The 130,795-nt window shown below is 39.4% G+C and overlaps 6 protein-coding genes across 9 annotated transcripts; 4 read left to right on the forward strand and 2 right to left on the reverse strand.

The window, feature by feature from the left end:
- Window positions 1–8,363: 8,363 nt before the first annotated feature.
- Window positions 8,364–44,567, reverse strand: LOC109039878 (chitooligosaccharidolytic beta-N-acetylglucosaminidase). 2 transcript variants are annotated; one of them, XM_019055586.2, is made up of 9 exons: window positions 44,154–44,567; window positions 42,192–42,327; window positions 27,788–27,887; window positions 26,907–27,071; window positions 25,016–25,287; window positions 24,005–24,326; window positions 12,758–13,085; window positions 11,103–11,320; window positions 8,364–8,859 (listed from the first exon to the last, which is right to left on the reverse strand). In XM_019055586.2, exons 3-9 carry the CDS (start codon window positions 27,859–27,861, stop codon window positions 8,442–8,444), a joined length of 1,797 nt encoding a protein of 598 aa, XP_018911131.2. In that variant the 5' UTR covers window positions 27,862–27,887; window positions 42,192–42,327; window positions 44,154–44,567; the 3' UTR covers window positions 8,364–8,441. The 2 variants fall into 2 exon arrangements, with proteins under 2 accessions (XP_018911131.2, XP_018911129.2); XM_019055584.2 differs by lacking the exon at window positions 42,192–42,327.
- A 7,275-nt stretch (window positions 44,568–51,842) lies between these two features.
- On the forward strand, window positions 51,843–55,697 carry LOC140224691 (ATP synthase membrane subunit K, mitochondrial). The gene is made up of 3 exons (XM_072300957.1): window positions 51,843–51,999; window positions 53,580–53,655; window positions 55,252–55,697. The coding sequence occupies exons 2-3, from the start codon at window positions 53,581–53,583 to the stop codon at window positions 55,342–55,344; spliced, it is 168 nt and encodes a 55-aa protein (XP_072157058.1). The 5' UTR covers window positions 51,843–51,999; window position 53,580; the 3' UTR covers window positions 55,345–55,697.
- A 2,718-nt stretch (window positions 55,698–58,415) lies between these two features.
- Zir (dedicator of cytokinesis) lies at window positions 58,416–65,219 on the forward strand. Its single transcript, XM_019055563.2, has one exon. The coding sequence runs from the start codon at window positions 59,031–59,033 to the stop codon at window positions 65,127–65,129; it is 6,099 nt and encodes a 2,032-aa protein (XP_018911108.2). The 5' UTR covers window positions 58,416–59,030; the 3' UTR covers window positions 65,130–65,219.
- Window positions 65,220–67,769: 2,550 nt separating this feature from the next.
- Window positions 67,770–76,743, forward strand: DNaseII (deoxyribonuclease II). Its single transcript, XM_072300958.1, has 5 exons — window positions 67,770–68,104; window positions 69,516–69,717; window positions 72,499–72,736; window positions 73,595–74,028; window positions 75,096–76,743. Exons 1-5 carry the CDS (start codon window positions 67,974–67,976, stop codon window positions 75,309–75,311), a joined length of 1,221 nt encoding a protein of 406 aa, XP_072157059.1. The 5' UTR covers window positions 67,770–67,973; the 3' UTR covers window positions 75,312–76,743.
- Window positions 76,744–77,256: 513 nt separating this feature from the next.
- Window positions 77,257–121,291, reverse strand: LOC109039883 (prostaglandin E2 receptor EP3 subtype). Its single transcript, XM_019055594.2, has 4 exons — window positions 119,592–121,291; window positions 107,131–107,335; window positions 106,010–106,227; window positions 77,257–79,166 (listed from the first exon to the last, which is right to left on the reverse strand). Exons 1-4 carry the CDS (start codon window positions 120,123–120,125, stop codon window positions 78,954–78,956), a joined length of 1,170 nt encoding a protein of 389 aa, XP_018911139.2. The 5' UTR covers window positions 120,126–121,291; the 3' UTR covers window positions 77,257–78,953.
- On the forward strand, window positions 86,810–97,051 carry LOC140224692 (uncharacterized). Of its 3 annotated transcripts, none has more exons than XM_072300961.1 (3): window positions 86,810–86,894; window positions 91,499–91,582; window positions 96,550–97,051. In XM_072300961.1, exons 2-3 carry the CDS (start codon window positions 91,520–91,522, stop codon window positions 96,949–96,951), a joined length of 465 nt encoding a protein of 154 aa, XP_072157062.1. In that variant the 5' UTR covers window positions 86,810–86,894; window positions 91,499–91,519; the 3' UTR covers window positions 96,952–97,051. The 3 variants fall into 3 exon arrangements, with proteins under 3 accessions (XP_072157062.1, XP_072157060.1, XP_072157061.1); XM_072300959.1 differs by having other exon boundaries at window positions 86,833–87,007; window positions 91,503–91,582; window positions 96,550–97,049; XM_072300960.1 differs by lacking the exon at window positions 86,810–86,894 and adding an exon at window positions 88,904–88,960.
- Window positions 121,292–130,795: the final 9,504 nt, after the last annotated feature.

The raw sequence follows: 130,795 nt of genomic DNA on the forward strand, positions 1-130,795 counted from the left end.
ACATCAAGTGGGAAGCACCTCCAACCAATAAGACCGCGACAAGCAGAGAGGAACCAAGCCGCATCCGCTATTGCCAAATTTAATCGGACAGTTTAATTGTATACCAAAAAATGGTTGTGCGGATTATTGTGCGAATTTCAGTCGATTTTCTGCTCAGTAGATAGGAAATTACTTAAAATTTTTAAAGGAATCCGTGCAAACGTTCCCTTGTAAAAAATTAGATTGTCCAGTTAAATTTGGCAGTAGCTGATTTAGCTTGGTTCCTTTCTGCTAAACGCCGTCCAGTTGACCCGCGAGTACCCTTTCCCACAAGAAAACTTGATTTTTCCTCTACTGATTGAAGCTTAACCTTTTTTTTAAAATTTTTAGTCACCATTTGACGACTGTGTATGGTCTGACCCACTTGAAGCAGGACGCGAGCCGACCGAAGAGCTTCACTCTCTCTTGGCCTTGAACGCATGCATCTTCAGCCCAAGTGCCGTACTGCAGCGCTGCTGCCGCCTTCCATGAGAATAGATGAATTTACCATAGTTCTGCGAGAGAATCATTTATTTTTCCTGGGAACTTCGACAACTGCACGTAGTGGACTGGACCTATCCCATCTGAGCGGCGCTCAGTGAATCTAGAGCTGAGTCGGACAGGAAAAAGGATCTTGGACCTGCGGCTAGCTCCGAGATTCTTGCTCCTAGGGGAGGAAGCCGCTAACTGTTGGCGATTTCTTCCCCCTTTCTTACACTGAAAAAAACTCCGGCCCTGGAAGCCATACTTGCGGATGGGCTATATGGACATACCGTCCGAGTTCCGGGCTCAGAGGCCGAAAGTTCCGGGCCTAGTACCCGGAGCAATCGAAACTACAGCTCCAGCATCCAGAACTGGCCTGCGTTTTTCAATTTGGAACTATTAATTCTGGCTCTTCTGGAAAAAAACTTTTGTGTATAGGGAAACTAATGGCACATACGTTGTTTTTAAACCGGGCTAGAATTTATAGTTCCAAATCGCAAAGTGTAGTCCAACTATCCTCCAGTACCCGTAACTTTCGGCCTCTAAGCCCGGAACGGACGGTATGTCTTTATATCACGTAACTTTTTTTGCAGTGTAGATTTCCGGATATTAATTTCTTCAACATGGGCAAGACGACGTTCGATTCATCTCAAATTTTGAATGAAGGCACCAACTTGGATAGCAAAGAAATCGTCTTGCAGCTTGAACGTTTAGTTTCTGTGAGTACCTAACTGTCATTTTATGGATTCAGACCATCGTATTTGACCATCGTAACTTTAGGGATTTCTTATCCTTCATCCCTCATCCCTGCCTTCCTTTTTAGATGCCTATCTTGCGTCTTTGGGTCTCTTTTTGAATATGCTAGGCTGAGTATACTCCCTAAGTTTATAAAAAAAAAGAAGTTAATATTGGAGTTTTCTCCATGTCCCTCCCTCCCTAATATACCTGGATGTCGTAATAAGAGTCCCATTGTAACAACGAGAATTCCGGTTGTTTCAAGAATAAATTAAATAAGAAAACTATACACATATATAATGAGCATAAATTATATGATTATGCTGTGGGAAAATCTACCAGTACTTATTCGTTCCAATTTCTCTTAAAGCCTAAAAAAACAGCAAACAATTATTTTTGAGCCGTTGAACATGGTTCAAATTAGGAAGACCAATTGAACTAACTATGCTTAAAAAAATTAAAGTCAGGCATACCCTTCGTGTGCAAAAAGAAGGCTAAGAACTTCAAATTCACATCAGGCTCTTGAAGTAAATCTAAGTTTTTATTTTATTTTATTTTCAGCAAGGATTTACTAAATTTGACATAAGCGTTTTTACCTATAATTTTTCAATTTGAATGAAAACCAGATCGTTAGAATTCTTTCTCCTCTCTAAGTTCACATGTATCGCACGGTCGGAGCAAACTGATGAATCACAGGTCTTGAGAATTTTCTCGACTGCTATGTATGGTTTCAATTAATAAGAGAACGTTCATTCGGTGTACGATTTACATGAGCGTGACTTGAAACTTTTCAAGTTGACTTTTCAAAACAGCATCCTTGCGATGGAAATTTCTCCATCTGTTTCACTAAAAATCAATGTACGTTGCAGACGCCGCACTGTGCGAGCTGCCGGCATACTGGTAACACTTGAAATATTCACAGGCGTATGGAATCCATCAACTTCCGGATCCTTTACTCCGTCAAGAATTTCTCAATGAAAGTGGACTTGATTTTTTTCTCCAAATTATTTTATAACGATTTTGTCGTGAATGAAAGAGCACTAAATGAAACTTTAATTTTAGTTTTTTGCAGCAAGTATGAAATTTTGAGCATGCGAGTATCTAGTTGTACATTTTTCACATTGCAGTGGGATTTGTCGATATGTCGAGGGCAAATAGTCAAATCAGGAATTTTGTCAAATGCCTAGGAAAATAGTGAAATATTCTTACTCAGATTGAAATGTTGATTCTTTACCCTAATTTTAGACAAAATAATTCGTTGCTCCTATACGAAAGAATTCTCTGTAAAAATATCAGCATACAATAGTATTTTAAACGATTTTAAGATCGTAAAATCACATTTATCATGAAATTTTCTGAATCTCCTAAACATAGAATTTTTCAAATTTTAACATTTCAATGTACTTAAGACACGTAAAAAAGAAGGAACAAAGAGAGTTTACGAATTTGAAGAGTTATTCTTCCCAAAATATTGAAAATCCGTGAACTCGTCACCATAAATTAACAGAATTCCGTAAACTGTCAAAATTTCGGCATTCGATAAAATGCTTGATTTGACTAATTATGCCTTCGATAGATATTTACGACTTATTGAAAGAACACTTGTAGCTACAACACTTACAATACTCATAAAATATGAGATAATCTTGTATGGAGGGCACCTTCAACTTCCGAAAATTGTAAAGAAAACGTCTTGTCTATGTGGGCTTTAAGAAACTGCTTGTACACAAATGTAAGCCTCATATTTAAATTCAAACCAAAATGATGAAAGTAACTTGCGTCAATCAGCGCCATATTTTAATAATCACTTTGATTTCAAATAGTTTGAAAAAATTATTACGGGAGTGGAACGTATGTAATTGAGAACGCTGTTTTACAGCGTTTCGGCTAAAAGATTCCAACCCAATTCTTAAACTAAAATAAAGTCTCATTGAGTCTGATCCTCTTTGCAATTGTATAAAGTTCAGGAAAGCGAGTTTTTGATTCAAATTTTGGTCATGTTTAGTTGGAGCTATCGAAGAAGATCAGAAAAAATGAAGACTTTTGAAATGTGTACCTGCAAATGCATTGCAACGTTTGAGTACAGCTTTATTAAGTTCATTTTTGCCAAGGAAAACAAACAAACCAATTATTTGCTTTGAATTTTCCTCAAATTTAATTTTTTCCTAGAAAACATTGTATCATAGTACGATGTAGCTACAAAAATTTACGCAACTGTGTCCTTTTACATTTTTAGAACGAACTAATGAAATAAAAATAAACATCGAGAGGGCATTCATAGACATACTTTTAAATTTAGTAGGTTTCAATCTGGATGGTTTAAAATATCTAGGTAGTCTAATTAAAATTATGATAGAATGAGCGCTCAGCGCGAAATGTTCATTGGATAAAAAATCCATAGCACCTTCGATTTCTGTTGACTGCAGCAAACTCATTCCATGGACATGAATGAAAGCAGGGCTAAAAGCTCGCTGACCGAACCTCCAAAATTAACGTCATATCCACACTCTTTGAATACAGATCTGATCCAGACACACACTGGGAAAAAAAAAACACATTGGATCTAGAGTCCAGACTCTTAAAAATATCGCCAAGAAAAAATACTCTCGATTCAATCGGATTTTTGCTTACATCAAGAACCAAGCCTCTTAATTTGAGCGGATTTCCTTTTGATTTAAGCTTAAAGCTGATTGAATCAAGAGTATTGTTTCATGGCAATGTTTTCAAGAGTCTGGACTCTAGATCCAATGTTTTTTTCTTTTTTTTTTTTTTTTCCAGTGTAAGTCAGAGGAGGAGGACTTATCGGACACTCTGTATCAAAACGAAATCCGCTTAAGTTAAGAGGCTTGGTTCTTGATTTAAGCTTAAATCTGATTGAATCAAGAGTATTTTATCTTGTCAATGTTTTTAAGAGTCTGGACTCCAGATCCAATGTGTTTTTTTTTTCCAGTGCACTGTAAATGAACTCGGAGGGAATGCCGGAAGACGTAGCCGCAGGAGTATGGAGCGGGTGCCCACTGTGCCGCGAGACTTTCATCATAGAGATTATATTGTGGCGTGGAGTTAAAAGTTCTTTTAGTGGCCGCGAGGCAGCATTCCTTTCTCCCTCCTGCACCTTCCACCTTCCTCCTTGATCCCTGAAATCCTGTTACCGAATTTCCCTTTCTACGAGATCCAGTTCTCCACTTCCACCTCCTCGCGCGTCCGTGTCCGCGTCGGCGTCCACTTGTTCGCGGGGGGTCATTCACATTCATGGTCATCGGACAAGACGGAGAGGGAATGCGGGGGAGGGAGGGGGAGGGAAAGTAAGGGGGAGGGAAATGGAGGGGGAAGGGGAGAAATTCTTTGAGACTTGTTTTTTTTCCAAAATTACGCAGCGATGTGGGAGGACTATGCCAATACCACCTACCCATACTCTGCCCTGGTGATAAAAAGCGGAGTACGAGCTTTCAGACGTTGCCGTATTTCTTTCAAGAACAATTGAGTTCACTGAAAAAATTGTGAATATTTCTCCTCTAAATTTTCGTACAATAGTGTTTGCAACATCGACTAAAACACCAAAAAAACTTCGAGGAACAGTATGCATAATTTGCCTCAAAAATATTGGTTTTATCCGGATAAATTTGGCAACTCTCGAATGTTCATACGACGTTCTTCCTTAGCATGGCAGTAAAACGTCGTACGTACATTCGAGAGTTGTCAAATTTCGTCCGGTTAAATTTTCGTTTTTCAGGAAAGTTATGAATATTTTCTCTAGAATTTTCAGATAGTTTATATCTATAATCGCGAATGAAATGCTCTGAAAATTTCAGGAAACATGCACGTATTTCCCTGGAAATTCGTATTTTAACATGGAGAATTTGGCAACGTCTGTTGGTTTATACGGCGTTCTTCCTAAGCACGGCAGCATACCGAGGTTAACTCGTCAAAGCTGCGGAGAACACACGGGATCGTAAGGAGGGGGTGGCTTAAGATGATTGGTGTTTTTTCTTGAGAGAGTGAATTTGTTCCGGGGATGGAATTTTTAGTTGAATTTCTAGGCAAGCTTGATCGAATGAAACAAATTTGCACGACAGAATCACATTTAAAAGGAAGGGAAGATTTATTTTATGTCAATGTAGGGAGTATTTCCCTCTACAGAATTCATTGCTTCCAGATAGTGCTGAAAAATCAGAAGATCTTCCCATTTAAACTCATATTAAATATCTACATTTTATTGAACAATCTGGCAACCTTGCCGCAGTTATTACCAACACACTCTCACGCGATTCCTCGAATGGCCAGGAATGCTAAGTAGGAATAATTGACTATGCACATTGTAAAGTCATAGAATAATAGCTACCGGAAGGGCAGCACTGCCGTGCTTAGTAAGAACGCCGTATGAGCCATCAGGCGTTGCCCAATTTCCTTCGACAAATCACGAATTTTCAGGAATATTAGTACATGTTTCTCCTTCAATTTTTCAGAGGATTATATTCGTAATTTGATCTAAAAAGTCTGAAAATTTCAAGGGAAAATATTCACAACTTTATTCAAAAATAAATATTTCGAAAGAAGAAATTTGGCAACATTGGAATGCTAATACAGCGTTCTTACTCAGTGCGGCAGAGCAGTCGGGCATCTTTGCTCCGATTTTTCTATGGTCTAGGTCCCTGTTCTCATCTAAAAGCTTGTTTGTCCGCGTCATCCTTCCGATGAAAGATTCAAGTTCACTGTGGCTGGCTCGCGAGGTTAAGGACCTACGTGGTCAAAACCGGCGCCGACGGCTGCTCGTGCACTGTTCCAATCCTGTTCGCGATGAACGCCTTTCGCGGAACCGCGCCCTGGAGGAGGCTGAAGGGCCATTTTTTCTCCGTTTCAACAAACGGATCGTTTAAAGAACCCACCTACATTGATTATTTCCAAATCACACGGTCAAAGGATGGCTCAAAAGACCCGCGCTTATGTAAGGAAACATTCCGAGAGAATCGGTTGAATTTCACCTTCACTTTCACGTAGAATGGAGGCTATCATGCCAATTTTTGTGAGTAAAAGTGCGGTTTTGGGATGGGTTCTTTTTTCCGCAGGTTGGCGGTCAGCGATCGCCCGGCGCGGCGCAGGGTTGCGCGTTCGTCCAAGGAACGTGCCTTGATTTATGCGCGATCTCCGGGCGGATGGCAAACCTGTTGCACGACGTGGACCGAATCTGAAAGTCGCGAATTTTAATTCTAGTTCAGACCCCACCCACCCACCCACCGATCCACCCAAGCATAAAGACACTTAGGAAAGGGGCACTAAAAATTCGCGCTCGCTTTGAGCAATACTTACGGGTGCACCAAGATTCCTATCTTTTAATTTTTCACATATATTCATTCCCTTTTTTAATTTTTTCTTCATCTTTAGTGGAGAGATGTTTCTTTTCCCTTCCCTGATGAACTGTGGAAAATTCTCTACACAACAAACTGTTGCGCTCAGGAGTATTTCTTGATAACCCAAAACGTGTTTCTATTTTGGATCAATTTCCCACTCTCGCGACATGTATGTTGTTTCTAAAATGGGCCAGATATAGCGGTTCCTTATTGCAAAATGTTATCCAGTTATTAATAATTGGCGGTGTGTTTAGGACCGTGGAAATATGCATTGGTTTTTTTTCACAAATAGCTTAGTGATGGGTTTATTGAGTTTCAAATGCTAATATTTTTGTGAAATCAAAATTTTTGCAGTGAAAAAGAAAAAACAATGAAATGAATCTGAGATCATTCATAAATTTATTCGGTTTCGAGAAGAACATAACACAGGAAGATGGCACAGTTACAGTGTCTGCTCGACAACTGACTCACATTCATACGTATCTACTTGTTTAATCGTACTTGCCCTGTCCCGTTTACACCTTTGATTAATGTTATGTTGCCATCGAAGCGACAGATCCTTCATCCATACGACATTGGCACTTTCCGTAAGTGCAACAGACCCATTTTTGCGTTCATACTTTCCTCGGTAACGCAAGAGCATTAACTGCTACAATAATGTACGAATTACATAGCATCACAAAGCTTACAGTCCCCTGTTAACAAAACGACCGTCAAGAAAAACTTTCAAATCTTTTAAAAATAAGTGTTAAAAATCATATTTTAAGAGACCCGCAGTAAGACTTTCTTTTACCAAAAAAAATGAACAGAAGAAGGTAAGAATACTTAGACTTTTTTAGGATTTTCCAAAAACAAATTCAAACACTTCACGTGCCAGCCAGATTATGTATCGAGAATTATATTCATATCATTTGAGAATTTCTCAGCAATTCCTCATACTCAAATTTTACTTGTTTACATTTTTGTTGTAAATTTTACTTTAAAAAAATATTCAAAAAGGGCTCCTTCAAACATAAATTTTAACATAATTTTTTCAAGAGTAGTCGTTTTAGCAGTTAACGGGTAAATATTGGAGCTGCAAAAGTAAAAACTTCCACCATGCCAAGATACCAACTGTAGGTGTAGGTAGATCATTTTTCTAGGGAGGCCCTATGAGGGACTCGCTCGCAAAGTTTTGACAATTTTACTGTATTGATGCATTTTGAGACTACCCGACAAAAAATTGCATTATATATTTTGTGAATTTTGTGATTTTATCAAGTTGTACTTATATCCCCAGGTAAAAATTGGCAGTAGAATCTGTGTTCCAAAATACCATAGACCTAAAGCCGGCTGTAAGATTTCCAATAGCTTCTGTAGCCGGCTGTACAATTTCTTTCAGCCTTTTATAGCCGATGGCGACTAAGCAACAGCCAGACGATAAAGTTTATGATGCTATAAACGTTACTAAATACGGATACTAGTACTTCGTTAGTTTTTGGACCACCGCTCTCTTTTTGTGCCATAGTATCTTGATTTATTTTGCGAGGAATGTTCCGTACTTTTGAAGGATGCCTGTCATTCTTAATAAGTTGGAGCGCCTTCAATTTCTCATGATACTGTGCAATACATCTGGTGTGAAATAGTTGCTTCAGACGCCGTGGCACGCTGCGGCGCGGCGGCGGGCGGGCAGAGAGTACGAAAAACGCATTGGCGCCTACAAACCTAACAGGGATACTTCACGCATTGCGCAATGCGTGAAGTATCCCTGTTAGGTTTGTAGGCGCCAGTGCGCTCCGCTTTGTGTTAGGCTCCCCCTAATTTCCCTTAGCACGGCAGTACTAGTGTCTGGACGATTCGTGAAAAAGATCTGGAACTCTAGGAACATTCTTGATCGTGCTGTTCGCACCACTGGGGGAGCACAGCGGCGGCGTTGATCCCCCGCTTGACGAGCCGTTGCCGGTGGGCGAGGAAGCGAGGCTGGGCCTGCTGGCTCGAGGTCCCGGGGTCGCTCCAGAGGCGTTCGGCGACGGCGGCCGCCCGGGGCCAGACCCTTGGCTCCATGTTGTTCTCGTCCACGTACTCGGACCACATGCCGACCTCCCCGCCGAGCACCCCCGCGCCCGCCGGGAGCCGGTAGTTGTACATGTTCCGCCAGTCGGAGAACTTGGTCGACCCCCAGAACCCGTGGTCCAGGTACCACACGTCCTTGCTCGCCACGATGATCCGGTAGCCCTTGGCCAGGAGCCGCTGCGGAACGTCCTTCTTCCGCTCCGTCCACGTCTCGATGATGTACCTAAGCAAATTTCAAACGACTCCATGACAGAACTGGGTATACGGATAGATCCGTGCCGCAAGCTGATATTAGAGTCCCTTTATACCCAGAGTTACGACAACTCACTTTTGGTTGGGCTGAAAGTGGCCTAAAAAAATCCAATTCTGATTGATTCTCGCTCATGGAGTCACAAACGAGTGCACCAAGATGGCGGTGGCTCGATGTGAACAAAAATATTGAAAATATAACCTAATTGTGGTTTATCAAGAGTAAATTATTATTTCCATCGGTCCAAAATGAAAATTGATTAAGAAATTATTCACAAACAAATCTCATTTTCTTTTTAATAGATCAACTTTGTTGATGTTGTTGTTTTTGGATGACAGGCATCGCAGGATTCCTTATCCTTATCCCTCAATATCGTTCGTTTGGGTGCACTCGTTTCGGCCTCCATGGCCAGCCAAGGCCGGCTGCCAGTCAGCTGATAATCGAGTTGTCTTAACTCTGGGTATAAAGGGGCTCTAGCTGATATTTAAAATTGATAGACAAAGCAATAGACAAGGACGCCAAAGGGGGACCAAAGCGATCCTACTGACTAAAACAAGTGGTTTTTAAAGAGTAGAGGGGAAAAAATGGACTAATTAGAGAGTTTAAACACAATGTTTGTAAGTATAGGTATCTATAAATATAATTTATAGCAGCAAAAGATAGTAAAGTGGCCTTGATACCTTTATATGTGTCCGAGCCGTCTACGAGCCGAAAAGCACTTCGCAGTTTGAATTAAAATAAACACATAAGGTATCAAGGCCACATTACTAACTTCTACTTCTATAATTACAGAGTCTCTGTTAGATTGTCGTTCGTGAAATTGAAGAATTGAAAACGCTTCGATGTTAATATCGGATACCCACAGATCGGCGCCCTTTTATACTCCAATGTAGCCACATTCGCAACTGTAATCAGTCGTGCTCTTTGAAAATCGCGTTTTTCGCCGACCAAAGATACAGGCAAAGCACAAGTGCGTGCAGTTAAACATCTGAAAATTTGTCTACGGCCATAACTTTTCGCATAATTTTTCGTGATTAGCAGATTTTTCCTAAAAATTATCGACAAACCTTTTTTCCTTCACAAGATTGTCACATTCGCGGCTGTAACTAGTCGCACTCATTGCAAGTTTCGTTTTTTGCCGTACGATGATACAGAGAAAAAACAAATGTGTGCCACGAAGATCTAAAAATCTCTGGTGTGTTTCAGCGAGAGCAATTTTTTAATTAATAAGGTCTCCATACGCCAAACACCTCGCATTTCTCGCCGACCAGCGACCGCACTGTATTTAGCGCAATGCGTGAAGTATTCCTGCACTCTTGTAGGCGCTAGTACTCCTACTTCTCTGCCCTGCGTTAACATCTCTGAAGTGATTCCTGCATTCTGCCACCTTGGTGATCCCTCGTTATAGGTTCAACATGGAACACATTTTTGAGGAACGGAACCTGAGGAGCGTCTTTTCGCTGCGCCTGATGCCGCGTCGGCGGGGAACACTGCAACCGAGTCGAGGGTGCAAATTTGTTCTTTGCTCCGTAACTGTGAAAAACTGAAAAACCGTTTTACGATGAGCGCGTCTCGTTACAGCTGCGAATGTGACAGTGTTGCAAAGGAAAAGGTTTTTTGGTAATTTTGGGGAAAACTGTGCTAATCACGTGAAATTATGAAAAAATCTGTGGCCTTAGACAAATCAGCTATTTAGCGGCACGCACTTGTGCTTTGTCTGTAACCTCGATTGGGAGAAAGCATGATTTGCATAATGAGTACGCCTGATTGCAGTTGCAAATGTGACTGAATTGAAATTTAAAACAGAGCGTTCGGGGATTTTTTTTTTTTTTAAACAAAAACTGCGTGAACCACGTGAAGTTATGATAAAATTTGTGCATTTACACAAATTTTCAGACTTTTAGCAGCGTGCGTTCATACCCTATGGGACCTGTCCAATCTCCCAAAAATGCGATTCCAGCTCAAGTCGATAATGGACTTTTGGAACCTGAGGAAATTGAAATTATTGGTCAGGATTTTTCGTGGGCTTGAAGCACATCCGCAAGAGTGTGTTGGACATTAGCCGTTTTTCTATTACGCGAAAGTGGTCGAGAAAATCAACATTTTCCGAGAGCTTGCAATTTTCAGCAAATTGAATTCTTAAATATTCGAATCAATTTCGGAACCTCAACAAGTGCTCTAAATAAAAGTACAATTCATGGGAAATATATTTTTACCTATTTGGATCCAGTGTTATTGTGTCCGGTTGCGTCAGCTCACTGGACCAGAGGATAATCGGCGTTTTCGTGCTGTTGACTTCTTCGTCGTAGATTTTTAGGGCATGATCTTGAAACTCCGTCCATAGTTTCAAATAATCCCGGGTCGTTTTCGTTCTGTTGTGTTTCTCCAGCCACTGACGAATTTCGACAGTTGAATTCCAACACGAAAATGCAACCTGTGTGCAAAATAATTTACATGCCTTAGTGATGATTATTACGATTATAAAGCCTTTTTCAGAAACTCCTGATGAAAACTGGCGAGAGTTGTGTTTTTGAAACTCCTTTTTAGATTCTTTGATAGTAAAATTTTCGTGACCAAGTCTTAAAAAGGTGTTTTTCAGAGCTGTTAACATGTTTTTCTACCATAATTATGTTGTAAAACTACATTAAATCATATAAGAGTTAAACATACTTTTTTACTTAAAAATTACTTTTTGTAAATTGTACATTGATAAATACCAGATGAGGATTTCCTATAAGGTCCCCGCCAAATAAGTTTACAGACTTGTAAACTAAAACAGATGATCGTGTGACGTCATTTTCACATGGCAAGTAAATAGAAGAACCAACATTGTGGATCTTCTGTCGTTTAATAGTCTTCATGTCGTCAAAGCTGTGCGTTTAATGACTTCTCTTTTTGAGCAATAGAATATAAAATTCCGTTACGTTTCTATTCAAAATTTTACAAATAAACGAATTTTACTGTTCTGATAAAATACATCAATTAAATTTTGGAGGAAACTTGAGATATTTATCAAAAGTAATTCGGCAACGTCTGAAGGCTCATACGGCGTTTTTCCTTAGCACGTCAGAATAGGAGCGTTGGTTTATTTAAGGCTGTAAGGGCATTCCGATAGCCTAAAACTCGTAAACCAATCAAAAAGCTGTACCATTTTCTGGTGTTAAAAGTATAGGAAAGGCCATACTCAGTCGGCATAGGTACTTTCTTGATTCCTTAGTACAAGGCTTACTTCCTCTCTGCTTAACGCAGTCCATTTGACAGAGAGGATAATCATTCCGCCTTCAATTTGAGGTGACGCAAAGGAAGTTGCCTCTGCTGCTGGATTTCCGTTACGGGCGTTCGACTTACGCGTTCAAAGTTCGAACTTCAAATCGACGGTGTAAGTCGGCGATCACCTAACTCGGTTTGCGACGTCGCAAACTTCCTGTCATAATTTATTTTTTAGACGGAAAACTATTCAACGGCAATTCTTTAAAACTGCCGTGATTTATCTTCTCTGGGCGAAGAAAATTCTGCATAAACTTCAAGGAATGATGTCAATGTGTTCTCCTTTAAAAAATAACATAGAGGCAGAGATTTTCAGACACCGCAAACGAGATATGTGAATGCGGACTTACACAATCGATTTGAAGTTAGAAAATGTAAGTCAAACGCCTGTAACGGAAATTCATCCGCAGAGGCAACTACCTTTGCGTTACCTCAAATTGAAGGCGAAATGACTATCCTCTCTGTCAAAACGTGGCGTGCTTACTCTGTCAAATGGACTGCGTTAAGCAGAGAGGAGCTAAGTCTAGTTCCAAGGAACCAAGGAAGTACCTATGCGGACAGAGTATGGCCATTCCTATATTTTTAACACAGGGAAATAACTCACCTCGTCTCCGCCCATATGGAACATCTCCCTCCTTGAGAAAATAGCGATTAGATCCCTGTAGAGGCTCCGGAGGACCTTGTAGGTGTTGGGGTTGACGGGGTTGAGCTGGCCGCAGGGTGGCTGGACGCAGAACTTGCGCCACGGCTGTTTGTTGACGCAGACGGCCAAGTCCCCGAGGCCGGCGCCCGGGCCCCACTGCCACCCGTTCCCAGCGTGGGCGGGCGCGTCGATCTCCACAATGACCCGGATCCCTCGATCTCGACCGTAGCCCACGATCTCCTTCATCTCCGAGGGGGAGTACGTCTCCGCTGAGGAGTAAGCTCCGTACCTGCAGCATTCAGAACATCGGATGAGTTTAATAGAGAGATTAAACAGTTCGCCTTCAATTGGAGGTGATGCAAAAGAAGTTGCTTCTATGGCCAGGTTACCATTCCAGGCTTTCGACACTTACTTTCGACACGTGACGGAGAGGATAATTATATGGACCGTGTTAGCAGAAAGGAAACAAGCCGCATCAGCTATTGCCAAATTTAACCGGGCACAATTGAATTTTTACAAGAGAACGTCTGTGCGGATTCCTTCGAAATTTTTAAGACATTTGCTTCGTGATCGTGCTATGCAGAAAATTCACTGTAAGGAGGGGTACCGTTAAGGGCCTTTTTTGGGCCCACCCTGAAATTCCTCAACTCCGCGATGCCTCCGCTCCGCTTTTGTTTGTGGAACTACGCAATTCACTTGGATGGCATTTAGCAAAAAGGAACCAGCGCGATTACAGTGTTTTCAAGATCGTGCACCTACTTCTGTACGTTTAAAGCTACTTATAATCTATGTACAGTGTTAGAACTTACCTTCAGTATTTTCCTTCAAAACTAACAATTGTTTCGTGAGAAGCCAAAACTATTTGGACTGCATTTTGCAATTTGGAACTTTAAATTTTGGCTCATATGAAAAAACACTCATATGCATTGGGCAACTAATGGCACATACATTGTTTTTAAACTGAGCTAGAATTTATAGTTCCAAATTGCAAAATGTAGTCCATTTGTTATTCTGGGAGATTTCTTTGATAATTATGAAGAAGCAATCTTTTTACAACACTGTAATTGCGATGGTTCCTTTTTCCAAAATTCGACCCACTTAGAGACTTTCTCTGGACTTTGCCACCCGCCCCCTCTCTCTCTCTTTGTAGGTCAGTATTTTTTTGCTTTTTCACTGTAACGTATGTGTTTCCGAAATAATTTATTTCCGTGTTCTTTTTCCTGTTTACGATCCCCCCCTCTCCCATTGTTTTGCAGCCCGGAGGTTTCTTGACCGGACCGCCAAAGAAACAAAACAGGGGATTTCCATGTCCTGATTACAGTGACGCGTAAGGTCCATCATCCATCTCAGTGAAACAAAGGACCCCGCCTGGCCGCATCCGAAAGTGATGGAATGCACCCCTTCCTGAAATCCCGCAAAGCTCGGATTTTCCGCCATTGGAAAACAATAAGAAAGAAGTTTCTGGAATACATCCTAATTGCGAGAGGGGTCAGGCAGGGGGGGGGGGGGATTGTTTGTGGTGGCTTCACGCCAGCAGTTTACGAGATTATAAAAGGGCAAACCGAACCCTAAATTTCAGTCAGTTTGGTTTCAGCAAGCGAAGTAAATTCATGGGTGAGCAGGTCAGTGGGTCAGTCGGTAGTGTTTGTGTGTTGTGTTGTGTTGTGTTGTGTTGTAGTGATCGCTTACACTACAGGTTCTAATCCGTGAGTACACTGTGTATAATAGCTTATTCTTAACTTCTACTGCAAGAACATTTATAGTTTAAAATTTATATGCTCTACAATTCAAAAATTTATTTTTTAATTTTTTAATTTCAAATTTTTTATATTGTAAATTTTAGATTTCAATTTTTACTTTATAAATTTTAAAATTTTTGGTTTTCAATTTTATTTTTATCTTAATGCTACATATCATTTTTCCAATTTATTCATACTCAATAGGTCAATATTACATATATATTATTACTACCGCAACTATATACTTACTACTACTTATACTATACTTACTTACTTACTCACTTACTTACTTACTGTACTTACTATACTTATTTACCTACCATACTACTCACTATATGCCTACTACTACAATATTTATAGTATATATACATTATCGACCTATTGAGTCTGAAAAAATGGAAGAAATGATGTAAAACATTAACATAAAAATCAAATTGAAAAATAAAAATCATAAAATTCAAAAAGTAAAAATTTTAATTCTAAAATGTAAAAGTTAAAATTTTTAAAATCAAAAACTTTTAATTTTAAAAATCTAATTTTTGAAATCAAAAACTTTTAATTTTAAAAATCTAAAATAAAGTTCCTAAACTGTAAAGACTGTTAACTGTTAAACTTTTTTCTTAAGCCAGATTTTTTCCCCTCCTCAAAAGCTTCACGTCAGCTTTTCTTTTTCATTTGTCTCATCTTTTCTGAATTGACGAGAGATGCGGTTAGATAATTTTCAGCATTTTAATCACAAGGAAAATTGATTGACTGAGTTTTTATTACTCTCTCGAAGTAGACACTAGTTTCGCTCTCTGTGTTTTACTTTCATTTATTTTTTTATCAGATGAAGATGAAACGAACACAGTAAAAATTGTTGGAGGGTATGATCGAAAAATGAAAACGTGAATCGATCGACAAATTATTAAAAAACCAGTGCCGACTCAATCGACATGAATCAATCGAAAAATGAAAACGTGAATCGATCGACATGAATCAATCGACACCGATTCGATCGACAGTTAATTTAAAAACACCCGTATCGATTCGATCGACATGAATGGATCGAAAAATAAAAACGTGAATCGATCGACACCGATTCAATCGACAACCGTGAATCGATCGACAAACCCTTGAATCGATCGACATACCCGTGAGTCGATCGAATTTTGTCGATCGAACAATGTCGATCGATTCACGTTTTTATTTTTCGATCCATTCATGTCGATCGAATCGACACGGGTGTTTTTAAATTAACTGTCGATCGAATCGGTGTCGATTGATTCAGGTCGATCGATTCACGTTTTCATTTTTCGATTAATTCATGTCGATCGAGTCGACACCGGTTTTTTAATAATTGGTCGATCGAATCGGTGTCGATCGATTCATGTCGATCGATTCACGTTTTCATTTTTCGATCGATTCATGTCGATCGAATCCATACCCTCCAAAATTGTTTCACCTTGTTTTATTTAGTGTTTTTTCTTGTATACTTTAAACTACTTTTCCTCTATTTGCATAGTTTCAGACCCGTAGGAAAAAAATGTTTTCAAACTGTTCAGCTTAGTTTCCGTTTTATATTCCGTAAACCTCAAACTACCTAATTTTCTTTTGTGTATATTTTTTTTCAGATCGGCAAGAAACGAAGCGCTCACAGCGGAAGGTGTTTTACTCGCATTTGATCATTGAATTTCACATTAATAATATTTAGTGTTGCAAATATTAGCATAGATTTTCGCATGATTAAGCAGGAAACACTGAGTCGTTTCTAATTACTTATCACTTTTTTATCATTTATAATCACTTTAAAATGACTTTTATTAGTAGCTCACATCGTCGCCTACCTGACATAAGGGCGTAGCTACACTTTGCAATGCACCCTGTCTTCCACACAATTCAATGCTTTTCCGGGCTCATCTCAATCTGTAGTTACGCCCTTCTGTCAGCGGGCCGATTATTGAAATTGATAGACAAAGCTATAGTCAAAGATGACAAAAGAAGTATAGAGGGATCCTATTGGTGATAGCGGGCGGTTGCATTGGACAAAAGAGGTAAGTAATAGACTAAGTAACAGCAACCTACGAGCGACCCGATAATTAGTCCATTATTTTCTCCCTTCGTCTAAAGGAACCACCCGTTTCAACCAATAGGATAGCTCCATACTCCCTATGTCTTCTTTGTCTATCGCCTATCTTTCAATTTCAACAATCGGCCCGCAGCCAAGCGACGACATAACAAATAGCGAAAGAAAAGACAAAAGTAGAAATTAGCTACATTACATTCCAAATAAATAATTAATTTTGTATTAAAATAAGAGATGGGTATCAGCTTCATCAAATTGATTTTACATGAACAAAAAGCCCGAAGGATCATCATATTAAAAACAACAGAAAAGGGGATAGTATTCAAACAAACAAAAATATTTATCAAATTTCTTTATATAAAAACACAACTTCTATTTAAAATAAATCTTCCACTAAACTTTTTATTTTCAAGTTAGGTTAAGCTCCGACTAATCTTTCTTTTTTTTATTCTTAGTTTGTTTCAGGTCTGCAAAAAACGAAGAAAATGCTCCGCATGATGAGCCATTGAAGACGGAAGTAGTGCCCTCCAAAATGTGTACCTATTTGTTCTATCGTATCCATAACTTAAATGCCCTCAGTTGCTGAAAGAGATAAAAAGTATTTGCAATTCCTATAGGTTATGCATAGTTCTCGTGTGATACCTACTATCGAACAATACCACATTCAACTGAAAGTAATTGGACTGAATCATGTAGATAGGAATTATCATTTTCGGTTTATTGTAGCATAGACATAAATGCCATGAATTTTTCTAAATGAGCCAGAAATATTAGTTTCTTTTTGCGTTATACAGTTCAGTTACTCTACAGCTGAATGCAAACTTGAAATTAACGAGAGAAACAAAACCATAAACCCACGTAGCCCGGACGCATTGTAGCTTATCTGACGTAAGGGAGTACCGCAATTTCCGTATGAGCCTCAGAAAGCATGGTTTTATATGCGAAATAGAGCTCACATGGAAATTGAGATGTGCCCTTACATCAGAAGGGGACGGTGTGTAACAAGGTGGTACAATAGTGATTAATAATAAAATAGGTAGTAGATAAGCCAAATGGTACAATAGTGCTGCGTCCACACAATTTTGCTGGGAAAGCAAGGCTAAAAAGTTCGAAAAAATAGAAATCAAAAGTTCTATTTGGCCTCGTCTCCCTCACAAAATAGTGTGGACCCAGCACTATTTTCCCACCTTTCTGCAGTTAACGTTGCATGATATACCCAGTCCAAAAGCATCACGGAACTGCATTTTAAATTTGAAAAAGTAATACCTAAACTTTGATATCTGAATTTTGGCATGATGCCTTGACTAAAATTTTGACAAGAGATAAATGAACAAATGGATCATGGACCTATGCACGCTAAAAGGAAGTATGTTGCATGCAAATAGTTCCCTTTAGCATTTATAAGTCCAGCGTAATAATCAGTGGCGTGGCGTGAATTGCGATATATCGATTGTTATGCCATTTAAACCTATGGTAAAGAATCTATTATTAAGGTGTCCGCTGGGAACACCCTGTTTATCGATCATTTTCCATAGGTTTAAATGGCATAAAAATCGATAGATCGCAATTCACGCCATGCCACTAATGATCATAGAACAGAACTTTTAACTACGTGGATGAGGGATTAGATAGAAATGTAGAAGCCAGTTTTGTCACCTGTTGCTAATCATACTAATAATTCATGATTTGTCTTGTTTGTTTCAGATGCGGCTGAAGATTCGGGCTTGGGGGGAGGGATCGCTGAGGGGGGAGGTTCCCAGGGAAGGGGGGTTCGTAGGGTTGGGAAGTATCGCGGAACTAGGATTCCCAGGGGGGAGAGTCCCGGGGAGAGGGGGGTCCGCGGGGTTGGGTGCGGCATCGCGGGGTAGGGTTTCCTAAGGGGGGTTCCCGGGGAGAGGGGGGGATGTCCGTGGGGTTTAAGTAGGATCGCGGAGTAGGGTTTCCATGGGGGGAGGGGCCGCGGAGTAGAATCACGGGGGGAGGAGTAGGATTTTTTTTTTTTTTTTTTTTTCCGCGACTGGCTTGCTGAGATCCTCCGGGGCGTTACGTCCCGGGGTCCGCCGTCGCCGGCAGGGGCGCCCGCCGGGACCCCGTGGGTCCGTTGGGCGTCCCTGCCCCCGACCCCCCGCGAGGGGGGTCTTTGCCCCCCCGCAAGGGGGGGCTTTTTCCCCCCTCGCGGGGGGTCGGGGGTGGGGGCGCCCAGCGGACCCTTATGGGGTCCCGGCGGGCGGCCCTGCCGGCGACGGCGGCTCCGGGGCGTTACGCCCCGGAGGATCTCAGCAAGCCACGAGTGGAAAAAAAAAAAAAAAAAAAGGGAGGAGGTGGGAAAGGAACCTGGGGGCCGGAGGGGCCTGAAGCCGGGGTTGGGGGAGGCCGTCATCGTAACGGGATCGTCGTACCGGGATCATCGTACCGGGATCATCGTACCGGGATCGTCGAATTTTTTTTTTTTTTTTTCTGTTTCAGGTGCAGCTGCTGTTCCCGCAACCGAAGGTAAGATACCGTTTAATTTCTCCTCATTTGTAAATAAGGGTTATAATCGTTAAGCAGGTTTAGCGGGCACTACTTCCGTCTTCCGAGCAGAGCTGCTTTTTAGCAGAATCAAAAATGGCATGGAGCAGAGGAAGCATGGAGCTGCGTCAGCATTGGTAAGTACTTTATTCCCCCCCCCCCCCCCGTGGATTAGGGCTCATGGCGATACCACGTTAAAAAAAGCGCGCCTAAAGCTCTACCTCCAGGAGCAGTACCGTATCATTTACCTAATCGGACTATCCTAAGGTGGTGTGGAAACGAGCTTTTCAAAAATTGTTTCCCCGTTCCTTTTACGATTTGTGCTTTATACTGCCGTGCTGAGGAAAAACGCCGTATGAATATTCGAGAGGTGCCAAATGTCCTCCGATAAAACGTTTGGTAAAGAAAAAAGTTATGAATATTTTTCCTTGACATTTTCAGGAACTTTAGGTGAAATTGCGAGCAAAATTATCTGAAAATTTGGGAGACAAATATTTAAACATTTTCCCTAAAATTCGTGATATCGCGGTGGAAATTTGGCAACGCCTGAGGGTTTACACGGCGTTCTTCCTTAGCACGGCAGTATAGCTTCTGGCTGACGTCAAAACCTGAGAATCTTTTTATTGAACCATATGAAACTGAAATTTTCAGGTGAGAGCAACACGAAGCTGAAGAAGTGTGAATTTTCTTTTTTACACGGAGAGCAGAAATTAAATACCTGGTAACTGCCATCAGGTGCCTATAATGGGGCATCAGTTTCTAATAGACCAAATTTAGAGAAAATTTCCTGATGGAAATCCAATGAAAACGGGACACTTTACGCTGAGGAGCAACATGCATATTTTAGCAATAACCTGATGACGCTCGCCAGGTTTTGAATTTCTACCCGTCATGTATGATAGGCCAAGGTGATGTCATAAGTCTGTGTGGTATACTGCCGTGCAAAAGAAGAACGCCATATGAACATCCGAGAGTTGCCAAATTTCCTTCGATATAAGGTTTATTTTTGAGGAAAGTTATGAACATTTTTCTTTGAGATTTTCTGGAGCTTTAGGTTAAATTGGGAACAAAATTATTTGAAAAATTGGAAGAATAATATTCATACTTCTACTAGGAAATTCTTGTTTTATCAAAGGAAATGTGGCAACGCTTGAAGGTTCATACGGCGTTTCTCTGTAGCACGGCAGTGTAGGGTCTACGGTTTGTAATCATTGTGTTACACAGCACCGCACCGTTCCGAGTCTATCACAAGGAGACTTTAACGCAGGAGTAGAAAAGTAGAAAAGTACGATGCCCATTGATGGTAAGCCAAGGTGACGTTTAAATGCTGCAGCACGAAGTTTACTTTTACAGTGGATGGAAAGTTATTTTTCTTGAATTTCTACATTATTTCATCTATTAATTATGACTTGACAAAAAAATTAGTCTAGATGCGTGAAATCACAAACTTTTAATTGCTTTATATTTTTATCCTTTTTAATTGTAGTTTCCTTCTCACATCTCGTCTCTTTCTCAACCTATACAGGGTGTCCCAAAAGTCCCTTCCACCCCCTCTAAAATTTTGCCTAATTAATATTTTGAAACGAAACTTTGGGGATGTTCATCGATCAATGTTAGCTACTTTTGGAGCCCCCCAAAATTTTCGGGCCCCCCGTGGGGAGGGGCTGCGGACCCCAACTTTTTTTTCTCAAATAGCAACCCCTATCTTGTGATACCTCATTCGAAAGAACATAAAAAACTAAGAATTTTGGCGCAAACCGCAAATCAATATCTTAATTTTTGACCGAGTTATGATAGGTCAAAGGTCAAATTCGACCTATTTTCAAAAAATCATAACTCCGGTTCAAATTATCGTATTGAAAAAAATAAAACGGGAAAATTTACCAAATTGTAAGCACTTTTAAGTAAAAATCACAGAAATTACTTCAAACTAATTTTAAGGGGGGTTTCGGACCCCAAAATACGTCAATTCAAAGGTCATTCAATTTTCCAGAAAAATAAGCCAATTTCCCCCAGATTTGCCTCCGTATTATCTCAGTAAGGTCAAAATTAGTTCAACATTACGTTGGCAAGTCCCCAAATTTCGGGAAAAGTTAAAAAAAAAAATTTAAACGGTCAAATTTGATCACCTTAAATTTCGTTTTTTTTAACTTTTCGCCAACGTAATGTTGAACTAATTTTGACCTTACTGAGATAATACGGAGGCAAATCTGGGGGAAATTGGCTTATTTTTCTAGAAAATTGAATGACCTTTGAATTGACGTATTTTGGGGTCCGAAACCCCCCTTAAAATTAGTTTGAAGTAATTTCTGTGATTTTTACTTAAAAGTGCTTACAATTTGGTAAATTTTCCCGTTTTATTTTTTTCAATACGATAATTTGAACCGGAGTTATGATTTTTTGAAAATAGGTCTAATTTGACCTTTGACCTTTCATAACTCGGTCAAAAATTAAGATATTGATTTGCGGTTTGCGCCAAAATTCTTAGTTTTTTATGTTCTTTCGAATGAGGTATCAGAAGATAGGGGTTGCTATTTGAAAAAAAAAAGTTGGGGTCCGCAGCCCCCCCCACGGGGGGGCCCGAAAATTTTGGGGGGCTCCAAAAGTAGCTAACATTGATCGATGAACATCCCCAAAGTTTCGTTTCAAAATATTAATTAGGCAAAATTTTAGAGGGGGTGGAAGGGACTTTTGGGACACCCTGTATACATAATTGGACTACATTTTGCAATTTGGAACTATAAATTCCAGCCTGGTTTAAAAACAACCTGTGTGCCATTAGTTTCCCTATGCACATAAGTGTTTTTCCAGAAGACCCAGAATTTATAGTTCCAAATTGCAAAATGCAGTCCAATTTTGGTTTTTTATTACTGTGTTTTATACGGAACTACAGACAACTGGATTCTTGGTCGCCAGGAGCAACAATTTGGCAACCCCTGATTCCCTCCATTTAAACCTATGCTAAAAAATCGATTCTTGTCGGAGCACATGGCCCCCCAAAGAATCGATACATTTCCATAGGTTTAAATGGAGGAAAGACGATGTTGCCAATTTGCTGGATCCGCCAATGTGGCCTGGAAAAAAGTACGGAACTACATTTCAACGTAGCGAAACGCCTGCTCCCAGATTGTATTTATCAAGTTTTTAACTGAAAATGTGGCAGAGTTTTCATCTGATTACATGTGAAATCAGCATGATTCGGGCAGCTCTTCTGCCGTGCTTTAGGAAAAACGCCGTATGAACCTTAAGGCGTTGCCAAATTTCATTTGAAAAAAACACTAGTTGTTAATATGTTTCTTCCAATTTCGCAGATAATTTTGTTTGCAGTTTGATCTAAAACTTCTGAAAATTTTAAGAAAAAATATTCATAACTCTCCTCAAAAATGAACATTTTATCGAAGGAAATTTGGCAACTCTCGAATGTTCACACGGCGTTCTTCCTTAGTACGGCAGTATTCTGCCGTGCTATGGAAAAACGCCGTATAAACATTCGAGCTTCTCGCCGAAGTTTCAATGTCTATTTTAAAGGAGAATTATGAATATTTTTCTTTTAAATTTTCGGATAATTTAGATCTGATTGCGAATATACTTCTCTGAATAATTGGTGGAAGATAATCACAGATTTCTTTTCATAATTTTTTCAGAGGAAATTTAGCAACGTCTGAAGACTCATGCGGTGTTCTTCCTCTAGGTGTGGTAGTATTGCACAGTTGTATTCCTACATACATCGGTAAAAATTGTAGTTACATTTTTCAATCGTGAAACGACGTATTTTGTACAAGTATTAAAGCTTTGAGAATAGGTTGATTTGTCCTACTTCTCTCGTTGCCTTTGAAAAATGGTCGACCCAACAAATTCCCATAACATCAAAGCAACAAAAAAAATCCGCTATCCATTTTCATGTAAAAACTTGAATTGCCCTATCAAATTTGACGATAGCTGATAAGGCGTTGGTTCCTTGCTGCTTGACGCAGTCTATATGACAGAGTAATACAAGTGCGGCATGTTTTGACAGAGAGGATAATCATTTCGCCTTCAATTTGAGGTGATGCAAAAGCAGTTGCCTTTGCGGCTTGGTCTCCGATGCAGGCGTTCTACCTACGCGATCTAACTTCAAATGAGAGCTAACCGACATGTGGGCCTGGACCGTCCGTAAAATGCGTAACGTTTCAGGAAGGAGGGAGATCGGAGGGTCATTTAGTTTCCAAAAATAAAATTAGATTTTGATATCAGAGCGATATAAGAGGGCTACATTACTGAATTTCTGTTGTTTTTTTTAAGATTTACTAGGGGACTACGTCCCCTGACTGCTTCGCGGTTCAATCTCCCGAGGCGCTTTGCGCTTAAGCTGCCGTGGTAAGGAAGAACGCCGTATGAACCTTCAGGCGTTGCCAAAACACGACTTCCCCGATTAACTTATGAGTATTTTCCTTCCAATTTTTCGGATAATTTTTTTCGCGATTTTACCCAAAGCTCCTGAAAATTTCAAGGAGAAATATTCATAACTTCACTGAAAATAATAACATGCTATTTTAGCACCTATATTGTCAAAAATGTGTCTGGTAATCCCAAGATACTGCCTTTACTGCCCCCGCGGTCAACTTTACATCCTGTGAATGCAAATTCAACCGCGTGAGCAATCAAGGCAGCATCTTAAGATCACCAGACACATTTTTAACATCCTAGGTGCTAAAACAGCATACAATTTTTTTCAGTGTTTCTTTGATTACAAGCATTTTATCGAAGGAAATTTGGCAGCTCCCGAATGTTCTTTCGGCGTTCTTCCTTAGCACGGAAGTAAGGCGCAACGCATTACGTGTTACTCTTATGGCTCTATATCATCATAGAATAAGATATTTGAGTGAATTCATCGGCTCATGCGAATTGACGCACCTGGCAAACTCGGGGAAGCTGGGCACATCGAGCGGGAAGCTCTGGGAGTCGGTGGCGTGCCAATGGAGGACGTTCAGCTTGCTCATGGCCATGGCGTCCAGGGTCCTCAGGATCATGTCCACAGGGATGAAGTGCCGCGCGGTGTCCAGCATGAGTCCGCGGTGCCCATACACCGGTTTGTCCGAGATCTTCGCCACGGAAACGATGACCAGGTAGTTGTAAGCGTCCGACGAGTAGCCGGATATCAACTGGTTCAGCGTCTCCATCCCGTGCCGCGCCCCGTAGATCGTCCTCCCGACTATGTGCACGTCCACCTTGCTACCTAGGGAATAGTCCACCGTGGATTCATTCAAGTTTAAATTAGCAATGAGTGAACTCCATGTATCAAGAAGGGCGCAGTCTAGAATATCTATATGGGGAGATACGGTCAATGGAGAATTTGCATGCAAGTGTTTCATTGCTTCATCTGAAAGTGCTGAAAGAGCTGATTTCACAGTATTTTTTATAATTTTGTTCTAATATGGGAAATAGTTAAAGTGAGAGAATGCACCGCTTAGTGACGTCATCTGGCGGCATTTCCCATTTAAACACACGTATTTTGGCAGATTAAATCATTTTGTCATATCTTCTCCAATAATTGTTCAATTATTGAACCAAGGGTAACCTCGTGTTCATTTCTCTCAGTAATTTCCGCTTAAACACAAAATTTATCAAACTTCAGACATCTGCAAATTCTCTATTCGGTAATTTAGAGGGGGGGAGCGTTCATAATGTAAGTAAGTCACTTTTCCAGCATTTTTGATCTCCCTCCCCTTGTAACGCTTTTGTGGCTAGGTTCGTACCCATCAGCACGTGCAAACAAAAAAGAGAATGCTCTACTCGACCCCCCCCCTCTCTTAGAGCGTTACGTAATTTATGGACGGTCCCTAGGACATGGAGCTTTTAGAGCCTAAAAGGGTAGCCAACCTATTAGCTTTAGGCCTTATGCGCTTTAGAACTCAATGACTTTACCTTGAGTCTCAACATGGAGGGAGTAGGATTCGTCGGTCTGCCAGTGAAGTGCAGTATCAGACGAATTTGTGGTAATTCTAACCGTGACGTCATTGTCGAATTCATTCGAGCAGTTGGCGCCACATTGCTCAAGCCAGGCGGACACGAAGCTCTGAGCTGTGAATGCTAGGAACTCTTGTGCGATTGAGCTTCGCTTTCCTGGAACCCGACGGCCAGCCACGTCCGCCAAATTGAAGATCACCCTCCCGGGGTGAAACGGAATGACCCGGTCGCTGAAATCAGAATGCTTCTTGAGAATTCCTTGTTGAAATAGATAGACAAAGCGAGAGGCAACGAGGCGCACAGTGGATCGAGTCAATCAAGGAGGTTGGACATGAAATGTTTGACTAAAACTGCAAATTTTGATGTTTATTTCGTCACATTACAAACTGTAAAGAACGTACTCAGAAGAAAATTTAACGACAAGACCAATAGAACTGCTTGTAGGACCTTAAAATTTTGCATAAACGGAGTTATAAGCTTTTAAAGTTTCCAAATTTTGTCCGACCTCCCTTATTGACTCAATCAACTGTGCGGCGTTTTTCTTTACCACGGCAGTATAGGCAAAGGGGGTAGGAAATAATGCGTATATGGCAATGAAAGTATGGCATATATGGCAATAAAAGCGTAGGCAATAATGCATAACTTTAGGATCTCATGGGTTGCCGATGGTTAGTCACCCTTTCCTCCTTTGTTCACCGCAGTCTCCCGCTTCCACCAGTAGAATCGCTTCCTTTGTCTTCTTTGTCTATAGATTTTGTCGATTAATTTAAAAAATCAGCCCGCATACAGAAGAATAGTCTAATTTAGTGCGAATCCAGACTTTAATTCAGTCATGAACTCAGAGCGCGTATCGCTGTCGAGGTAACGGGGGTCAAAGCGCCTTCAATTTTTGGCACCCGCAACACGGCCGTCCTCAGAGTACGAATAATTGTATCCAAGCGCCTTATGAACACCTCGTCTCATCTCTGTCGGAATAAGGACTAACGGATGGTCCGGTTCAGCGTTTTCGATTTAAAGTAATAAATGCAATGACATTTTTTAATCTCTATTTATTATCGTCTTTAGGAATGGGACCTTACTTCACGAAAGTTCAAAATTGAGAATCAAGAGACCATAGAAATCTAAAAGCAAAATGGAGTGTTCTAAAAATATTTTTGGGCCAAAACATGTTAAACAACTTGAAAACAAACGAGAATTGTGGCAGTTTGAAGTTTTCCGTTCAAAAAACGCTGTTTTTATTTATTTTAAATACAATACCTGAACAAAGCCCAAAACAGAGCTTTTTTGACGGAGATACTATTTAAATATTAATTTGCCGTTCACAAAGTTTAATATAACCTCATAATATGATACCACATCATAACTGGGCTAAAGTCTGAAAGTAATTACGATGGGAAGTAAAATTTCAAATTGAAACTTTTTTTGGGATCCCTCAGATGTTTGATCGACTTAGGGCCCAAAAAAACCCTTAAAGACATTTTTTATTATGCCCAAAAGTTGTCTCTTTTCATTTTGGTGGCATTTGGAGTGAAATCCCCAACTAATTTACCTCTGCGGGCTCCGACCCCCCCCCTTTATTTTTTTTAAAAAAAAGAATAACTTTTAGGAATTGATTCAGACTCTTGCCACTAATAATGCATCGTACCTGATGGAAAACAATCACAATAAAATAGAAAACCAATGCTAGAGAACAACCAAAATGTCTGAGACTTTTCGGGGTGGTTTCAACCCCTTTTTTGCTCAGAAAACAAAAAAATTTATTAAAATTATTAAAAACCTATGTCCCTCAGACCCCCATTCGTGATAATAAAAAGGAACTCTTGGGTTTTCCCGGAAATATTTTTCTCACCTAAGAGAGGTGGGTCCAGTTGGTCGGGGCCACAGTGCCCCGTACTGACCGCAAGTAAGTCTGCACACCTCCAGCGTCTGACCCATGTCTTGGATGACACCATGTGATGATCCATCTTCGCTTCGCACACATTTACCCTCCACGCACCGCCATGACCATCGCCACCTTCAACAAATTGATCAGTAGCGAAATTTTGCCTGAATCGCATTGAACTGTTTTGTCGATGAAACTAGGTATTTTAGGGGCCTTAACCCAATGGTAACCTGGAAAAATTACGGTTGCAAGTAGCATTGATTGCCACTTCTATTCAAAGTTACTGCCTAAAGAGTCCCTAGAGAGCAATGGCCATATTCTGTGTAAAAGCACTCATGAGTGTAGCGCGCGAATTATTTTCAGGTGAACACGGTCGATATAGCGCCTTCAATTTTGGCACCCGCAACATGGACGTCCATTAAGTACTAATAGCTACATCCAAGCGCCTCAAAAAACGGTTCTGACGAAAGTTTTTCTACGGTGCTATTACTTTGGGTTGAAATCAACTTATAGGTGTTTTAAACGAGATAAAAGCTAAAATTTTCCCCCAAAATTTGGCAATGACTACTATTTTTGGCAAGACAAAGTGGCTGAGCAACATCCTCACAAAATAAACTCGAGCAGCTACATGTGCAAACACACTTTTTGGCAAATACCTTTAAAAGAGTAAAAGGTTAGGATTAAAATAAACATGTTACGATTGAAAATAAAAATTAATATTGAAATGAGAAGCCTCTAGAATTAGAAAAATTCATGAATAGTTCATTTTTTTTATCTTTAAAATTAGGGAAACTTGAAATTAAGCTTTATCGTGTGTACGTGTACAGAAATGATAATCTGACACTTACCCATCAGTTATTTTCAAGACTGCAGACAAGAAAATTGGTATCAAGATGACGTTAGAGAGTCGCCATACTGCCATGACGGAGCCAGGCGGTCAGCTCGACCCTGAAACAAGATGAAAAAGCAAATAAGATTTTCAAGTTACTCAGAAGTTACCAATAACTCATAAAGATACATGTACTGTTAATTTTTTTCATTTTGAAAGTCCTTAATGCTTAGGTGCTGACTTTTTTGAAATTTCTCAGAATGAATAATCATTAGTGAGTATACACATGTGTCATGGGATGGGTCATTTATCCCACACGACATGATCCTTCGTAATCCGATTACTTCTTAAATCACTGATGTTTCAACTAGTTGTTCATTGAAGAATCAAATAAGAGGATACCACGGGCAGCAATCAGAGTTGAGCTATAGTCGATGTCGTAAGTCGAAGTCACGAGAGTTACAAACAAATGCACGGAGAAAAGAGACTAGTGGCCGCAACCAGGAAAAGGGCTATGTTTACCAACCCGCCTATTTCGTTTCCGTCATAGCTCAACTCCTGTTTGATCCGAACAAAGCGGGTTGGTAAGTACGGCTAACGGTGTCACGGGCGGGCGGGTTGCCTCCTCCGACTACGCGGGTTGGTAAATCTTGCCAAGGATTAAGGGTTTACTCATTACTCGTATTGTTATGTAAGAATATACGCCTGGTAGGCTTTATTGAATGCCTGGTTTACAGAATGAATCGAGATTGTTCCAGCTCCAATCTGGCGGCACACAAAAACCGGGGCATGTAACAGAAGGTGTTGGAAAAGAGCCCCTTTTCCCCCGAATAAAATGATTAAGCACGATGAAACTCGCCGAAACCGTGAAAAATGAAAAAGATTAATCTCTCGGAGGCTAATCCAGTGTAATTTGGCGACAGAATTTTTTCACCTCTGTCGGGGTTCGATCCTACAACCTTCCTAACACTAGCCGAGAATCCTAACCATTAAGCTAAACCGAGCGATAATTACCGCGACGAAAAATCGGCATATAACTTCGATTTTAACGAAAAACTAGAATTTCTGCAACCAACTAAGATTTTTACGCGACAATGTACAATATATTATGAGATACATACCAATTTACTTGCAATTTTTTCGTAAGGCCTAAATTTCATATAATTTTGTTATTTATTAGGTACTTTCTTTAAATTTATTTTTATTTTACCTAATTAATTACTTTTTTTACTTAATACTTTACTGCTTGCTATTTTTAATTCATCTAGCTCAATTACGCAGGTACTTTATTTTCTTTGTTATTTAATTAAATCTTTAAGAACCCAATGGATAGAGCCTGATCGATTTCTGAACTAACACTTGACTTTCACTAGTTTTCACTGGAAAAGTAAACAGCTGACTGCCGGCTCCAAAGACATGCTCTCGTCATTACATATTACCAATATTAGCTAATCCACACGCCAAATATATAGACGTCAGAATTAATATCTCGAATTTGATTCTCCCACCACACTTTTTAGAAATGCAACCTATTTCATAGTACGCATTACCTTCAAATAAGTGTATGTTGAAAGTTCCAGATTGGTCGTAAAATACAACTTAGTGCTGTCTTTGTCTACCAGATTTCAAGGTAAGCAAACCTGACGTGGTGGACAATGCAACTATTCTGGGTTGGTAAATCTGAGAGCGAAGGAGTTGGGTTTCTGTGACTAGTCGGTATGTCAAGTGGTATCACGGTCCCAGTTAGGAGCACTAGATCATCATTTACCAACTCGTGTTAGCATAGGCCGCTAACTCAGTGAGTGATAGTTTCTAATTTTTCTGTTGCGTGAAACTAAATCCTGTTTTACCACCACGAATAGTCACAGCCACTAATCTTTTTTCTCCGTGTGAGAATAAGTTATGCAGTTTAAATCAACCCGCAGGCGAAGCTACTGAATTGGTACTCGGTGCATCAATGCCTAGCTGAATAGATGCATGTGTTACTATTGGAAACAATGAATCTATCTTTTAGCGTTGAGTATTTTTCATCCTCAAAATGATCAAGTTGGTTCATTTTGATGATAAAACCAGAAAAACACACGCATTTAATTGAGATTGCATGAGTTTTAAAATGTCTCTTAAGACATTGCCGATTTTTCCTAGATAAATCTTTTTGGAGGCTTAGGAATATATTTTACTTCCATTTTTTAGAGAGTTTTGTTGGCAATTTAATCTGGAGTATCTGAAATTTTAAGAAAAAATATTTTTAACAGTTCTCAAAAATAAACATTTTATCCTAGGGGAAGTAGGCAACATTTACATGTTCACACAGCGCATTTTCCCCAAGCATGGCAGCTAGGCCTTGTAGACAAAGCCAAGAGTGCAATTTTTGTCAAATGAGACGAAAAAGTCAGGACCAGATCTTCCATCCAGCGAGAAAAAGGTTCAGTCCACAAATACTAAGAATTGAGTAATATCGAGAACATATCATATGTATATAGTATTGCTCTACACACATTTTCGAGAGAAAACCGCCGAGAAAATTCCGACGAAACCGAAGCCATGCGTTGATCTGAGGTTTTTAGTTAAATAAATCGTAGTTTCGAGAAAAAGTCATTTTAAAAGTCTAATCTGTTATGTTCGGGACAAGACAGTGCTGGATCAATGCAACTCTAAGTTTTACCAAAACATAATGAATTGACCCACTCGTAACTTATTCTTAAAACGCCAGGGAGGGTTTCACACAATGGCGCGTAACGAATGATTGATTTTCGATATTTCCAGATTTGAAGCTATGATAAAGAATAGATGATTAAAATGTTCGTTGCGAACAATCTGTTTATCGATCCTTTTCCATAGGTTTAAATGGCAGATTAATCGATACATTACAAAACACATACCACGCGCGCCACTGGTTTCACGTCAACATCCCGAAATCTACTTTTTCGACCTACCTCGAAAAAAAGTAGCTTCATCCTCTGACATTATTCCTGGGACTGGAGCCTCTGTTCCTATGTATTTGAACGGTCACAATTTTTTTATGAATATTGCTGTCAGTAGGTTTCTACATATAAAAACTCGTTACGAGGGACGAATTAGTAAGCGAGGTAATTTTTGTGAAAAATATTGCAATTTGGGTTTACTTGGCATCGGCACATGTATACGATCTTACAGTCGTCGTTTTCTATTATTGCGAAGCAACAGAGAAAATATTACGGCTAAAATTATACTTATAAAGGCATGCACTAAAGATTCGAAACCTGTTCGGGCTGCTCCCGTTTAAACGAACAATGAACCGATGAGTTGCCATGAACCCTAGGACAGAAAATTCAACCGTATGAAGAGATTAATTGGTAGTCCGAAGGCCACCTTCTATTGAGTGGTCATTTCAAACGGTGATTGAGGAGGAATTCACGCTTAACCATAACTTGAGCATCAGGAGTATCAGTGACATGTTTGAGCCTCGTATCATACGAGGCATACAGAGATGAGGCAACACCATTGTAAAGTTTTCGAAAGAATAACCAAATTTGCCGTGCTCACGGTAAAATCGCAGGGTCTGTAGATTGCAATTTAATACGCTCCATTGGCACAAAAATGATCTGATTTGCTCGCATCCTATACTATTCAGGACACACCACAGAAACTTTCGTCTGAATTTCAATATACGATTTTTTTACTCAATTCGACAAATATAGCTCTCTTAAAAATGTTACTTTCGTCGCACCTCTGACGTAAGGACCTATCTCTATTTCCACATAAACCCCGGAAATTATAGAGCTATACAAAGCGCACGGCTCACCTGAAAATTAAGATACGCCCTTATGCCACATAAAGCGGCAGCTTCGGCTAGTTTTCCCTCCCGTGGACGATCACAAAATTCTTCACTGGAAAAAAAAACACATTGAATCTAGAGTCCAGACTCTTGAAAACATTGCCAAGAAAAAATACTCTTGATTCAATCGGATTTTTGCTTGAATCAAAACGAAATCCGCTTAAATTAAGAGGCTTGGTTCTTGATTTAAGGTAGATTCTGCTTGAATCAAGAGTACTTTTTCTTGTAGATGTTTTGAAGAGTCTGGACTCTAGATCCAATGTGTTTTTTTCCCAGTGTTTGCTAAAAACGATCATGTTGGTGCAGTATGGCGACTCTTGAAAGTTGGCAGCACTGTTTTCCCTCCATTTAACTGTGTGTGAAACAATCGATTCTTGGTGAGGTAGCTTGCATCACCTAAAATCGATATTTTCTGCGGATTTAATTGGTAGAAAAACGGTGCTGCCGACTTGCAAAATCGCCACTGTGTTAGTGACTGGAATTCGTACCATGGTTTTTGCACCATTTTGGGTGAAACATAATATCATGTTGGCACCAACATGGTATGAACATAGTTTTAACATGGTGCCAAATTTATTTTTCTCAGGATTGTTCCATATTGGTTGCATGTTGGTCAAGGTTGGGCAATGCCCTGTTATTCTGTTAACGGTTGGTCATCATTTAACACTGACTCTAATGAATGCGGGATGCATCCTCATGGCTCCTGAGGACTTCATCGAGATGTATTTGCATTATTAATTTGAACAAATGACAATAGGAGGAAACTGAATTGAGGTGCCACTTTGGCAACAATGCCCATTTTATGCAGATTAGGTGTCGCGTCCACTCATGTTTTATGAGTGCGGGTGTACGCCCTGCGTAACAAATGAACCTTATAGCTTCACTGTACAATAACAACAAACTGATGTCTGTCTCTATAAACAAAACGCTCAATGCCACAATGATGCTGGGTATATGTGCATGTTGCGCACAATTGTTGGGATAGGTGTTTTATCATTCCTTCAGATTAGGGCTGGTGGACTAATTGTAGGTCTAAGAATATTCTATCTTTGAATATTATTGACTGTCAAAACTCATACTTAGATTAACTAAACAGTATACTTTCAAATCGAGAGAATGGACACTGGGTTCAACAAAGATCCTTAAGAAAAGAGAAATGGCGGCGACTTTAGGTGAAAAGGGGTTGTTACCAAAATATTTCGTTATCAACCTTCTGCATGCACCTGATACCAACCTTGCCATAGAGATTAAGGCGGAAATTTGAATGTCATGCACAAGACTGGTTTCAAAACAGAGTGAATGCGCCTAACATGATAATTGGAGTATAGTTCGCGATGAATATTCAGTGAATAAAACATCTTTTTTGACGTTTTGAATAATTATGCATTCCGAGTTCGCCATTTTTCTTTTATCCGAAGAGCTTTATGGAGCCGAAGATGGCTAAACAATCAGGAATAGACCCTCCAGTGACCACTTCAATAAACTACAATTACACGGTAAAATAATTATTTGTACTGCATCAGAGTGCTGTGCATGTTGCCTATCTGTCGATTGAAGGGGCACTTCCAACTGAAATTCATTGCGAAAAAATTGAAATAAGTGCAATTTTTCATTGTATTGCAAATGTTTTTTCTCTCTAATGGCTATGGAACCAATCTCATCATGGTGATAGTTTGGTGTGAACCAAATTATGTAAAACAAATTATACGGTAAATAATTGCAATTTTATGCCATTTTTTCGCAACTGTATTCAAATATTTGCATCGCACCATGCCCCCAGGGCAAACAGTTATTCTAAATCTCCTCTTAAAGGCTAAAACTTGAAAAACTATGCAAGAGATTTGGGATGCACCTACAATAAGTATCAGGAATGAGGACGAGTTGACCCTATGACGGGACATTTATCTATGCGGACACGAAATCCAGCATTGGTTCAGACTACGCGCTGCGGGCGGGACCTTGCTCCAGTGCTGACCATTGACTTGACACGGAAACCCGAATGCGTCGATTCATTCGCCCGCGGCTCAATTTTCCCAACCAAAGCGTGAAGGTCTTGAACCTAGTTTTTCACTCTCCACTCTTTCCATGTGCACCGGGAAGTGGGCGAGAAAATTAAAGCACAAAGGTGTCATATTCAGAGAGGTTTGGATGAACGACATGAATTCTTTTAATTTCCACGTATTTTTTGCGAATCTGTTTATGACGTCCTGCGGGCTGATTGTTGGAATTGATAGACAAAGAAGATATTGGAAGTTTGGAGCGATCCTGTTGGTTGAAATGGATGGCTCATACAAACTAAAGCAAAAAATGATGGATCAACTATAGCGTATTTCGTGGGTTGCCGTTAGTTACTTCATTACTCTCCTCCAATGTCCACCCTGGTGAAAATTGGCGATAGGAGCTGTGTTTCAAAATACCATAGGAGTTCTTATAGCCGACTGAAGAAGGCGATAGATAATCATATAGCTGGCTGTAAAAAGTGGGAAAAATCATACGGCCGGGCTACACGAAGCGATAAAAAATTAAACAACCGGGGTATAGTTCCTGTCGCCGGGCTTTACACTTTATCGCCTGGCTGTTGCTTTTTCGCCATCGGCTATAAAAGGCTATAAGAAATTGTGCAGAAATTCGTGTACTTTGTAAATCCTTAAGTTTGTACGGAATCACCATAATATTTACAAAACGCACATTATATTTTCCTTTACTACATATTTGTTTTCATCAATTAAAATGAGAATAATCCATACAGAGTGTGCAAACATTTCAAAGTCATGAGTTGAAAAACGCTGGCTCCACTAGATTAAATATCGGAGCCTAACACAAAGCAGAGCGGCGGCGCACTGGCGCCTACAAACCTAACAGGGATACTTCACGCATTGCGCAATGCGTGAAGTATCCCTGTTAGGTTTGTAGGCGCCAATGCGAGTTTCGCGCTGGCTGCCCGCCCGCCGCGCCGCGTCGTAGCGTACCGCGGCGCTTGAAGCAACTATTTCACACCAGAGGTATCGCACAGTATCGTACGGAATTGAAGGCGCTCCAACATATTAGGAATGGCACGCATCCTTCAAAAGTACGGAGCTTTTCTCGCAAAATAAATCAATATACTACGGCCCGAAAAGAGAGCGGTAGTCTAAAAACTCACTAAGTCCTAGCATCCGTAATTAGTAACGTTTAGCATACACTTTATCGTCAGGCTGTTGCTTAATCGCCATCGGCTAAAAAAGGCTATAAGAAATAATTGTGTTGCCGGGTATGGAAGCTATTGGAAATCTTACAGACGGCTGTAGGTCTATGGTATTTTGGAACACAGATTCTACTGCCAATTTTTACCAGGGCATCGCAACCACCCGCTTCTACCAGTAGGATTCCTCCATATATTTTGTGTCTTTTTTGTCTATAGCTTTGTCTGTAAATTTCAACGATCAGCCCGCTGGATGCAATAAACTCAACCCAACTCGACCATTATTCTACATCATGAATTTTTTTTATCTTTTGGGGATGTATTCAGGAGGCCAAGAAACGCCCAGAAACAGTGATTCTCGATTTGGACATTTTTCATCCCAAGCCTAAGACTTCACGCGTTGCAAAATGTTTTAATTTGGTTTAGATATTAGGTTGCGGGTAAATTACTCTATAAACTCCCCTTTGTGCCCCTCTTTAAGTATAACATCTAGTAGGGTAGTATAATACTGCCGCATCAATATGTAGACCATCTGAGACGCCTCCCGGCCTTCCGAAGATTTAAATAATGATTCCGATAAAAATTAACAAATTGCGAATTTTGTGAAATTTATTCGAGCCTTTTAAAATTTCACTCTCCATCTCTGAATGTGGACAGCACGCTTCTGGCAGTTGGACGTACTTCCATCAAACAGAACTATGAGTGGGTGGGAAATATGGGGTGTGCTCGTTATTTCTCGGGCGGTAGGAAAATGGTAATTATAAAGCGCCAGTGACGTCAGCCGCAACGAAGCCGCCGCGGTTGCGCTTGATCTGGTTTAACTCATGAGCCCTGTTCACAACGCTCTTGTCTCATGCCTATGGCTCAAGAGTCCTGCATTTAGTTTGCACATAGTATCGTTTGGTGAATTTTAAATCCCGATTTCACCAAAAGGAGGCACGGGCACGCACACTTTTACGATGTTCCTTATCCAGCTCACCATGAGCACACCCTATCTTCCCCACCCGCACATAGTTCTTGGTAGAAATACGTCCAGTTAAATCATGTGGCACCCTGTTGTATACGAAAAGGAAAGATCCGGATATGTTGGCGCCCGGTGGTAAATAAACGTTTAAGCCAAGGCGCCGATCCGCATTATTGTTGGGAGGTGACGCAACGCAAAGCATAATCGATTGATATTCAGAGGAATCAATCAACTTGGATAACTCACGGTGTAACGGCGGCGCTTCATATGCCGCACGCTTAACGCGTCCGTAATCCGTAAGGATTACAAAACTGGATGGCGACGGCACGCGTTCCGGCGCGGCGCGGCGATCCTATCCGAGCGCGAGGTAAATCTTCCATGTGCAATTGCTCGACCGGCATAATTGGGCTTCGTGCGATAATCGATTGTTGATGTTGTCGAGTGGTCACGGAAACGAGTAACGACTCGCCGAGTTCAAAGACACCGCACCCACACCCACAACCGCTGATAAACGGAGCTCGCGCATGCAGCCCAGGCGGAGATGCGAAATTCAATTTCACGCAATGAAGTTTGATTTTGCTGTGGAAGGTAAACGAAGTGATTTAGAAGTGAAGGAGCTGAGTATGCAACCCCGCGGTCAGAGCCGGAAAAATAATGAGCTTTAAAGTTGAACTATTATTTTTTTTCTTTTTTTCCCCAATTAAATCGAGTATAAATCAAAATAGGACCTCTGTAATCCGAGCTGCTTCGGAAGCAGGAGGCGGCTTCATTTTAAGTGCACCTTTCAAAAAAGGGTACCTAAAAATTTTCTATTTTTCTCACGAAAATTTTTTTTTTGAAGAATGGAGGGTCGTAGAAAAAAAGAAGGGTGGTTTTCGAATTCATCGTCTCACAGTACGTAAGAGATGTCCAGTGAAGCACATCAGAATAGGTTTAAATCCAATTTGCAAAGAAAAACAGGTGTATGATCGCCTTGAATGCTTAAGAACGCCCATTTTTCTGCGAAAAATTAGACTTCTCGGAAAATTGAGGGGTGGTTGGCAAAAATAAAGGTGAATTCAAGAGCCCAAAGTAAATTCAAATGACCCTTTCAAAGTTGTAGCAAATTTTGGTCAATTTTCTCCTCCGTGAAATTGTGAAATCTGCTCATAAAGAAAATCAGGTTTGGCATATCACGAAGGATACAATAACTAAGCGCAATCTTCGTTAGCGGGAAATCGGGGGCTTTAGATGAAGGCTCTTTACAGAAAAGACAGGTTGGTCGATAATAAGTGTCCCAGGTTCCCGTGAATTTTGCAACACCATAAATTGAATCGCAACGAAGCGGTAAACCACACTGCTGAAAATCCAATTGGACTGGAGAAACTCGCGAAGTAGCGAACGTCCTGTTGACGGTTTCGATTTCTTTCGGTTTCTCGTCTGGTTATTGATATTCCCGCTTTACCGTCAACCTAATTTAACGATCAGGATCGAACTTCTGAAAGTTCACAAAAAAAATGGACCCTATCGCAAGTAGCAGTGATCACGATAAGTTGCGATATGATCGGAGAATGTATCGCGATTTTATCGGTGTCGATTTATTGCACTATCATCGGAAAAAAATTGCGGTAAATTGCAATTTTATCTCATAAATTTGCAAAAAAAATTGCAATTTTATCAACGGCAATTTATGGCAATATCATCAAAAAAAATGTGTTAAATTAAGATGAATTTCGATTTTATTGAACGCAATTTAATAGAGATGAAATTGCGACGAGATTGAGGATAATCGCTCAGATGTTGATGATCCTCGGTACTTCATCGCCCAAAAATCGTTAAAATATTGCAACTTAATTTTAAAATATCGCGATTTGTCCGTTGGAAAATGCTACCAGGGGAACTGCAATTTGCTCTTCGCTCGAAATTAGTTTTCTGAATATTTGAATTCTAAAATATGTTGCTCTTGCTACTGCCGCACAGAAGACTTTTTTGGAAGCTTAACTGCCTGCATTACTTAAAGGACTCGAGAAGAATTTACCGTGGGTCCGCGCACTGGAAGGATCTTTTGACCTCCGCCCCACTAACGATCCGTCCTGGGTTCTTTCATCATGCCTCAAAATCATTAGGAAGAATAGGAGTAAAAACGGGATGAGTGTCAAACGACTCTGAGCCCTGATTAAAACATTAGTCCCTTGAAATTTTACGCAAGAGATTATACCTACCATCACTCATACCAACCGAGGCTCGGAGATCCAGCGGGTCCCGGAGATGAGACAGTCACGTGACCAAACTTCAGATGAGGAAAATTCAACACCATATTCAGAAGGTCGTAAACGCCTTGGATGTTCCATTGCGTTTACGTTCTTTTGTATCGTGCGCCGGTCGATACTACGGGCTACGTTTACGGTCATTTGTATGGGACGCAGTGTGTCCTCAAAGGAAGATCGAGACCCTCTACCGGTTGATCTTCCTCCCACCTCACGATTCCTTCTGGCAAAAGGGCATAAGTCGTGAGCCGTGGAACGCACGGCTGTAATGGACGACAGGGCTCATTTCATGTGTAGTTACGTTATTTTGACCGCGAAGTGTCGGATCATCGTAGAGTATCGTGGTTGCCACATCAAAATAAAAGTGGACAGTGGCGAGGCGTGATGATCGATTGTCAATATTTCCCCGTTTGTAACTATCGTAAAGAATCGATGATTAAAGTGCTCGTTTGCAAACACCCTGTTTATCGATCCTTTTCTATAGGTTGAAATGACAGAACAATCGACACATCGGAAAGCACGCTGCGCCACTGAATATGGATCGATGCTTAAATGGTAACTTGATGATCCATTAGGCCGATACGCTGCTTCAGTGATCATTCTCGCGAATTGGCAACCCTGTTTTTCCTGCCTTTGAATGTGTGTAAAATACAATCGAATCTAATTGAGGACCTAGATTCAATATTCTTAAATCATTTAAATTTCAGAAAAAACAGTAAAGAAAACCTGGCATTTGAATACAAAGTCATTGGATGCAATTATCAGTGATCCATGCTGGTAGCTTAGAAATCCTGGGAGTTGTCCTGATAGATCCATGGACACCACTACTTCCGACATAAAATAGGTACACTTAGGATCAGTAGCGTGGCGTGAATTGCGATATATCGATTGTTATGCAATTTAAACCCATGAAAAAAGATCGATTATCAGGGCGTTCGCAGCGAACACCTTAGTAATCGATTCTTTATCATAGCTTCTAATGGCGAGATATCGATAATCGATCATTCACGCCACGCCACTGCTTAGGAGTGACTTGTTGTCTATAGCTTCTTGTTTAAAAAAATAAAACATTATATGCTTCCGTCGCATGCATAAAATTCTCATAAAATACACTAATAAGAGGTAATTCTAATGGGCCTGTTGCATGCAAGAGATACAGCGCGCGAATAGACTTTTTAGAGGTTAAATGATACGAAAATTACGATGGTCACATTAAAAAAGTCTGAAATACACTCCTTACTGCGCAATTTGCGTTGTTAGGAACGCGCTGTTTCAAATTTCTCGCGTCTGGGGGCAGTTTTCTAACGGAAACAATTAACGGCAACTCGCGGCTATTTCCGGTCAACTAAAACTGACAACATAACCTAAAAATCGGAGCTCGTGATATCGTGAAAGGAAATGTAGAAGGATTGCGTTGGATATTTAAAAGTTGATCGATTTGGTTACCGCATAAAGCGTATATGGACCACTATAAGAGATCACGTTGGGTTTGTAAACAAACTGAAGGAAAAAATAACAACAACAACAACGACTCGGCATCTTCCGGAAATCTTCGAGCCCGCCGTTTGCTCGTTTCGGTGATTAGAAAACTGCCCCAGACGCGGGAAATTTGAAACAGCGCGTTCCTAACAACGCAATTGCGCAGTAAGGAGTGTATTTCAGACTTTTTTAATGTGACCATCGTAATTTTCGTATCATTTAACCTCTAAAAAGTCTATTCGCGCGGCTGTATCTCTTGCATGCAACAGGCCCATTAGGCAACAAGAAATGAGGGGCTTGGAGGACAAGGCACATAAGTGCAGTTTTAGTTATTCCGAGAAACACGTGTTTGAAGTTTCGAAATTACATAAATCCTAATGGCGGAAAGAAAGTTCAAACTAACTTTTTGATGCTCAGAAATTGGAATCATGGAGCGAATTTGTCATAGAAAATGCATTAAGACTAGTTTTTACTCGAAATCATCAATATTTCTATTTTTTTCAAAACCTGCACTTACGCCCCTTTTCCTCCAAGCCCCTCAAATGTAGTTCGGTTGATTCAGGATGAACTTATCTCAGTAGAGAAATAATATGTGCCAGTGGCTGAGAATTTGTGGAAGCCGCCCCATTTTAGATAGTGCTTTCTGCGTTTAACAAAAAAATTGCGGTAAATGTCTTCTGCACATTTTGGAAAATTTGCAATAGGTATAGAGCGTCCGTACAGCTCCTTAGTTCCGTGACGAACTGTCTCACTTGGTTCATCCACTTACAAACCCTCACAAAAGTCTTGAAAAGATGGTCAGACGCGTCTAAAATTAATTATTTTTCTAAAATTTCATTGTCATTTTTTAACGTTTGACAAAGAAGATAACTATCAAAAAATGATTTTTCGCTGCAGCTTTGAACCAAACCCGATATAACAGCCGTTTCTCTCTCCTTTCAAAACTTATTTTACGAGGCATTCATGCTAATTATCAGTGGTGAGGCGTGAATAATCGAGTATCGATATTTTCCCATTTAAAGCTATGGTAAAGAATCGATTATTAGGGTGTTCGTTACGAACACCATGTTTATCGATCTTTTTCTAAAGGTTTAAATGGCAGATCAATCGATATATCGCGAAACCCGCCATGCCACTGCTAATTATGCGTTCACAATGCAAGAATCCGCGTTCGACATTCTTTTTTTTCTTTAAACGAACAAGTTCATTGACAGTGTGGGCGAGTGTACGCGGGTGAATTTTGTCCTTCGGCGGCAAAAATGCAAAACCTCGTATCTCCATTGCATTGTTTCAAAATCTCCGCTCCTGTTTAATTTTTGGAAGAGAAAGAGGCATTTCGACGGTGTAAGTCGGCAATCACATAACTCGTTTGCGGTGTCTGAAAATCTCCGCTTCTATATTATTTTTTTAAGAGAGAACAAATTCACATCATTCTTTGAAATTTATGCAGAATTTTCTTCGCACAGAGAAGAAAAATCACGGCAGTTTTAAAGAGTTGCCGTTGAGTAGTTTTCCGTTCAAAAAATAAAGTATGACAGGAAGTCTCTGCGACGTCGCAAACCGAGTTATGTGATTGCCGACTTACACCGACGATTTATGTTTTGATATTTTTATAGAATATTCAGCTGACCGAAAATAAAAATCGATGAAGTATTCGAGAAATTCCGTTGACTATAGTTTTCCAAAGAAAAACTAACGTATGACAGGAAGTTTGCAACGTCGCAAACAAAGATACGGGGTTTTGTACTTTGGTCACCGCTTTGATACTTCCAATTGAGGCTGATTTTGTGACCTTTGAAAGGTTCGACAATCAGTCGACTATCCCTCAGGACTTCGCTGTGTCCAAACTCCAAAGGCCCAATGTTTCAAGGTTCAAGGTTTCAAGGTCCTAGGTGATACTGCATGAATACAAATCTCGGTTTGGGTGTCTCAAAATGTTGAAAATGTCCTCCTTTATTCTTCTTCGAGGAAACATAGTGACTAGTGAAACACGTTGGTGCGAAATTTTCAGAGAATATTCTTGAATAGGCGAATAAAAATCACGCGACATTTTGCCTTTCATTGTGGGGCATGTCGTTGTGAAAGTTTTGGGGAATAACATTGAATAGGCAATGAAAATTCACGCAAAATTTTACAATGATGATCAGTTGTACCCTTTTAAAAAATGTTCACTTAAGATATCTGCAAAAACGCGAACAAATAAATGAAGAAATGAACAGGAAAAAATATGTGTAAACTGTAAGGTATCACTTCTAGGAAAGAAATCAGCGAAACGCCTTCAATCTATCAGATATGCTACGAAATATACTCGAAACATCGATAGTTATCTACGTCTCAGGCATAATGCATTGCTTGTCTCCTCGCGTCGTCCACACTGCCTACTTCGCTGAATATTACGTTGAATTCCGATCACCTCCTGTATACAATCCTGACAATTTTAATCCTCATTTTGTGCTCAACTAAATCTAATTAAATTAATACAGAAATTCTGTTAACTTTTTGTTAAGTAAAATGTTAAGTTCCCATATTTCCTCAAGAATTACTCGAATGCTTTCCAAAGTGCAAATAACATACGTGCACTAGGAAGGTTAACGTAAAAGGATGATAGAATTTTCCGGCAATTATATGTGTCTAAAACCTTCAATTTTTCCCACACAGCAGCTTTCTCTGATTACTTCGTTTCTATACCTAAATTTTGACCATAAAAACTTCATTGATTTTTGACAGAAAACTTACCCACAGCTAGTGGTAGATTTTTCGCCCACTTTCCTCCACCAAATAATGCGATACACATTTTCCACGCCATTATGTAAGTGCATGAAAAATCCTCTGCACTTCACATCATATCAACCGACCAGCACCCTACGAAACACTTAAATCACGGAAAACAAAAATAAGAAACTTTGCCATATTTCCATCCGGATGGAGATGAAACTTAACAGATAAGTAATAGTTTTGTGACATTGTTCAACATTATGTCTTGTCATCAATAAAGCTACCACTTCGACCAATGATACTTCAAACCGCAAAAAATTGGAGCTTCGTTTCCGGGAAATATACTGTCGGGCGATTTACTGCGTTAATTAATGACATTAATTTCAGACGACGAAAAAAATTTCGCGAAAAATTGACATACGATGGAGGAATAGACTACACTGACAGTGCGAACGGACTGCCGTGCAACATTCATGACGAGAGAACAAGTTTTCACTCTTGAGCATTCATTTCATAACTCAACATCAGGAAGTATGAGATGCTTGATTGCTGACTCTTTGCGATTCAGCTATGTATTGTTTAGCCGGAGTCTTGGTGATTTTGCCGACGTGCGTTTAAGTTCAGTATAAAACTGATTCTCTCATCGCAGGAAGGAAAAAGCTCATCAGAGCACTGATGAGCCTCTTATAATGGGAATGTCAGTTTTAAAGTGAAATTTAAGGCACGTTGGAAAAATCACCAAGACTCTGGCTGACATACACGTGCGACTGCGATCGGTTCTTAGTAGGCAGTGTTCTCTGTAATCACACGATCTCACCCGAGGTAGATACACAAGTTGCTCGCAGTTTTTCTCCTGTTTTTAAATGCATTGTCATGTTACTCAGTAAAGAGAAATATAAGCGCACCTAGCTCATGCAAAACGTACCCGCCAATTTTTTAAAATGAAACCAAGGCTTTCTGGTAATGTAGCCATTTTCCGGTAACTTTAGCAACTTTATTAACCTCGAATTTCCCTGACTTTACACTTTAAACTTTATTTTCCTCGAAGAAAAGAGTTGTTGAATTCACAGAAAACAGAAGGAAATTCCCAGGAATCCCCAGTTGCCGCTTTGGCACTCGACATATATCTTTACCGTGCTCTTTTAACTGCAGTTTTAATTGCAGTTTTTGAAGGAAAAAAAACAGATATTAATGATCTCAACTACTTAAAACAGGTCTCAAAATATACTCTGTGAAAAATTTACTACTGAAGTCAAACTCTTAAGCATCAAAAATTAAGTTCGAACCTATCTTCCGCCAAACGGCTGTGTGTAATTTTGAAAAACTTTAAAGACACCCATACTTTTCGAAATACCAAACACTGCACTTATGCGCCTCGTTCTCCAAGCCTCTTGATTCGTCGATTCCTTTATAGAAAAACGTAACTTCATTTCAATGTTGCCAAATTTCTCCTCGCAAATTTCATTTTTACCAGAAAAATCTGAAACATTTCTAACGGAAAAATATTGGAAACAATTTTTGCAAGAATACTACCACCGAGAACACTCTTACACGGTACACACACTGGACAAAAAAGCTCGTGGATTCTGAGTCTAGACTCTAAAAAAATTTGACGAGAATACATATTATTGATTCAATCGGATTTTGTCTTGAATCAATAGAAAAACGTTTAAATCAAGAGTACGTTTTCTTGTTACATGTTTTCAGAGTCTGGACTTTTCCCAGTGCAATCTTGACAGCATCTTAAAAACACTGCTAAAAAAACACTCTGAAAAAATTCGACGAGAATACATATCATTGTTTCAATCGGATTTTGTCTTGAATCAATAGAAAAACGTTTAAATCAAGAGTATTTTTTCTTGTTAAATGTTTTCAGAGTCTGGACTTTTTCTAGTGCATTCTTGACAGTATGTTAAAAACACTGCTAAATCCTCGTGAATTTTTCCATGGGATCTCGTTTTTAAATTGCTGAGTTGAACGTACCTATTTAGTCAAGGAGGGCGGCGGTGCTGTTGTTGTTGTTTTTGCGGTCGGCGCGGCGGCACTTTTCCGGGGCGTAAACGAAGGCGGGAGCGGCAGCGGGCCGGAGAGCGTTGCACTTGGACTTGGGCCAGGCCCGGGTCGTTGGGAACCGGCTCGGGAACTGGGACCGGACTGGCGGAGCGCGAGGGAGCAGCTCAGGGCGCGGGTCTCCCGACGTCGATGTGGATGTCTATGACTATGGAGCATGGTCGCCGGGGGAAAGTGACTAATTGCGCGCACGCCGCCTTCTACCCAGAGACGCCGGTTGCGGTGACATGCCGGCCGCACTTGAATCATCTACCCTTCTCGCCGGAGTCGCAAGAGTGCGTGAGGAGTTGAGCACTGAGCAACCCATTACACTTCGCCAAGCTCCAGGGTCCAGGTAGAGTCCCTTTATACTGAGAGTCAAGACAACACCCCTCATGGAGTCACAAACGGGAATAAAGATTACAGAAATTGAACGTTTTTCGTAATCTTTGATCGGCCCATTCTCAAACTCCTTTCTCCGTTCCTTCTCTCATTCCGTTTGTTCCTTGCCGAACCCGTAATTCCCTGGTCCATTCCAGATTATAATCTTTGCAATCGCTGAAAATGTAATCTTTATTCCCGTTTGTGACACTGCGAAGGCCTAAAATACGGGAACCAATCAGAAATGGATTCACATTGTCTTGACTCTCAGTGTAAAGGGACTCTAGGTCCAGGTACCTTGTGGGCGGCCGAGTGGAGTTCCTGTAAGTACCGCCGTGTTATGCCGGTATCAGACGCTGAATTTGACAGCTGAATATGGAAGCCAACAGTCATCGCTCAACGGCTGAAATTTCGCAAATTCAAATTATTTTCATCCAGATTTGTTATCAAATCTATTCGAATAGTTCAGTCACATCCGACATCGGATGGTCGCTGAGCCTCGCTGCTGAATCAAAATTCAGGCATTGGCCCGATGACTTCCACATTCACGCCACATTCGGCTCCCATATTCAGCGTGTGATTTCGGCATTAAGGAAGAAATATAAGATATTTCATTTTATAACTCAGGCAACACAAGGAATCAATCAGCTGATCTTATGACAACAACACCTGCTCCTCCTATCAAGTCAGTCGCGGTTTATGGCTGAGGATGAGAGCAAAGACCTCGAAACGGGTTCAATTTTAAAAAATAAAAATTGCAAGCGAGCCCCATACATTATTAATTTCTTACTCACGGAAGAGATCCATCAGTGCATTTTGGGATGAGCTTCAAGGTGCTCACTGCCCTAGTAGCAGTTTTCAACGGAAAAATCGCGATATTTTCAAATTAAGTTGCGATATTTCACGATTTTTTGGCGGTAAAATCGCTAGGATCATCAGCATTTGAGCGATTATTCTCAATCTTGTCGCGATTTTATCTCTGTAAAATCGCGCAGTATAAAATCGAAATTTTATCTGAGTTCATTACGACTTATGTTCGGTAATATTGCGATAAATTGCTGCCGATAAAATCGCGATATTATTGCAAATTCATTGCAATTTTGCATCCGATAATATTGCAACAAATGGACGTCGATAAAATCGCGATACATTCTCCGATCAAATCGCAACTTATTGCGATCACTGCTATTTGGTGAGAACTGGGAACCCATTCTGACGTGCTCAGTAAAAACGTCGTATGAGCCTTCAGGCGTTGCAAAATTTACCCCGACAAATCACTAATTTTCAGGAAAATTTTTGAATATTTTTCTGCCAATTTCTTAGGTAATTGTCTTTGTAATTTGATCTAAAGTGTCTGAAAATTTCAAGGTAAAATATTCGTAATTTTCCTCAAAAATAAACATTTTATCCAAAGAAATTTGCCAGCTCTCGAATGTTTATGCGGCATTCTCCCTCAGCACGGCTGCATTACACTTTGGAAAAATCCAGGATCAAGCTATCCCGTGGTCGTCCGAGTGGAGTTCCTGTGAGTACTGCCATGTTTTGCGGAAGAGAGCCGTAAGTGCAGTTTGAGACGAGCCGCTGAGCCAGTTGAGTTTGAGCGCGAGACGAATAAAGTCATTTTTCAGACGATGAAGAACGTAACTTCATTCCGAGGCTGCAAAATTGACTCGCACAATTCAAATTTCTACTGACATGTACAGATACACGTGCAAGACACGTGACAAATGTCACTACAACTACAAAGAGCACATGACTCTGACTTGGTCATGCCGTTATAAAAAGAAAAAACGTGAAACATTCCTTCTATTTTCGCAGCGTATCAGAGAATTGCTTTAGGGGGGCAGAGAATGAGACGCGATGTTGACCACAACTCCTGAATGCAATTATTCGTGCTCGAAAGATGCCCCTATTGCATACACAAAAAATGAAGGCGGTTTGATTGCTCGCGTCCTCGCAGAACGGATCTGCATAGAATTCTCATTGAAGTGCCTGGTAAAAATTGGCGATAAGAGCTGCTTTTCAAAATACCATAGGAATTCTTATAGCCGGCTAAAGAAGGCTACAGAAAATCATATAGCTGGCTGTAGAATTGCGGAGAAAATCATATGGCCGGGCTATATAAGAAGCGATAAAAAATTATGCAGCCGGGCCATAGTTCCTATCGCCGGGCTTTACACTTTATCGCTTGGCTGTTGCTTTTTCGCCATCGATTATAAAAGGTTATAAGAAATTGTGTAGAAATTCGTGTGCTTTGGAAATCAATAAGTTTGGTACGGAACACCTAATATTTACAAAACACACATTATATTTTCCTTTAATACATTTTTTTTTTCATCAATTAAAATGAGAATTATCCATACAGGATGTGCAAACATTTCAAAATCATGTGTTGAATAACGCTGACTCCGCCAGATTAAATATTAGAGCCTAACACAAAGCGGAGCAGCGACGCAGTGGCGCCTACAAACCTAACAGGGATACTTCACGCATTGCGCGACGCGTGAAGTATCCCTGTTAGGTTTGTAGGCGCTAATGCGTGTCTCGCGCTGGCTGCCCGCCTGCCACGGCGCTTGAAGCAACTATTTCACACCAGAGGTATTGCACAGTATCATACGAAACTGAAGGCGCTCTAATATATTCGTAATGGCAGGCATCCATCAAAAGTACGGAGCTTTCCTCGCAAAATAAATCCAGATACTACGGCCCAAAAAGAGAGCAGTATTCCAAAAACTCACTAAGTCCTAGCATCCGTAATTAGTAACGTTTAGCATACACTTTATCACCTGGCTGTTGCTTAGTCGCCATCGGCTATAAAAGGCTATAAGAAATTGTGTAGCCGGCTATAGAAGCTATTGGAAATCTTACAGCCGGCTTTAGGTCTATGGTATTTTGGAACACAGATTCTACTGCCAATTTTTACCAGGGGTACTCGGTTCTGGCTCGCGCGAAGAGAAGTGCCAGGGAAAATCGCTGTATAAACACTTAGACGTTGCCGAATTTCCCCCATAAAATTCTCAATTTTGAGAGATTTTCGTTTTTTCTTGAACCTACACAAAGCAATGTATTGTGAACTTGCTGCTGCTATAAATATGTTTGACCTGTTCCCGCGCAGTCAAAACTACGACTTTGTCCGAAGTGACAAAAACTAAACTCACGCAATTGGACCGCGTTTAGCGGAGAGGAACCAAGCCACATCAGCTATATTGCCAAATTTGATTGGGTAATTCAATTTTTTACATGAAAGCGGTTGTGCGGATTTTTGTGCAAATTTCAGCGAATTTTCTGCCAAGCACTCAGCAAATCCTTGAAATTTGTGATCCGAAAGTGAAATCCGCGCATACGTTTTCTACTAGAACATTAAGTTGCTCAGTTAAATTTGACAATAGCTGATGTAGCTGGTTCCTTTCTGCTAGTTGCGGTCCAATACGTACTCATCGAAGTCAAAATTACACTTCGTGTGCTACGGTGATATTTTCCGCATATAATGATTGCGTTTAAAATTCGAAATCCCATTAAACCTACCAGAGATTGGTAATTTGTGGCACGCGCTCGCTTAATTGAATCGGTTTGAAGGAGTGAGAAAATGAAGCTGGGAACCCCGTGTAAAAGTTAGAACTAATATTTCGAAGAGCAAGTTCCGATCGGAATTGACCGACTTTAGATTGCGGTCCTCTCAAAACTTTTGGACATCCCAATGAGAAATTTCACTTAGGCCGCAGAATCTCGGTCACGTAATCAGTGGCTGCCAAGGATAGTTTTGATTTAGTTCCTCCAGCAAAATGCAGTGACATATATTTTTGACTCGCTTTAATCCAAAACACTGCATACAGCAATGATAAAGTTTTGGTACAAAACCTTGATCGATTGCCCGCATGGACAGAGTTGTTTTGAAAACAACTTGGAACCTTGGTCTTTGTAATAAAAAAGTATGCCTTAGTCTCACAGGAATAAGCTCATGGACCCTATAGCAACCACTAATACGGACATATTTTGAAAATTAGCGTTTTTTATAAAGGTAACTTCGAAGAAACACAAACATACAAAAGAAAAAAAAACCGTCGAGGGGTTATCGATCATGGCCCTTTTTGGGTCCACCCTGATTAGATCTCCTCAACTCTACAATTTTTGCTCATCAAAAGTCTATATTTTACGGAATGCATTATGACTTGTCATTGCCGGTCTTTTACTGGGTCTACCACCGCCATGCTAAGGAAAAACGACGTATGGACCTTCAGGTGTTATCAAATCTCCCTCGATAAAATAATCACGAATTTTTGGGGAAGTTTGTAAAATTTTTTCTGCGCATTTTTAGGAGGGTTTCGTTCATAATTTGATCTAAAGTTCCCAAAAGTTTAAAAGATAAACATTTAGAAAGTTCTTCAAAAGTAAATAGTTCCTGAGAGGCAATTTGGCAACACTCGAATGCTCATACGGCGTTTTTCCTTAGCACGGCAGAATACTGGCCTAAACATGGGTCTGAAGGCCGATTTTGGCGAAAAGTGCGAATTTTTGACATTCGACTGCCGGCCCGCAAATCTGTATTTTTGGCCAAAATCGGCCTTCAGACCAATGTTCAGACCAGTATTAAACCCAAGAGATCGAAAATGACCAAATCATGATGCATGCCGTAAAATATAGACCTTCAATGAGAAAAAAAATCACAGAATTGAGGAAATTCAGGCAGGGTCGGACTGGCTCGCATCTGAGGGCGTAGACCCTTGGCTGTTTAAAGGGGCGTAATGTGATATTTCCTAATAGGGCATCCCCTACGTGGAGAGGGGTCCAGAAAATTTTGGCAAAGCAGTCCAAAGTTTACGCTATTTTCAGGTTCAAAGTTTATCAAGCGTATAGATCAAAAATTGCAAAATTGAACGTATTGAAGTAACCAACCGACTTCTAAAATTAAAGAAAACATTACAGATTAAAGCCACTACACGCATCCAAGCACCATTATTTCCAAAAGAACCGAGCCAGTGCTGCGGTTTACACGAGCTTAAGGCGAGGGTCTACAAATCCATGATAAAAAAGAATCAGACAAGAACCTGAAAAAAGAAGAGAGGACGAGTATCAACACAGCCGAAGATAGGAAAGACGTAGTCGGGCCTCTTTTTTGACATTTCTTCCGAATCTGAGCGACACCTAATTGACAGCATGTAACCGAGCATTGAGAGCTCACGCTTCGCGTCATCGCGCCTTCAATTTTTCAGATGCAGCACGGACGTACATCAAGTACGAATAGTTGTATCTCTGCGCCGTCGTAAACGCGCATCTTGTCCCTCCCCCTATTTCCATTTTGTGTTTGTTTGCGTTTGTCTTAATCGTAATTGTGCTTCAAGTACTACGTGAGTAACACAGCCGAAGGTTGGAGAGATGTGTTTGGGTCTCTTCTTCGACTTCTCTACCCAATCTGAGCGACACCTCATTGGCAGCAAGCAGAGCAGTGAGAGCTCACGCTTCGAATCATCGCGCCTTCAATTTTTCAGATGCAGCACGGACGTCCATCAAGTACGAATAGTTGTACTGCGCCGTCGTTAACGGTCATCCTTTCCCTCGATTTATTTCCATATTGTGTTTGTTTGCGCTTGTCTTATTTGTAATGGTTCTTCAAACTAGTAGCATAGAGCAGAACATTACGAGTTCACGACTCACGCCATCGCGTCTTACATTTTTCATATGCAATGTGGACATCCATCTTGCGCGAATAGTTATATCGCGTTTACACTTTAGATGTCTCTTATTTTTGAATTTCGAGATAAATTAAGGTTAAGTTTGCCAGAGACATGCTATGGTATGTCCAAATCAATAGTCATTTTGAAAAGGAAGAAATATGTTTAAAGGTCTCTCAAGAGGTCTATAAAGGGCGCGTACGTCTAAAATTCGAACCGACCACCGCTTCTGAGGGAGGTACATGTATCGAATGAAGGAGGAGTATGATAAAGCGCCTGTATGTCAACTAAAAGGTGAAAATTTCACAGAAAAGTGTTTACGCTTCAGAAAGTAGTTATTGGACCTCTGTTCGTCACTATTATGCGTAAAAGCACCTTTCTTTACTCCCAGCTCTCTCTTCTTCCGTTCATTTAAGACATTTTTCGCAGATATTCTCGATCGTAATTTTTTTTCTCTTCCTATTTTGCTATGTGTCAGGGGGGCGCGTATTTGGCGCGCCAAGGGGGCATATCTGCCAATGGCAGATTGGCCTTATGGCCAAGTCCGAGCCTGAATTCAGGGTGGGCCCAAAAACGACCCTTATCGATATACCCCTCCTCTTACGTGGGGGAAAAATCCCTCTTCATGTAAACCCCAGTAACTACTTCTGAGAACCTTTAAAATTAGGTAAATTTACGTAAGCTTTCCAGCCCATATTTAAAGATATTGCAAAAATCAATTTTTCGTCAGGTTGACAATAAAATTCAAAATGAAATAGAGGAAATCAGCACATAGCCGATTGCTGACCGATCGGACCATGCTCCTGTCATTTCTCTTGATTCCCACTTCTCCACTCCGTGGGATGATGGGTAGTGACTTTATCCTTATGTCAACTTAATACTTTTATTTATTCCAAAGAAGATGAAAAAACTAATTGTATCATTAATATTCCCGATGGACTCACTTAAAAAATTCAATTTCACTAATAAAGAAGTTGGCCTAAAAATGTCATTGTTTTTCTAAAAGGAAACGTAATGCTTAGATCTGCGATAATTGTAGGGGTAGGGGGGGGGGGGTTCAGTTGAGTCTTCAGTAATTTTTAGAGGGGGGGGGGCAAAGGATGCCTTACGGTGCCTTATGAGGGGGGAGGGGGAGGGTCTAAAAATGGGCAAAAGTGACTTACGTGTTTAATGGATGGTCCCTAAATTTGTGGCCTCTGCATGCATAGGGATGTTATGCATGTCAGTAGTGGCATTACCTTATTTTGCGTGTTTTAACACTATGGCCACTCCCCCTGCGAATGTTCTCTCTGAAAATATTCATTTCATCGTGTTTCATCTCATGATATCAAACGAATTGCCTATGAAAAAAATAATAACTTTGAACTAAATTGCTTAAGTTAATTTATCATATGCGCATGTCTCAAATGAACCACTTGCGTACTTTGATTTTAGGGGAAAAATATATTTCTTTACTGCGGGCATTGTTGTATGGGCTAATTGAGAAGTAAATCAAAATCATTACAATGAAATAATTATGAAACTCTGCTGAAGCACCAAGCCTATATTTCGCCTTCATTTCACGAGCTATGCAATATGCTGTTCTCTTGGTTGGATCGGATGTTTATGATGACTGGTGAAGTCCCGAACATTCCCGAATTATCAGCAGCCGCTGCCGAATTTGACCTCTGTTTTCCGAGTTTGTGATAATTTTAGGTCAGAAACCTACCTAATTCAACCCTTTTATCCAAGTAAGTCTCTTTCAGATCTACGCAGTGAGATAAATTGTATTTATTCTCCTCAATTTGGTTGCAAATTTACCGGTGAAAATCTCGATCTCGCTTAAATTTCCTGTTGTGAACTCTCCTGTCAAGGTTGGGTTTTTAGGTTAGACTCAAGTCTAAGAAAGTAATAATTTTGCTCTCTCATTCTTGTATCGCATGTATTTTAACCCGATTCAATTTTCTGGAGTGTCTTTAACACTATCTCTCTATTTAACAATTGCCTGAAGCCAACCTGTTCTCAAGTTCCTGAAAGTTGTGATGCGCGATTTACATACCTCCATCTCTGTCATTTAAAGTTAAAGGTAGCTTACACCCCTAAGACAGCGCTTATTAAAAGTATGAGGATGAGAAATGCTGCACAGTGGAAGTTTATTCTCACAAATGGAGAATACACTGGAAAGTGACGTTATTTTATAAAATTAAGCTTTTGGTAATTGCAGTGAAACTCGTTTTGAGCACGGTCTGCTTATCATGAAAACTACAGCTCATTTTTTCCTTTACATTCAAGTTTACAGTTTACATGTGCCTGATGCTGCTGTGTAATGTTTCAAATGTATTCGAAATTTTGTCAAAAGCACAAGCAAGTCCTAACAAGTTCCTTCATCTGTATTACTTTCCTAACTTGAACGTTCCAGTAAATGTTTTTCAATTGTGTGGGTTCTTTCTTTTACGATTCAATTGAACTAAAACTTAAGAATCTTTTGCCCAAAGATATTCCTAAGCTCTTGAACTCTGTACAAATTGAACCGCTTGAAATTTGCTGTGAAATCATTTATTTGAGAGAATCAGAAACCGGCCGAGCGCACGGTTTTCAATCTCTAGTTTGTCAGTGGGTAAGATTTTATCATCACATCAGTGCAAGAATTTCAATACATTTAGATTTTTCCCCCAATCTGTTAAGAGATTGAGGCTGAAACCTATTACACTCCGCCATCAGATCCCATTCATCTCTCATATTGGTCCTCAGTATGCATCATGTGACTCGAAACTTTCATCGGTCAAGTTTTGCAAGGGTAACGAACGTAAAGACTCAAGTCCTCAACAATTAATGTAAATTTTGTAGTTTCTTGATTCAAATGTGTCCATCTATTTAAAAACTCACCCTCTTACTAAAATTAAACATCATTAATTTTTTGCTCAGAACTTGTTTTTCAAACTGTCTATTATACTCACTCTCTCAGACAAGAAATTTCATTGAAAACTTGTAGAACTGGGGAAAGAAAAGATTTGGTCAATGTCACATCAAAAAATGGCATTGTTCAACAGAAATTGTATTTGCTAACCAATAGGCCCACAGATGATTAATGCATACAAGTTGTTGTGACTTTTGTCCAATATTTTCTTTCTCCAGTCCTATCAGTCACATGAAATGATTCTGAACATGGTCAAGTAAATCATCCTTCCTCAATCTTGAGTACATCCTTTCAGGGACTGAAAGACTTAAAAGTTTTCAGTTTCTTTCCTTTTACCTAGCTCTGGTGACTTTAAGTTAAGGTGAATTTTACTTTTTTGGTACAGTTAATTAATTTTTTTGCATCTTTTTTCAGAATGGCTCACGGTGAACCAGTGATCACAGGTTGGAGAAAGTACTACAACTCCGAAACACAGCTCGGGAGAGCATCGGTTGGTAACCCTTATATTTTATTCGGAACTAAATGTTTGAATCATTTGATGTTAAAACAAATTCATTCGGTCAAACCAGAAATGTCCATAATTTGAGAATATTTAAGCACTCTGATCGAGCTTAGGACTTAGCTATGAATGGTTACGCTTTAACATCAGCTGACTCATACTATGAGTACTTAATTTTTGATATTCATCATTCAGTCTCATCATACCAGGGATGTGGATTTTTTTGGAAGAATTGATTTTCTCAAACAGTTCGATTTTGGTTAAAATATCAATTAAAACCGAATAGATTTAAATGAAAAAATTGATTAATCCCAAATATTGATTCGGAAAAAAATCAATTTTCCTACTTCTATCTGAGATGCCAAATTCCATTTTACTGATAAGTGAGATTTCATTTTCCATGAAACAAAAAATTGATTCAATTTAATTGATTTTTTGGGTAGAAAAATCGATTTTTCGGTCAAATTGATTAAAATTCCGCATCCCCAGCGAGTACCGAAGCAGTAATGGATTTGAAAGAGTGTCTAAAAGTCTTCATAAATAAAATTTTATCAGATAAATTCAGACACAAGAGACCCTCCACTGGTATCTATGCAATGGTGGAAGCTTTCTTGGGACTTCACCATTCAACTGTTGACGTACTTACTAGGTGGATGGTAAAGAACAAGTTGAGAGTTTTCTTTTGCAGACAAACCGAAGTTTGGGAAACTTGTTTGGCTCATGACAACCAAAAGCTCATCATCCACCTAGTAGGTAAGATGACTGCTGCTCCCTTATAATTATCCATAAGGAAATGCTGAATCCCCAAAAGTAAAAGCTTCCACCTTTTGCCAAAAGGGCGGTAGGAGGTCTTTTGTCTATGGATAAAGCCCTGTCCCTAGTCAGATAAAACCCCATTGAATTTACCCTTTTTATCTGCCTGAGTTTGTAGCGATTACGTCATTAGTGCAAGCAGATTCCGCAGGGGTCCAACCTAGTTTTCAAAAAAAAAAAAAAAATTGTGTAGAAGGATTGATGAAGAAAAAGAAGAAACCATAACTATAATTCTATCACATCTTATCCTTTTTCCTGTGTAGAACAAAGTAACAAACCTTTCAAACCAAGTTGAGACATTAAACATAATTATTATTGGTCTCTAAAATTTTGAGAAAAGCTTAATGAAGTTTGAGTAATTTCTTCCAAAATTCAAACCTCTGTGCACTCCTTTCAGCATAAATCTTCAAGCTTGCTACAAGCTGGTTCTTTTGTCATTTAATAAGTATATCACCACAAGAATAGGTTGTATTCTTGAGCAGCAGTGGATTAACTGCCAAAATCTTCAGTCCCGAAAGGCTACTCATGAGCTCTTGATTATGAACAATTCCTTTTGCCCGTTTATCAAGCATTGATTAGAGATTCTCACCTTTTCTTGGCCATCAAAAATAATCACTTTTCAAGATCATCGATCAAAAAAAAGTCAGTAAGTTTGTAGTTTTGCTCCAAGATCAGCAATGGAATTTTATTTACTGGCGTTTGCAGACACTCTGATTTGTTTCTAAAGTACATTTATGTACATGAATTGTTTGAGTTTTCTCTTTTCTGTTACAGGCTGCAAGAATCACCTATGGCGTTGCTGCTCTTGTTTTTGTCTACTATAAGTTCATAAAGCCCAAGCCAGCAGCACCAGCTGAAAAGAAATGAGCCCCCTTCCTCAATATGTCTTAGGTAGTGTAAGTTAAGGTCTCTCAGAATGTTCATCGTTCGTTTCCTAATGGTTTTCAATCATTTTGCATTTTAAATCCAGCTGTCAAACTTCAGATGAACGCGAAGGTAACGGAAAGAGTGGAAACCGTTCCTAGTAAATTGTAAAAATTAATTTGTAAGGTAAAGCAGGAACTTGAGAGTCTCAAAACCCAGAAGATAAAAAATTCCAACTGTTAAATCTTATTTTGTATAGGTCTTCTTTTCTCTCTTTATGTTGGGTATCTCAGCATTGAAAGTTATGATTTTTTTTGTTGAAAAATTAAAAGATTAAAAATCCACACACTGTTCCATTCCGTTTGTTGTCATTCGCTATCCTCTTAGTCTTCACCTTTCCCTCTCTACATAAATGAACTGAATTCTGAGGGCAAAAGTCAAGACTCATCTTTCTGTCAAGGGTTCAAAAAGTCTCAAAATGCAGACAGTTGACTGCGATTCAGTGTTTTTGCCCCACGGATATTACTTATTCAAATTTTGGCAAAATGCCTGATATCAAGGCAACATGTGTCAGTTGCCCCTCCTCTTTGATGCGTTGAGCAGGGAAAAATAATTATTTTTCTTTGAAAATTGCCTCACAACCAAAGATATGTCTGACATTTGCTAAAATCGTTAAACCACAGAATCAGGAAGTTTTTGGACCCTTGCTTTACAATATTGTGTGCCACGTTTCTGACCCTTCTGACATAATGATCACGGAAGTTCCAAAAATTTTCACTTTTAAATTACATAATTGACTGTAGTGTCCAGTTCTCCAAAAAAAAAAAAAAAAACCTGCAATTTAGTGTTTTTTTCGAACTTGAAAGGTGGGTGGAGATTCTAGCTCAAAAACTGTGTCCTTGATAAGACAGCCACCAAAGTTTTGGCTCTGTGTACTTTGATGTAAATTGTAAGCATATCAAAGTCATTAAAAATTAAGAACTGTGCTTGTAATGATGTTGAGGTTTTCATGTATAGACTTTGCTAATTTCATGTCTTAGGAAAAAGAAAACCATGAAAACTAGGAGAGGGTCTTCCTGCATTGAAGAAGCCCATTTAATACTTTTTATCTGAGCCTGTTTCAAACGCCTTTGTCGCTGTATGCACCGCATAGCGAATTCCCTATTCTGTGCCAACAGCAAAAAATGCAAAGTCATCTGAAATGGGCTCTAGTTTACCTGTTTTAAATTATTTTTAAAGAAAAAACCTTACCTCAAATTTTAAGATCTTATTACATTACGGATGACTATTGATAGAAAGAAAAGATCATCTGTCTCTCATTTATGAATAGAAAGGGACAGGGGAAATGAGATTAAAAATTTAAAATTTATGATTCTTGAGAAGCAAAGAAACGTCTTTTTAACCTTTCCTTTTTATTTATTTTATCAATTCAAGATTCTTTCATTATTAAGAAGGCGAAATTCAAAGTTGAATAGAAACCAGGTGACTATCCATGTCCAATTGTGATTGGCTTTGGCATTTTAACATTCTAATGTTCCCATTTTATAAGTTAAAAATTAAACTAACTTGATTACCATAGGTAAGAAATTACTAAAGCCCATCTCCTATCAACTCCAGATGGCAACCGTTGTTTAAGATCTTCAAATTCCAGTCACCTAGCCAGGATTCCAACCTGGGACCTGCTGATTATAGAGCCAGCATTACAACCACTATGCATACCAAATAAGGCCAACATTAATTGACAAACTATTTTGTCCTGACAATCTGCAGATTAAAACTCAGTCAAAAGTTCGTTGAGTTTACTAGGTGCAGAAAATAATCAAAGATTTTAACATCGACAAAACAATGCATATAGCAACCCTACAATAGCTACAGCTGTGGAAGAAAACTTGTAAAAAACTCTTGAAAATCAAGTGAACAACTCTTAAAAAAACTGTTAAATATTTGTATCAGGAAACCCGCCTTGGCTATTTTTTAAGTAAAATTTACAAGCGGTCAAATTTAAGTAAAAAGTGTTTAAAAAAACTCTTAAAATATCAACTGTAGTTTTTCAACACTAAAAATGTCGGAAAGAAATGTTAAAAAACTGTTATTATATTCTAAGAGTTTTTTAACACTTTTTTCCCTAGATTTTACCTAAATCTTACTTACTTCTCGTAAATTTTACTCAAAAAAAAATAGTTTAAAAAAGGGTCTCCTAATACGAAACATTTTAAGAGTTTTTGAAAATGTTTAAAAGATCACTGTCACTAGGGAATGAAATAAATTGGAAAAAAATGCATGTACAGAGGAGGATACCAAAGGCTAAAGCTTTTGTTGCGTGATTTTACCTTGCTGTGAGTCACTTGGAGAAATGCATGCATCTTGAAATGGAAATGCCGCGGCTTAACTGCGCTCTGAGAGCTGGCCTGTGCGATTAGAATACTGGCGTGGCTGCTCATTCCATAAAATACGCTTGTGCTTGCCGTCCATGCTACCGTGCTCAGTAAGAACTAAGAACACCGCATGAGGCATCAGGCGTCGCCAAATTTCCCTAGCTAATCACAAATTTTCTGGAATATTTCTCTTCCGATTTTTCACAGGACATTGTTCACAATCTTATCTGAAAATTCTCGAAATTTTAAGGGAAAATTTGCATAATTTTCTTCATAAGTAAGTATTTTCAAAGAAGAAAGGTGGTAACATTCGAACGCTTGTACCCCTACCTACGACGTTTTTACGTAGCACGTAATTGAATAAATTTTTTTTGCATTCAACTTTCCATCCAGCTTTTTGTTCAATTATGTCGGATGTTAAGTTTGATTGAGTGTATATTGGCCTTCAAGAAGCAAATATATTGTGAAAATTCGTTCTTGACAGAATATTCTGCAAAATAAAAAGCCCGACACCTCTCCTCCCCCGTCCGTCTGCCGGAAATGGATCACAACTTCCGCTCCCCTCCCCCCCCCTCGCCTTTTTGCAGGGACCCTCGAACACAAAATTGCACTTTCTCAAGTCAAAAAAGTAAACAAGAGTCCTGTTCCGTTATCTTACCCCGGATAGTCCAATTTTTACTGCAAAGCTATCTAGGTTCCTGATTACAAGTATAAAGTCTAATACAGTTCATATTTTGAAGTCACTATGACGACTTTAAATCTAGAATATCAAAAGGTCAGCATTAATTACTTGGTGTACTTAGTCTTTCGGCGACTGGTTAACCTGTGCTTCATGGTAACTAACCTCTAAACTTGCAAAAGTTTTGCAATTTTAATGTTTATTGTTTGTTTGTGTTTTAGTTTCCTAGCGAAATCGGTCACCCAGTTGATTCAAATTGTTAAATGCATCAGGAAACAAAGCTAAATTTTGTATTCTCATCGTGTTTTCTTATGCCGTGAAACTACCTAACTTTGGAACAGTTCAGTTCATACTTAAATCCAACCCTCAGGAATTGTGTTTGCGATTACTTCCTGCCAATTTTGTTGGTGTGTTTTTTCAATCATCCTCTAGGTTGATAATGTCTCCGTGGCCTCTAAGTGTCAATTAAGGTTGTATGATGAAGTCTCATGTCATTCTTTTGCTAAAAGTCCTCGAATGGGAAACCGATGAACCTGATTCCTCAAGGCAGCTTCAGCTCCATCAATAGCTGTCTCCGCTCAAGATTGAGACGGCCCTCTTATCTTTGGTATCTCTAGTCACTATGTATTAAGAAAATGCAAAGAGCGTTTGCCCAGAAACTGTCCAATCAGCATGCTGCTGATGTTCGGAAAGAAATCATCTCGACAAGTCGAGAACCTTTCCGAGGTAGTTTCAATCCTTACGACATTGTTGACCCTCTTGATTTTGAGGAATTCATCACTCAGCACCAGTCTATAGTTGAGAAAGATCTCCTCAGACCTTTGCTAGAATTTCCATCGCATGATGTTGAATTGTGCATCGTACCCAGGAAAATCAGGACCCAGGAGCCCCAAGTTCCGAAAGAACCCTTTTCAGAGCTTCCTGTCCGTGTGAAAGATTGTCTAAAATGCTACACCAAAGATTGGGTGGTTGTCTACCACCCATTTCGGCAAAACCCAAGTCTTCTAGTCCTTCAGACAAGAGAATCTATTCTGCAAAATCTTCCTTTACAAGAGTTTGAAGTTGATCTGGATAGTGGCTCCAGCAATGGCTCTATCTGTGGTGAAGAGAAAGAAGCCAGTCCCAAAACACGCCGTTCTTCACCCAGCACTGTTTGCAATACTCCACGTGGGAGCTGGGCTAGTTTTGATCTCCTGAACTCGGTAAGTGATCCCTTAATTCCAGTTCTTCTTCAAAGAGTACCAGCCGATTCAATCGATCAAATCAACCAATTGAAAAGGTCTGAAGGAAGACAAAACACCTTGTTCTTGTTGTATCCAACTCAAGATATTGAAGACCACGTGGAACGACGAATCACTCCTGACCTAACGGTTGAACAATTTGGACACCGAATCCTAGTTAAGTGTTTGCAACTTAAATTAGAGTTGGAAGTTGAACCTATTTTTGCTTCATTAGCACTTTATGATGCCAAAGAAAAGAAAAAAGCATCTGAAAATTTTTATTTTGACTTAAACCCTGAGTCTGTCAACCAGATGCTGACATCTCATGTTCCATTCAAAGATCAGAGCACTCTCAGCCGATCCTGCATTTTCAATATCTCTCACAACCCTACAGATCTATTTTTAGTCATCAAGTTAGAAAAAGTCCTGCAAGGTGATATAAAAGAGTGTGCTGAACCGTATATCAAAGATGAGAAATTGAACCTAGACAAAGTTAAACAGAATGCTGTGGCCTCATGTGAACGCCTGGGCAAGTATAGAATGCCGTTTGCATGGACAGCAGTTTATTTTATGAATGTAATTAATGGTGTAAATAATGGAGAGCATGAAAGTTTGAGCAGCAGAGATAGTGTTAGCTCATCATCTAGTCTGGAGAGGAAATTGAGTGGTAGTGGTTTTGATCAGCTTCGTAAACGCGCAACTGAAGTTGGAAATTCTCTTTCTAGGCGCGGATCACTTGAGAGGAGGAATAGCAACTCCTTAAAGAGATTAAGTTGGTCCTCTGACCAATTAGATACAAATCTTGAAAGTTTTCGACCTGTTACTATCACTGTTTCCAGTTTTTTCAAACAGGAGAGCGATAAATTGCGTGATGAAGACTTGTACAAGTTTTTGCAAGAATTGAAACGGCCAGCCTCTGTCTTAAAAAAATTGAAGTGTATTCCAGGCTCATTAAAACTGGATATATCTCCGTGTCCGGAGGAAATGAAAAATAGTTTAACTCCTGAGCTTTGTCCGCTGGGTGGATTTATTGAGGAAAAATCTCGGCCTACAAAGGAAATATTAGAATTTCCGATCAAAGAAATGTATACTCCGCATTACCAGTACCGTGATCTACTGTTTGTTTATCCAAAAGAACTGAACTTTTCAGGTCGTACCGGATCAGCTCGAAATATCGCGGTGAAGATCCAGTTGATGTGTGGTGAAGAAGAACATCAGGCGCTGCCTGTCATTTTTGGTAAATCATCTTGTCCTGAATTCATGGCTGAAACTTACACCATTGTCAACTATCACAACAAAACTCCTTTCTTCTATGATGAAATAAAGATAGCTCTCCCTGCAAACCTGAATGATCAACATCATCTGCTATTCACTTTCTACCACATCAGTTGCCAACGCAAAGCAGAGCAGACTGCTGTGGAAGTTCCAGTCGGTTACTCCTGGTTGCCCTTGATCAAAGACGACTCGCTGCAGACAGGTGAGTACTGCCTTCCTGTTACCATGGAACACCCGCCACTAAACTATTCCTACATCACCCCAGACGTCCACCTGCCGGGTATTAAATGGGTTGACCACCATAAAAATTTATTCAGTGTCATTGTTGACTGTGTTTCATCGGTACACTCTCAAGACAAATACATTGAACAGTTCATTAATCTCTGCGCTTGTATCGAAAATGGACAGTTACCTTCTCGAGTGACCGAATCAACGTGCGAATCTGAGCTAATTCGAAAAATTTTGAACTTAAATCATGCTCAATTGGAGCCATTGGTGAAATTTTTACCTGTCATTCTTGATAAGCTTCTTCTATTTTTTTTGCAGCCTCCGTGTTATAAAAACACTGTGTTCAATGTTAGCTCAACAATTTTCGAAGCGCTTGGCTTAATTGTAAAAAATATTAAGACTCTAACAGAAATCGATCAAGACTTGCCTGGAAGGCACAGCTTACTAACATCTTACGTAGCATATCAGTGCACTATTCCCCATCCTCCTGCAGATTTGTTCTACGTTGATAGGATTATGCCAGTTAATAGTCCAGACTGCACCCCCACCCAAGAAGATGATACTGAGGTTACATCTTTCATGAAACTTAACGAAAATCCTCCTGTATGGAAGCCAGGAGCTCATCTGGCAAGACCAACTAAGTACAAGTTATTACACGAGGAGCTGCTTGTTCAATGGATGTCTGCTCGAAGCTCACCAAGAGATCATAGCATGGAAAATGCTTGGTTTTTCTTCGACTTGATGGTCAAAAGCATGGTCGAACATTTATCAGCTGTAGGCAATATAAACGCACCTAGAAAGACCCGTTTCCCCACTTATTTCCTTGACGATATTGAGGCATTAGTTCTGTCATTTACATCAGACATAATAAACTATAACTCTCGGGACTCAAAATTAATCACCTCCATAAATGCAAGCCTAGCGTTTTTCATTTTAGATCTTTTTTCAATCATGGATCGAGGTTTCGTGCTCATGCTAGTTGGAATCTTTTATCGGGAAGTCACATCCAAACTGTGCTCCTGTCCAGAAGACATCATGCTATTCAGTCTGAAATTGGACTTCTTACGAATCGTCTCCAGTCATGAGCATTTTATTGCGCTGAATCTTCCTTTTGGCACACCATTTACATCAACCTCAGCGCCTGTTTCACCGACACCCTCTGTGGGCTCGTTAACTAGTCAGTCTTCATTTATATCATCCTTACTCAACAAAGACAAGGTAAATTTCACAGAGCTGTCACCAGAATTCAGGCAGCAGCATTATCTCATTGGGCTTGTTCTTCAAGATCTCAGAATAATTTTAGATGGTCAGAATTCAAATCTTCAATTGAAAATTGTGAACTTGGTCCGTAATTTGTTCACCAGCCACGACCTGGATCCTCGGCTAGCAAAGTCAGAGTACAAGGCTAGAGTTGCTGCATTGTACATCCCATTCCTAAGTATCATAATGAAATATCTCTGTTGCCATAGTGACCCAGAAGCATCTTTGTATCTCTCGGGTGACGAAGCTGAACCAAGAAGCAGCATCAATCAATCAGTAGCAATGGCCATTGCAGGGACTTCGATGTTTGGCGTCAAGACAGCTGTCGCAGATAATTACAAAATGTTCCATAAGGTTCGGAAAAATAACCTGAGTCATGAAACAATGCGCAACATTCTAATTTGTTTCTTGTGGGTCATTAAAAATATGGACAGAGAAATAATGTTTCAATGGTGGAGGAATTTACCATCCTCTCAACTGAAACAACTCTTAGAGGTATTGGATACTTGTATATCGTATTTTGAATACAAAGGAAAGAAAGTAATAAACCACTCGAACCAGCAAAAATTTATGAAATCTCAAGATATAAAGTCCCGCCTTGAAGATGTCATTCTTGGACAAGGATCAGTTCGGAATGAGTTCATAACGCGCAAGAAAGGAGACCGGCTCAGATGGCGCAAAGAACAAGTTTTGTATAAAGGTGGCTCTGATTCTGTGGCAAAAACAAAATCGGAGGTCGGATTTGATGCCCACGTCGAAAGTATCCTGTCCACTGAAGTCAGTTTCATAGTTCTCGACATTCTGGAACAGATTGTTCAAATGTCAGCTCAAGTTGACCATTTTCAGAGTCTGCTCACAGCTGTTCTAAAAGTTTTGCTTCATGCTTTGTCGCGCAACCAAAGCACTTGTGTTCTTTTTAGCATGTTTGCCACGCAACGCTCCATTGTTTTTAAGTTCCCGAATCTACTGTTTGATGAGGAAACAGAATATTGCGCTGATCTCTGTCTTCAGCTCTTGAAGCACTCATGCTCCAATGTCAGTAATATTCGCTCTCAAGCTGCGGGCTCACTGTATCTGCTCATGAGACAAAATTTTGAAATAGGTAATAATTTTGCGCGTGTCAAAATGCAAGTGACAATCTCGTTGAGTTCTCTCGTTGGTACTAGTCAAACTTTTAATGAAGCATCTTTAAGGAGATCTCTGAAAACCATTCTTCTTTACTCAGAAGAAGATCACGAATTACAAGACACTACTTTTCCAGAGCAGGTAAAAGATCTGGTTTTCAACCTCCACATGATTTTGTCAGACACTGTGAAAATGAAAGAATTTTCTGAAGATCCAGAAATGCTCCTTGATCTCATGTATCGAATAGCCAGAGGTTATCAGAATTCTCCAGATTTACGTCTAACATGGCTGGCAAACATGGCCCAAAAACACATGGAGCGGAATAACCACTCAGAAGCAGCAATGTGTTTGATTCATAGCGCTGCTCTTGTCGCTGAGTACCTTCACATGTTGGAAAATCAAAAGCATCTTCCAATGGGTGCAGTCGATTTGGAGCGTATCACGCCAAATGCTCTTGAGGAATGTGCTGTATCCGATGATGTTCTCAGTCCTGAAGAAGAGGGTGTTTGTTTGGGTAAAGATTTCACTGAGAGTGGATTTATTGGGCTATTGGAGCATGCTGCCAGCTCCTTCTACACGGCTGGTGTTTACGAAGCGATGAATGAAGTGTATCAGGTTGTAATCCCCATCTGCACGAAAAATAAAGACTTCAAAAAATTAGCAAATATTCATGGGAAATTGCATGATGCTTTCATACGCCTAGAACAACTTCATGGCAAACGCATGTTCGGAACATACTTTAGGGTTGGATTTTACGGATCCAAATTTGGTGATCTAAATGGAGAAGAATTCATCTACAAAGAACAAGCTTTGACGAAGTTACCTGAGATTTTTAGCAGATTAGAAAACTTTTACGGAGAGCGATTCGGCTCGAAAAATGTAATTATTATCAAGGATTCAAATTCAGTCGATGTTGATACATTAGATTCTACGAAAGCATACATCCAGATTACTTATGTAGAGCCCTATTTTGACCAGTATGAAGAACGTTACAGGCGCACTCACTTTGATAAAAATTTCAATATCCGGAGGTTTATGTTTGCGACACCTTTCACCACAAACGGGAAAGCGCATGGAGAACTGCATGAACAGTACAAGAGGAAAACCATTCTAACCGTGGCAAACCATTTCCCCTATGTGAAGACAAGAATTCAAGTCGTCAGCAGGAAGCAGATTGTTTTAACTCCAATCGAAGTTGCAATTGAAGATATTCAGAAGAAAACAATGGAACTAGAGCACTCCATCAAGCAAGACCCGCCTGACTCAAAAATTCTCCAAATGGTCTTGCAAGGTTGCATCGGAACAACAGTGAACCAAGGTCCAATGGAAATGGCGACGACTTTTCTATCAGAATTGCTCGACTGCGATGTGCCTCCAACGAAGCTTCAAAATAAATTACGGTTGTGTTTTAAAGACTTTTCGAAAAAGTGTTCGGATGCGTTGCGAAAAAATAAAAATTTGATCGGACCTGATCAACGAGAATACCAAAGAGAACTTGAACGAAATTACCATAGATTCACGGATAAACTCATGCCTCTAATTACTCTCAGGAAAGTTGAAAAATTTCCCAGTCTTAACAGTGACACTAGTTCCATACTGAAAGACTCAGTCAAATCCTTTTTGTAAAATACCAGCCTAGTCTTAAGTATATACTGCTACTTACCGAGTACTTAATTTATGTTTCAATAAATTTTATAGTTTTTTTTATAAAAAAAATTCCTTTTCAATTCGTCACATTTTACCAACAGCTCTTAATCAATTTTATGTATCCAGGTCAAATTATCAAAATTCATGTTGGTCTAGGATTATAATTGAGGTGCTGGGTGTAAGAAAGGCACCTCCCAGTTCTCAGAATCTCTACTAATATTTCATTCTGTGCAAGGAAAGTGAATTCATTTCCTTAAAATTTTTACTACATATATATTCTTCATGATTTTACTGTGTTCTAAGAAAAAATTTCCAAAGACATCATTCGTTAGATTCTCTAAGACATATTAGCTTCAGAAATTCCGAAACATCTCATTTCTTAGGCCATAAGTGCCCTTCTCATGCTCAACGCCTCAATTATTAATTTACTGACAACTGTGCTAATGCTGGAACTTTAACTCATATTCTGATAAAATGATTTATTTCTTTATTTTACCTATTCAGGGCGTAGCCCTTCCAGAAAGTAAATATTGACAAGATTTGTAGAAAAAAACGACTGCAAAGCCATAAAGTAGATCTCTTGAAATTTTGCTTCTGATTAAGTTACGGATATTTTATTTCTTCTCTTTTTCGAAGAACATGTGTTTTCTTAAAAAAATTGGACTTTTTTTTTTAGGCCAACTGTGTGTTAGTAGACCAAGTTCTTTTTAGTATACCTATTTTAAAGCTAAAAGATTGAAGTTGTGCTGCATTTCTTAGAAGGAAATTGTGACGAAACAAAATTCAAAAAATGAAATTAAATTGTGGTATATTTTTTACTGTGCACGGAAATGTCCATTATTTATTCACATTTACAGATAAATCCTGCAATAGAGTTTTATTTAGTTATTATTCTAAAATGGAAATCCAAAATCTCCATCTCGAATCAATTTACTTATCTCATTTAAATTTGACCAAAACTTTTAATTGATGTGTACAAAGACTCTCCTTCTTGGTCATTTCCAGACACTGAAGTAGAAAACACCACAATGAAATTTAAAAAAAAGGACGACAGAGTCAAAGATAAAAATCACTAAATCAAAGCAGTCAAGAGAATGTTCAAAGAAACTTTGTGAACGTTTTGGAAAAACCATCTTAATTGCACATTTAATTTATAATTTTTAATAAAGAGCTAATTTCTAAATCTCTGTAAGGAACTACCCACTGTGAAAAAGGAATGTTTTCCTATCCTACGGTCCTCAATAATGTATCATATGACATCTAAACCATCGAGGACACATCAGGGTCATTTTCATGCATTTTCTTAGAAAGTTTTCCTTTAAAATTAAGGGGTGGTTTTTCCATTATGCGCCACAAGTTGAACTTCATTAAGTATATGAACATGAAATGACAGTAATAAACGAGAGTGGAGACAAATCCTCAGAGATAATTAAGTGGGAAAAAAAACTGTGGGTGGCAGGGAGTTCGGCCTGAAAACTTTCAGAAATATTGATTAAAGTCGGAGAGAACTTTATTTAAAGCAAATATTTATATGCTCATCGATCTGCACACTGAATTAATGCATAGTTAACAAACCGTGTAACTGAGTGCCCAAGTTACAAAACGGCTTGAAGTTTGCACCTCAAAGGATGGTGGTTCAGAAATCTACGAAAGAACGCAACCTGATTCATGAAGGAGTGACTGAAAGCGCCAATGTCAGAATGTTTTTAACATATTATATTTCTCTATATTTTCGAAAAATCTGCCTTCATCCTCTTTTTATGCAAATTTTGCTCTTGGTCTCTCTCTCTATTCGATTATTTTTTCTTGAGTTACGTAGTAATTAAATAATCTAGGGAAAGAAAAGCATTTTATCATTTTCATCTGAAAAACGTATTGCTGACAGTTCTTCATTAGGAAAGGATACATTGTTTCATTTTTACCGATGTGTCCAAATCTTTAATTCCCTTAATGGACTGAATAGGTATGTAAATTAATGTTATGTTTAGAACTTTCCATAAGGAAAAATTGAAACGAGGCAATTCTTCCCCACGTTCAATTTGGTAATGTGTAAGCATTATAAGAAAAGGCAGACATTTTAAGTACATTTAGCTGGCTCTTTAAAAAAATAGTTTAGATGAATTGCCGACAGGAAAATCTAGGTATTTATTTTAGATAACATCGTCACTTAATTCTCTTGGCTTCTTTTAACGTTTTGAGAATCATTTCATCTCTTTTCACGTCCAGACTTCAGCGTTTGCGGTTGACGGCACATGAGATCCTTTGCCGTCATTTTGAATTTTACCGCCTCTCTAGAGCGGAGTGCGAGGCACCAATAAACAGCTGTGTAGCCCGGTACAGCAGTGCCACCCAAATCTTGGCGCTGGTATTTTTTACCACATATCCTCGACTCTTTAACCTCTGATTTTGACAAGTGACTTACATTTTAAAAGTACATATTGTTATATAAAATATTACTATCGTGATTTATTTCTGTTTTAATCATAAATTTATTTTCAAACTTGACAAAATTATACTAAACAGAATAGGGCTTTTTTAGACCAGTTGGTAACTTGGATGCAGCTGATAGGCGAAGAGGAAGGAGAGGGGTGGGAATGAAATAAATAAATAAACAATGAAGTGATTACATTAGTGATAAGAAGAGGCCACCAACAAACCACTTGATCATTAGATAACGGTGCATATTTCGATGGAATAATTTTTGCAATCGACGATCAGCTCTTTCAAGCTGTATAATGTTCGTTCTCATACCCTCATTCAAACTTCATTCCCCTGAGGACTTGTGAAAGTGTAACACAAGTTCGTTGATGTGAGAGGTCTCTGATGGCTCTATATCGAATGTGTGAAATGTCTCTCTCTCATTTTATTTTATCCCTCTTTTCTGTTCTTTTTGTCTCTTTTCATGGCTGTGATGCCATTCAATGTCTTAACGAGGCAAACCAACCGGTGGATTGGTAAGTTCTGTAGTTAAGTGGTATTTAGTATTGAAGTGCTTTTTTTTTAAATTCTCTAAATTTCCAGCCATTACCTAAGTAATCTACGCTAAAGCTGCCAAGTTGCTCTGTAAATTTGTCTGCTTCTTTATTATTCTTCTAAAGTCAGTCTCAGTGTTGCATTGGTCAAGGCAGTTAGCTAAGAACATTGAAGTCCGGAGCTCAATCGTCAGAGGTGACTGATATTTGAGGACACTCAAATACCAATCATCGAGACTGTAAGTAACTATGCCACTCCAACATCCTGGACCCTTTAAGGTAACAGGGGATGGGAGAGACATAGTCATGGAGAAAGTAATCCGTCTGCTTTGTTCAATTTGGTCATGCAAAAATCGTTGATTACTTTTAGTGCGTGTAACTGCCTGCGCACCCTACCTGTGGAGATTGAAACTATGCAGTCCAACTCAGTTCGGGCACGGCTGTGCTCTGATCTTTTTGATCATCTGCCCTCTGCAGTGTCTGCCACAGTCCCTGATAGAACCTAAGTACCGTTGGCTATCAGACAGCCGATGAGCCTTGCGGCAATATAGAATGAGTCAATAGTACAAAGCTAAGGAGCACAGTCCAACTTCAGGGTGCACGATGACAGTTCCTGCCAGTTGTCTTTGCCCGTTGAAGGCACCTCAACGGTCAGTCCAGCCCTTACTCACTTACTTACTTACTTATTATTCTTCTAAGACCATTAGAGAAGAATGTGAGCTATTATGCCAAATTGATGGCCACCTGCAGAACTGCATGGATGCTCAGTGATTCAGTAGTCCCCGAGAACATTTGTCCATTAAAAGCCTTATCTACCTTGAGGAATGGCGTTGTAATTAGGCGTAGTAATTTAATATGAACCATTACTTAAGGCTGAGTTTTTAAGTAGCTCATTTCCTAAATCATCCAAAACCCTTTTTTTTGGACCAATTTAACCTTGTCCTGTCATTATTAAAACTTGCCCATTGGTCTTTCCTCCTTGATCTAATTTCATGCATCATGAGCTGCATTTATGCAAGCGTTTCAATGCTGGCTTTAAGAGACCATCTGCCATCCGAATTGAGAGACGCGAATTGAAAACCATTGTTTGAATGTCGTCGCAGCCTGCGTCCTTAACTCCATACAGGTTGAACATGTTCCCAATCATGAAGTACACCGTATCTTAAAGTCACCTGGGAAAATGATGTTCAAATACCAGGAACCTGAGTTGATCACGAATTGAAAAAATTGGCCTCCTCTATTCAGGCGAAGACCAGCCAGACTTTTAAGACATCTCTTTCATACACCCCCGTAGGCGTATCTAAGTGAAATTTTACAGATTTCTGATGTGGAGATGGGTTTCCTCGATAGTAGCAGCTGCTTTATTCATACAAACTCTTTCTTTTTCTCACAGGTATTACTTGTATAAACTGCCGATGATCAAAACGAGCTCCTCTTTTCTTGTGAAAACTGGTGTTGCGTATGCCTTCATGACCTCGGGCACAAATGAAGGCTGGCAGATGTCAAACTATGGTATTGACAGCAAAAATTCTTTCCCAGGGCAGACTCTAGCTCATCTGTACGAAGACGCAGCAAATCAAGCGTCTGAACCATCTGTGAGTTTTTTGTTTTTTAATTTTTTATTTTGAATGATTGAGGTTTTGAGCAGTATTGTTGGCAGAAACTTTTGAATTTGGGTGTTTTCTGACTATCCTTTTTTTCATTGGGCATTTTAGAGGTGTTTCTTTTTTTTATTATTCACTATTATTTTTATTATTATTTTTAGCAGAAAATTCGTAGTGTGGAGCTCAAACCTTTTTGATTTTTTTTTGTAGTTTCAATGGTTTCTCAATCCCACAATATTAAATAAGAAATCACAACCTGCATGCTGTAGCATATCGGCGATGAAACTACCAGACCATGTATCTCATTTGCTATGTTAAAAATCTTCGCTGCTGTTTTATTTTTTTGAAGGAAAACAAGTCAATATTATTTCTTGAAATTTCTGCAGAATTGGTATGCAGACAGTACGTCTACAGAAAAAAGGGCTACCTTTTTTAGTCTACAGTCAAAACGTCTACATTAAAATGCCTACTGAAATTATGTCTACAGATAAATGTGTCTACGCTATTAAAATGTCTGCGGTTTGTTTGCCCACTTAGAAAATGTCAAAATATTTATGTTGGCCACTAAAAATATATAAAATATATTTATAAAATTAAAAATTAAATAAAATATTTATAAAATATACATGTTGATATTTTCATGGTGAATTATTCGTGAAGTGTGACTCACAATTTTACGCATCAGCTTCTGCAGCATCCACAGTCTCGTCCTGTCTTTGGGGATACACTTTCAAATGAGATTCTTATCAGACGACATAAATACGTACTTTGACGTTTTTGGAGTAGGCAATCAAACCGAAGACATGTTAATACCGCAGACATATTTTACTATAGACACTATTTTAATAGGCATTTTCATGTAGACATTTTGACTGTAGACCAAAGAAGGTAGCCCTTTTTTTTGTAGCCCTTTTTCTTCTAGACCTACTGTCCTTAAACCGCAGAATTTTCTTCCCCTGAGGATAAAACACGGAACTTTTCAAGAATTGACGTCGAGTAGTTTTCCATTTAAAAGTAAAGTATGACAGGAAGTCTACAGCGTCGCAAACAGATATACGTGGTCTGGTAATTTCACCATTGATATAAAATAATTTTTCCCTAAATGTGATGACCTCAAAGCATCGTCTGTCAGACACCTCAATGCTTGAGGTTACCAAAAGTTCCCATCTTTGCATAAAGGAGTGTATTTTGAGCATTCAACTACTCTCGAGCTGATATAGTTTGAAGTTTATCTCTTCAAAGAACGTAGTTTTGAAGAAGGGCTTCAAAGTTTTGCTAGACCATCTAGATCACCATGGTTGGATTGAAATGCATCTGTCCACTCTCTTTTGAAATATCAATCAAGTATATATTTTCTAACGCACTTATTTTTTGGGTTGAGCATCGGAGAATACCTAGTGTTTAAATCTCAACCACTGTTTGTTTGACTAAATTTGACAGACCTAAGGCTTCTGAAAATTTACCAAGGAACGTAGGACCCAGTTCTTTTTGACGGTCACAGACTTCACAACTTAAACATTTTTGGTATCATCAACTACAATCTCACTATCTACTAATTAATCTTGTCAAAATATTCATTCAGTCCATTTTCACATCTTAAATTTTTATAACATAATATATGACCAGGAATTATTTATCGTACTTAAAAATGAACGAGTTAAGTTGATGCAGTTCCATGCTGTTCAACTAAACACATGTATTTGATATTTTTTTTCTCTCTGTTATTTATAAATTCCATTTTTTTTTGTAAAAGAAAATTAGTAATCATTTTGTAATTAATTTTGTGTATATATATTTAATACAAAGTGCACTCTTTCATTATCGCCCAACTTTACCTAATGTTAACACTCTGTGATGCATGAAGCTGTCTGAATGATAATCTGACACCGCTCAGAGGTCCTACTAATGCATGTTTAAAATTCAGATTTATTTTAGGCATGGTTTGCTCTCTCCCACACTTCAAATGCATTTTCAGAACAGATGCTGTGTGTTCTAGATTTGCCGAATAATCCCACATCTTGTGTACGATCTGCTCTTGTTAGGACATGGGCATGTATCTTCAAACCTTTAAAGTGCATCTAGGTAATTTTTTTCTTTTTGCATGAGAGATAAATTCTACGCTAAGTTTATAACATTATAATATCGTCGTTTTATTGCCATGGGATTAAAAATTCAGGCCAAGAAGAGACCATAATCCTGTTGGAAATTTTTATCTGGCATGAAACTTCTCTTTTGGTAATTTCTCGAAGTTTTGCATCACATTGAGACAGCGATAACTGAGATTGCAGCATTGGGTGCAATAAAGGCATACCTCTGAAAAGTGTGTTTTTATGTTTATAACAAGTTATAAACAATTGGAAGTTTTACTTTTTTTTCCAAAAACTTGTTGGGCCAGATTTCGTTCATTTCTTTATTTCTATCAAATTTTAAGTTCCATGAAAGATATTGATGCAAGGCATGTTGCATAGTTTTTTATAAATACAAATGAAGCATGGGAGCAATTATTATTGTCATGCTGAATGTAGTTAACTGTTAAACTGATTTCTGTCAGCATTGTCTAATTGCCTACACCTCTTCTGTGATGAGGTCTTCAAGACACTAACAGAAAAGAAAAGCACCAAGAAGTATCAAATGAATTACCTAATTGCATTTTTTCTTCTAGGATCTGACTATTTCTCTTCTCCTTTTTTGTCTTTTTCGCTAAACAGTGCTAAAATGATTACTCTCTTTTTGATGAACCAAACTAATGATTTTGACTGATTTCCCCGGTAGGATGAAATGTGGATGATGTATAATGATCAACCTCCAAATGGCAACGTCAGTTTTACCAAAGGCCACTCTAAAGGAGTCATCGCTGGGAATAATGATGGTGGAGTGTGGCTGGTACACAGTGTACCCCACTTCCCACCTCCGCCTGAAACAAAGACTTACTCATATCCCAAAACTGGCATGAAAAACGGTCAAAGTTTCCTATGCATATCTATGAATGCCCAGGCTCTGGATACCTCAGGTTAGAAATGTGATTCTTTCATACTTCTGCACCAAAGGAATGGTAAAGATATGCAAGAGCTGCTTTTTCAGTTTTCTCTGGCGCTCTGAGACGCCCAATTTTCCTCCTGAAGCCCCCCAGGGAGTAGCAAAACCCCCTGGACCTGATTATTGAAACTATGTTGGCACAAGCCAAGAATTAGCCCTATCTTAACCATGCAATATATCGTATTTTGATGTCTTATTAGACTGGCTTAAACTTGCAATGATAGACTGGCTGCCACCAACTTTCACTGGGCGTCCCGTTTGTCTTTTGTATCTTTTAACATCTTTAAATACTTACTTTAACAAGGTGGTAAAATAGTGCTGGCTCCTCATTGTTTTGCAGGGAAAGCAAGGCCGAAAAGTTTAAAGAAGTCAAAAATTGTTGAGCTCTAATAGTAAATAGTTAGTAGTAGGTAGTGCTCTAGTAGTAATAGTTAAGAACTTTTTTTGGGTGTGGACCCAACGCTATTTTACCATCTTGTTACCCACTGCTTGGGCCACATTTTTTAGTGTTTTTTTCTTGTTATACTTATTTTATTTATCATACTTTTTTTTATAAGTGGATCAGCCTTTTTTCCGGCGACATTAGGACTTAGTGGCAAATTTTCTCTTCTCAGCCTGATACTGTCCAGTCATCATCTTCTTAAATAGTATAAGCCAAAGGCGGCACCAGAATATTTTAAGTGAGCTATTTCATAGGACTTAGAAAGTATGTCTAATCTATGTCTATTTATTAGTAACCTATAAATGCAGTGGCCATATTTTATAATTAGTAACTATTGATTTCCAAATGTTTACTTTCATTGCTCACATACATTGTTTTTTCCTCCTCCAGCTTTGCAGCTGATCTTCAATAATCCCTTGCTTTACTCTCAGCATTTTGGCGAAGAGGCTCTCACTCATTATCCACAACTGCACAATGTTTCGAAATTTGAAGGAAAAGTGAAGACCCCTCCTTACACCCACAAAGTTGAACTTACTTCAAAGTCCGGCTCCAGTTTCATTTCTTATGCCAAGACATCAAAGTTTAAGAAAGATCTGTATGATGACTACCTGACAGAGGATTTGGAAACTGCTCTACGCGTCGAAACCTGGCCGAATGGCAAAGATCGCCTCCAGTCTGACTGTGTGAAACCCTTCCACACTGAAAACATTGACGCAGTGAAGATTGGTCTGGACGAGTTCTCTTCTCACAAGGATCACTCCAAATGGGCTATATCTACCGATGATACAAAACCTTGGACGTGTGTTGGTGATATTAACCGAGCGGTAAGTTTCTGAATTTAACTCCAATTTTGACAGAATTTTTAACAGCAGAATTCCTGCTTAAGTCAGGAATTATCTATTCATTTCAATAACTATTTTTATGTAAACTTTTGCAAGCAACATAATAGAGCCTCTATTTTTGTTTAAAATTAACTCCAAAACTAAAGTAAAGCTCTTACAAAATTGGAGCCATCATGCAAAGCACTGTGTTAGTAGAGGAGTATCTATCTGTCAGTTCAGTGGAAGTCAATATTTATGCTTCAGGGACTATTTAAAGTCAATTCTAGAGTGTACCATTAATTGATTGGTAAAAAATTACGAACTGATAGATAAAATGAGAATGAAATTTTGAATAAATTACTATTTTACTGGCTGTCTTCTTTGAAATTTTGCAACATGGTGCAAAAAAGAAATTCAAAGGAACAGGAGAGAAAATTAATCTTTAGATAGCTTTAGGGCGGCAAATAAAAAATCAGTCCCTAATCAGGACAAAGGTAGGGGAAATTGCTGCAAATGTTTCTGTGTATCTTCAGAGAAGGTACCAGGAAAGTAAATAAACTGAAACAACATTAAATGTTTCTTGGCATTGACAAGGGAGCATTGTTACTTATCAAACATTGCCAAAATTTTGCCAGACCTGATGTAGCCCTCAAGGCAAAATTGAAGTTGCCACAACATTACCAAAACGTTCCGAGGATATATTTTCACTAAACAGTCATTTCTGGGTCTAATTATTCTTAATTCAACTCCACTAAACAGAATATTCACGCATGAAAATCTTCCACACTGTTCAGCAAATTATTGAGCTCCATAAATTATTTCAAGGCAATCCCAAAGCACACTCTATAAATAATAATTACTTAAACACCAGAATCCATAATTTACCCTCCAAGTATAAATTCAAAAATTCCAGCCTTCAGGAACATCATGTATTCGATCAATTGTGAAAGAATTTTTATGAAAGCACAAAAGTATGACTCTTTATTCCTACAACTTTCACATGCTGCAATTTTTCTCTTCCTTGAAACTTGTATTTTTCACTAAATAATAATCTTGTCAATATGTTTCAGAAAACTCAGTTTGTTCGGGGTGGTGGCACTGTATGTTTCCAAGATCCACGAGTTCACGCTTCTTATTATCAAGTTGTGGCCGGTGTTGAAGGTTGCTCCAACCCGCCAAACCATGATCCAGAAAAATCTCATAAAAAGAAATCTAAGAAGTCAAAAATAGCGGCTTTCTTTGACTATATTCGTAGATATTATAAAGCAATTTTAAATGAGATTTAGAGTTAAGTTTTGTCACTTTGTAAAGTGGCTTTGTCCCGTGACCTTGAGTGCTTTTGCACAAACGTGATGCATTTTAAATTAAAGACTGAGATTTTTTTTTCATAATATTTTGACACAAAATTAGTGTGAAAATATATTTTTTATACCTATTTGTGGAAGCAGATGTCCAACTTACATGGAAAATTGTGATGTCATAGCATACTTTTAAATTTAAAAAAGTAAGCACTGCAAAAAAATGGTTGCTTTTAATTTTTTTAGGAATTACATTTTATCCAAAGTAAGATGAAGTTAACGCAGCCTTGTACTTTGTCCAGTTTGTACCAACTGTCAAAACTGCTTACTTCTTGAAAGTAATGAACCGACAAAACTGTGAGCTTCAAACAGCATTACATATACCTAATATTTGACTGATGATTTCAGACTCCTCTTTAATGATAAAGAAAGAAATAATCATAATGAAAAAAAAAAAAAAAATGATCTCAAGTTCATTTCTGACGTATTTCAGCAGATTTTTGAAATTACTGGTTGTCCAACTACAAATCTGTCTCCAGGAAATGGAGAGGTTTTCTTTTTAGAGATAAGAGTCTTCAGTTGTTTAAAGAATTTATTTCCAGGAAAAATATGAATCATGCAGTTTATACCTGCAGTTCTTTGCAAGTCAGTTAAGCCTTTTGTCTGTCGTTTATTTTCTTAAATATCAGTGTGCTTTCTATCTGGTTTTGTATCTGTAATAATCCTCATATGAGTGAGAAGTTGTGCCAAAAATAGTTTTAAGTAGGTCATTCTTTTACTGCAGTTGTGATCATTTTTGTATTCATCCCTGTAATTTTTAAGGAGCTTTCAGCGGATACAAATTATAATTCTCCTCAGATCCTATTATATTTACAATGTGCATCACTAAAATATATCACTATTGTCTCCCAAACGAAAATGTTTGTCTTCATTTAGGTAATTGTTTAAAGTAAAAGGGTTGAAAATTGTTTTCAAATCAAGGAAGCAGGATTAGCCACATAACTTACTTCCTTATCCCGATTTTTTTAAGACTTCCTGACGGTGGAACGGCAGGAATGCGTATCTCGGTTTGCAGTGTTGCAGACCTTCATTTCCCAAATAGAATACTATCAAACGCCATTTCTTGTTTCTTCTCCATGTGAAGAATATTCTGTGAACATTGTAAGCCATGATGTTGATTTGGTCTCCTTTTAAAAAAGAAAGTTGGAGCTAAGATTTTGAAACATTGCATCCAAGATATGAATTTTTGCAGTTTCACTGTCGATACCTCTCTTTGTAGGCTTCTTTGTAGGATATGTTATCCATCAATTTTTCGTGAGTTATAATTTTAAAATCAATCTTTTTAATCTATTTCTCAATTAAAAAATCCCGAGAAAAAAAAATTTTAAACAAAAAATTAAATTTGAAATTCATAAAATTATTATTATTTATTACTGGTTAACTTATTTCGTTGTTTTAACCTTACTCTTCCAACTAAGCATTTATTTCAAAAATAGAATAATCTCCTTTATGAATTTGTAGTGGGGGATTGGCAACGAACATATTGTTTGTTCATAAATAAATATTTGCTGATAAAGTACCTACCAACTTATTATGACAGATATTTATAACCTGCCTCATGTTTCAAACCAAACCAAATAATCTGCATTTTGATAGTTACTTCTCCCAAGTCCGCCTCCTAATTCCTGAGAATGAACAAAATAACAAGAAAGAAAACGTACAAAAACAAAAGAAACCTTCAGAATTGCTATAAATGTGAAATAAATCTAGCTGCTCTTCAATTTTTATAGAAGTGCCTTTTGAGATGCGAGAAAGTCGAAAAAATGATGTATCACGCCTATTACGCATTTAACTAAGGGCGATTAATGCGTCCAATGGAGAACACAATTTTACTGCCTCCGTTTCTTACTAAATGCAGAAAACACAAATATCTCTGTTCAAAAGTACTTTATTATTTTACATCTCTAGAAAAGCACAGTTATGAACGCTTTCGTTTCAAAAATTCCCTCTACTTAGAAAACCTTGCAACGTTCAAACAGACTTCATCATAAGAAATAGGAAGCTCAGGTAAACAAAATAAATATTTTTTCTGGACAAAAGATAGATACATTTTTGTACATGACTTAGTTTCTTTACACAGGTACCAATAAATGGAGGAAGTACTCACACATAAGTATAACTTTCGGTAGGACATTATATACATGTAGAAATGAGTATTTTCTTTGAGTTCATGCGTCCTTCCGTTCTAAAAGAGAGTCGAAAATCAAATGCCATCAAAGCCTGCCATGGTTGTGATTTTTTTTTTTTTTTTCAATTTCACGCTAGTGGGTGCGTAATTAGCGCCAACCATTAGTTCTTTCAGCGTTTTTTCCGGTAGGAAAAGTGAGTCAGACTGTAACGACGGTGAAACTTTCACACCGCATATCCCGTTAGGTAGCGGTGTTAAAAAAACCTTCGCACCTTTATATTTTTGAAGGAGAACGAATCATAAATTTTCTTTGAATTTTTTTCAGGATTAGCATCGCACGGAGAGAAGAAATTACGGAAGTTTTGAAGAATTAACTTTGAATATCTACTCAGCTTTCCCGATAAAAAATAAAATATGACAGGAAGTCTGCAACGTCGCAAACCGAGATGCGTGGTTTGGGAGTTTCACCGTCGTTATAGTTACTAACATTGCAGTATGTCGATGGCGAAAGTGTAAAACCACGGATCTCATTTTGCGACGCGGCAGACTTCCGGTCATACTTTGTTTCTCTACATGGGAAACTAGGCACTCAACAGCAGTTCTTAAAAACTGCCGTAATTTTTCTTCACTGCGCGATGAAAATTCTGCGAAAACTTGAAGGAACTATGCCAATGCCCAAGTAGCACAGATTGCAATAATAGTAGCAATTACATATCAAAAATATTGCAATTCAACTGAGTGTTGCGTATGTTGCCTAGCTCCTATTTGAAGGGGCCCCATTTATTGAAACTTATATTTCAATAAAATTAGAATAAGTTGCAATATTTCATTGCATTGCATATTTCCTATCTTTCTGACACATGGAGCTTATTTGGACTACATTTTGCAATTTGGAACTATAAATTCTAACCCGGTTTAAAAACAACGTATGTGACATTAGTTTCCCTATGCACATAAGTGTTTTTCCGGAAGAGCCAAAATTTATAGTTCCAAATTGCTAAATGCAGTCCATTTGGTTGATTGTTTAAAATGGGCATAAAGCGACTACATGATGTGAAAAAATTGCAATTTAATGGTGAAAAAATTACAATTGTATTGAAATCGAATTGCAATTTAATTTCAATATTTTCGTTGCATTGTGCTACTTGGGGTGTTCTCCCTTTAAAAAAAATAAAATAAAAGCGGAGCTTTTCAAACACCACAACCTAGATACATGGTTGCGGACTTACACCGTCGATATGCTACTTTGGGCCACGCCCGAAAATTTTCAAGAAGACCTGCTCTCGTTTTGAGGCCCTATTTTCCCCACGGACCTTCAATCGCAGACTCTGTCCTAGACTGATTTGTCACAGACGCACCTCAAAATCTGCCTCGGGGGTCTGCCCGCATTCTTGAGGTCATTTGAGGGGTGCCAAGTTCAACTGGTGAACTTTGATCTTTCGTCATTTGAGGGGACAAGCCTCGAGGTAGGACGTCTTGGTGGAGCTGGTTCGGCTGGAGGAGGCCCGGAAGAGGGATCTGACGACCGACCATCGCTGGAGCACGTACAAATACGGGTCCAGCGTGAAGTGGAACGCCATCAGGAGGTCGGCGAATTTGAAGAAATGCGACAGGTTCTTCCAGTTGTGGAACAAGTGCGCCAGTGGAATTGAGATCTGAAACAGAAAGCTCGATATTAGAACTCCATTGCCCCGAACCGTTGGCTCCCAACACACCCAAACCGTCCCACAGAGCCCTGGTAAAAATTGGCAGTAGAATCTGTGTTCCAAAATACCATAGACCTAAAGCCGGCTGTAAGATTTTCAATAGTTTCTGTAGCCGGCTGTACAATTTCTTATAGCCTTTTATAGCCGATGCCGATTAAGCATCAGCCAGACGATAAAGTTTATGCTAAACGTAACAAAATACGGATACTAGGACTTAGTTAGTTTTTGACTACCGTTCTCTTTTTGTGCCGTAGTATCTTGATTTACCTATTTTGCGAGGAAAGCTCCGTACTTTTGAAGGATGCCTGTCATTCTTAATATGTTGGAGCGCCTTCAATTTCTCATGATACTGTGCAATACCTCTGGTGTGAAATAGTTGCTTCAGACGCCGTGGCACGCTGCGGCGCGGCGGGCGGGCAGAGAGTGCAAAACGCGCATTGGCGCCTACAAACCTAACAGGGATACTTCACGCATTGCGCAATGCGTGAAGTATCCCTGTTAGGTTTGTAGGCGCCAGTGCGTCGCCGCTCCGCTTTGTGTTAGGCTCCAATATTTAATCTCGCGGAGTCAGCGTTTTTCAACTCATGATTTTGAAATGTTTGCACACTCTGTATGGATATTATTCTCATTTTAATTGATGAAGGAAAATATGTTTTAAAGGAAAATATAATGTGTGTTTTGTGAATATTAAGGTAGTTCCGTATCAAACTTAATGATTTCCAAAGCACACGAATTTCTACACAATTTCTAATAGCCTTTAATAGCCAATGGCGATAAAGTGTAAAGCCCGGCGATAGGAACTATAGCCCGACTGTATTATTTTTTTATAGCCTCGTATAGCCCGGCTATATAATTTGCTCAGCTTTCTACACCCATCTATATGATTTTCAATAGCCTTCTTTAGTTGCCTATAAGAACTCCCATGGTATTTTGAAACGTAGCTCCCATCGTCATTTTTACCAGGGAGGATCGAGTCAATGAGATTGGTTGGACAAAATGTGGAGCCATTACAAGTTTATAGCTTCGTTTGTATAAAATATCCCCGCTAAAAATGACGAGTAGGCTATTCAGAATTTGCCAACTCACACGAGTAGAACTTCCTACTTATATGAGCAGAAATCCTATTCAGATGAGAAAAAATTCTACTCATATCACTAGAATATTCTACTCATAAGAGTAGAAAAGTTTAACTCATATGAATTCAATTTTTTCATTTTTCAGAAGTGCTGTTTCTGACCAGGAGACACCCACATAAAATGTAAATTTTGAAAAATAAAAACATTTTGTTCTTATGATTTTTTTGATGCGATGACTAGTTTCTGAGAAATCGGACGCGGTAGATTCAACGCTGAACTCATGTGAGTTGGAATCTCTAGTCATAGAACTTGGTGAAAACTGGATGGAAAAATTCTGCTTATATGAGTTAAATTCTATTCATATGAATTGAAATTCTATTCATATGACCTTGATTTTCTACTCATTTGTACTCACCATGTTTAGCAGGGTTTGATGTTTTAAATGAGGTCTCATGAGTTTTCTCGTGAAATTTTCGACAAAAAGCACCTCTAAAAATTCAAAATTGATGGATTCGATGAAACATCGGAAATTGCCACTTTAGTCAGAGAAATCATGGTCGACGTCTCCCCTCAACTCGTTCTACTATGCGCCCCAAAGGCGCATTTCATCCAGCGAGAGAACCAAAAACGCCTTCATTTCAACCGTTAGCAATAGGCACATCTTTTGAGCAGAAAAAGTTGTATTGAGTCGGTTAAAAGCGAACTTCCAAGCGTAGATTCGGTTCATTTGTTGGGTGGATGATTGGCGTATCACCGCTGGAGTTAGGACCTATCGGAATCGATTTTCTTATTTTCAACCAAATCCTTAAGAAAATGAACCAAACCAGATTATAGGTTTAAAAAAAACGCGACCCAGTGAAGAACAGGTGTTTTTTTATCTCTCGTGTTGTTTAACGAATGCTCAAAGGATTATTTTCAAGGATTTTCACACAAGGACAATGCTTTCACGTTCACTTTTTCATCTCCCGAATCACCGCAGTTCTAGAATTTTGGAAAATAAATTAGGTGTTCCTGGTTTATTTTACGCGGTGAAATCATTCATCTTATCCACTGCTTCGAGAAATTTTGGACTGGTTCAGTCATACCGGTTGCTGATGATCTCAACGGGCTAGTGGATAGGAGTGAAAAAAGAAATGTCCTGTTTAAGGATTTGGTCCGAAAAGTGAACCAAATCCAGTCGTGGAAATTCGCCTTAAATCAACGTTCCACTGAGATGCTTGAAATATTCGATGATATTACGTCGACGATGAAACCAAAAAATAAAATTAGATAAATAAATAAATAAATACAAGAAAAAATGCATTCTCAGAAAATTTAAAATGTCCCGATAAAAATCAGAAATGACTGACTTCATCGGCACAATAGGCAACGCTAGAATCAAGTTAAGGTGCAAGAGAAACACCCGAGGTTTCGGTTAGTGTCGCATGTAATGGATACCAAACGAATTTCTTCATAACGCCTGACATGAATGCAACTATTCGATCTCCATGGATGTCCGTGTTGCATACCCTCGTAATTGAAGGCGTTTGGACTTCAGACACTAACCGCCTCACCAGCGGCGCTCATTAGGGCGAGTCACCGAGAGGAGTCGGACAAAATGTAGAAACATTTAAGAGGAAAAATCAGAGAATTTTCCGGGGGGTTTTGCACTTTTTACATGCTTCAAAGAGTTTTCATCCTGTTGTTCTCATGTTGGATTTACAGTGCTCTTTGAATGACATCACGAATGAGGGGGTGCGGGAGGCATGATGAAATAAAGTGAGGGAATACCAAGTGCAATCGAGTATGGACGTATATTCCTGTCAAACGGAACTATGCGCATTAAAACATGAGCCCTGCGACCTTTAAGAATATACGCAGAACAGGGCCCAAGTCATAATACACATAGTTCCGTTTGACAGAAACACGTCCATATAAGGTTTGAAAACTTTGGACTCATACCTGCATGAGAGAATCTCACAAAAAATTACAGAAGGAAAGGACATAAAAACCAGTTTGAAAATAATAAACTGAAGCAAAAAGATGCCCTCGCGCTACAGGCACCGCCACGCAAACGTCAAATGAGCGAATGCCAGGCTCATTATCTTTACAGGATATGCTCATTAAGGGTCAATGGAGGAGTGAGGGGTGCAATACAAAAGTGGTTTTTTGAAGTTGAGAAGGCAATGTCAAATCAGATAACTTTGTCAGCGAAAATGTCTGATTTTCAACCGTCTCCTCATCAGGTTTCAGGACATTTTGTCCATGATTTTTTGTCCACGCACCTTTTTTGTCCAGTGGTTTACGCCCACACGTAAAATAAACAACGGTGACTTGGTCCAAGCGTTATATTTTAGTCGGTATGTAAAATTATACTGACAATATGAAAATGAGAAATTGAGAGAGAAGGAGGTATTGTTATGGTTGCTCATTTTGTAAATGAAATGTTATTACTTCATCCTTTTGAATCATCTTTTTAAATTGTCATTGGTGAATATTTGGTTTTATTTCTATCCTTAAAATATTCGATGTACAATATACCTTATGTGTGTATAGGTATTTTTTTTTTTCTTTACGAAATTATTACTTCATTTTGAAAACATTTATATTTTTAAAACGTGACAAATCTTCGTAAAACCTTTTCCAAGCGATATTAATCTCAATAAGCCGCAGTTGTGTCGACAGAAACTGCGAAAATGAATAAAAGAGGAAAAAAAAAACCAAGAAGCACGCAATCTTTAGTTTTAACCCATTTGTACATCGATCTTTTAGAGTCAAAAACGTCAAATTTTGAACGTTGGGTTGCGCGTACACCTCGTTGCAGCACGATAAAAGCACAAAATATAACAGAAAAAATTAAAGTGCTTTGGAAATCATTAAATTTGACACGGAACCACCAATATTTAAAAAACACACATTATATTATCACTCTCCTCTGATAAATTGATGCATATTTTTTTCCCATCAATTTAAATGAAAATAATCAATGCAGAGTGTGAAGACATTTCAAAATCATGAGTTAAAGAACGCTGACTATGCGAGTACAAATAATAAAGCCTAACAGAGCGGAGCGGCGCCGGCGTGCTGCCAGCGCTAGAAGCTCTCTGGAGCCTACAAACCTAAGTGGATACTGCACGCATTGCACAATGCTTGAAGTATCCACTTAGGTTTGTAGGCGCCAATGCGCGTTCCGCGCTGGCCGCCCGCCCGCCCGCCGTGTGGCGGCGCACAACAGAGGTGTTGCATAGTATTACACGAAGTTGAACGTATTAAGAATGACAGGCATCCTTTAAAAGTACAGATCTTTCCTCGCAAAATAAATCAAGATACTTATCGTACACAGGAAAAATCGAAGAGCCTTTAGCTGAGGCATATATAGAGGTTTATCCGGTTCAGGTATAACAAGTTGGGAATTTCTTGAAAGATAATTAAGTCCTGTTACACAAAAGAGGTGTGGAGAGTTTTAGTGCATTTTGTCTCATTGAATTGACGCTCCCCCATTTTTACCAAAACTCTCAAGCATATATTATTCTCCGTTGGACCAAACAGACAAAACAAATAAACCCTCATTCTTCCAAGACATTATACATTTTCATCCAATAACGTCGTGAGCAATTGTCGTTTGTACATATTTACATGAGGGCCAATTAACTTTGGGTCTCAACTGGCACGTGGACCAAAACTCCCGTGCCGAAAAAACGCGCGGACGTAAATTACTGGAAAAAACAGGTGCGCGGATAAAAAATCGTTGACGAAATGTCCTGTAACCCCTCATTGCCCTGGCCCGCCACTTTGATTAGCTTCATTTTTTTATAAGAGGAATGCCAAATCAGTTACTCGCGAAAAGAACCTTAGAGACCTCTTCTGCCGTGCTAAGGAAAAACATCGTATGAACATTCAGAGTTGCCGAATAATTTCCTTTGATAAAATTTTCATTTTTTAGGAAAGTTATGAATATTTTTCCTTTAAATTTTCAGAATCTTCAGGTAAAATTGTGAACTAACTTATCTGTAAAATTGGGAGGAAAATGTTCATAAATTTACTAGGAAATTCGCGTTCTATGAAAGGATATTTGGCAACGCCTGAAGGTTCATACGGCGTTTCTCCTTAGCACGGAAGCCTAAGCCTCCAACCCTCAGAGAGCGCACAGGCTCATACCATCATTAAGAAGAGAAAAACTTATATTAATTAAAATAGTGATGGAGGTCATTTAAAAAGGGATTTTGAACCGATAAATTGCTTCAGCTTATTATTGGTCAAAGTGCAAAACCGTGTATCCTAATTACAGTGTATTCCAAATGTCCACTCCTATTTTATTCTTTGATGGGAAACACGCTAACACTATAGGTAGTTTATTTATACAAAATATTTTAGTAACAGAAAAGAAAAATCAAGACCGCGGTATTTTCATAGAATAACGCTGACTAGTTTTCCAAAGAAAAAAACCAAGAGAGACAAGGAGTCTGCGACGTTGCAAACTGAGATACGTGGTTTTGCATTTCGGCTAGGCAAATATAATCCGCCAAAAAGTCAACATCCGAAATTTGGGCGCTCGAGCCCCTGAAAAATATATCTCTTTTCAAGATTTCATTTTTCAAATGGAACGAAAAATGTTGGTATGCTGCTCATAAGATTTTGAGGAAATATTATCTCATGTATTATTGAAACGTGTATTAAAAAATTAGGAGTTTTTTTGAATTACCATGTATCCTTTTTTGCAATGCTGCTACGATTGTGCATACCAATGCAATGTCCTCGGAGGGCAAATTGAAAGTTGAGCCTACATGACTTTGTTAAGTAATACTCTTTGTTGTCGTTGTTTTGCTTAAATTTTTGTGAGTAATTTTGCAACATTTGTGTGCTCGTTGCATACAGTTACAAATGAAGGCGTCTTCGATTTTCTAGTCCATTGACTCATATTTGCATGTGTGCATAGTTAAAAAAGAACCACCTGGGTAGATGCATCTATTATCACTCGACGTCGTGTTTATTGCCTATAGATACAAATGAAGGCGTTTGGCTTTTTTGCTCGTCAACCGTGGCGCCTGACGTGACAAGTAATCTGGAAGATTAAAGCGTCCAGCCCACATACAAACTAGAGGCTTCAAAGAGACTCATCGATTGCCCCGACTTAAACCGCTGGCCAATGAGAGGGCCAGGAAAGGCATCGATGAGTCTCTTTGAAGCCTCTAGTTTGTATGTGGGCTGGACGCTTAAAAACTGAATAAGACGGTTACATATTTTCAAACTTTGGAGGCTATAGCGAGCCTACCTATGAAGATTACCAGTTCAGGGAAAGTGCGATATCGCAAACATTTCTCTTCTAGGTCCAAGGAATCGGCTCTTATTGTTAGTGAAATCTTCACGTCTGATCCTGAATCACCCTAGATATCGACGGTGAAACTACCAAACCACGTATCTCGTTTGCAGTGTTTAAAAATCTACGCTCACATTTTATTTTTTGGAAGTAGACCAAATCAATATCATTCCTTGAAATTTTCACAGAATTTTCTCCGCGCGAAGAGGAAAAATCACAGAAATTTTCAAGACTGGACGTTAAATGGTTTTTCATTTAAAAAATAAAGTATGACAGGAAGTCTGCGACGTCGCAAACCGAGATACGTGGTTTGGTAGTTTCACCGTCGATATGCGTCGCAGAACTCAGTTCACCCACAGCTACGCTATTTTTAGAAAAAAAAAAATGAAGTCGCTAACAATGAGTCTACTCTTCTATGGAAACGCACGTTGCTTTTAAAAAGGAGACTTTCAGCTTTCAGAGAGGGGGAAAAAATTAACGCTGGCATTGACTTTGGCATCTTAGGAATACGTGATATGTTGAAATCCTTGTTTTTCACTCATTGAAATTTCCATTTTTGACATTATTTTCATCTATTTTTGGTCCTCGAAACGTGCAGCATAGGACTCTAAAATGAGACAAAATACGTTCCATACTTATTTTTCTCCATACCCACCTAAACTTAGTTTTTCATCTCTTTTTCTTGTAAGAAAGTATTCTCCCTTGCAGTGCAGAAGTAATAATTTTTGGATGAAGCTGCAACAATGTGTGCAGCACAAATTTGAAACGGGCCCATTAAAATCCACATTGACATGCGACACGCCTGCTCACCCGCTCAACCGGTAGCAAAAAGCTGTCGCAAAATATTCGCTACCTAGTTCAAATGCATAGTTGTCAGAAGGCTAAGAAAAAATATAATTAATCCCCCATTTTAATGCTGAGGCTTATGTTCACACCTCCTACTACACATCGAAAAGGATCTGAAGTAACTGGTGCGAATATTTGCCACCGCAAAGAGCAAAGAGCAAAAACGAGACTTAATTTTTTATCTCTGGAAAGTCTAATGAAAGCTTCAGCTTCACGCGATCTTTGACTATCGCAGTATCGTTGAAAAAAAATGTCAAATGCAGATTATTGAGAAAAAAAAAATGCAAATAGGTTCATTATTGGACAGAATGTGCTCTAGAGACGCCAGTTCACGCATCACGCTTCATCTCGTGGTTCACTTGCATTTTGAAAAAAAAGAACTGAATCATCCTGTCGTTGAAGACTGAGCATTCTTCCAATATTGAAGAGAGGCATTTCTTTGATCTCAACTGATCCTAGGTACAGTGCATGAAGTCCCAGTTTTGTAGCAACTTTCAAAAATTTAAAACATTTTCGTCGTGTTTTCTCGTTTCTCGTTTTCTGTTTTCTGGAGATTTTCTGAATTAAGGCAAGTCTAAAGTCTAGTATTTGATTGATTTGGTAATTTACCTACGGAGAAAGGTTTTATCTATGATTTACAGGGGTATGCGTTTTATCAGCCTCGATATGCTTATTTTAGGCATGCATGCATTGAAATTCAAGACGAGTGTCCCGAAATGCATTCCAAAAGCAAAAGGCCTTACAATAACGCTCTATCAGAGTTCTAATGGAGCGTACTTATTACCATCTTATTCTTTTAGTTCGTAAGCACAAGAAATCTGTGCTTTCATCCTGGTTAGCGCCACCAGATTCAGGCAATAATTGAGATTCTTTGCACCAATGTAAGTAGATAGACGATATGGTGACTGCGGTGAATTCGTGGCAAGAATACATTAAAATCTATTCTCTTTTTTTAGAATTTAATTTAACCTGCTCATCAGCACTCTTAAATAATCGTGTGATTATCATCACTACAGATGCAAATATTACTTCTTTCCTGATTTGAAATAATTTGAACAGAAAATGAATAAGTAGAGAATGACCATTGATTGTATTAGGAATCACCATTTTTGCATTTCATCTTAATCTGCAGATTCTTCAATTGACAACGTCTAGAAATTTTTTTAGCAGGCTCTTTAGAAAACATTTTAGCCAAAGGAATGCAGTGGATGGTTACAGTCAAAGGGCTTCATTGCAAAGTTTTAACTCTAGGCACGGCACAGTAAATTATTCAGACAAAATTAGTTGCCCTGTTTTCAGAATTTGCATGCGAAATGTCTTTGTAATTCGACAAAAATTCGACACATGACATTCCATTACCTACGAAAAAGCCTACTCACCATTATGTTTCATTTCGTCAATTTGAGTTTTTACCAGTATGCCACAAATATTCGGCAAATATGAGGTATGATTACAGAATGCTGGCTAGTTTTTTGTAAAACAACATTTTGCCAGAAAAAAATGGGGGAAAATTTAGGCAATAGTTACAATTTTTTCGCTTTGGACAACAGTGTTGAGCCCTTCTGGCTTTGAACTCTTTACTTTCCCGTGATCTTGGTCATTTTTTTGAAATGTGTATGGCATCAAAAAAACCTGCAAAAGCCTCTAAGTCGGGCATAATTACCTTCGGACTTCATTTCGAAGTAAGAAATCACTTTTTCTGACTCATCTGCGGAGGCATCTATTTGCAAAGGGGAGATTACGGCAAGTGGGTTTTTTTCTGAATTGAGCCAGGAATAGTGGCTTCTTATCGAGAAATGTAGTTCTGTTGGACTTAATTTCTCGAAAGCTCACGGGCTTGCGTTCTATGTAAAAAAAAACTTAGAAAAAGCGATTCCTCATTATAATTGAGGGGCTAGGAGGACAAGGCGCATAAATGCAGTTTTGCTATTTCGAGAAATACGCTTTTGAAGTTTCGAAATTACATGGATCTCTACGGCAGGAAGAAACTTCAATCCGACTTTTTGATGCTTGAAAATTGAAATTTAGGAGCAAACCATTCACAGAATATGCATTAAGACCAATCTTACTTGAAATCATGAATACCTCATCTTTTTCAAAAACTGGATTGTATTTTGCAAAAAGGAACCACAAGCATTCCAATGTCGCTAAGATTGTGCAACTATTTTTACCTTGCTAAATACAAACTCATCATCTGAACAAGTTTTATCTTTACTCTCAATAAACTATAAATTCAATTCGAAAATTATCTTTGTGAATTTAATTTTTTGCAAGGTTCAATAATATTATTGCAAGGAATGTAAGTCGCACAATCTTAGCAACACTGGAATGCTCTTGGTTCCTTTTTGCAATCCAACTATACTTATGCGCCTTGTCCTCCAGGCCCCTCATGTGATATTTAATTTCCATATGCTGGCTTAAAATTGAAGAGGCCAAAGAGTGGCGGTACCGATACAGCAGTCCTCTCTCAGTGAGGGTATTCTCCTACCCCCCCCCCCCCCCCATCAACAGGGTGCCCACTGAAGGTAAGAAATCGTGAAATCTGGCAACGCCGTGCTCAGCTGGTGTCGTTTATCTGATTAATATTTCGATGGACGACCGGCCTTGGTCATCGTTCCTGCGTGCTCCGGGTCCCTAAACATCAGCGCCCATTAGCCAACACGCGCCCAAACCAACAACTTATGTTGGTGTCTTCCACACCAACTCGGGACTAACAGAATATTAAACATACGCGTTATTACTTACGGGAGGCGGGGAGGGGAACAGTCAAAAATTGGCGATTGTAACCCGGGATAAAGTATTTTAGAAACCCTCCACAGAAATGTCGTACTTCATATCGTCCCGTAAAAACCTCTTTTCCTTAGGGAGCCTCGTATAGACGGTGAGACTACCATACCACGTATCTCGGTTTGCAGAATTGAAAACCTCCTGTCATACTTTATTTCTTTAATGGGAAACTGCTCGACGGCTATTCTCAAAAACTGTCGTGATTATTCCTCTCTGTGCGAAGAAAATTTTGCGAAAACTTATAGGATTGGTAGGTGCCAATTTGTCCTTTAAAAAAAAAAATAATAAAATATAGGAGCGGAGATTTTCAAACACCGCAAACGAGAAAGGTGGTTCAAGATTTACATCGTCGGTATGATTTACATTGTGATTGAGGGAGTTTTAAGGGGTTCTCTAACAAGGCATAATAAAACAGATGATGTTGAAGAATCGCGAATAAAAACCAAAAGTATAGCTTTGGAAATAGACCCTTGTAAGGGATAGCAAATTTTTGCCACAACAAAAATTAAAAATTAAGGGAGAAAATTTGGATTGCATTTCGCAAAAAGGAACCAAGAACATTCCAATGTTGCTAGGATTGTGCAACATACATTCTTTGCAATAAAATTACTGAACTAATTAAAACAATCAACTTTTCAAAGGTAATTTTTGTCTTGAATTCATTGTTTATTGAGAGTAAAGGTAATAGATGATCAGTTTTTATTTGCAGGGCAAAGCAAGTTGCACAATCTGGTTCCTTTTTGGAAAATGCAATCCATTTTATGATTTTGACAAACTTCAAAGCAGGTGCGAACCTACCTTATAATTTTAAAAGACCGGCAATATTTTGTGTTTTTTCCTAAGGAAATATACTAGATTACATTCTCCCATAGTGTCAGGACCCGCACCTGAGACCTATTCTGCCTCGCTAAGGAAAAACGCCTTGAGAACTTTCAGGCGTTATGCGAAATTTCCGTTGGCAAATCACAAATTTTCGGGAAACTTTTTAAATATTTTTATTCCAATTTTTTAGATAATTTTGTTCGCAATTTTACTTAAACCTCTTGAAAATTTTCTTAAAAATAATAGTCATAACTTTCCTCAAAAATTAATTTTTTATCGAAGGAAATTTGGCAACTCATGAATGTTCATACGGGGTTTTCCCTCAGCACGGCAGTATCAAAGAATATCGATCTCATACTTTTCCTCGATAATGCAGGAAAAACCACAAAAAAGTGTCCATGCAAAACGGAGAGGTATCTTTAAAAAAAACTTCGCGAGAAAAAATTGTACAATTTTGAATATAGGCATCCCTCAGTGATAGGTTTTTTTTTTTTCATATTCCTTTTCCACGTAGGTATTTTAATTTTTTGCAGTTCTACACCTGTGCTTCGACCCATTGAAAATTGACGATAGTTGGACTACATTTTGCAATCAGGAATTCCGAAGTGTGGCTTAGTTTAGAAACGAAGTGTGCACCACCAGTTTTCCTATGCACATAAGTGTTTTTACAGATGAGCCAAATATAGTGGTTCCTAATTGCAAAACGTAGTTCAGTTTTCGAACTGTATCCGGAAATATCGACTAAAATGGAACTGATAGCATGATACTAACAAGTTGAGCTACCATGCATTAGCATGATCTCAAAAGCCACGCACTGCACGTCATTTTCTTCAATTCCACCAAAAAAAACCAGCGTTATCGCATTAACCACTCAGGACTGCGGGGTTAAAAAGTACAACATCATCGCGTACTCTAAAAAAATGTCTACTTTGCTTCCCTGAAATCTATCAAAAGCGTGCGAGTGACCTGAGTCTATGTATTTGAGAGGACAACATTGTTCTCGCTTTGAAAGGTATAGCCAAGCACTACGTTTTTAGATTCTTGCAATTTTTTACGATTTCATCCAAGTGAGGAAGGCTGAGTTGTCAGCCGTAACGTTTTGGTAGTATTTACTTGAAAATTAGTCTTGTTACCCGCTGTGTAATTTGTTTTATTATTGTATATCTTGTCACGGGCATGCGGAGCATCGATCATATCTCATGTATTTGAGAGCACTTTCAATTTTCGTTACATACGGCATATCACTTTTAAATCTTGTACTGTGGTTTTAGATGGACATAAAATCCGTCAGTCACGCGTCCTTGTAGCGTATTTTTTGTAGCGTTGGAGGAAATTCGAGTGAAAACTTTGAGTGCCAAAAAGCGATGGATCACTTCCCTCTTAATATCAGTATTCGTGAATCACACGATGTAAAGTGAACCCAAAAGTCCTAACCCCAGAATAATTTTTTTCAGGAAGTTTGCGTAGCAATTAACATGGTTGCGTTCCAAGCTGTTTCAGCTGTGATGTTGGCATTGCTGCATTTCAATTCTCTTAAGGTGCGTATTATTTGCCTCAGAAGCGAGTGGATTTACTTTTCACAAACGGAGAGAAATTGAAATTTTTATTACCTTTTTTGTGATTTCTACAAAATTTTTAGTCATATTGCTGAGTGTTAGTAAACGTTACCTTCACTGCAAGAATTGTACCCGTCTAATTGTGAGGCTGAAAGCGGAATGCTTGTAAATCGCCATATCCACAGAATGTGGTTTCAAGTGAGCAAAAGAGTACAATCCGCCTTCATATTAACGAATAGGCAAAAGCAATTCCTTTACAGCATCCCACGTTCGTGTCGTTCGTGTACTCAGAGATCGATCTGCGTGCTCCAATTCATTCCAAGATTGTAACGACGGCATCCAATGATTCACATTGCAATGCGGTTTGCATTTGTGCACTGCCCATTTATTATTGAGGAAAGAGAGGACTTCATATGTCAATTTGAATTTCATATGTCAATATGCTTATCAAAAACATAGTTTAAAGAAGAAACATTTTAGATAAGTTCTGCTCAGTGACAAAGTTAAATAGCTACAGTAAATTAACTATACTAAGGTAGCATAATAAATTGCATTGTAATTTAAAGCTTGAATGAAGGAAAGAATGAGAAACTAACTTTTTTATTTAAAATAGTATAAATTCATGTTAAAGTGAAAAATTTTAACTTAAATCAAAAGACAAAAAGACTCTTTAGAATTTTATGAACCAAGTCAACTAGAAACTTCCGTGAGATTTTTCAAAATTTGGTAAATTTTTGTGGCTCTCAATACAGTTTTGAGAATTTTTTAAGATCATTTCCTTCAATTTACGATGTTGTAGATTTCTTGTCATATTTTGACGTTTTAAATTAAAACTAATGAGCATCAACTCCTAGGATTTTTACTACATCTTTATCTGCATGAAGTATGTTCCAAAATTTTGAATAATGAAGTTCATTATCAACTTAAAAGGCTTCAGGACATTTTGTCAACGATTTTTGTTCGCGCACCTTCTTGTCCAGTAGCTTACGCCCACACGTAAAATAAGCAACGGTGACTTGGTCCAAGCGTTATATTTTAGTCGGTATGTAAAATTATATTAACAATATGAAAATGAGAAATTGAGAGAGAAGGAGGTATTGTTATGGTTGCTCATTTTCTAAATGAAATATTATTACTTTCTCCTTTTGAATCATCTTTTTACATTGTCATTGGTGAATATTTGGTTTTATTTCTTTACGAAATTATTACTTCATTTTGAAAACATTTATATTTTCAAAACGTGACAAATATTTGTAAAACCTTTTCCAAGTGACATTAATCTCAAAATGAGCCGCAGTTGTGCCGACAGAAACTGCAAAAATGAATAAAGAGGGGAGAAAAACCAAGAAGCACGCACTCTTTAGTTTTAACCCATTTGTACATCGATCTTTTAGAGTCAAAAACGTCAAATTTTGAGAGTTTGGTTGCGCGTACACCTCGGTGCAGCACAATAAAAGCACAAAATGTAAAAAAAAAAATAAATAAAATAAAGTGCTTTGGAAATCATTAAATTTGACACGGAACCACCAATATTTAAAAAACACACATAATATTATTATTGTCCTTTGATATATTGATAAATATTTTTTCCCATCAATTTAAATGAGAATAATCAATGCAGAGTGTGCAAACATATCAAAATCATGAGTTAAAAAACGCTGACTATGCGAGTATAAATATTAAAGCCTAACAGAGCGGAGCGGCGTGCTGCCACAGCGAGAGGCTCATTGGCGCCTACAAACCTAAGTGGATACTTCACGCATTGCACAATGCTTGAAGTATCCACTTAGGTTTGTAGGCGCCAATGCGCGTTCTGCGCTGGCCGCCAGCCCGCCGTGTGGCGGCGCCTGAAGCAACTATTTCATAACAGAGGCGTTGAACAGTATTGTACGAAATTGAATGTAATAAGAATGACAGGCATCCTTTAAAAGTACAGATCTTTCCTCGCAAAATAAATCAAAATACTTATCGCACACAGGAAAAATCTAAGAGCCTTTAGCTGAGGCAAATATAGAGGTTTATCCGGTTCAGGTATAACAAGTTGGGAATTTCTTGAAAGATAATTAAGTCCTGTTACACAAAAGAGGTGTGGAGAGTTTTAGTGCATTTTGTCTCATTGAATTGACGCTTCCCCATTTTTACCAAAACTCTCAGCTATATTTTATTCTCCGTTGGACCAAACAGACAAAACAAGGAAACCCTCATTCTTCCAAGACATTATACATTTTCATCCAAAAACGTCGTAAGCAATTGTCGTTTGTATTTACATGTGGGCCAATGAACTTTGGGTCTCAACTGGCACGTGGACCAAAACTTCCGTGCCGAAAAAACGCGTGGACGTAACGAAATGTGCTTTAACCACTTAAAAACATGACTCATTAACATTTCATCAGTTTTTTAATTTCATTTTGTATTTCCTCGAAAGAATTTAACTACAGTGTCTGATTTGAGACGTTGCTACCACCATTCTTCTTTATCGACTCTCATCATTGTTTTAGCTTGCGTAATATCACTTCTTTTACGCCTGACTGTTCCGCCTTTCATTTCATTAACCGGAAATTCAGTTGAAATATGTATTCAAATTTCTTTTTCTACGACGCCAGAGCAGGCGTTCGTACAAATGCGACCTTGATGCTTCATGGAAGTTGCATGTGCTTCATGGAAGCTCTTAATTGATCTCGCTTTACTTCCGGGTATTGCAGTCACTAGCTGTTGCCGGTATACCTCTTAAAAGAATCCCGTCATTGAGTTTCTTGCTAGGCGAAAAACATTGCTCAATATTTTCTACCGTTTTTGACACACAGAAACTCTTATTAGGTGAGCACATACGTATTATTCAGATCCAGAAAAAGCGTGAAATAACAGCGTGTAACTTGAAGATTTCGAAAACTTTTTGAGGAAGGCCTCCGGACCCCATTGACTGGGGATATTCCCCCAGACCCTCAATTCACCCTCCATATTTTGTCCCAACCTTTTTAATCCATGCACCGCGCGTTGCCGAAGATATTGTCCATCGAAAAACATAGCGTGTGACGTCATTCACCGCGATAGTGCATACCGTGGTTTCTTCCATCTTTGGTTTCATCCGTGTCTTCGTTGAGCAACCAGTGCAAATTTGTGTACCACCGATTGATGAAACCACAATGGAAGAGACCATAGGATGTACCACCACAATGGATGACGTCATACATCGTGTTTTTTGAGAGGCAATGTTCCTGTCTAATGTTGGATATAGAAACTTGGTGTCTGGACAGATCTTATGGATTTTTGCTAATTTACGGGCTTTAGGCATCAAAACGCGATTCTGTGTTTAGCACAACTAACCCATTCGCTGATTCCAAAGGATACACCGACGGCGAACTCTCAAATCACGTATCTCGTTTAAAATGTGTAAAAATATCCACTCCAATTTCATTTTTTTTTTTTTTTAAGAAAATCAAATCAACATCATTCCTTACAATTTGTTCAGAATTTGCTGCAGACAGAGAAGAAATATCACGGAAGTTTATAAAAATTGACATTCAGTATTTTTTCCTTGAAAAAATAAAGTATAACAGTGGGTTGATTGTTGAAATTGGTAGACAAAGAAGACAAAAAGGATATGGACGGACCCTCTTGGTGTAAGCGGGTGGTGGTAGGCAGTAGACTAACTATCGGCAACCCACGGGAGACCGTAGTTATGCCGTGATAGCGAAGAGAGCAGTAAATGTATGCTGGGATGAACCTCGAGACACATAAAAACATGTGCTAATCATGGCTCATACAGAGACGCACTTGCTGTTCTCTCCCTGGTGAAAATTGGCGATAGGAGCTGCGTTTCAAAATACCATAAGAGTTTTTATAGCCGACTACAGAAGGCTATTGAAAATCATATAGCTGGCTGTAGAAGCGGAGCAAATCATATAGCCGGGCTATGCGAAGCTATAAAAAAGTATACAGTCGGGCTATAGTTCCTATCGCCGGGCTTTACACTTTATCGCCATTGGCTATAAAATGCTATAAGAAATTGTGTAGAAATTTGTGTGCTTTGGAAATCATTAAGTTTGATACGGAACTACCTTAATATTCACAAAACACACATTATATTTTCCTTTAAAACATATTTTCCTTCATCAATTAAAATGAGAATAATATCCATACAGAGTGTGCAAACATTTCAAAATCATGAGTTGAAAAACGCCGACTCTGCGAGATTAAATATTGGAGCCTAACACAAAGCGGAGCGGCGACGCACTGGCGCCTACAAACCTAACAGGGATACTTCACGCATTGCGCAATGCGTGAAGTATCCCTGTTAGGTTTGTAGGCGCCAATGCGCGTTTCGCACTCTCTGCCCGCCCGCCAAGCAGCAGAGTGCCACGGCGTCTGAAGCAACTATTTCACACCAGAGGTATTGCATAGTATCATTAGAAATTAAAGGCGCTTCAACTTATTAAGAATGACAGGTATCCTTCAAAAGTACGGAGCTTTCCTCGCAAAATAAATCAAAGATACTACGGCACAAAAAGAGAGCGGTAGTACAAAAACTAACCAAGTCCTAGTATCCATATTTTGTAACGTTTAGCATAAACTTTATCGTCTGGCTATTGCTTAATCGCCATCGGCTATAAAAGGCTATAAGAAATTGTACAGCTGGCTACAGAAGCTATTGAAAATCTTACAGGCGGCTTTAGGTCTATGGTATTTTGGAACACAGATTCTACTTCCAATTTTTATCAGGGCTTCGCTATCACGGCTGAGTTAGTGCATCACTTTCTTGCTTAATCTATAAGAACTACTCATTTCAACCAAAAGGATCGCTCCAACCTCCATTCGTTTTCTTTGTCTATCACTTTTTGTATCAATTTCAGCAAGCAGCCCGCAGGAAGTCTGCGACGTCGAAACCGAGACACGTAGTTTGGCAGTTTCACCGTCGATGTGTAACTGCTGAACTAATTATTTTCTTCCAGCCCTCAACTGCAATGGTTCAACTTCAACCAAATCAAGTTCAAATTCCTCCAGTCTTCGGCGTCCGGAACTCCGACTTATTGCAGAAGGCCCAGGGAGTAAACTTGTGCGGTCACTTGACGAAAAGATCACCCAATCACGTCGTGACGAACGCCAATAAGGAATGTTCCGATGCGGTGGTGGCCTTTAGGAATTTGGCACCTGTGAACCAGAGACAATGTCCCGGTGCCCGCGACGGGAAGTGTAAGAAAAGCATTGGTAAATGGTACTGGTACTGCTCGGTCCAAGTGAACGCCGCCTCCGCCATGGCCCAGTGTTTGTTGCCGCCCAGGACTGTTAACTTTTCTACTTGTGTCCGTGAATTAGATCTTAACCGGCTGCTTGGTATTCTAACTATCGAATGAACTGTGACTTTGCTTGACTTTTAATTCTTCATGCATGATCAGTCGAATATCATTATTTGTTTAATAAATAATAGAGAGAAAAACGACCAGACTTTCATTTCTTTAACAACCAGGGGCTGTGGCCGGGCGAAACCTTTGCAAAACTTTTGCAAAACTAGAAAAACTTCTTGACCGGGAGGGTCGCGATCGGTCGCGATTGAAAATGGGAGGGCCCCTAAACGGCGATACTAAATGGGAAAGCCCGCAAAAGCGCGTTCTCACTGCAAAGCTGCAGTAAAAATCATGTTTATTTCGTAGGGTCACTTAAAAAGCACGTGTTCCTCGCAAAATTGCAGCAAATTATTCGTATACTTAGCTATAAACAGGTCATTTTTTTAGAATTGCTTGGAAAAAAGGGTTTACTTAACGAATGGGAAGGTCAATTTGAAAAATGAGACGGCTAAAAAGTTTCTGCATATCCCTGTGCGGCCCAACTACCCCCCTCCTTCCACCACCCTGCCTCGCGTCTCTCATATGCGTAAGAGTAATAAATTACAAATCACAAATTTCTGGCCGAACTTCATTATGAGTCGCATTCATTGAATCATCCCGTTTTTGGAATTTTTAAACCATATTTTGTTTTACATCCTGAAAATGCATAACGTAAAGTTGTCCGTGACCGAAATGGGATCGATGTATAAAAAGGCCGGTTCTTTAACCCTTATTTTTTTTAGACTGTTTATTAAGGGAGGATTAAGAAAGTTCTCAAAAAAGCATAAAAAAGGAGAACTTTGTCAACCTCGACTGAAATCCAGCTGTATAAGTTTGAAAATAAAGCCTTCCAATTGATCACAATGATAGGTATGCCACTACAAAAAGTACAAAATATGGAAGAAAAAATTCTATAATTTTGACAAACTTTAGGTCGGTACGAACCTGTCTTAAAATTGACAAAACTTGCTACATGCTTTCTAACTTATTTTTTATTTTTTGGAGTGATTGATCATTGTAATCCCTTTCAAGGTCCTAAGTTAGATTTTGCTTGAATCTTATTTATTACTTCAACTGAAAGAGCTTAAAGAGCTGATTTCGCAGTATTTTTTTATTTCTTTCTGATGTGAGACATACTTATGATAAAAATTAATTTAAAACTGAGGAGACGTACCACATTGTGACGTTATCTATACCGGCATTTTCCATTTAAACACATGTATTTTAGTAGATTAAATCATTTTGTCATATCTCCTCCAATGATTGTTCAATTTGCGAACAAAAGTGTATCCTCGTGTTCAGTTTACTTAGGCCTTGTCTCCATGGGACGTTTCATGGGATTTGTCCTAAGGAAAAGTCTCACTTGCGAAGTTGGAAAAATAGTGAGTTAGTCAATACCAATCACAATACCAACTAAGAGTCCTTGTGGAGTCTCAGGAACAACTTCAAAGGAATAGGAAGAAATTTTGTTGTGTTTTTTAACGAGAAACCAGCCCAGAAATTTCATTTCTGCGATTCAGACTTGGAGAAAATCCCGTGACACGTCCCGTGGAGACAAGGCGTTAGTATTTTCCACTTAAAAATGATATTCATGATTTTTCAGACAATTGCAAATTCTCCATTCCAGAGCTATACCGCAGAGTTTTACTCAAGGTTGGCAAAAATGTTCCTCTTTATAAAGCCATATCGAGAACTTTCTCTTCCCTTAACCACTGTGGAAACCAACTGGGACCTCCCAATAAAAAGAGCTGCTTGAGGAACGACTTTGAATACGACCCTAATTCTAAAATAACCGGGATAAAAATATCCGCGATGGTACTAATTCAGCATCGAACCGAGTAGGCGGGCAATGAAACCTATTTTACGCTCCGACTCCACGCCTCGGGTATGGAGTCGCTTTTTCCCGCCTTTGGAAATCACTTCTCGGGAGCTCGCGTGTCCCTCAAAGCACCACAAAGTAACGCGAAACTCGAGCTTGAAACCAATGGCGAAGCGTGAATGATCAATTATCGATATTTTCCCCGTTTGAAGCTACGGTAAAGAATCGATTATTAAGTTGCTCCTTGCGAACACTCTATTAATCGATCTGTTTCCGTATGTTCAAAGGGCAGATCAATCGATATATCGCAAAGCTGGTTGGAACGAAGAGAGCTCGTTTCTCTGTGCACGCGGGTTTTCCTCTCGCGATAAGCAGAGGGCGTGGGTGACAACTTCCCTTCGAAATCGGAGCAGCTGGAAATCAGAGTCACGGCGAAGGTGACATTCGGTATCGGTAATCGAACGGCTGACGCCAGCCCGAGCGCCCGGCTCTCCGTCGAACGCAACCCGCGATGCATCCCCTCGCGGTATTCGCAGGCGGCGCCTCGCGTGCGGGCTCGTTCGTTTCGCATTTTCCCGGAAAGGGTTTCGGTGTCGCGCCGAATCGATACTTGAATCGGTTTCCGCTAGACGGCCGCAAGTGCGAAAACTCATGAGCCCTTGCTTTCGTTGATCACGCAGGAAGCAAGGGCTCATGAGTTTTTGGACTTGCGCTCGTTTAACAGGAACCGATTCAATTAGCAATTTGAAGCGTGGGTTCCATTCTCGCGTCGGGGAACTTTGAGTTTGTTTGAAAGGAAAAGTAACCGTCCCGTAATGAAGATTCACTCGGGCGTGTGACTGTGGAATTACCCTGTTGAGTGGGCTCCCAGACACTATTGGTTCGCTTGTAGTGAGGTTGAAAATAATGCTATTCCGTGCACTTATCATATTTTACACTGAAAAATCATGAGGGCAGCGCTGCTGTGCTAAAGAAATACGCCGTATGAACCTTAAGGCGATGCCAAATTTCCTGGTAAACTCATGAATATTTTCCTTCCAATTTTTCAGATAATTTTCGCAGTTTCATCTGAAGATTCTGAAAATTTAAAGGAAAAATATTCATAACTTTCCTCAAAAATCAACATTTTATCGAAGGAAATTTGGCAACTCTCGGATGTTCATACGGCGTTCTTCCTTAGCACGGCAGAACTTGTCACGCTAATAATGCCAAAAACCGGTCAGTAGAACTGGTGAAAGTACCAGTTTACTTTTTGTACTGCATTAAACCCAGTCTCCCCTCCCTCTCGCATTTGCAATGAATATTAATAAGTTCCAGGGTCGAAGTTTTGATCGAACCTAAGGGAAGGGCCTGTCTAAGGAGTGACTTGGAGTACCGACCCTAAATCCATAGAAGGTGGTAACATTTACTTTTGAAATTGAAAAGAAAAATCAATGAGTTTTGATAAATTGGCAAAGGTCTTGGTGACAATGAATAAAGTTAAATTGTCACACTAATTTTTATTGCTCCTTTAGCTTTGATTGGGCCCATACCATGAAGGACGTCTTGATAATTTTTGTATCGCCTATTTGAAGTTCGCCTTCAACAACGATGCATAGGCAACATGCCAATCGAGGAGCGTGAAAAGACACCTTTTGAAAAACACCCGCATTTATCTTGATCCGTGAACCTTTATAAAACCTAGATACAATGCGTTGATCTTGGCGATACTGTCCACATAAGATTCGCCTTCAGTTTGGCCGCATAGGCAACAAATCTACCGAAGAAAGCGACAGTCCTTTGCCAAGTAATATCAGCATTATTTGTAACGCAGTGTAGGACAAGTGATGTGCTACAGATGGAGGTTAATTATGCATCATTTGGCGCAAAAACCACTCAAACATTCCAATAATTCACCCCTCGGCTGCAATCTAAAGTTCAAGGAGGAAAAACGAGGAATTCGAGAAAACCGTTGCATAAGTTCCGGCTGTACAACCGCCGGCGCTATCGCAGTCTTCGAAAAAATTTACTTCAAGCACTTATAAGTTATTAATGAAGCAAATTATGACTTGAAACTTTGCCTCCATGCTGTAGAGAGTTAAAGAAAAGTGATCATCATTAAAAAGTGGAAACTGATATTTTCGATTCCAAACCGATTTTTTCGCCGTAATGAAACATCTAAGTTTCCAACTTAAGGTGGATCTCCAGCTATTGCGCAATGCATTCGGGGTATTTATCCGCATTCGGTTGATTGTTTTGGGAACATCTAAATTCCTGTCTGTAGATCAATCATCAAGGAATGTTCGTACCGAAAACTATCTTCCAAAGCCTTACATTAAAGTCAAAAGTGCTGTTTCCATTTTACAACCGATTTCAATGTCGTGACATCGATGGTTAATCGGGAACAGTACTTCGATAGTGAAATACGTATGCAAATATGTACTGTAGAAATACGTATCTCATTTTGCAGACTTCCTGTCATACTTCATTTTCTCTTCGAAAAATACTGAACGTCATTTTTGGAAAAATCCGATGATTTTACTTCTCTGTATATATGAAGAATATTCTGTGAAAACTTCAAGCCATGATATTGGTACGGTGGCTTTAAAAAAAAAAAAAAAAAAAAAAAAAAAAAAAAAAAAAAAAAAAAAAAAAAAAAGTAGCGGAGTTTTCGAAACACCGCAACCGATAGGCAGGTTCTTTTTGCAATTTCTTCGTCGACTTCTGATTTTATTTAAAGACTTTAGAAGACGATTTTCGGCACGGACATTCCTCATGCTTTATCTACAAACTGAAATTTCGATTCTCCCAAAATGGGCGTATTTCCGCTAAACGGAACTATAGACGAGTGGGGAAAAATTGGGTGTGCTCAACTGCTCAAGAAAGCTCTACAAGAAACAATATATGAGTAGGCGTGATACCTTTTGGGGAAATGGAAAAGCGGGATTTCACATTCAAATGAACGTTAGGGCCGGATTAAGGTTGTGGCCACATGGGCCGCGGCCCATGGCGGCAAATACAAGGGGCGACAAATTTTGCAATTTTTTAAATATAGGTATAAAAGAAATCGGATTCAGAAAAAAAAATTACCAATGAGAAAAGGGAACAAAATCTCTCTTTCCTGAGAGTATGGTAATTTCTAATTTTGCCGTCTGTCGGTGATACAAGAGACAGCATCTTTAATTAGTCGTGTTAAGAGAGGAACCAAACAAGCCATGGACCACGAGACAAGAAACGATTTTAAGCATTCTGATACATGTTTTTTCACCAGAATTTCACGTAGAACACGATTCGTGCAACGAAAATTGCTAAAACCAACTTTTAACGAAGATATTAACGTTTTTATTTCACATTGGACACGAGGAATTTGCACTGCCCGCTCACAAGAAACTCAAAGCTCTACTTGAGTCAAATCGCGCACTACAACGGTTTCAGCAAGCTTCTCAATGGAGCAATGTTCATTTCCCATCATGTGTTGTTCAAACCACAAGAAATTTGCTCTAGCTGAGCCAAACCGTCAAGATTGAGGTTTTCAGATTTTTATATCGCTGAGACTATCATGATAAACGTTTAGCGCGCGATGTGAATTACGTAGAGCATTGAGTTTTCATGAGCGGGTGGTTTGAATTCAAGCATCAAGAATCATTAAATATCTTCGTAAGGAGTTGATTTCGGTAATTTTCGCTATGCGCATCGCATTTTACGTGAAATTTTGGTTAAGAAACATGTATCAGAATGCTGAAATTTCTTACCTTGTCTAGTGGTCCATTTGGCCTGGAGCTCAGTGCAGAGAGGAATGATGACGAGGACTTGAGATGAAAAGGACAAGCCCTCGGCGCGGCGGTCGGCATGTAACACATATGAGTGCCAACAATACTGCATAAATACTCCACTCATTGCGTCAAACACAGTGCGGTCAGGAGCGGTCGGCGTGAAACGCATAGCGCCTACAAGACTGCATGAATACTTCGCGCATTGCGCCAAACACAGTGCGGTCAGCACGAAGCGCATAGCGCCTACAAGACTGCGTGAATACTTCACGCATTGCGTAAAACTCAGTGCGTTCAGCAGCGGTCGGCGTGAAATGCATAACGCCTACAAGACTGTAGGAATACTTCACACATTGCGCCAAACACAGTGCGGTCAGCGTGGCGCGGCGGCGGAAGTTGAAATTATCAAACCACATTTATGTTTGCTCTTTCAAAATTGTTCCGTTATTAATGGAAGGCCTTGTCCACACAGAGATAGGTTTACGGAACTGAACTTTCGCGGAAAGTTCCGTGAAATTTTGCTAGTAGTGTTGACGTGGCTTTCGCAAAAAAAATGTATCCAACACGAGTAAACGCGTCTTATGCACAGTACGTTTCCACCTGTCTCCGGTTCCGTTTAGCAGAAATACGTCAAATTTTGCCATGCTACGTCACATTTTTACATGGCCATCCTCACGCTTGAGCTGGGCCTGTTTAAGGATCTCATCAAGCGGAAAGTCGTGAAATACGGAGTGCCCTCGAATACACCCTGATCAATAACTCCAGGCGTACAATGAAATAAAATAAAAAAAGAAAACTTTTACGGTCCTCGTAGATTATTCAAAAGCGGGCGCGTGGAGCACTTGGCCATCCGATATTACGAGTTAAGGTTTCTATAAATGGCGCGCGCACGGGCATGGCAAGGCGGAGTGCTTTTAATGGACCATCGCCCTTTTGTTTCCTTTGCCCGCGTTTCAACGAACAAGGGCATTCGCGGGAAAATTTAGAAACTTCCCCGACCTCGACACAACACAAGGGCAAGTAATGAAGTTTCGCAACCGGGATTTGCAATTTAATCAACGTGTTCTCCGTAAAATTTCGCGCGGAAACACCAAATCTGCTGTGCTGAGGACAAACGTTGTAAGGGCCTTCAAGTGTTGCCAAATTTCTTCCAATAAAATACGAATTTTTAATGAAAGTGTTGAATATTTGTCTTGCATTTTGCGAGAAGGAACCAAGAGTATTACAATGTCGCTAAGATTGTGCAACTTTTTTTACTTTGCAAATATAATTTGATCATTTAAACAAGTTTTATCTTTGCTCCCAGTAAATTATAGTTTCAAGACGAAAATTGCCTTAATTTTAATTTTTCGCATGATTCCAGTAATTTTATTCCGAAGAATGTAAGTTGCACAATCTTTAGCAACATTAGATTGCTCTTGGTTCCTTTTTGCAAAATGCAATGTATTTGGGCGTATTTCTGCTAAACGAAACTGGAGGTAGGTGGGGAAGAAGGGGTGTGCTCGATAGTTGACGGCTGTAAGAGTGAATGGTAATTATAAAGCGCCAGTGACGTCAGCGGCGACGGATTCGGGATCGGGAACGGACGGGGAGCTATAACTCATGAGCCTTGTCCACAGCGCTGTTGGCACATGTCCACGGTTCATGAGTTACCATACATTTGGCGCCTAGTTCTGTTCAGCGGAATGTATAAAATCCCGCTTTTCTCATCGCGCCTACTTTTACATTGTTCCTTCTGTAGCTTTCTAGAGCACACCCCATCTTTCCTACTCCTCTACAGTTCCGTTTAGTCGAAATACGTCCATTCTTATTTCAATTTTTCAGAAAATTTCACTTTGACCTAAATTATATGAAAATTTCAAGGAAAAATATTCATAGCTCTCCTCAAAAATTACCGTTTTATCGGGGGAAATTTCGCGACTCCTGAAGTCTCTTACGGCCTTTTTTCTAAGCACAGCAGAAATGACGTCTTCGATAACACCCGCAATGGTCCACGATGGGGGGTGAGAGTGGAGCATCGCAAGACATCTTTCACACTTTCCAAGTCAAAAGCTCTCTGGTTTAATCCCTGCCTTTGCCGTCCATCAAGTCAGACTTTGCGTCGAAATTAGCACAATTGAATTGAGAATGTGCGGGGAATTTAAATGACCAGATGGAGCATGGCGAGCGAACCTGCCGTGCAGTTGAACCATTAAGACCTCGAAGCCATACGATATTCATCTCGTAACTTAAGGCATCCATATTGATGAATGTTGAGGGGAGCTCGATAAATCCTGTGACTGTTAATAATCTGCGAATAGGTATCTGACTGGTGTATAATTTTTTTTTTTTTTTTTGGTATAGGTCTGTATCCATAAAGGTCTATGTAGCCTTTAAAATAAACAATACGTCCGTCGACGGGAAAAGGGACCTCAGTTCATGAAGGAAAAATTTCTAACTAAGCGATTATAATAATTATCATCATTTAACTTTAATCTCACAATTTATTCGCAACAAATCAGAGTTACCACAGTCAGGTAAAATCGGAAAACCGGAAAATGTCAGGAAAAATGACGAAAATGTCGGGAAAATTTATTAAATCACCTTCATTTGCTTTCTAGAATGAGTTTGAGATTTTGAACAAGAAATTTTGCCTGAAAACTATTTTCAATCATGTCTTCTTAACCATCCGTCAGATCTTCAATTGTCAGGGATTTTCACCAAAATGTATCAGAGAAATCAGGAAAATGTCATGGAATTCTAAATTTTATGGCAACCCTGACAAATGCATGCAAAATCAGAGATGATTAATTAATTTCTAACAATTGCCCAATTTCCAGCTTTCAGTTTAATCATAAGTAAAGTGATCACACAATCCTGATGATATTACAATGCACTTGAGTGCGTTGTGCAAATATGCAGAGGAAATGATCTTCGTTTTTTGCGGGAATGAGACTGAAGAGTGAAGACAAAATGCAGTTACTTTCAACTTTCAAGTATGCAAAATTGCATAAGCATCGAATTGAAGGAGCACTTTAACTCACGCCTGTATTTATCACTCATTCGGCTCCTGTTCTAATGTGTGTTCTTACTTCATACAATTAAGAGAGAAACAAGGAAGGAGGAGAGAGAACATTAAAATAAAGAGTGTCATTACTAAATTTAAGAGGAGAAAAGCTCAGAATTAAGAAAATGAAGGTGCACTTATTTACTCAAGTAGCTGTCCATCGTTATTTTTTCCTCCCTTCCACCCCTGTTCACGTCTTTTGCCCATTAAAGAGATTATTAAACTATCGTTTACAGAGGAAATGGCTCACTAGAAAAAGAGGTAAATTGAATCTTGGCAAGAACCAATTTGCCAATCAAATCCTGAATTATGCAAGCGCGTGCCGATTTCTCTGGAGTGAGGCTATAAGACCAGCGGAAAATGTCAAGTTCATATTGATTCAAATGCGCTCAGAAAAAGGATTGTGTCAGCAATCAATTATCGCGTGAACCCAACTATTTCGATACGACTAATTATTACTCGACAATGCCTTACCATTTGAGGAAGCCAGCATAGGACGAAAACAACGCAGAGTAGCACCATAAGTTTCCCGAAGGCAACCTCCTCTTTGGTCGAGGAGTTGGAGGACAGAGAGCTGTTTCGACTGATCCTTCTGACGAGGACATGTTGTCGGGATCCTGGTGGTCCCTTCAGACACAGGGATTTCATCACAGCCAGATTGCACCACACAATACAGAAGACCAGGATCATCCCTGAAATATAATGTAATCCTTGAATTGTACTGATTTCGACTGCATAATGTCAAAGTGTATTTGGTTGATTAAACGTTAACACTCCCGTAACCCTTATCATTTTTTTTTGGCTGATACATTTTAAACGATGGCCATAAGCGCAGCCAGACTGTTTTCCTGGGGGTGGGGGGTCTAGAAGGTATGGACTACCCCTCTATGATAAAGGGGAGTCCAGGGAATTGTTTTAAAATTTAAACCCTATTCGGACACATTTTGAGGCTTCCGTGACACGATTTTTACAATAATTTTTGTACAAAAATTGCATTCCTATGAAAATCAATTGCACGTTACTGAAAATAAACACAGTAAAACTTCCGCAAGTGCGCTTGCGAGAAACTTTGGGAAAAATTGCAAAATTCCTTCTTCAAATTGACAGATCTTCTTAAGGGCAACTGCGACAAACGCATGTATCCTTGACGAAGGTTTTTTTCCACCATCCAGAATTTCTGGGGTGGGGTAAATGATACTATTATCAATTCCGGGGCCTTGCCCCCCCCCCCCCCCAAGCTACGCCTTCGTCAAGGGATTTCCATGAATTTTGGAACTAGTAGCTCATAGAACTATGCTCATAGTAGAGTCTATGTACTGTCTACTTCCCTAATACTAACCAGTTCTTGTGTCATTGTTTAATTTCCTAAAAAGACTATTTAAATCAAAGAGAACTATATCCATTCCGACATTAACCCTGATATGTGTAAGAATAGTGCATGCATGATAGGGTTCTCGTCACGATGGATATATAGTTCCTTTTGATTTGAATTTGTTGAATGATCCAAGAAGCAGATTTGTTCTGTTTGATTTGTGAATCCAGGTAAGTGTCATCACTTCAAGGATTGATTCGATGGAATATTTTTGAATGCTCACCGAAAGTGAAATATAGGTAGGCATAGGTAACGTCAGGCGTTTCTTTGGCCATTTTGTATCGGGCACAAATGTACTGGCCGGTGCAGTTGTCTTGCTCAGCGTACAGCCCGAAGTGAATGTTGGGCACGAGAGGCAGACAGACCAGCGTCAAACACACCAGCCACATCCCGAAAATACTTCTTTTTAGTAACTGGATCGTGACGTGCTGTAATCATACAATATCAAAATTAGTCCGTTAACATGCTCGATCTTTACGGATCAGTTTCTAGGGATGGAGTCAAGTGAGATTGAAGAGGCCTTTACATGGGGTAGGCATGGTGGGATGGAATAACTATTCAACGGCCTAAAAGTTTAATTTTGTATCATTAGGTGTAATAATCAAATAAAAAATTCGTGAAATGGGAGAATATGTGTCGGAGACCCCGCATGGATTGCCAAGCCAATCGCCAATACTCTTTAGTCGTGAGTAATCAACTTGTCAACGTAATTTCTTGAAAACTTCTCCGAATTTTCTCCTCTTTTAGCAGAATGTACTGTCAAAATTCCAAGCTATCAAGTTGGCTTATTTTTCTTCGACAAAATGAAATAGGAGCAGGCATTTGGAATCTAAGCTATGGAGATAAGTACTTTCGCACTCTAGCCATGGATATATTATCTCTGGACGAACCAAAAGGTTAATCTCGGGGTTGAGTGGTGCGTTCCCGCGATCAAAACTCTCCCTCTGTCATCATGGAGTTTTAAGAGGAGGGGAGGAGAGGGGTGAATGCTCGTCTCTACATTCCATTCAACACACACTCTACACGGATGCCCTCTTAATAAATCGATCTCATATTTTCTAAGCGACGTCCATTCAATTTCTGTCACATCAAGCGGCTGCACCCGGAACTGCATCGCGGAATATCGGTCGTTGTCACCCCGATAATGAAGGAGCACCCACGAGGGATGATGCCGAGGCAGCGTTTGCCGTTCGCCGGGAATCGAACCCAAAATCATGGTAGGAAAAGCAACAAATCGGCAATTCAGCGATGGAGGGTTCTGGGTCGCCGGGAAAAGGAGTGCGCGGGGTCAACATAACCCACGGCGCGTCTCTCACCCGTTAAATTGCCCCCCGTGACGCACGCGGTTGACGTTTTTAGTGACGTATTGCGTTGACGAAAAGACGGACCTGAATTGTTGGATCGTTATTGAATGATAGTATTAGTCGAGCAAATTGACAAGTGTGAAACGGGATTGTAGATTTATGACATTGATGACCGGTCAAAATTGAATAAGCTTTTCTGAGTATTGTTTAAGAGCGGCTTTAACGTGTTAAGACAAACGTTGTGACGAAATTCGCATTGAGATCTACGAGATGATTATTGAATTCAATAGACAAAGCGATAGACAGAGAAAACAGAAAGGAAATGGAACGATTTTATTGGTTGAAACGGAAGGCTGTTATAGACTAAGGGGGAAACGATGGACCACCAATGCAGGATATCATGAAACAATCAAATGAACTTTGACTAAGTACACTGAGAATAAGCTCCAAATTTAATAGGTGTAAAATTAGGGTTACAAATATACATGGAGATACAGCCCGCTCTGAATCCAATCGGCTTTAGACGTCGTGCCACTCCCTAATCATAGAGCCGGGATTGGATGGAAAATCTGTGCAGCCTATAATTTTGACCCACAGTATTTGCACAGAATGCAAGTCGACATTCTTCCGGGGAGAAATGTTGAAAAAAATGAGGGAAAAAGTCTGGAGGAAGGTTGGAAAGTGACGTGTTGTTGCATCACATTGCACCAGTTTCCACAGTATCAACCAATGACGATGTCCTTTCCGTAACTTTTATAAATTTGTTTGTTTCTCACAGTTGTTTCTATTCCAATAATTTATTTAAGTATGTATTTACATTATTCATTATTTATTTTATTCTTGCTTATATGTCGGAAAATTGTATGCTATTCTAAAATAACATTTAAGATAAAGAAGTGTGTTATGTGTCTCTTATTGGGAAAAAAGGAAGAGGTTGTAGAGAAGAATGAAAAAGATTTCTTGCGCAAATTAATGGATCCCACGAATTTAAATACAATGTTCCTTCAAAACAGCTATAAATGGTAAAATTTTGATAAATTCTGATGTTTTTCTTTAGTGCCCACAGTGCCTCCTACTTGCTTTTAGTTTCCGTAACTTCGCATAAAACTACAAATCCCGTTTCTATAGGAAAAATAGGTCGCGAATCAAATGCGACAAGAGGCAACCCACACGCCGTATCCGATGCAATACCTCGAGTATCGCCATGCGGCAGTCGCTAATCGAAACGTGGAGAATATATCGAACGCAGTTTCGATTGATCGTGTCGTGCCACTTTGGTGCCCCGGGCAGAGTGAGTAATCTGTTATTACGGTCTAACTGGACGATGTACTGATGAACGGGGTATAAATTTTTCTTGGGGGTCTTATTGACCTCTCGGAAAGCTCTTGGGCTCTGTTGCCAAGTCAGGCAATGTCTCTTAATATCCGCGGACTCTATTTATAGGCAATGGGCGATTTTTTAAGCGATAATGACAACGCTTTGGTTCAGCGTCCTCCGAACAAGTCTCAAAGGATTCTCTGATGCTGGCTCGTTAAGGACCTCGTTGTTACTTCGGTGGCTATCATCGGATTTTTTTCACGAAAAGCGTCAACAGTTCGACCCACTGTTGCTCGGGACCTATCTCGCATTGCTGCGTCTTAGTTATTGATTCGTGTCAAGGTCTTTCCTCTTTTTCGTCAGTTCAACCCACAGGCGGATCTAGCAATTTGGCAACATCGGATTTTCTCCGTTTAAAACTATATTGAATAATCGATTCTTGTCAAAACACCTGGTCCCTTCAAGAATCGATACATTTCCATAGACGTAAATGGGGGAGAAAACAATGTTGCCAATTTGCTGGATCCGCCAATGGTTCAACCATACAGGACATAGGTAGCACTGAAGCAAAAAAATTGAGAGTTGGACTGTTTTGAGAGATACGTAACAAATATCGAAATAAAGCTCATTTAATGAGCTCAATAAAGTATACTCGATGTTGTGACCCTTTCTAATAACTTTTTAACGAGCTCTAGTTGAGCTCATTTCGTCTAGAATTCGCTTTCCCTCCGCGATTTTTGAAGGACGTGCGACAAAAAACTCTCTAGAATAGATCGTAATCGATAGTAGCTTGATGTATCATTTGGTTCAAAACAATAGAAAATAACCCCAAACAAAAATTTTAAGTTTTAGGTAAAAAAGCTGAAAATGAGAAAATTCCTAACAATTTCACAATACATTGCCATTTCACACTCATTAAAATAAAAAATCACAAGAAACCCGTTTCCTCAGATTACTCAATTGACTTTTGTGGCTATTTTTACATACTGAACCAACCGAAATATATTCGATACAATCTCGCTAGTTAGATGTATCGAATACGATCTGTGGGGAGCTTTGAGCTCTCTATACCTGGGCTGTCGACTTCTTGAAAATCATGGATTCGTTGAGTTTTCCACGAATAAAATGTATCAATTTTCATGAAAATTTAACTAGGAAAGTCGCATCCATAATTAAAACAGTTGCGACTGCAAAACCTGCTGAAAATTTCGGTCCAGCTGAGGCGCTTATTCTTGCGGACGGTCACAAAAATATTACATAACAAGTCTCCGATATGTGCATTATAGCAAAACATTCATAAACTATAATTAATTGAAGCATTCAACACAATTAGAAGATACCACTATTCGAACCTCTACGTAAGAATTGTGCCTACCTTGTTGAATGAAGGAGAATCAGTGCGTTAAAAAACTTCCCACGTCGCCGCAGACCATTACTTAAAGGGGTACCACTTAAGATACCAGTATTCGATACTCTTCAAGTACGTTTTGCCCACCCTGTTATATGAACACGAATCACTCCGTCAAAACAATTTCCATTAGTTATACAAGCCAATATTTGAAGAAATCAGCAAACGTAAGAGATGCCACTATTCGACCCTATACAAATTGGTTTTGCCTATCCTGTTAGATGAGGGCATATCAGGCTGTCATTACGTGTTTCATGTAATAACAGACCATTATTTGAAGCAGTCAACAAAAATGGAAAGATACCACTATTCGAGCCTGCACGAAAGCGATTTCCCTACCCTGTTAAACGAATGCGAATCAGTCTGTGATACGTACATTCTGAGCAAACCTATATAGCCAGCTTAATAATCTGTTTCGGACCTGGAATGAGCTTCAGTGTCGTTCTTGTCATCCAAGTTGAAAATTTCTTCGAATAAAATTACTATCGAAAGGGGTGGATAAAAACGGAGAGTGAGAGTTTCGAACGAAGGGATGCGGCGGACCACTTTCACTGGACCATAAATTGGTACTTTTAGGGAGAGTGGACTTGGTCTTCTCTGCTTTCTCTTTCACCCGCAACTGAAACAGTTTGACCCCCTTCGTCCCATTTGATAATTATGTTTGCCACGAAAGAGCCCTAATCAATTTAAGTCGACAGAAAGCTGTAGTGGTCGGCCGTCTGCTTTGTATTTCCCCTCTTGCAATGTGAAGGTCAGGGTTACGGAATTTAGGTTTGTACTCATGATAGTCTGTTGTTTTTGACCATTTTCTCAGGCGTTGGACACTAACAGAGATATACTTATCCATTTAATTTGAAAATTTATTCGATTTGACATTATTCAGATATGGTTCTATCAGCAGGTATGAAGTCTTAAGTGACTACTGTCACTGTAAATGAACCACGTTGAGCAGCAAGGAACCAAGCCACTTCAGGTATTGCCAAATTTGAATGGGCAATATAATTTTTTACATGAAAACGGTTGTGTCGATTTGTATGCAAATTTCAATGAATTTTCTGCATAGTACGAAGCAAATTCCTTAAAATTTTCAAAGGAATCCGCACAAACGTTCTACTGTAAAAAATTAAATTGCCCCGTTAAATTTGGGAATACTTGATGTGATTTGGTTCCTTTCTGCCAAACACGGTCCAAATAGAAATTGCTTAAGTATATCTCACATAGAGATTCATTACGTTAGTACAGGTTTAGTACGCCCATTGTATTTTGTATGGTATCATGATAAAGAGTTGTTCAAGTATTATGTAAAGCCTCTCTGCTGACTTCTTACCCCATTCTCCTCTCGGATACCCGCGAGACAACCCCCCTTTTTGAATAACGTGAGACTGGCCTGACCTCCTCTCTCAGATTTCTTAGAAAATGGCGGCGAAAGCTTTTACTTACTGCCGTCCTGAGTAAATACGCCGTATGAGCACTGGAATATTGCCAACTTTCTTTTCATAAAATATTTATTTTTGAAGAAAGATATAAATATTTTTCCTTGAAATTTTCAGACTTTTTAGATCAAATTAAGAGCGAAATCCTCTGAAAAATCGGAGGAAAAATATTCACAAATTATCTGAAAAATTCGTGATTTGCCGAAAGAAACTTGGCGATGGTTCTTACGGAGCTCTTCCTTAGCATGGCAGCATAGCTATTTTTTCGAAAAATACTCTTTCGAACTAAAGCGGAAGGCTTCCGTGAAACAAGACTTGACGTTACTTCCTCCTCTTTTCTTCTTTGTAAGATCCGATAAGGCAAACTTCTGTCCTTGGTCTGAGCTGGGGGGACTTTTCCCCCCAGTGTTCAATTTTTACCTAGTTTTTTGTAGCACATTTTGTCCATTAGATGCAGGTTCAACAAGAAAAATTTGGACGATGGAATTGGCAACGAGGAAGGGGGAGGGGTCCCGTCCAAAAATCAAAACGGAAATTCAAGAGCAACGTGGTTATCATATGCGTGCTTTCTAAGGCTCGCCGCATCAATAACGCCTCGGTGCACATTCATGAGGGTTGACAAATTTCTAACCGAAGAACAGAAAATCGTTGTCGCCAGCTCTCTAACGCGGAATAAATATTTTTGTGACCGTTCGCGGAAAGACGAAATTCAGCACCGAAAAATTTTAAATCGGGCGATCAAGAAATTAGGAATTTCTTACCTACATTGACACAAAAGTATTTTGCAATAACCAAAAATAAGATGCTTTTAAGTTTGCAATTCTTGGAACATACGTCGGAATTGACGTTAGTTTGGAGGAAGATCAACTTAAAAGTTTTGACCTGCAACGTTAAGGGCTTAAAGCTGACTTACAAAAATATGCGACTAACTTAAATCAAACTATTACGCGACGTATTTACTTAGAGATGGTAAATACCAATTTTTTTACCCAATCGAACAAAATAAACGTGGCTTCATGTCTATCTATCACGAACCAAAACATGTTTCAGAACCTGATCAACCTGCTGCTTTGGCGAAAGATGTTTTAATTCGAGTTCATAGTACACAGTTACGAAACAACCGCTTTTTCAAGTGCCTTCAATTTTTCGGTTATACTTAAAACTCATCGCAAAGTCGTAATAGTTATCTACTCGCTCCTTGTCAGGCGCCATCTGAGACCCGGATCTTTTTAGTTGTTACTTCACAAGAGTGCCTTTTATATTAGCTCGCGTTTTGTGAGTAGACGGAGATTCTTGAGACTGCTTACTGCTTCAAAATCAGGAAAAAAAAAACAGATTTAAAAAATTCCTCAAACATTCTGGACTTAAACTATTTCAAAAACGCCCTCATTAATCGAAATTTCCTAAAGAAAGAAAATAAAATAAAATTCGAAATGAATGGGAGAGGGGAGGCGTTCTTAGAATGGCCTGAGCGTTACAAAATACGTCATGTGCCATCTTGCTTGATGAAGCAGAGCAGTTTTGGTGAGGAGCAAGCAACAATGCAGAGAAGCAAATGCGTTTCTAAGATAACCAATTCAGTCTCTCTCGCCCGTTTTTAACTTATTCCCTCCTCCCCCACCATTCCCTTATTATTCTGAAATTCCGCGTAGTTCTTTTGATGTTGGAAGATGAATTTGATATGAGGGAGTGGGTGAGTGTATCTACGCTGGTGTTTCTGAAAAAGCTACTCCGTTGTACAGAGTTCAGGTCACGTCGGTTGTTGGAGGCCATAGCTGGATATTTATACATATAAGTAAATTTTAAGATTAGGATCCGAATTTATTAGTTTATTAGTTCATAATCTTTCTTGTAACAGAGCTTATAGTAAAAAAAAAAAAAAAAATAACACGACTAAATTATACATCGATGTTGTAACTGCAAAAGTGCGTATACCTCGGAAAACACGATTTTTTAGGAGAGTAAAAAAACTGTCTACGTACAGCATTACTTTCAGTAGAAGGGAAAAAATGCCTCAGGGTATTTGGGATAATATGTTTTTTCGGCAGTCATTAGTATTTTTAAAAATTTGTCGAATGGTCAGGGAATCCTGCAAGAATACCAATCCGATTATGAGACCCTCAAACCACGTACCTCGGTTTGCGACGTTGCAGACTTTCTGTCATACTTTTTTTTCCGATGGAAAACCACCCAACATTAATTGTTTATAACCTCCATGATTTCTCTTTTTGTGCTAAAGAAATTCTGTAAAAACTTCACGAAATGGTATTGATTTGTTTTCTTTCGGAAAAATTAATAGGGCGTGGAGATTCTAAAACATCGCAAACGAGATACGTGGATTGGGAGTCCACGGTTTTAGGACATTTCGTCAACGATTTTTTTGTCCGCGTTCCTGTTTTTTCCAGTAACTTACGCCCAGGCGTTTTTTCGGCACGGGAGTTTTGGTCCACGTGCCAGTTGAGATCCAAAGTTAATTGGCCCACATGTAAATACAAACGACAATTGCTCACGGCGTTTTTGGATGAAAATATATAATGTCTTGGAAGAATGAGGGTTTCCTTGTTTTTTTTGTTTTGTCTGTTTGGTTCAACGGAGAGTAATTTATAGTTGAGAATTCTGGTAAAAATGGGGGAGCGTCAATTCCATGAGACAAAATTCACTAAAACTCTCTACATCTCTTTGGTGTAACAGGACTTAATTATCTTTCAAGAAATTCCCACCTTGTTATACCTGAACCGGATAAACCTCTATATTTGCCTCAGCTAAAGGCTCTTAGATTTTTCCTGTGTGCGATAAGTATCTTGATTTATTTTGCGAGGAAAGATCTGTACTTTTAAAGGATGCCTGTCATACTTAATACGTTCAATTTCGTGTAATACTGTGCAACACCTCTGTTTTGAAATAGTTGCTTCAGGCGCCGCCGCACTGCGGGCGGGCGGCCAGCGCGGAACGCGCATTGGCGCCTACAAACCTAAGTGGATACTTCAAGCATTGTGCAATGCGTGAAGTATCCACTTAGGTTTGTAGGCGCCAGTGAGCCTCTCGCGCTGGCAGCACGCCGCTCCGCTCTGTTCGGCTTTAATATTTATACTCGCATAGTCAGCGTTTTTCAACTCATGATTTTGAAATGTTAGCACACTCTGCATTGATTATTCTCATTTAAATTGATGGGGAAAAATATTTATCAATTTATCAAAGGAGAATAATAATATAATGTGTGTTTTTTAAATATTGGTCGTTCCGTGTCAAATTTAATGATTTCCAAAGCACTTTAATTTTTTCTTTTACATTTTGTGCTTTTATTGTGCTGCAGCGAGGTATATGCGCAACGAAACGCTCAAAATTTAACATATTTGACTCTAAAAGATCGATGTACAAATGGGTTAAAACTAAAGATTGCGTGCTTCTTGGTTTTTTTCCCTCTTTTATTCATGTTTGCAGTTTCTGTCGGCACAACTGCGGCTCATTGAGATTAATGTCGCTTGGAAAAGGTTTTACAAATATTTGTCACGTTTTAAAAATACGAATGTTTTCAAAATGAAGTAATAATTTCGTAAAGAAAAAATAAAAAAATAAAAAAAGCACCTATACATATATAAGGTATATTGTACATTCAATATTTTAAAGATAGAAATAAAACCAAATATTCACCAATGACAATTTAAAAAGAAGATTCAAAAGGAGAAAGTAATAACATTTCATTTAGAAAATGAGCAACCATAACAACACCTCCTTCTCTCTCAATTTCTCATTTCCATATTGTCAATATAATTTTACATACTTGCTTGTTTTACGTGTGGGCATAAACTACTGGACAAAAAAGGTGCGTGGACAAAAAATCGTTGACAAAATGTCCCGAAACCGAGTCCACAGTCGATGTTTATTATCCCTTTTTTCCCCATGTCAGTCTAATATAAAACAATATCTGCAGATAAAGTAGTGTTTTAGATGCAAGCATCAGCAATAAAAATCCAACCCTTCTTACGACTATTCAACTACGCACGTGATTGCCTTCCTTTGTGCGACGCGGAAACGTATATTACACCCTCACTTCAACGACCATATGCTCTGCAGATAACGTTAACCTTCAACCCGTGAACGCCCTCAAGATCAATATTGCTCCACCTGTTGCATTGAGCGGACAAGTTCAAGACTTTCGTTCATTTCCCGAAATACTCTTTCATCTAATTTGATGCACTGGAACTTATTGGTTCTCATATCCACGTGCATGAATCGCAAGATTGATACATTATTTGTATCTACATATACGACTCTGTCTGTATTTCATTCCTCTTATCCTTCAGAGATTCTTAGTATCGATGGCTGAAATCGAAAAATGCGTATGTTCAATGACAACATTGCAAATGTTTCCGCTTGTCTCATTTGTTCAAAATGAAATCAATCAGCAAATTGTCTTACAGTTTTTTTGTGAATTTTCTTTTTTATTCAAAAATATTTTTACAGAATATCATGAAGATATTCTGGTTGGTTTTCTCTTAAAAATGAATTATAAATGAAGATTCTAAAACGCTGTAATGAAGGTTCACTTCTTTCGACTTTTGCCATGGATATGAACGGTACAACGATAAAACGAATGAAACCCGTATTTCGTTCGTAGTGTTTCAAGATCTCCACTTCCATTTCATTTCATCAAAGGAGAGCAAACCAACACTATTCTTGAAATTTTCACAGAAAATTTTTCATACAGAGCAGAAAAATCGAGGTACTTTCTAAATGTATGGCGATTGTAATTATTCCATTTGAGAAATAAATTATGACAGGAATTCTGCGGCGCTTCAAACCGAAATACGCGTTTTCACAGTCTCTTCATCGAGTTATCTGATTTCGGCGATTTTACAGAAATGTTCGACAATTTTTTTAAAAATTCCCCAGAAAAAAGGCTCAAGAGGAGTCCATTCCCTCGAACGGATAGCGAGGCTATATAGGAAGGTTAGTAATTTCACTTAATGATGATTTATGAATGTCACGCTGAGAGGCTCTCTGAGGAGGATTGTAAAACTTCGGATTGTTCGTCAAACTAATGACCCATTAAGTCGAGCATCAGTCATCATTAGGTGGGGATTGTGGTTGATTCCCAAAAACTGCCTCCTCTCCGTGTGAATCCACTATATGCAAAATCTTCAAGACACATAAGTGGTTCTTACATAAGAGATGACTCATGTCATAGGAGCGTGGAAAATCTACTTTTGATTTCTCTATACAGATAGGTGTTTTAAAAAAAATAATAAAAAAACCTTTTTGCGCTTGGTTTCTTATTAAGAGACATTTTACTATCTGCTTCTGTTCAAAATGCTCTAGGTCTCTGATACTTTCCAGCTTTTACTCACGGCGGGTTAGCAACACAAGTCGTATAATCGTGTTGTAACCATTATCTACAACACAGTTATATAAAGTTCGGGAAGAATCACAGTAGGAGATCCGAAATCCATATATGCGACACACAAAAGCGACAGAGCAGCATCGGCACAAATCAAAAATCAGCTGTCCGAACTATGATCGTCGTCAAAGAGTTACTATGCCTGTGTAAATCGCCTTCATTTACTCGTGTTGGCAAAATATGTGTCGTAGTGTGAGAATAGTAACCTTATCAAAACTCTTCGTACTACCCCGATCCAATTTACCCAATACCTGGCTCCAGAAGGAGAAACGGTGAAAATAATTGCCGATCGCGCAACGAATCCATTTGACATTTTCAAGGAAAAAAGTATTAATAATGCACACTATAAAGCAATATAGTTCCGAAAAGAAACATGTACCTAAGTCACGGAAGGAAAAAAATTGTTGCTCTTACAACACTCCTAGTGGATTCGAGGTCTAACATTCTTTTCTAGTCTTGTTGCAAAAATACAATAAATGTTGCACCGAAAAAAATAATATGCTGTTTTAGCCCCTAGGATGTTAAAAATGTGTCTGGTGATCTCAAGATGCTGCCTTAACTGCCTACAGAGTTAAATTTGCATTCACATAGGATGTAAAGTTAACTGCGAGGGCAGTAAGGACAACAACTCCGGATCACCAGACACATTTTTAACATCCTAAGTGTTAAAACAGCATATTATTTTTTTCGGTGTACATTTGTGATAGAAATTATTTAACTTCGGCAATCATTCGGTATTTCAATTATTCAAAACGGTTTGGTACAATGACACATTGTTACCGAACGGACAGGGCGGTCGCGAAGGAAGTAGGTGATATCGCAAATTTGGGAAGAAAAGTCGATAGGACCTGATCTCACCATGAACGTTGTAGGAACAAATATTCTTTTTCTACGTAGGAGCCGAGTCGAGGAGGGTGGGGAGTTTGATTGTTCTGAACTCCCTGCATTTATAGTGTAACCTTTCTCTCGGCAATTTGTGTTAATCTGATGGCATTTCTTTTAAAACTAGTGTTCTTGCGGGAAGAGAAAAAAGGATAGACCACATGACAAGTTACGAATTTCAGCATTCTGATCCACATTTCTTCTTCAAAATGTTGCGGAGATTATGATTTGTACGACGGAAGCTACTAAAATCAAGTCCAAACCAAGATATTAAAAATAATTTCAGCATTTGTGTACGAAAAGTTTTAATTTCACGCCCTATATAAAGCGCAAGTCTGCTTTTTTCGTTCGAAAGATCCATTTTTTTATTATTTCCATGAAAATGCCATGATTTTCATGATTTTTGCTCTATCGACAAGAGATGGTCCATAGGTGAACCCGCTCTCTTTCCACGAAGCACCCTTTAGGTTTGGACCGCGAAACGGCCAGCGGACGCACCCCTAATTTGACTACATTTTGTAATAAGGAATTACTATTTCTGCAGACTCATTGTAGAAAAAACATACATGTCATTGGTTTCCCTATGCAGATAGGTGTTTTTATGGATGAGCCAGATATAATGGTTCCTTAATGCAAAATGTGGTCCAATTGGCCGTATTTCTGTTAAACGGAACTAAGCGCCAACTTGAGTTCCTTTTGAGGATCTTAGAATCCCGGATAGCGTGTTCTGTCAAACGGAAGTAAGCGCCATGGAAAAGCATTGCGAGTATAAGACGGAACGAGCATCGCGTTCCGCAACACCCGCCAATCCAAGCCCCCCTCTCCCTTCCTCCCCCTATGGCGCTTAGTTCCGTTTGATAGAAATATGTTCAATCAATACTAATGCTTAAATTCGTACCTTGTCCAATGATCTATTCTTTAGCGGAAAAAATATTCAAGTACCTTCTGGTAGAAGAACGGCATGGTGAGGGCAATGTACCTCTCGACAGCCATGACGATTACGACACAGCCAGAGTACAGCCCGAAACCCCTGAGCACAACCCGGAAGCGACATAGCCAGAGGCTGTGCTTGACCATGCACTGGATGAGGAACAAGGACATCATCCCTATCAGCGCCACCAGGTCGTTGCTCACCAAACACCGCAACATCATCCTGTGCTTGGCATTGTGCGGCCTGGAACGGACCCGGCAGAGGATGAAGAGCGCGGTCAGGTTCCCCAGGACGCCGAGAACGTAGACGGAACAGATGACGATGAGGGTGTATCGGAACTTGCTCTCCTCGTGGACGGGCGGGCTGCACCCGGCGTCGTCGTTGCAGCAGACCCACGTGAAGTTGACGCAGGTCGACGAGAAGTTGGCCGGGCAGCGCGGGTGCGATATCGCGTGCCGGACGTGTGTCATGTTTTCCATGAGGCCCATCGTAGGTTCGGAGAATCGACAGTCAAAGGAAGGCCATCGCAGGGGTAGGAAATCCATCAGGGTAGCGACGCATCCCCCGGGAACGCTCACATTTTACTGTTTGGTCGGCGAGGGCACTGCGTACTAACACAATTTCGCGCGATTTTTTTTTAATGACAATTCGATATTAAGAAATAATGTGTAAGGGTATGTGAGTTTTAATGCGGTGGTTTTATGAGCCGAAGGAATTACACTATTTTTCCGAGATGCTATGACGTTCTGATATATTTTGGTGTTTTTTGAGACAAATGTGCAGAAATTCGTCCGGTTTTTTGTAGATTTTCCAAGGAACACAGATTGCACAGTTTTAGCACGATTGATAAAGATAATTATGATTCAGTATATGTTTCAGTTTGTAAAATTTTACGAAATTGCCAGTGACACTAGAACTGAAAAGGAGGCTTCACAGTAGATCATCTTTACATTTTTGTCACGAAAAGATGTTAGGACTATTGAAGATTCCAGGTTGAAGACAATGATCAAAAATATTATGCCACGAACGCGCAATCAGTTATCAGATCGAAATTAGAGTCCAATCCGAACACTTTTCATAGGGGGTGACTTTTTCTAGAATTTGAAAATCCTGGACGCGCACCTTGAGAGGAAACGATTTATTCTAAAAATGTTCCAGGTGGAAAAATTTCTTAAAATTTCGGTATCGTAGACACGCACTTTGTCGCCGATCAACAAACTACCCGACTTCGGGTCTTCACGGCGACTTTGGACGCCTTGCCCCTACCGAAAGTGAGGTACTGTTTGTAAACCCTTAAAATCGAGTGCAAGGGAGGCAAAAACATACTATATCACCGCGCGGATCGGACGAATATACCCCCGTCACAACTCCGCTCAAAGTGGGAAGCGCACTTTTGGCGAGGATCCGCGAATTAGGGGATGTTGCGAGCGGACGTCAGAGCTGAGCGTCCGAGAGCAATCCAAACATTTACCCTGCGGGGTCGATAATATTCCCATCAATTCCCGCGGGCAAACAACGGAGCCCGGCAGTCAAGATTCCGAAGACGGTGAGCGAAACACTGACTCCGAGCGGGCTGTAAACTAAAATCGACGGACCTGAGAATTACACACCGCGAGACGGCAACGCCACGTCGCGGATATCGAAGACCGCGGATATCGAAGACCGCGGATATCGGGATTGGGTTCACTCTCGCGGACGAAAGATTCCGAGCGAGCTGAACGTGAAGACTGAGGGAGCGGCGGCGCTGGTGGGTGCGTGCGAGGGGCGGGCTCCCCCTCCCCCTCCGCCACCCCCGAAATATTGTCACGTCCCCGCGACCGCGAGGGTCCGCGGGGGGCTATAATGAGACCTGGAAGACCTCCTGGTTAACTGGCGCCATAAAGCGCGGGTGCGGAGCCACTTCAGCCCATTTAACGCTCCTTTTCGGCTAATTCCCCGCGCTGCAGTTGCAAGGCTGATGAGGAGGAAACTGCGACGGTTTAATGGGGTCGTCTTGCCTCGGTCGCGATTTGAGGGAGCGGAATGCTGATCGCGTCGGGGTTTTGGTGTTGAGTGGGGTTGGTTCCGATTATTTTTAAAATGAGTGAGGTTTATTCTTTCGTTGCCTGTTTGCGGGGAGCAGGGTCGTCTGGGGTGGAGATACGAAATGAAATCTGATGGAAAAAAATTCATAAACTTTTCTTTAACAAAAAACTTATACATTTTAATATGTCTAAAGAAGAAGACAGAGAATTTTACTCTTAAGACTTCCCCTCCATCCTCAAATTATTTCATTCACGGGCAAACTGGCTCCGATGGCTAGAGGGCGATCGTCCCCTAAGCTTTTGCCGAGCCTTCGGGTATAATGGGGCCTTTTCTAGCAGACTTTTTCGAGACTTTTCAAGAAGCCTCGCAGAGCCTCTCAGGACCTCATATGGGCTATTCCCTTCCTCCTTATAGTCGGAGGGGTCCTCCAAATCTTCTTTTTGCGGGGCCCGCCCCTGGAAAATTCGGAGACAGCCCTCGCAATTCGTCTCCCCTCCGACGCGACGTAAGAGCATATTTCACTTTCCACGTGAGCCCGGTTTTACTTATAAATCAATGCTTTCTGAGGCTCATGCGGAAACCGAGATAAGTCCTTACGCCAGAGGAGCGAGGAATTGTGGCTAATTTTTCGAGGGACCACTGTGAAAAGGGCGAGCGAAAATGGCGGAGCTGGAAGGTGGGCTGTTATTGGTATTGTATGCAGATGGAGATGCGACGGTGTTTATTAGCGACGGGCGCGCATTCGCACTCGGATCATGTCCCGCCCGCGAAGCCGGAAACGGCCGATCGCCGATCCACAGGTCGCACCGACCGGCCCCGGGCCCCTCGCTTTCAGGGCACGTTTGCCCAGCCTGGACAATTCGCAATTATGGATTCATCGCTTGGATTTTCGCTCACCCGCGCTTGGAAATCGCCCCGCGTCGCACACGGGTAAACTACCTACAGTGTATGAAGAGAGTAATATGTTTAGTATATGGGGATTATGTACCTATAGTATATGAGGAGTTTACTTGCAGTATATGGGAGAGTACCTGTTGCATATGGGGAGAGAATCTGTAGTATATGCACTGGAAAAGAAACACATTGGATCTGGAGTCAAGACTCTTAAAAACGTCGACAAGAAAAAATACTCTTGATTCAATCAGATTTAAGCTTAAATCAAGAACCAAGCCTCTTAATTTGAGCGGATTTCCTTTTGATTTAAGCTTGAATCCGATTGAATCAAGAGTCCTTTTTCTTGTCAATGTTTTCAAGAGTCTGGACTCTAGATCCAATTTTTTTTTCCAGTGTGGGGAGAGTACCTATAGTACATCACTGGTAAAAAAAAAAACCTCTTGGTTCAAGAGTGCAGTTTCTTGTCGCCGGATTTAAGAGTCTTCCGCTTGAAACAAGAGTTCAAGACTCTTAAATCCGGCGACAAGAAACTGCACTCCCAAGTCAATGCAATGCGGCATTGGTCCAAGAGGTTTTTTTTGACCAGTGATGGAAAGAGTACGGACCTGTCGAAATCAATCGCCATAAGGGCCCAAAAAGACAGCCAACCGTCCAACACGAAAAAACGTTAGAAAAATGCCTCTGTCAACCTTCAGATCCCCATATCAGACCAAATGTCTGAGAATGTTCATAAACGAGCGTCCTTCCCCATAAATGGACGTATCTCTGTCAAACGGAACTAAACGCCACGGAAAAGCATTACGAGTATAAGACGGAACGAGCATCGCGTTCCCCAACACCCGCCAATCCAAGCCCCCTTCTCCCTTCCTCCCCCTATGGCACTTATAGTTCCGTTTGACAGAAATACTTCCAAATGAGAAAATTAATGCAAAAATAAGAGAAAAAACCCTTAGAAATGTGGCCTGATGTATGGCGTAGTATGATGTGTGGCGTGAATTGTATGTATTTTTCCACATACCCCTAATTCTGTGGACTTTATTCCAGGTGATTTTTACTTTTTTCTTCGATTCTAATTGGATATTGTTGCGACACCACGTAGGTACCGACGAGGAAGTGATGAAACGCATTAACAGTTGGCTCAAAAGTCAGAAAATAGGGTTATTTACTGATCGGATTAAAAAACTAGCACCACGCAGACGCTCTATAAAAAATGCGCAGAAAGAAGAGACAACGTAGAAGAGTGAAACTTTTTTTTTTAATTTCCTTTTTCTGAGTGCATTACGGATGCTTCGAAATGAAATACGCAAAAAGCGCCTAAAAATCGGACCCGCGGCGAGAGGAGATGGCTGCAGGAAAAATTAAATTTCTAAGCGATTCGTGAATCAAAATTAAAAACTATTGCTCGTTGTTAAGCTGCCAGTATTACCAATAAAAGATTTTTTTCAGTTTTTCTATGTGTATAATATTCACAGAGAGAAAAAACCAGCGAATAACGTACGTATTGCACTAAAAAAAAGATTGTTAGAACTTACTATTCCTTCATGCTGTATTTCATACAGCGTCAATTTAGAGTCAATTCTGCCAGAAGAAAGGTAAACGTTACTATATATTGGTACAGGTAAGCCAGGCCCCAGGTGGCTGGGGATTCTGCCAGAGGAATGGTTATTCCTCTGGCAGAATCGACTTTGAATTCACGCTGTGTGAAATACAGCGCGAAGGAATGGTACATTCTACCAATATTTTCTTTCCGTGTGGGAGACCCTCGTAAAAGATAGAGGCTTAAAAGTGGTTTCCGTGGTTCTTTCGGATGGTTTCCTTTTGGATACTCCTCTTGAAATCTATGATGTAACGACATAAGCATGAGCATTTTCAATTTTGGAGAAAAATTTCATGTCCGAGTCTCTCGTTCCACTGTGCGTCGCAGGGTCCTCGGTTCGAACGGCGCGCACGGTCTGGCATCGTCGCGATCTACGATTCGTGACACCTCCGTCAAACGACGGTTAAGCAGATTCGCTAATTGATACCAGCGAGATTTTCCCATCGCGATTCCTGCCTCGTGGCTCGGTGGGCCAAAATTTCGGATTTCGGACCGTAAATTTAAAAGGGAGAAAAAGAAACAAACAAAAAATGGTTTTTCATTTGGACGGATCGAATAGAATCAGCCTTACTCTATTTCACTCTGGCAGATTTTCTCTGATATTTTACTCCCTTTATTATGTTCGAATTTGACTCTACTTTGCGAGAGGGAACTTTTATTTTTGGCTCAACCGTAAAAGCAAGTATCTACACAAGGAAACTACACTGATTATTAAATTTGTGTTCTTACTTTCTTTCCCATTGATGTAGGAGGTGAAACACGAAATAATCTAATGTTTGTGTTGATTTTGGTATAGATTGCGGTAAATTTAGAACAGAAAACAATGGAGAGACTGGGAAACCCCAGAGTCAACTGAAGGCTTGGGTTATTTTGTGTTTTACCTCTCGTATCAACCAAACTTTGGTGTTGAGTTTCCTCTCTGTGGAATAGCACATAGGTTGTTTTTAAAGTGAGCCAGAAATTAAAGTTCCCAACAGCAAAAAGTAGTCAAATTTAAGATAGGCTATTCGTGATCTACATTTCGCGAAACGGTATTCTTTTTGGCTCATCTATAAATGCACTTATCTGCGTAGGAAAAATAATGATGCTTATGTATAATGATTCTAAAATGAGCCCGAAATAAAAGTTCCTTAAAACAAAATCGTACCTCCGAAAGCTGTGATTTCAGATATTTAACAGAGACAAGCTGAATCCTCACTTCGCTATATTCTCGAAAAGCACGTGAAAATCTCACTGTGCTCAGCCTTAGGATCTAAAACATTGTCCCACTGTGCGATGTGCAAAAATTCCGATACCTGCGTGTTAATGGCATCCTCTTTTCATTACTTTTCCACCATGAAAGGACCACGTGATGTCCTGTAGTGGAGGGGTGGCTGCGTTACGGCCACGTAATGAGTACGTTCAAGCAGGGTTACATAACGCTTGACATTATCGAGACATACCTCACATAGGAAAATGAAATCTTGCGCCGCTAGTAAAAAATATAGTAAGAAAAGTTGGAAGATATCCCCTTTTAAATTACGATTTTGTAATCGTTTTAAAGAAATTCTAATGGTTATTCCTGAGGAATGAAATCTTATATTCATTAGAATTTACTGTGAGTATTATGTGTGTGTATATATGAGAGAGTACTATGTATTTACACAGGGGGGGGGGGAGATGAGTGAGAGGGGGAGAGAGAGTGAGAGGGGAGAGAGAAGAGAAAAAAGAAAAGGTAACAGGACAAAATCCTTTTTTTTTTTTTTTTTTTTTTATTGAGAGTTTAGTGGCTTCTATTCCTTTAGGAATCTACAGCCATCTGTAGGCACTATTTATTGTCCGAAGACATCAGGAAGTTTGGTAGACATCCATGCTCGGGCTTACAAATTTTCACGGATTAAGGCCGAGCGAATTCTGCTTACAGATCCACTCGTCAGTTCCATGAAAATTTGTCGCCACCACCGGGATTCGAACCCGGGACCTATTGACCTAGAGTCAGACGCGCTAACCACTAGGCCAACCTGGCCGGCTGACAAAATCCTTTTAGGATTGAAATAGTTGTCCTGCCAGTATGGAAAATTGTTAATTTTTTACGGAAATTGTAAAAAAAGAACACCGTATGAACATTCGAGAGTTGCCAAATCACCATATATAATTCCGTAAGCCTTTTCTTTGCGTCAAAATTCAGCGCGAACCGCCGGGCCGATCCGTGCGCGGGTGGTACCGGCTCGACCGTCCCGGTCCCCCGACGGCGGGAAAAATATAGGGATCGACCGGCGTGTCCGGCCCCCCTCGCCCCCTCGGGAAAAACGGTTGTACCGTTGGTCCCGTCGAAAGATGCGCGGTTTTTCCTTTTTCCCGTCCTATTTTTCTTCGGTCTGATGACTCGGCTACCCGGTTCGTTCGTTTCACTGGAAATGGCCGTGGATGATGGATTAACTGCGGAAGCGTAGTGCACCGTCGACCGTCGTTGCCTCGAAATTTTAGCGGCTCTGGTGCTTGCAATAGAGCTGCTATTCCGGACGGTCCCAGCTGGGGAGTATCAACGGACCATGTTACATTGGAGAGACCGCGTGTTGGTTGATGGGAGTCGGCGCCATTTTCTGCTGTTTAGGGGGGACTGATTTTATTTTAATTGATATCTTTTTCCTGTGAGCGAATGCTATGTTGTGTAGTGTATTTTTGGAATCATGGTGATACTGTCAATAATTCAAAACGGGTCTGTGCTTTAATCTCGCACTGGAAAAAATGTACTTTACGTTTAAAATTTGAAAATTCAAATCTATAAGTTTTCGCGCTTTTTTCGAAGAATGCCGTGGTTGGAGCTTCCTAGTCATACTACTCGACATCAGCTGATAGCAAACAAAGGTTACCAAGGAAACCGTAAACGCGTAACAACTACCTACCGTCGCCAGAGCCGCTTCCCGACGCGAATGCGTTGGAGCTTCCTGCTTGTTTTTGTCTTCAGTCAAGGAGAATCCGTGTTCAAAGCGTGGGCGTCCTGCGAGGCGTCGGCATGTTTTTCGCAACCCCTCCATGCGGCGCATCAAACGGCGTGCCGAAATGCGACTGGTCCGTGATTTACCGTATTCGTTTCGACAAAGCATTTACGAGTTTAATGAAAGAGATTCTTATAAATTTAATATATTGAGATATATTAATACTGAAGCTTAATATTGAAGAAATAATTTAAGAATTGAAATTTTGAAACACCGCAATGGAGATACGTGGTTTCGCACTTCAGTCGGTGCGAAACGGACATCCATCAAGTTTAAAAAAATGCATCAAGTCCCCGTCACCGCCGACCAACGCGTTTGTCGATCGAATCAACTACAGGTATTATGCGTAGGAGGTCAAAACGCCTTCAATTTTTTGAACGCCATACGGACATCCGTCGAGGTTGTATAGTTGTATCAAGGCGCCTTAGCAAACGCGTCCCATTGTTTATTGTTACATACGAATATAAGTTGAGAGAGGCCAGTCATAATGCCTTCAATTTTATACATAGGTACATATTTTTGGGCAAAATGAGAGACGACGGTTTCTCCTTTTGCGACGTTGCAGACTTCCTTAGAAATTTTATTTTTCTTTCGAGAAGCTGGTCAACATAAAACTTAAATTCTCCATGATTCTTCGTATTCGATAGCAGGAGATTTGGTTCAAAATTTAAAGTCGTAAATTTGGATTGTTTCTCATGGAAGGGATGAATTAAGAACGGAAATTTTATAACACCGCAATGGAGATACGTGGTTTCGCACTTCAATCGGTGCGATACGGACATCCATCAAGTTTAAAAAATGCATCAAGTCCCCGTCACCGCCAACCAACGCGTTTGTCGATCGAATCAACTACAGGTATTATGCGTAGGAGGATAAGGATGCTTGAGGCGTTCTAAATAAACTAAAGTTTATCGATCAAATTGAATGAAAGCTTCGAAATGAATCCACTGCACTTGTGTGATACAAGAATTGAAAAAAACTTTTTCAGTGTAAAATCTCATAAAGATTATGATGAGAGCATCGGAAATGTTTAAAATCCACTCCCTAATGCACAATTTACATGGTCTATGTTCAAGTTTTCTGCGCCTGCAAGCACTTTTTTGACACAAGCTAGCAACATCTCTTCATATTTCTTAGGTGGCAGATTTAGCCAGCTGCCAGCAACTTAGGAACAAAAGCACCTCGGTGCGAAGAATTTGAAAATAACAATCGACTACCCTTACCGTGCATCAAAGAGTGAATTTCAGCTTTTTATGATGTGAATTTTATGCATTCTTACCAGTGGATGACCCTCATTTTGGAAGAAAACTCCCTCCTAAATGAGTGATTTCAAATAACGATTGCCTCCGATAGCGGAATATATATATTCACAATTATGAGGAAACAAGTTGACTGTTCACATGGAGAAAGGAAACAGGATATTGGTTGAGTCTAGTGAGTTTTTTTTAATTCTTCCCCAATCTTTGTTCAATTGTTTTCTTCCTTTTAATTAGAGTTTATTGTCCTTTAAAAAAAATTACATTTGGTTCAAAACGATTTGACATTTGAGTTCTCAGAAAATATGCAATATCCATTGATAGCAAAGGCGTATGCAGATGATTCTTTGTGGGTATGCCAGTTCCGGAAAATCCAGGGCACGTATAAGAACTCTAAGCCTCCCCCCCCCCCCCTCCAACTATGTGAATAAAATCCGCGAGATTTTTGTCGAAAATTTTGATCGTAACTATCCCAAATAAGAGACTTCTCGTTAGTGCAACTTGTTCTAAAAAAAATGTCTGCGTAGTTGTAGGCATCAACTTTTATCCCTTTTATCAATTTATCGAAATGAAAATGTTCTATATCATGAAATATTTCTTCATACTACTGGTATTGAAATGGGAATTTAATCCCTCGATCGTATTCCAGGTTTCAAAATTACATCTGATCTCTCCGTTCTCAAGAAAGAGAACTTGTGGATTAGTCTGATATCAAATTTTGAAACGTTGTCTCTAGAATGCAAAAACAAATTGAAAATTTTTCACTTAGAGTTTCTTTAGCATGCAATAATGTCATCAGATCGTTACAGCGCAGAAAAGGCCACGCATGAATTTTAATTTTTAGGGGGAACCAGAGGACCTTTTTTGGGAAATTTTGGAAACACAGAACGTCAAACTATTTACACCCCTTAAACTTTAGTAAAATTGAAACACCGTGAATAATAGTCATAATGCTAAAATTATGTCCTGAGAGAATACTACAAACCATTTTGTCTCTCGATTAGCCATGTCCTTACGAGGCGTGATTGAACGTATTTATGCTAAAAGGAACTATGTTGCACGCAAATACCGCGCACATAGTTCCTTTTACAATGTAAGAGACGTAACAAACGACTAGTTACCGATACAATGGACTCATTTATGCAAAAACAAAAAAAAAAAACAAGAAAAAAAGATTTGCAAATGAAAAAAAACCAAAAGGAATATTTGTAGCACGTAAACTCTACGCTTGCTGTTCTTTTTGATTGCCCTCATTTTTACATAGTATCTCTTAGCAAAAATACGTCCATTAGTTTTAAATACAAATACATCCTCTTTAACTCTAAGGACTTTTTTTCAACTTTCAAGACAACATTCAGGAATTTTTGAAAAAATAAGATGATTTAGAAATCTTTGATTTTATCGAGTAATGAAAAAATCCTGAAGTGTCTTCGAAAATGATTGTGTCACGAAATCATTCTCTTTATTGCTCCAGCTGTTTTTTTAAACGGGTTTATTAAGCGGTATAGAATCCCTAGCTGGCAAGATCATTTTACCTTTTGTAGTAGTAAGTGTTTTGTCAAGTTCTCTCGTTTCTGATAAAACGGCTTTGAGTAATGGTTGGTGCTGTTAAAGTTGAGTCAGGCATCGATACAACCGAAGTGCGTCAGAGTGTGACATCAAATGAATCCAAATGAAACGAGCAAATCGATTCGAAATGCGGCTGGAAAGGCAATTCCTTTTTTTTTGTCACGCTCTCTTGGTCCCCTTAGGCTCGTCTTTTTCAATAGCCCACATTTTTTACAGCTCATTTTGACCCTGGATAGGGTGACGTAACACTGCCGTGTTACAGATGAGAATGGTGAGTCTCTTTCTGTGCGAGCCACGGTTAGCATGTGCTCTGATGTGTTTCGAGGACCATCCCAGAATGTACTTACTGCTCTTTTCCGTTACATACCAGAATAGGACAAACTGTGTTGAGTTTTGCTTAGAGCTTCAATAATGTTTCTATTACTTTTCTTAGAAGGTGTTATGAACGCAGTTCTATAGGTATAGGGTGTTTTTATTTTTTAATTATTGTTCTCTTAGGCTCATATTTAAATTAGATGGACAAGATTGATATAGAGGCAACCTAAATTGAGAACACCGCACCAAGAACAGTCTATAACTGGAAACCGCGTTTTGAGAAAAACGTATTTAAAGTTTTGTTTTTGATTTATTGCGCAGACTTTTCTATGCAGGTACCCTGTTTTGGTGTTTTTGGGTGACCTAACCCTTCTATTGAAGGATGCCGGGTAGATTTTGCGATACATTTTGGGTTTACACTCTAATATTTTAAATTTAAAAAAACGGTTTATAGGCCATTATTACGCCCAACAGTCATTTTAGTGGCAATATGAAGTATAAATCATTTTAATCACGCATGGTTAATGCAAAATGAAATAATATCGATAGTGAGTAAAGAAAGGGGTAACTAGCACCTTAGG

This window comes from Bemisia tabaci, chromosome 5 (genome assembly GCF_918797505.1).
Source record: "Bemisia tabaci chromosome 5, PGI_BMITA_v3".
In the NCBI taxonomy this organism is placed as follows: domain Eukaryota; kingdom Metazoa; phylum Arthropoda; class Insecta; order Hemiptera; family Aleyrodidae; genus Bemisia; species Bemisia tabaci.

Coding starts and splice junctions, on each gene's coding strand:
- LOC109039878 (XM_019055584.2), bottom strand. CDS start 27,861: ATGGCAGTATGGCGACTCTCTAACGTCATCTTGATACCAATTTTCTTG. Junction 24,327..25,015: donor CCTCCATGTTGAGACTCAAG/GTAAAGTCATTG, acceptor ACTATTCCCTAG/GTAGCAAGGTGGACGTGCAC. Junction 11,321..12,757: donor TCCATATGGGCGGAGACGAG/GTGAGTTATTTC, acceptor TTTTGCACACAG/GTTGCATTTTCGTGTTGGAA.
- LOC140224691 (XM_072300957.1), top strand. CDS start 53,581: ATGGCTCACGGTGAACCAGTGATCACAGGTTGGAGAAAGTACTACAAC. Junction 53,656..55,251: donor CACAGCTCGGGAGAGCATCG/GTTGGTAACCCT, acceptor TTTCTGTTACAG/GCTGCAAGAATCACCTATGG.
- Zir (XM_019055563.2), top strand. CDS start 59,031: ATGCAAAGAGCGTTTGCCCAGAAACTGTCCAATCAGCATGCTGCTGAT.
- DNaseII (XM_072300958.1), top strand. CDS start 67,974: ATGGCTCTATATCGAATGTGTGAAATGTCTCTCTCTCATTTTATTTTA. Junction 68,105..69,515: donor GCAAACCAACCGGTGGATTG/GTAAGTTCTGTA, acceptor TTTTTCTCACAG/GTATTACTTGTATAAACTGC. Junction 74,029..75,095: donor TTGGTGATATTAACCGAGCG/GTAAGTTTCTGA, acceptor AATATGTTTCAG/AAAACTCAGTTTGTTCGGGG.
- LOC140224692 (XM_072300961.1), top strand. CDS start 91,520: ATGGTTGCGTTCCAAGCTGTTTCAGCTGTGATGTTGGCATTGCTGCAT. Junction 91,583..96,549: donor TGCATTTCAATTCTCTTAAG/GTGCGTATTATT, acceptor ATTTTCTTCCAG/CCCTCAACTGCAATGGTTCA.
- LOC109039883 (XM_019055594.2), bottom strand. CDS start 120,125: ATGGATTTCCTACCCCTGCGATGGCCTTCCTTTGACTGTCGATTCTCC. Junction 106,228..107,130: donor CTACCTATATTTCACTTTCG/GTGAGCATTCAA, acceptor ATTATATTTCAG/GGATGATCCTGGTCTTCTGT. Junction 79,167..106,009: donor TATGCTGGCTTCCTCAAATG/GTAAGGCATTGT, acceptor TTTCTGTTTCAG/ATCTCAATTCCACTGGCGCA.